Here is a 144,179-nt window from a genome sequence, read left to right on the forward strand (position 1 = left end):
AATCGTGACAAACACCAGGTTAACTTGAGTGTCTTCAGATAAAGAGTGTGTGCATGCATGTTCACATTGGCTATAAATGTGTGTTTGAGCCTCAGGGTGTTAATAAAACACTGTTTGAATTTGTAATCTGTTTAAAGCACACAATTGCAAATGTGAATGTATGAGAGTTTGCAACACTTGCATCACCGCTGCATGATGCTGAAAGCGTTCTGGTTTCTTCTGCCTGATTTTCAACTAAAACAAACTACCATGCAAACCGCAACAAGGCCATGGGTTCGATTCCTAGGGAAAGCATGAGCAAAAGTTTATTGTATTTGAATGCATGAAATAAAATCAATGTACACCTTCACAATAATGCAAGTGGCTTTGGATAAAAGCATTTTCCAAATGCATAAATTGTAAATGCACGCTACTATTCCTGTAGTATACAGCATCTCTTCTGCTCAGCAGGGTTGTTTTAGTATCACTGATATACCATTAGATTTACATTAATATTTTCAATTCGTTTTTTATTTTAAAACTTTAAAGTTGTAGTAATTCATGTTTTTTGGTAATAGTTGAAGTAATTTACCAATTCTTACTGTTTTTATTAATTTAGTAACTAATGTAGTTTAGTAATAGTAATTTAGTAACAGTTTTTATATTCTGAAATACTTCATTACTGTTTTTATTTTAGTTAATTTTAGTAATATGTACATTTTGTAGTAACTCTTAGCATTTTTATTAATTTAGCTGCTATTATAGTTTTTTTTAGTAATAGTAATTTAATAACTTATCGTTTTTATTCATATTTTGAATTTTTATACTTTATTTTTATTTTAGTTCGTAATTTCATAATTTAGCTTTTCACTTTTTTAATGCCTTTACAGTTTTATTAGTTATTTTAGTACATAAAGTTAAACTAAAAAAAAAGGAGAAAAGTCATCTTGGCAATAAATTATTTTTTTTTATAAATGTATATTTATTTAATTTCAGTTAAGGTTTATTGCATTTCAAGTAAATAGCATTTGTATGGTTTTAGCATTAGTTATATTAATAAACCTATAATAATACTGTTGCATAAGCAAATTACTGTATGCATAGATCTCTACTTCCTTTGGGAAACTGCAGCATACAGCTGGAATATAGTATCCCACAATGCACTGCACTCAGCATTTCTTCCATTTCCAGTGTGATGAATTAAACGGAAGTAATATCACATTCAAACTCATTGTGAATAATATTTTTGATGCATTAATGAGCATGAACGATCTGATTCTCATGCTGTATGATTTTACGGCAGTGTTGAGGCTGTATATTACTTCTGTTCACTGCAAACAGCAGCGCTGCCAGATATTGATTCTCAGACGCTTTGTCAAACTCAGTCAATGCATCGTGAGATATTTCTCCTTCTGAGCTTCTTAAGACGTTGAGAACATCAAATACATCCTTACACACGAACACACAGCTGGTTATGTATCAGAGAAACGCTTCAGTTATTTACAACATTTTATTTGACAGATTTCGAGGAGCTGAGCTTCTCAACATCACGCTTTAACTGCTATTTTACAGAGAAAGAGCCAATAAAAGAGATTTCTGCTGCGAACTATCATGCAATATGAAAAATAAAGCCAAGAACATTCACATAACCAATAACTCATAACATTTCATGTTTTGTTTTAGCAAAAATGACCTTTGACATCCCACAGGCTTCAGTTAAAACACAACCTGATGTGAATCAAAGACACATTCATGTCCGACAGGCGCTTTGAGCCGTACATTCAAGAAACCGGAGTCAGTTCTGATTCAGAGACGAGTGTGAAATCAAAGTATTTCAGTTGTCAGTCATCATAATAAAGCTCATTATATTTCAGTAATTTGACTGGACGGTTACGTGTTTCTGGAGGGTTTGGATCGCTCCATGTCTGTTTGCTGCATTGATTCTTTTGCAAATATTTTTATCGGCTGAGCCAAATGGAGCTAAAATAGTCTCAAAATACATGCATTTACAAAATATGATTCACAAGTGTATGCTGCATCACATTCACAAAAAAAACATTTCGTTATGCATAATCTTATTTTTTGGATGTAAATTTTGTGCATGTGCAAATCATATTTTGTGAATATGAAAGATTATGAGTTTGTCTTTTTCTGTCTGCCATTATATACTTATAATAAAAGTTACTTATAAATATATACAAATATATAATATAATACATACTTATAAATTAGAAGTATATGCATTTATATTTATAATACATACTTATAAATACATCACATATAAATGATAAATATACTGTATACTTATAATAATAAACTTAAATGTAAGCAAATTCTCAAAGAAGTCAATCCGTTGATGTAGAAATTCTCAGGAAGGTGCAAACATACTTTTGTATTTGAGAATTAGGTTTTGCATTTAGTCAATTTAAATTTTGCGATGCATATTTTGTGAATATAAATCAGGTGAGTTTGTCAGTTTATGTTTGCAAATATATACAGTATCTTTTCACATCATATTCACATTTTTTGTGGATGTAAATTTCTGTATTTGCAAATCATATTTTGTGAATATAAATTAATTATGAGATTATCCATTTATGTTTGCAAATATATACTTACAATATAATAAATACATTACTTATAAATTATAATAAACTCATACTAAAGCTAATTCACATTCACAAATGTTGATATATTTACAAACTGATAAATTCATAAATCAATTTGATTATAAAATTAGAGAATGAATTTTGAGACTATTTTAGCTGCTCCGGAGAGCAAACATCATAAATGTGCATATGAGCATATCTGAAATGTCAGTAATTCTCTGATCGTGTCTGAGCCTTAATGTAGGGAATATGCATTATGTTTATCATTCTTAGTGCATAAGAGCATAAAAACATGATTTTTAGGGAGACAGAAGCTGAAACTCATGATTATAGTCACGTTCACACGGATGAAGGTCTGTTCAGTGAGTGTAGACCTGATCTCCAGAGGTTTAGAAACCAGTTCTGTTGCATAAATCACCTCAAATAAACCGTAACACCCTGGTAATGATGATGCATCAAACTCCAGGCTTTCGTGTTTGCCGTGTCGCAGAGTTTGAGTCTTTCTGGCATCTGAATCTTACATCCGTTCAGGGGCGGACTTAACCAATAAGTGAGGTAAGGGCTGTTTAGGGCCCCGGGGAATCAGGGGGCCCATCTGATATTGGCGAAACACTCCAGAGTGTATTTGTGTTATGGAGAGCCTCGAATGTTCACTCACCGTATAAATGCACGAATGCGATGACTTGAGATTTTCTCTTACAGTTTTTCTCGATTGCTAAAACACTATAACCAGGCTTTTGAACTAAAATTGCAAAACCATAATGCCGTTTTTCAAAAAGCACACCCATTTTGCTGAACTATAAACACTATCCCCTGCTTTAACACAAGAGTCAGATTTGGTGAACTGTTCCTGCTAAACTCTACACAAATCCTACATTTCTCAGCGCTTACACCATGTGATCATTTAGAAAGCACTAGCATTCAATATTGTTCACTCAAGTCTGCACAGTTTGAGCTCAGTTAGCACACAGTTACCCGAGTGGAAACACTAGGAGTCTTAAATGTGTCACACACCAATCAGAGCCTTCGATGGATAGATAAAAGGGCCAAAGTCAGCTTACAGTGTTTCTCAGAGGCTTTGGTGCATTTCTCAGATCAGAAATGAAATTCTCAAAACTACTTGTTCAGCCTCCACATCATCGAGTCACTTGTGCACATCATAAAAACAGTGTCTCATTCTTTTGAACAAGTTGTGATTGCTTTGGTACATTCATGCAACTGAGAAAAACTGTAAATTGAGAAATAAAACATTTGGGAAGTACCACACTTATAACCGGTTTTTATAGAATTGTTTTGAATTGATCTCATCAGTGTGTAAAACTGTTCTGTAGTGTGTGTGTTTTTGACGGTTTGTGTGTCATGTCTGAGAGCAAAGTTTGGTTTTTCAGCAAGATTGAGTTGTTTTGAGTGCAGAGCTTCATTTTGACCTGAATATATGAAGTTTGGGGAACTGAGTTAGAAGTTATGGATTCATGTTTACTGTTTTGAGAATACGAGGCATAGTTTCAAGAAATGTGTTTCAGAAATCGAGAAAAACTGTAATAGCCTAATAGATTATATTTATGATTTGTTTCTCAGCAAACCCTACCGTATGCCTGAAGATCACTTGGGATACGGAACGAGTTGCATGGGAGAATTTTTATGACATTTGAAGCTTTTTTGTGAAAAGATTGAAGAAGTTTACAATTCATTAAATGGACAAGTGCAAGCATTTTTTTATAATGTCTTCTTTTGTGATACGAAAAAAAATAAGGAAGCCTAATATGGCTTTAGAGCAGCATCAGGTTGACTAATTATTTACTTAAGTGGTGAAGGGGTAAATAAAGTAGTTATAACCTATGAGAGAGAGAGCGAGAGCGAGAGAGAGCGAGAGCGAGAGAGCGAGAGAGCGAGAGAGCGAGAGAGCGAGAGAGCGAGAGAGCGAGAGAGAGCGAGAGAGCGAGAGAGCGAGAGAGCGAGAGAGCGAGAGAGCGAGAGAGCGAGAGAGCGAGAGAGCGAGAGAGCGAGAGAGAGAGAGAGAGAGAGAGAGAGAGAGAGAGAGCGAGAGAGAGAGAGCACAAAACCAGTCATAAGGGTCATTTTTTTTAAATTGAGATTTATACATAATCTGAAAGCTGAATAAATCATCTTTCCATTGATGTATGGTTTGTTATGATTGGACAATATTTGGCTGAGATACAACTATTAGAAAATCTGGAATCTGAGGGAGCAAAAAAATCTAAATATTGAGAAAATCTCCTTTAAAGTCCTTAGCAATGCATATTACTATTATTAAGTTTTGATATATTTACAGTACGAAATGTACAAAATATCTTCATGGAACATGATCTTAATATCCTAATGATTTTTGTCATAAAAGAGAAATGTATAATTTTGATCCATACAATGTATTGTTGTCTATTGCTACAAATATACCTGTGTTACTCATGACTGCTTTTGTGCTCCAGGGTCATATTGTTATTGTGTTGGGGCCCCACACCTGAAATTCACTAAGTCCGCCCCTGCATCCGATGACAGAAATGAAGAACACTGAAATGCAAACTCAGACGCTGGTGGAATGTTTCAGGAAGCAGAAGTAAATCAGGTGGTTTGTTGGTGCACCGGGCAGCAGACGCTGAAGCTGTTTTACCAGATGTATCCGCTGTCGTCGCTCTCTCCCGGCTCAGACTCCTCTTCCTCCTCCTCTTCTTCCTCTGCATTCTCATCCGTGTCTTTCTCCTCCTCGTCCTCCCAGCCGACGCCGCTGCTGAAATCTCCGGAGCTGAGCAGCTCGTCTACAGCACACAGGCAGAGTTTCAATCACATAGTAGCACGGGTATAGTTGTAGCAATAGCCAACAATACAGTGTATGAATCAAAATTTTCCATTTTTGATGGCGGTCACTCACCGCAGTCGGGGTTTCCATGGATCCGGGACCCCGGGGCCTCGGTTCCGTGAGGGTCAACACACCAACACTCGTCGCGGCTGCGGTCGCACTGCAGCTTCCGGTAATAACCGTCCTCATCACAGCTGGGGATGTACATGCCTACACACACACACACACACACACACACGCACACACGCACACACGCACACACGCACACACAAGTATTAGTGATCTCATGTGAAATTAAAACTTTTTTAATTCATGTCTTGGTATTTTTATTTTATTTACTTATTGTTTTTATTCATTATTTTTTATGTGTTAGTATTAATTGTATTAATTTATTTAATAAATATTCAATTAAATATTAAACTAAAATCATCTTTAATTATTATTTATATTTGATTATACTTTATTTTTAGCTAATTAAACAAGATTAAAACTAAATAAATGAAGTGACTTTACAGTGATACAGGTTCTTTGTAACTTTTTATTTGTTTATTTATTATTAATTTATTGAATTTTTTAACTGTATTTGCTTATATTTAATTATTTATACGATTTTAGCTAGTTCAACAAGGGAAATTAATACAGTGATCAAGACTGGCATTATTTTTTATAATAATACAAGAACATTAATACGGTTAAAAAATGTTTACCACTTCAAAACTATTAACTATTCATTTTTATTTATTCATATTTAATAATTTTTTTATATTTAATGATTATTTATTTATTATTTTTAGTTAGTTAAAGAAAAGACTGGCATTATTTCTATAATACAAGAACAGTAATATGGTTACAAAATGCTTACCAATTTAAAAATATTAATTTAAAATTCATGTATAATTAAGTTATTCATGTTTCTGGTCTTTTGAATTTTAATTAATTTATTTATTTCCCTTCTTACTCTCAGGTAGTTAAACAAGGAAAATAAATACAGCGACCGAGACTGGCATTATTTCAACCAATTATTTCAAAATATAAAAACATTAATATGGTTACAAAATATTTACCATTTTAAAACATAAATTAAAACTATTTACTCTCTTAATTCATGTTCCTAGTCTTTTTAAATTGTGTGTATTTATGCATGTATGCATTTATTTATTCTTTCATTCATTCAGCTACTTAACTAATATTAATCATATTGATGTCATCAATCAACTATATACACAATAGAATCCACAAATTCCCGGTAACTCAAAGAAAACACATTGCATGCATTTTCCATTCAATAAACACTTAAAAAAAAAAGTCTTCTATCTTCTATCCATTGCACATATATATTGCGTATTATATCCTTCCTTTCTTAACCGCAAGTGGCTTCGTTTTTAATCATTTTCTTGTAATTGTATTTTTGCTAGTTTGTCTGTTTGTGTGCATTTACCCGGTTTCCTCTTAGACGGCTCTTGCATCTGAATCCTCTCGATTTCAGCCAAACATGGAGGTTCTGCAAAAAATATGTGAAAAAAATTATATAAAACAAATCAACACAGCAGTCCATCTCTCAAATCACACATGGGGTAAGATCAAATAAAATTTTAAAATATATTAACATTAAAATTATACAATTTATGGTTCAGAATACTTTTTCCCCCAGTGGTCCACTTGTAACGTTATTTGTTTTTGCACTGAAACATCATTTCCCAAGAAAAGCACGTGACACTCACTCTCTCTCCAGAAGCACAGGCACCATTCTGCCGTGGAAACCTTGCCGTCGCGGTAGGAGTCGCAAGAGTTAAAGAAGGGCCTGATACACACTTCATACTTCTCCAGGTTTATGGCGGCCAGCTCCGACTGATCCAGGAACAGGTCATTACTGGTGTCCAGCTTGGAGAACATCCAGCCGATGGAGTCCTTACAGCCGGCCACGAGCCCCCGGTCAAACACTGCAGAGGAACAAACTGAGATTCAGAACGATAATCCAACAACTTAAATAATAATCCGTGTAACAGCATGCATTATGAAAGCTCAAGAGAGATAATCATATACTGATCATAAGAAAGAGGGGACACTGATTTATTTATTTATTTTTTTGAAGTAAGGAAATTAATACTTTTATTCAGCAAGGATGCATTAATTTGATCAAAAGTGACAGTAGAGACATTTCTAATGTTACAAAGGATTTCTATTTCAAATAAATTCTGCTCTTTTGAGCCTTCTATTCATCTGTGAATACTGAAAAATAAAATGTATCACGGTTTCAACAAAAACGTGAAACTATAGAAGCTTGTTTCCATCACAGGATTAAAAAAAAAAAAAAAGGTAATAAAAATAAAAATTCCAAGATATAAACTTGCAATTACACTAAGAAATGCAAGAAAAAAGTCTGAAAAGTCAGATCAATATATTTAAAAATAAATATTTAAAAATGGAGTAAAAAAAATTAATTCAATATTTATAACTAAAAAAACAATAAAGCTAATTATAAAATATATTTTTCGTTTACCTGCATGTCAGCATTGATAATAACTACTATTGACTATTAACAGACATCAGACAACCATGAACAAGTAAATCTGTTTTAAAATTAATAACAATTCTGAGAACAACAAGTCAAAATTGTGCAATATAAACATAATTGTTATATATAAACTTACTATTGTGAAAAAAGTCAGAATTGTTTTTTTAAAGGTTTCAGAAAACCTTAATTTTTTTATTTTTGGTGAAAACAAAAAACATAATAGCAAGTTGTGAGAAAAATGTCAGAATTGTGAGGTATTTCACAACTACCTTTTTCATTGTTTTATTCCATGGCAAGCATAGGTTTCCAAGTTTTTAACACTGATAATAATCAGAAATGTCTCTTGAGCAGTAAATCAGCGTATTAGAAATAGAAATCTGTTCTAACAATGCAAGACTTTACTATCACTTTTTATCAGTTTAACATATCCTTGCTGAATAAAAGTATTAATTTAAAAAAGAAAAAATGTCATGACCTCAAACTATTGAACAGTTGTGTATATTGTTAGAAAAGATTTCAGTTTTGAATAAAACCTGTTCTTTTTAATATTTTATTCATCAAAGAATCCTGAAAAAAGTATCACAGGTTCCAAAAAATATTAAGCAGCACAACCGTTTCTAACATTAATAATAAATCAGTATATTATTATGATTTCTGAAGATCATGTGACACTGAAGACTGGAGTAATGATGCTGAAAATACAGCTGCAGATCACAGAAATAAATTACAGTTTAACACATATTCACATAGAAAACAGCTGTTTTAAATTGCAATAATATTTCACAATTTTACTGTATTTTTAATCAAATAAATGCAGCTTGGTGAGCAGAAGAGACTTCTTCACAGTGCAGTAAACTCTGTTGTGTTTTCACCTGACGCTGTGCTTTGTCTTCCAGAGTTGTTCTGTTTTGCAGTTCCGTGAAGAAGCTGAAACCAGTCTCGGAGTCTGTCGCCCAAATCTGCTAAATCCTGACCGGTGCAGAGCTCTAGAGAGACAGAAACACCAGTAAATAATGAGAGGATTCTCTTTAACTTCTGCCAGCAGATTAATAATGCAGAGGAACAATAAACTCACTCAAATGCATTAAAATTTCAACTAACTAGGCTTCATAAAACATGAATGTCTGAACTCACTGTGACACAAAACATCATTCTGCATGTTTACAGTGAGAGCTGATGGAGTAGTGTGTGTGTGTGTATTTGTGTGTGTGTGGACCTGGTTTGGGTTCGGCTGGTGTCTCTGGAGTTGTCTTGATCTTGGGTTCTGCTTTAGGAGGTCCAGCACTGATACAAGGACAGGAACCAGAACACAGAACGGACAGATCCTTCCCCGACAAACACGACTGCTGCTCCAGCTTACACTGATCTCACACACACACACACACACACACACACGAGAGAGAGCTTCATATGAAAGAACCGCAGTTTGTTCATATCTCAAAGCAACACTCACATACATAATTAAGCAGATACAAGCGGCTGAAGATGGTTTTTCACAATTCTGACGATTAAGGACGAGTGTTTTTTGGATGTGTAAGATGTTTTGAGGATGAAGAAAGTGCTGCTAGTCAAAGGTTTTGACACGCTTGATTGAGTTAATTGTTATGTTAATAAAAACCTTCTGATGATTTGGCCTACTTTCTAAAATAAGACAAAATACATTATAAAAAACAAATAATAAAAACGTATATAATAAAATGATTTTTTTTTTACAAAACAAAAACATTTCTGAAATGAGTTGCAGCAGATAGTGAAAAGCATCAAATAAATAAATATTTTTTTTAATATTTAAAAATTAATTGAAAATTAATATTTAAAAAATATTTAAAATAAATTAGAAATAAATGTAATAAAAATATATATATTTAAATGACGCATTTAAAAATAAATTTTAAAAACTTTAAATTTAAAGAAATTAACAAATAATTTAAAATAAATAATGATAAATAAAAACAAAACAAATATTTACAAATTAATTGAAAATGATTTAAAAGTAAAAAAAAAAAAAAAAAAAAAAAAAAACTATAAACAAATATTTTAAAATCAGTTTGAAAAAAATAAAACACATTAGAAATGATTTTATTTATTAATTTTTTTTTTTATTAGAAAACTGAAAAAATATTAAAAAATTATTTGAAAAAATCATTTAAAAAATCAAATGGAAAAAAACAAATAAATATAAAAAAATAATTTGAATCAAATATTTAAAAACAAAAATACAAAATATTAAAAAAAAAAAATAATTCTAAATAAAACCAATCAAACTGGTTTTATTTGTTTTCCTGCGTGTCAAATGACCATCAGAGAACCATGAATATGTGAATGTGTTGTTAAATTTGTAAAATATTAACTTGAATCTCAGGGTGACTTCAAGACAGTATTTTGCCTCTCAGAGGTTCGGCTGACAAAAGAGTTCGGCAATCGCTGCTCTAATTAATTCAAATACAGGAGAAGTGTCCAAACTCGAGCGAGTGCTCTTGCAGCCGCAGTGATGGAGCGCTGCTCTTCCTCACAGAATCAATGGATCTGCAGCGCGGTGTAAACTCTGCAGATCGCATGCGTGTGATGAACGAGGCGGGCGGCTCTGCTCCTGGTCACTGTATTGATTCATGCACCGTTTTTAATTTTGACCTTGTGTGTAAGAGACAGAAAATGACCTCTCTCTCTCTCTCTCTCTCTCTCCTATCTGAATGAGCAAACACTCTTTCCTGCGGTCACCCTTATAAATATTTGATCTGGTTCCAGCTCAAGCCTTGATGTTCTCACTGCAGCGCAGAGCAGTGTGTGTGTGTGTGTGTGTGTACCTGAGAGGCGTAGTTGTGTCCGTCTGATCCACACACAGGCGTCGAGGGCGTCTCTGAACAGGGTTTACAGTTGTTAGCGTGAGGCTTCAGTCCAGACTGTCTGATTCTAAAGCAAACGCAACAAAACCAACTCAATCCACTAGTTTCTGCTTTCAATAACAACACTGTTTTACAAATACAAAATACCCTCTCACATTTTAAATGTATGTGTTGTGCATATATGTGTGTGTGTGTATATTATATATATATATATATACACACACACACACACACACACAATTTACTTTTCTTTGTTTTTATTAAATTAAAATATCCTTTTCTTACAACATATCTATTTTACATTTTTGTACATGCATACATTTTCTATTATGTTTAGCTAAAATAAAATCAATTAATATAGTTATTTATTATAGATTTATTTTTTATGTTGCACATATATTTTGTAAACTTTTTTGACTTATTAAATTAAAATACCCTTTTCTTATAACATAACAATATGCTCAGTTTCTTACCCACAATGCCCTACTGCAGGAAAGTAATGTTAACTGCATACTGCACAGTATACTGACAAACAGAAGCGGACGTGGAAGGTCAAGACAAGCGCATTGCATTCTGGGATACAGTGTGACATGTGATGCTGCACAACGAAAAAAGCTTTTTAATGAAGGAGGGAGATATTTGAAATAATAGCCAGAATTTTTTTAGAAACTGAACATTTGATTGAACGTTTAGGCAAAATAGAAAAAAAAAAAAGGTTTGCATGTGTTTTTGTTGAGTATCATATTTGCCCCACCAGGTTATGGCTCATATAGTCTGATATTGTGAGAATATGGAGGAAAAACAACAGCTCAGTTTTATTCAAAGCCTCAAACTGAGCAAAAATATGCAATTTGCTGCAGATGCTGATATTTTTTTGATGTAATTCTGGTGCTTTTAATGTAAAAAAAAAAAAAAAAAAAAAAAAAACCATCTTCATAACAGTAGAGCAGATACTGACATAAAATGATCTAAATATCAGTGGTCACGCTATATCTCCAATAATGTCTTAGTAAGATGAGATTGAAATGATCCAAATATATAATGCAATGCAATCCAAAGCTGATTGAGAGATGAAGAAATAAACGCTCCTCAGAAGATGGGAGATGTTTTGGAGGCTTGTGAAGATCATTCCTCCGCTGAGGAACAGTGAAAGTAAAGCTGCTGCTTTAGTCAGACGACACTGACAGAATAAAAACTATCACACACACACACAGACAGATAATAACAATATTACACACACACACAGAGATAATAACACTATTACACACAGATAATAACACTATTACACACACACACACAGATAATAACACTACACACACACTATAAGACTATTACTCACACACACATACACAGAGATAACACTATTACACACACACTCAGAGATGAACAATCGTTTCGGCAGATATGAACACAGCGGGTTATAATGTTCTGACCCGTTAGTTTTTGACAATTACACTAAAGCTCTGCAGACCAGATAAATGCTGAAAGTCTCACTCACACACACACACACACACACACACACACACACACACACACACACAGAGATGAGAAATGTTCATAAACTCTGCTGTTCTGTGGTTAATATCAGTCAGGAGCAAATGAACAGAGACATAAGCCATTAACACTGAACACTAAAGTACATTTGAGTTCATTTGTACTTCTATTTAAATAGATGTTCAAAATACATTATTATAATATCTGTAGCGATAAACGTTCAGCACATGATTGGATCATTAGATCTTCTATGGAGTATCTTATAATATCAATTTAACATATCTCTTGTATTATGTTGAAATTCTGGCTACGATCATTATGTTCTGCGGCAAACTGACCATAATTGGATTTAATAATTCTCAAAAAACACACGATGACAAGAAATAACTCAATCAATCAAACAAACAGGTAAAAGGCAAACCTTTAACATTAATACTTCATTCATTATAAAAAGTGAAAACATTAGAACGTTAATTTATTATATTAAAAAAATATTTTCAAAAACATTATTTTTGACCAAAAGTGAATATTATAATGGTATATTTTGTATTTTTAATTAAAGTGTTTGATTTTATTTTTAACTTATGATTTTTGTTTCATAATTAATAAGTTTCTAAATGATCAACATGATAAAAATCTATGAGCCATAAAATAATGTATAAAATATGATACTCGACAAAAAACATATGCAAACTTCTTTTAATTTATATATACATAAGTTGCCATTCAAAATTTGGGATAAGTAAGATTTTTGTTTTTGAAAGAAGTCTGTTTTGCTCATCAAGGATCAGTTTTGATCAAAAATACAGAAAAACATTAAAAAACAGCCGTTTTCTGTGTACATATCTGTTAAACTAATGTATTTCTGTGATGCGCAGCTGTATTTTCAGCTTCATTACTCCAGTCTTCAGTGTCACATGATCTTCAGAAATCATAATAATATACTGATTTATTATTAATGTTAGAAACAGTTGTGCTGCTTAATATTTTTTGGAACCTGTGCTACTTTTTTCAGGATTCTTTGATGAATAAAACATTTAAAAAGAACAGCTTTTATTCAAAACTTAAATCTTTTCTAACAATATACACAACTGTTCAATAGTTTGAGGTCATGAAAAAAGTCTCTTTTTATGTTAAATTGATAAAAAGTACATCTTACATTGTTAGAAAAGATTTCTATTTTGAATAAATGATGTTCTTTTAAACGTTTCATTGTGAAGGTCAAATGGTGATGAGAACTATATTGTGACACTACGACTGACCTGTGCTGGAGTTTCTTGCGGTTCACACACATTGCTCTCTGATATCCCTGAGCCACACACACTTTATGACGACTGCACTTCACCTTCTGACACGGATCCTTTGTGGTGTCCAGACCTGCAAAAAACCACCGTCAGACCCGGAGAACTCAAATCAACGTGCATTCAAAACACTTACAGTATAATGAAAGATTAAACGTAGAAATTTTAAATGTAGAAAATGGAGGACAAAATAACATTTGATTTTATCTGCGGTTATTCCACATCTTTTAACAAATTAATTCTCATGAGATTTTCAGTTGTTTGTGAGACATGTGGATAAAACTCTTGAAAATTAGACGCTCTTTTCGTTTTATTTTTAGTTAAAGTTTTACTTATTTATTTGCTTTTGTTCTTTTTATTAGATATTCTATATATTTCTATTTAGCCGTAATTTAATTTCAGTTTTTCAACAATTTTAGTACTCCAACTTTATCTTTTTTATTTAAGCAAGATTTTTTTTAAATGTTTAGGTTTTTAATTTAATAATTATTATTTTTTTTACGTGGAGTGTTATGTATTAATGTAATTTATCAAAAATAATATTATTAATAATATTTATTAAAGTATTAAATAAAACATATTTTTTTATTAATTTATTTTTCATTATCCATCTATCTAGCAATCGCACATGTTGCAACCCTGACATACATACTCAGAAAACTCAAATAAGAATAATGGCATTTCACTGATGATGGATGAAGCAGCATTTGATTTTCATCTTGTATTGATCACGGCAGTGGTTCTTCATCAGATGATGGAGCAGAGCTTTATAAGCGGGCGATGCACTCTGTGCATGTTAAAGAGCTGCTGCAGGTGTCTGGATCAGATCCTGCTCTCAGAAGCGGCCTGCGAGGAAACTACGTTCAGCACGGCTTTTGATGGACTCGTTGCCTGATTTGCATAATTCAATTAGCGAATCAGGAGCTAAACCAACATGTGCCTGCAAATGAGTGGCGCTAACAGCAGGTGCAACTCACATTAGTGAATTCCTCCTTATTATAGAAGTTTGCTCCAAATTACTATTTTGCATGACTGTGAAACCCTGACATGCACATTGCAGTACTGTGATGTGATGATACTGTATGTTCATGCTGTTGGGGCTTGTGTTATGATAATGAGCGTCGGACTGTACGTTCACATCAGTACACACACTGTGCTGTGGGTTATTATTACGCTCAAACGCCGTGAAGGGAGTAATGCCTGTGATTTCTGTGTGACCGCATGCAGGCCTCGGAGCTGCGCTGGAGGTGTTTCCATAGAAACAGGAGAGTGCTGCAATTCCTGCGCTATGATTTGTAGCACACTTACAAGCTTCATAAATTTATAAGAGCCGCACACCGAGAGCCACAGAGATATAGGTGTAAAGCGTCGAAGGTGTTTGATTTAACGCAGCACTCTTGCTGTAAGCCGCCCATCCATCCACACTAACTCATATTTATTGGCGTATTTATCCCATTCTGATCCCTAAAGGCTCACAACGACAACTAGAGATGATTAGATCTTCATAACCCAAGGGAAAAAGATGTGTTGAGAGAGTTTTATTCGCAGCAACATGTGGCTGCGCAAACATTCATGATGTTAAAGGGATAGTTAACACAAAAAATGTTTATTCTGTCATTAATTATGAACCTTCGTTCATCTTCAGAACACAAATTAATGACAGAATTTTCATTTTTGGGTGAAATATCCCTTTAAAACTAGAGCCGTAATATGTTTAACATGTTCATTTGGTGTGATTAATTTTGGAAATAGCAATGTGTTAAAATGATTAAGACATTTAAGGCACTGCCCTGTCGATGATTCGTTACTGAATGAATCTGAATGATTCGGTTTTGACCGAATCAAGTGAATCAATGATTTAATGACTCATTTATAAACACAGTCTATGGCTGAAGGGAACTGCTGTTTTTGTCATTCCTCTGAAGAAGACTTCATTTATATGTTTTAGCAATGCACCTATACAGAAAAATCTGTCAGATTTGTTTTGTTTATTCAATATTATTTTGTAAGCAACGTTTTGTTTTAAAGATGCTTTCTTTGGATTGTTTGAACACTCAAAAGAGAACATAGGGAAATATTACATCGTTAATTTGTGTTTGCTGCTGGCTAAATTTCACATTCACAAACAAAAGTTTACTGTTTTTTTATATTCAGAGTGGACTTAGACAAGTATATGCAAACTATCCAAAGTTCTGTTCATTTGAAAGCATTGAAACTGTATCTTTATGTTCGTCCTTTGTGTCTTCTTGAGATGTATTAGTATTATGGGGGTTCATTTCCTGGCAACAAGTCTGTATATATGTTTTGTCTTTGTTTATAATTGTATTGTTTTAATTGTTTGATGTACTGTGTAATAAAAAAAACAGTAACTTGGCTTAGTTTCTGAATGAATCAGCCGTTTGAATGAATCGAGTGAGCCAATGATTCAGTGATTCATTCATAGAGTCACTTGCTTAGTTTCTGAATGAATCAGCCGTTTGAATGAATCGAGAGCCAATGATTCAGTGATTCATTCATAGAGTCACTTGCTTAGTTTTCTGAATGAATCAGCCGTTTGAATGAATCGAGTGAGCCAATGATTCAGTGATTCATTCATAGAGTCACTTGCTTAGTTTCTGAATGAATCAGCCGTTTGAATGAATCGAGTGAGCCAATGATTCAGTGATTCATTCATAGAGTCACTTGCTTAGTTTCTGAATGAATCAGCCGTTTGAATGAATCGGTTTAATGAATGATTCAATGACTCACTCATTAAGACAGTAACTCGCTTTGTTACATATTTAGAGAATCATTTAATATTTCAACATTTAATGTTTTGTAAAAAACAAAAAAACATTAATACCCATTTTATTATTTTAATTTATGAATGCTGAATCAAAAAACCTTTTTAAAGCTACCTTTTAAAATGGGTATTCAGTGCTTTATACAACAATGATTTAAATGATCTTTTGGTGTAATTAATTTTTTTAATTAATCTGCACATTAGGTAAACATTTTAATTGCTTGGCAGCTCTAGTTGAAACAATACTACAGTGTAGATTCACACTAGATCCAACTATAAATCAGTTCATTTGACCAAAGGGAGCTGCTGAATTAAATTATGCAAAGCCGCTCCTGTAAAAACCTCAAGATACCATTTTCACCCTTTTTAATCTGCGCTCTCAAACAAAAGCCCTTTCTGATCCGCGATCTGATGTGTTGAGTCCCGCTGGGCTTGTAATTACTGCCACATTAGATGGGATTTCAGACAGTAATGCATAATTGTCTGCAGGTCGTGAAGTCAATATGACAACACTAGTTTAGAGTCATTGGCCAGCAGCAGACAGACACGTTCTCCAATAATAGAGCTTCAAGGAATTCGATATAGGCATGAAATATTCACTGTGAGCAGATGCGAGCGTGACATTACACACGTGTTCAAACAGAGCTGTCTGGGGATAAATATGAAAAATGCAGCCACCAGAAGAACATCATGTAGCTACAAAGTAAAAACGCTCAAATAAATCAGACACAAGTGAACTACAAAGACGTACGCAGTATTTACAGGAAGAGGCGTTTAAATTTGACTAAGAAGATTTGTTTGGTCAAAAAATCTAAGTGCAAACCATCATCACAAAAGCATCAAATGTCTGCGCATCTCTACCATCTTTATTTGTCCCTCTAACTCTATCACTCTCTATTATAATTCTATTCTTTTAAAAAAACACTATTCTTTTTGTATTCTATCTGCTTTCTATTTATTGTATAATTTAAAAAAAAAAGCCTTGCTATGTGTACTGTGTTAGATAACAGACTTGTTATAGCACTTGCATATCATTGCTCTTTTATTGATTTTGATTGCTTCTATTGTCCTCGTTTGTAAGTCGCTTTGGATAAAAGCGTCTGCTAAATGACTAAATGTAAATATCTGCATCTATAATTTTTTTTACTGAGTGAAAAGTGAAAACTGTTTCAAAAGGTTTTTTCAGTGCACATTAACAGCTCATGGTCGTGATCTTTAATTATTTTTTATATCCTGATGGACAGATTGATGCTGGAGCTTCAGAGACTGAAGCATGAGAACGTCTGCAGAGAGCAGCGATTCCTCTCTGATGAAGAAGAAATGCATTTTATGAGTGAAGACGGATTATATTTGTGTAAAAATGGAAATGCAGTCAGAGCTTCGGGTGCACACGGAGCGGATTTATCCTGAGCAAAGCAGAAATATTGGTTACCTTACAGATTTACATTAAGAAATACATAGAGTTGATTAGTTTTTAAGTTGGCTCTGGACAGTTATTATAGTTAGAGTAAATTAAAACAAAAACTAAATTAATTTCATTACTTAAAATAAACTAACTGAAATAATATAAAATATAAAAGAAAACAAAAATATAAAAATGTACCTTTTATCATTGTTTAACTTGCTGTGTTAACTGAAAACTGCATTAAAACTGAAATAAAACTTATTTTAGTATTTGTTAAATAAAAAAATGTACAAAACTATGTAGATATATAAAAAAAAGATAAAAACGCAACAAAATTACTAAAACTTTAAAATTAAAATTATACAAAAAACTAATTAAAAGTACAATAGTATCTCAATGATGCTAAAATAACACTGACAATCCTTTTCAACTTTAATTTTAAAGTGCTAAAGACATTATTATTTATGGTAATGTCTCCCCAAAATTATAGGATAAAAAAAAAAACAAAAGTGATTAAAAAATTAAAGTTTTAGTACCATCAAGAATAGTTGTCAACTGTTGACAGTTTTCTCATTATTGTAATGTGAAAAAAAAAAAAAAAACTTAGATAATTATTATAAAAGGTATAATAAGTATAATTTAGGCTTCATTTACTCTGAGTAAAATATTCTATCTTCTACTGATTTTGATGTGACGTGATGGGTTTTGAGATTTTATAAGTGAAGAGTATGCTGCGTTACTCACTTTCATCTGAAGCCTGTGGACCTTCCAGCGTACGGATGTAGTCATCCTGATGAGAAATCATTATATAATCACATGTGTGACATAAAATACATTCAAAATCTGGTATTTTATCCTGATCTGGACCAAACAGTTAAAATGTTCCTTTGTTATACACAATATTTACTCAATTCAGTTCAAATTGTAAATCAGTCAAATGAATCAGGGTGTTGTAGATGATGGATTAGTGTTATTGGCTTGAACATATACTGCTGTTGAATGGCAGTGTCAGTAAACCTGATTGTTAATGAGTCGGTGAAACACAGATCTCTTACACACACAGAAACACAGATACCAACCTCCACTTCCTTCAGCAGCGAGAGGCCGGCGGAAAGCAGGTAGGAAGAAAGAGAGAAAATGAGATGTAAATTTAGGAACACATGAAAGAGGACAGCTCTGCTTTAATTGTCATCTATTAATATGATCTGGGAGAATATGAGCCGAGGGATTTCACAGCGGACAGAGTCTCCAGGAAGCTCAGTGTTTTTAAAAGGAATAGGTTCAGCAAGGACTGCCAGAGCAATTTATTGTGTTTAGTTTTTTGGCAATAATATATGTTTTCTAAAATCTCATGTACAAGTAAAATAAAAATAAAAGAATGGAACAAAGACCTTTGCCTCTCTGTTCATCTACAACTCTGAAGTCAAAATAAAATAAATGTGACCAAGGACCACAAAGCCAGTCATTAGGGTCAATTTTTTAAATTGAGATTTATAAATCATCTGAATAAATAAGGATAGGACAATATTTGGCCGAGATACAACTATTTGAAAATCTGGAATCTGAGGGAGCAAAAAAATCTAAATATTGAGAAAATCTCCTTTAAAGTTGTTCAAATGAAGTTCTTAGCAATGCATATTACTAATCAATAATGAAGTTTTGATATATTTACAGTAGGAAATTTACAAAATATCTTCATGGAACATGATCTTAATATCCTAATGATTTTTGTCATAAAAGAGAAATGTATAATTTTGATCCATACAATGTATTGTTGTCTATTGCTACAAATATACCTGTGTTACTCATGACTGCTTTTGTGCTCCAGGGACACAAACATCAAAACTTTCAAAAAATAAATATATTTACAATATCTTAAGGAATCATTCAATCAAAAAAATCAAAACATTCTGTCATTATTATATCCTCAACTTTGCCTCTGTTTATCTGCCTCTTACTTTGTGGAACTTCATGTGTAAAATGAAATTAAATTTAAAAAAAATATTATAAAAATGTTACAATATTTTAAGGAACCATTTGATCAAAAATTAACATTTTGTCATTATATACTTACAGTATATCCTCGTGTTATTATATTGCTATTATTTATTATATCTTTCATTCTAAACCTGTATGTTATTTATTATTTTATTTTTTTACTGTGAAACAATACAAAAGGCAATTGAAGACTCTTGATGCAGATTTATTTTTTCTAATCAATGACCATTTCAAGCTACAAAAAGGACCGAACATTTTTAAATTTATTGTAACTGTAGTCAGAGCTGCAGAAGAGTAGTTTTCAGCAAAAAATGAAATTGTTTGTTTTTTGATATTGAACTGGAAAAATGGTAAAAGTAGTAAAATAAAAAGAAAATAATGTATAATTAATGAATATTTTAGATTCATTACAACACAACTGAAGTAGTTCAAGCCTTTTATTGTTTTAATATTGATGATTTTGGCATACAGCTCATGAAAACCCAAAATTCCTATCTCAAAAAATTAGCATATCATGAAAAGGTTCTCTAAACGAGCTATTAACCTAATCATCTGAATCAACTAATTAACTCTAAACACCTGCAAAAGATTCCTGAGGCTTTTAAAAACTCCCAGCCTGGTTCATTACTCAAAACCGCAATCATGGGTAAGACTGCCGACCTGACTGCTGTCCAGAAGGCCATCATTGACACCCTCAAGCAAGAGGGTAAGACACAGAAAGAAATTTCTGAACGAAGCACCTCAGTGGGAAGTCTGTGGGAAGGAAAGAGTGTGGCAGAAAACGCAGCACAACGAGAAGAGGTGACCGGACCCTGAGGAAGATTGTGGAGAAGGACCGATTCCAGACCTTGGGGGACCTGCGGAAGCAGTGGACTGAGTCTGGAGTAGAAACATCCAGAGCCACCGTGTACAGGCGTGTGCAGGAAATGGGCTACAGGTGCCGCATTCCCCAGGTCAAGCCACTTTTGAACCAGAAACAGCGGCAGAAGCGCCTGACCTGGGCTACAGAGAAGCAGCACTGGACTGTTGCTCAGTGGTCCAAAGTACTTTTTTCGGATGAAAGCAAATTTTGCATGTCATTCGGAAATCAAGGTGCCAGAGTCTGGAGGAAGACTGGGGAGAGGGAAATGCCAAAATGCCTGAAGTCCAGTGTCAAGTACCCACAGTCAGTGATGCTGGTGTTGGTCCACTGTGTTTTATCAAGGGCAGGGTCAATGCAGCTAGCTATCAGGAGATTTTGGAGCACTTCATGCTTCCATCTGCTGAAAAGCTTTATGGAGATGAAGATTTCATTTTTCAGCACGACCTGGCACCTGCTCACAGTGCCAAAACCACTGGTAAATGGTTTACTGACCATGGTATTACTGTGCTCAATTGGCCTGCCAACTCTCCTGACCTGAACCCCATAGAGAATCTGTGGGATATTGTGAAGAGAAAGTTGAGAGACGCAAGACCCAACACTCTGGATGAGCTTAAGGCCGCTATCGAAGCATCCTGGGCCTCCATAACACCTCAGCAGTGCCACAGGCTGATTGCCTCCATGCCACGCCGCATTGAAGCAGTCATTTCTGCAAAAGGATTCCCGACCAAGTATTGAGTGCATAACTGAACATAATTATTGGAAGGTTGACTTTTTTTGTATTAAAAACACTTTTCTTTTATTGGTCGGATGAAATATGCTAATTTTTTGAGATAGGAATTTTGGGTTTTCATGAGCTGTATGCCAAAATCATCAATATTAAAACAATAAAAGGCTTGAACTACTTCAGTTGTGTTGTAATGAATCTAAAATATATGAAAGTCTAATGTTTATCAGTACATTACAGAAAATAATGAACTTTATCACAATATGCTAATTTTTTGAAAAGGACCTGTGTGTGTGTGTGTGTGTATGTGTATATATATATATATATATATATATATATATATATATATATATATATATATATATATATATATATATATATATATATATATATGTATGTGTGTATATGTGTAAATGCATGTCTATTCCATATTTACTATAATAATAATAATAATAATACAAATTTTATATTTTGTATTATTATTGTATATATAATATGTTGCTTGCAAAAAATTATTTTGGCCAGAATAAACTTTTTTTTCAAACTATTTTTGAATGACTGTCATTGGAAAAAAAAGTAGCTTTTTACTCCCATAATGATGTAGTTATAGCATCTATCAGCTAAACCTGGCCGATTACTCTGCAGATGTTTGGACATTTTGTGATCTCTGGACATTAGTATCGGCAGCAGCCATTGAAAACCACATATTGATGGAGCACTACTGTCAGTTTGTCTGTTTTTGGTTTGTTTTACGTTCTGTTCATTCTCCAGGGCTTTGTCTGCATCTAATTGAACAGTGCGGCTCCTAAGCGCTACAGAATCACAGATTGATTGTGCTGGCAGAATGTGAATGTTGGTTTAGTATGCATGTGCAGCGTGAAGCATGCAAATTTCATTGGAAGTAAATTTCAGCTGGGCTTCCCAGTAGGATTCGCTCCTGGAGCTCAACAACATTATAATGAGAAGCTGAGCTGAAGTGCAGCTGCTGTCAGTGTCTTTGTGTCTGATGACACTTTCTCTCTGTTCGCTCTTCAGCTTCTGATTCAGTCTACAGACGCCGGTTCTTCTGAAGGGCAAACTCACGTCTTACAAGAGTTTTGTTTGAGGAAAAACCCTGAGCATCTGCAGCGGGACTGAGAGCACATATATATATATATATATATATATATACACATATACAGGTCCTTTTCAAAAAATTAGCATATTGTGATAAAGTTCATTATTTTCTGTAATGTACTGATAAACATTAGACTTTCATATATTTTATATTCATTACAACACAACTGAAGTAGTTCAAGCCTTTTATTGTTTTAATATTGATGATTTTGGCATACAGCTCATGAAAACCCAAAATTCCTATCTCAAAAAATTAGCATATTTCATCCGACCAATAAAAGAAAAGTGTTTTTAATACAAAAAAAGTCAACCTTCCAATAATTATGTTCAGTTATGCACTCAATACTTGGTCGGGAATCCTTTTGCAGAAATGACTGCTTCAATGCGGCGTGGCATGGAGGCAATCAGCCTGTGGCACTGCTGAGGTGTTATGGAGGCCCAGGATGCTTCGATAGCGGCCTTAAGCTCATCCAGAGTGTTGGGTCTTGCGTCTCTCAACTTTCTCTTCACAATATCCCACAGATTCTCTATGGGGTTCAGGTCAGGAGAGTTGGCAGGCCAATTGAGCACAGTAATACCATGGTCAGTAAACCATTTACCAGTGGTTTTGGCACTGTGAGCAGGTGCCAGGTCGTGCTGAAAAATGAAATCTTCATCTCCATAAAGCTTTTCAGCAGATGGAAGCATGAAGTGCTCCAAAATCTCCTGATAGCTAGCTGCATTGACCCTGCCCTTGATAAAACACAGTGGACCAACACCAGCATCACTGACTGTGGGTACTTGACACTGGACTTCAGGCATTTTGGCATTTCCCTCTCCCCAGTCTTCCTCCAGACTCTGGCACCTTGATTTCCGAATGACATGCAAAATTTGCTTTCATCCGAAAAAAGTACTTTGGACCACTGAGCAACAGTCCAGTGCTGCTTCTCTGTAGCCCAGGTCAGGCGCTTCTGCCGCTGTTTCTGGTTCAAAAGTGGCTTGACCTGGGGAATGCGGCACCTGTAGCCCATTTCCTGCATACGCCTGTACACGGTGGCTCTGGATGTTTCTACTCCAGACTCAGTCCACTGCTTCCGCAGGTCCCCCAAGGTCTGGAATCGGTCCTTCTCCACAATCTTCCTCAGGGTCCGGTCACCTCTTCTCGTTGTGCTGCGTTTTCTGCCACACTTTTTCCTTCCCACAGACTTCCCACTGAGGTGCCTTGATACAGCACTCTGGGAACAGCCTATTCGTTCAGAAATTTCTTTCTGTGTCTTACCCTCTTGCTTGAGGGTGTCAATGATGGCCTTCTGGACAGCAGTCAGGTCGGCAGTCTTACCCATGATTGCGGTTTTGAGTAATGAACCAGGCTGGGAGTTTTTAAAAGCCTCAGGAATCTTTTGCAGGTGTTTAGAGTTAATTAGTTGATTCAGATGATTAGGTTAATAGCTCGTTTAGAGAACTTTTTCATGATATGCTAATTCTTTGAGATAGGAATTTTGCGTTTTCATGAGCTGTATGCCAAAATCATCAATATTAAAACAATAAAAGGCTTGAACTACTTCAGTTGTGTTGTAATGAATCTAAAATATATGAAAGTCTAATGTTTATCAGTACATTACAGAAAATAATGAACTTTATCACAATATGCTATTTTTTTGAAAAGGACCTGTATATAACATTTCTATTGGAATTGCAACTCTGAAGTCAGCTAAAATAAAAATCTCACAATACTTCAAGGAATCATTCAAATATTAACATTTGGATTATTTACTCATATGTTATTTGGATTACGCAGTTTTAACAAACTAATTAGCTTAAAGTGATGCATGATTTTGTCAGACATTTGTCATTGATTTTATTTAAAATCTTATTTTCAATATGCATTTATTTTACTTGCATTTAGCACAAATCTGTTCAATAAATATTTTCAAAAAAAAATAATAATATATATATATATATATATATATATATATATATATATATATATATATATATATATATATATATATATATATATATATATATATATATATATATATATATATATATATATATATATTATGTATTTCTTTCAGTTAAAAATAATGAACATGCAAAATATGTCTAGCTGTGAAATGATATTCAGTTAAAATAATTTATTATATTGAAACAAACTGGAGTAATTGATGATAAACATAAACCTGATTAATGTGAATTTTTTATTAATTCAGTTTATTAGTGCTATTACAGAAATCTATTGCAATATGCATCACATTATATTTATTATTGTGTTTTGGTTAAAACTGTGTAATCCAAATAGATTGAAGTATTATATTCAATGCAACTACATAAATCTAAATATTTTTGTTTTTCGGAGAGTCACAAGCAGAGGGTTTGAATCTTAAACTGAATGATGTGTTTTTAAATGGGTGGGATGATTGAAAGATTGAGTGACGGGCCGATGACCCAGCAGCTCCTGTAATGAAGCCCTGTCCACAGAATGCAGCGCTGCACAAATTGCTTTGGCAGCGAGACGCTGCATGTCACTCTTCAAGATTCAAAGGAGCCTCTCTGCCTGTCAGCCTGTGATCTGTGAAGTGGGCAAGATATTTTTCTCCCCAAACGCTGCTCTCTGCAGTAACACTTTTGTTGTGGTTTCATTCCCAGAGAAAGTTATATTTTCATTGCAGCTTTTGCTCCGACATCAAGTCTACATAGACAGCATCCTAAATGAAATACAACCTCAGAAGTCAACTTCACCCATAATTAATTTGTGAAACACTAATAAGAATTTATATTTAATATTTCAGCATTTTATAAACTATTTAGTAAGAACTTCCTCCACTTTTATAGAGCATTTTGCAATGCATTACCATCAGTGTTATTATTTTAGTATTACTGAGATGCTATTATAGCTTGTATTCATATTTTGAATCACTTTATTTCCCATTTTTATTTCAATTTTAGTTAAAATTTTAGTTATATTTTTGTGTGTTATTGTCATTTTCAGTAGGGTTTTTTTTATGTATATATAGCTTTTATTTCAAAATAATGAAATTACACACATACATACATATATTATTTTTTTTTTTTTTTTTTTTTTTATTTTAGTAAATCAAGTTCTACTAAATTAAAATGAGATACTGCCCTGGCAATATATTTATTTCAGTTGAGATTTATTATTTATTTAAAGTAATTATTATTATTTATTTCGAGTAATGAAAATGTTCTCTTTTTAGATTAGAATTGTTTTTTTTTTTATTTTATGTTTAATTTGTTTTTTTAAATAATTGTCATTTTTTTATTATTATTTTAGGTTTTAATTTAAATTTAAGTTAACTATAATAACCCTGTTTTACATTTATGCATTTGGCAGACGCTTTTAACTAAAATTATTTTTATTGCATTTAAAGTACATGCTTGATTAGTGCATGCATTCACTGGGAACTGAACCCACGACCTTGGTATTGCAAGCACCACGATCTACTGTTTGAGCAGGAATGCAATGCACAAGCTTACATGTGATCCTGCCTTGAATTTGACCGAAATAGGTCTCAAAAATCTGAGTTTGGACAAATTCTCAAGCAACATCACATTCATTTACTAACTGCTTGTTTTCTTTAAAAAAAAAAAAAAAACTAACACTAACTTTCTTTCTATTAGTTTTCTTTTTATTTATTATACAATTAACGAAAAGCAAAAAAAAGGCCACTAACACTAGCTTGCTCTATTCTTTTTCTATTATATCCGTTTTCTTTTTATTTATTATATTCTTGCTACATGTACTGCGTTAGGCTAACAGACTTGTTATAGCACTTGCATATCATTGCTCTTTTGTTGATTTTGATTGCTTCCATTGTCCTCATTTGTAAGTCGCTTTGAATAAAAGCGTCTGCTAAATGACTAAATGCAAATGCAATGTAAATGCATGCTTGTGCATTTTAATGCAATTTAACAAAAAGTTTAAAAGAATCTTTTGGAACAGCCTCAGTGTCCTGAAATGCTTTAAAATGCTGTCTATATAGGCGGCTCACTGTGTTTTAGAACAGAGTATAAGTGTGCATCACATCTCTTTCTGAAACACTGTCACAACTGCCACTGCAGAGTTTTTCACTCACTTTCCCCATCTCTATTTTCTTTCTATATACGCTCTCGCTCTTGCTGCGCTGCCATTTACGGACAGACACGGCCTGAGAAATAAAAGACCTGCTGCCGCATCCTGTCAGAAATGCATTAAGGCTCTTCACAGACCACGGTTTCATATCAGTCCGGCCATACGAGCACCATGAAACTGGACATTTTCTTCAGTCCAGCGTGTGTCTGACTCCTCCCGGGCAGAATCTAAACAGCCTCCGGCCCGCGGCTCTTATGTGGCCAGAATAAATCGACATCACAGTCTGAAGCTGCCAGCTGCACTTTTAGATTCGCTTCCAACTCCACAGGAACAAGAGACTAGAAAACCAACTACAGTCACTGTGCAGAAGATCCTGCTGATGTACTGCAGATCATCATCACCATTCACATACAGTCTGAACCAGGAATAATCAGTTAGCAAGAGCAACTATGACATTTCACTACTTTCACAGGATGGATTTTTCCCTGGCTCCCACTTACTGTATAATGTTAGTCATGGTTTCAAGCCCCAAAAGCATGAATCATAACTTCATATTTTACTCAAAATAGGATTAAAATGCAATGATCTGCAAAAATGCAAAGATCAAAACACCACTCAAAGAAATAAACAATCATGTAATCAGGTAATGTGACTTTCATACGACATACAAATCTACATACAAACTTATTCTGCCAGGTTAAGCCAAAAAATTGAAACAAAAGAAATATATATTTTTTAAAACGTCTGTTACATACGTAACCCTTTTTCCCCTGATGGAAGGAACAGATGTCGTGACTACATAGGGGATTCACTTGGGAGCCCCAATCATCTCTGACTTTAAGAGAAAATGCCAATGAATATTGGCTAGTGGATTTAGCATACCTAAGGCACTCCCCGGGCACACGGGTATAAATAGGCGACAGGTGCATCCATTCATCAGGTTTTACGCTGAGGAGCAGAGAACGTGCCCCTGGCACATATTGATGGTTTCAATAACTATCAATATGGTTAATTTTGTATAACAATAACCATCAATGGGTACCAAGGTCAGCGAATTTGCACTGGGACGATGGGAAGGTTGCTCAACGCGGAGACTGTAAAAATGAGGAGGCACTGCGTCGCACACTGTCAGCCCGCGAGCCTAAGAACCCGGAGAAAAAGGAAATTGCTCTTTCTTTGACAATGTGGTAACTTTCAAGGGCAGCGTACAGAACAGATTTAATGATTCTCCCCCTACCCTCCTTCAGGGGAAGGAGCAGCGCTGTCCTCGCCATCTCCTGAGATCGAGCAGCTTCCCATATCTCCGGGTTGCCCATGTCAGGGCCACTTTATCGCCTCCCTGGATGATATCGGGGCCAGCTTGAACACGGGGGGCGCCGTGCTCCTGCGAGAGGCTCGACACGCCGGCCTAGTTGACAATTCAGCACAGAGCGGAGCAGCTCTGGAGGACACAGGAGGGCGCCCACAGCGACAAGCAGACTGGGACCTGCCCTGCGGCGGAGCGGTGGCAGATGGTGCATCACGCCGGAGCAAGATGTGTTGGATGGCCTCGGTCTGCTTCTGTACTTTCAAGAACTGCTGGGCACAGTCCTTGACAGTGTCGCCGAACAGTCCAACCTGGGAGACGGGAGAATCGAGAAAGTGCACTGTGTCAACATTGCTCGTCTCAGCCAGGCTGAGCCACAGATAGCACTCTTGGACCACCTTGGCCTGGTGTACTCACAGGATAGCCGTGGCATACAGGGCAGAGGTGGGACGAGGACGATTCCTCCAAGTGGCTGCGTTTTGCGGACACAGGTGCACCGCAACCGCACTCTCCGTCTGGGGAATGTCAACGTAACCCCTAGCCACCCCGCCACCGAGGGTAGCGAGGATGGGGGAGGCAGACGAGCCGCTTCTGGCCGTAAAAAGGGGCCATCCACGACTTCACCAGCTCCTCATGCACTTCTGGGAAAAAAGGAACCAGGGCAGAGTGTGGTCACGAGCCACGGCCCGTGCCAAGGAACCAATCATTGGGACTGGGAGGTGTCCCGATGCTCGCGACGGCCCAGGAAAGCACGGCTGTCAACTCTGGGTCCAATTCGGCGCCGGCCGCAACACCCGAGGGGGGCAGTCCTGCCGAATCTTCATCCTCAGAGGACGATTGCCCATCCCCCGATGCTGCAATCGACATCTGATTCTCTATCGGCCGAATGAAACGCTGGGCACGCCGCTGCTGCGGGAGGAGTGAAAGGTCCGTGGGGACTGGGGCCAGGCGGAAAGGCTCTCATTGTAACCCTCAGATCACCCAGAGACACTAGCCAATGGTTCTCTGCTCGTGGCAGAGAAGCCAGAGCGGGTAGTGACAAAGGGAGCCCCTCCCATCCCTGTGAGGAGAGAGAGGCGCGATCGCAGCGCTGTCATGGTTACACGCTCAGAACGAACGCATAAACCATCAACGAACGCAGCTTCAGTGCGCTGGATGCCCAGACACTGAAGACAATGATCGTGGCTGTCGACGGTGGATAGAAAACGACCGCAACCAAGAGGATACAGCCGTAACGCGAGCCGACCGTGATTTGCTCTTTTAGGAAATCTGCTCTTTTAGTTGAAGTGCCCAGGGGGACACTGCTGTTCGCACCATGACGCCAACCAGAACAACTTCCAGACAGATGATGAATGGCTTTGTAGAGATCAACACGTTCATCCACTTGGCTCCGAAGCAAAAATCTGATGAGTGGATGCGCCTGTCGCCTGCCTAATATATATATATATATATATATATATATATATATATATATATATATATATATATATATATATAGCAAAGAAAATAAAGAAAATAAAGTCTACTACGACAAATAAGAACTGCTTGAATTCACATGATTTACAAGACAATTAAGCCCATAAATTCTCATGCGAAATGTTTATTTTTTTTTTTTTATTTCATTACTTGAAATAAAATAAATCACAAAATAAAGTCAAATATTTAAGATGATAATTATTTCAGCTATTTCCCAAGACAACATTTCTCACTGTACTAAAAGTAAAATTACACTGAACAAAATTATAAACGCAACACTTGTTTTTGCCCCCATTTTTCATGACCTGAACTCAAAGATCTAAGACTTTCTCTATGTACACAAAAGGCCTATTTCTCTCAAATATTGTTCACAAATCTGTCTAAATCTGTGTTAGTGAGTACTTCTTTGCCGAGATAATCCATCCACCTCACAGGTGTGGCATATCAAGATGCTGATTAGACAGCATGATTATTGCAGAGGTGTGCCTTAGGCTGGCCACAATAAAAGACCACTCTAAAATGTGCAGTTTTATCACACAGCACAATGCCACAGATGTCGCAAGTTTTGAGGGAGCGTGCAATTGGCATGCTGACTGCAGGAATGTCCACCAGAGCTTTTGCCCGTGAATTGAATGTTCATTTCTCTACCATAAGCAGTCTCCAAAGGCGTTAAATTAAGTTAAAAACATTAATAAAAACCTCTCTCAATTATACTAAAAATGACACTGCTTGACAGGATTCACCTTGGGCTGAGCGATACAATGAATATTAGCTATATTATTGCTGTATCTTTGCTGATGATATAAAATTAGGGAATATAACCATAGCAATGAAATTAACAAAAATAAATATACAGTATCAGGTTTTATTTGTTTGTTTATCATTCATCCTGGATTCACTTAATGATGTCATGTGACAAAAACTAAAATAAAATAAATTCTTTACATTCTTTTTTATTTCTGTTTAATGCTACAGGAAACACTGGCTCTGCTTGTCCAACACTTTCCCTTCAATGACTGTAGAACAAACATCAAACTAAATAATTTAAATGAGAACAAAGACTTCCTGTAAAACGTTTTTATCTCAAAGGCACTGAAGCAGCCTCATCCTGAGGGTAATGTGTCTTTAGCTCGAACACATAAAACACAAAGACTTCCTGAACCAGCTGCGTCAGAGAAGACCTGAATATAAAAGACTTCCAGGAGAAAGGTAGAAGCGCACCGTTATTAGGTTTGATATTCTGAAGCCACGCGCTCACGTCAGGTGTGATCAAGTCAAGTCAAGTCTGCTTTATTGTGATTTACGATTCTTCAAAACACGCAATACCTGGAGATCCGTCTGTGTCTCATGACTTCAGTCTGAGATCATATCACCGCCTTAAATTATTCCCAGCTATCTGAAAGCCGATCTGACACCCGAGAGGGTTTCAAATGAAGACTTTGAGATCTAAACGCTACAAAAAATGCTTCACCGCATGAGACCGCGGTTATACACTGCTCACAAAACCCCACAAGAAACAGACAAGAAAGGCTTTCACTGTCAAAAGAACAGCGGCTCGGTCCAGTGAAAAGATTGTGAAATAATCCACCGGATGTTGACATCCTATCAGATCTGACTCAAATCAAAAAACTCCTTTACTCTGAGAAGTGAATGTCTTCTAAGAAGTTATAATGCTGGCATGTTTATATCCCTCTATCTGAATAATAACACCGTTTTAATGGCAAGAATACTGAGGTTTGCAACCAATTTATCGTCACCCTCAGGCCATCTGAGATTAAGATGAGTTTGTTTGGAGGAATGTCTCAGCAATGGATGCTCTGCAGTGAATGGGTGCCGTCAGAATGAGAGTCCAAACAGCTGATAAAAACATCACAATAAACCACAAGTAATCCACACCACTCCAGTTCATCAGTTAACATCTGCACAGATCAAGCACCGTTTACAAGCCAAAACAGCTCTAAACAAATATGTGGCTGGATTTTGATGTGAGAGACACCAGGAGATGGACCTTTTTTACTGGATGACGCGTTATGGATTATGGACTCGTATTTTAGTTAAAAACATCTTGATGGATTTGTTTCAGCTTTTCCTCAAGCCGTTAACCGATGGACTGGAGTGGTGTGGATTGTGATGTTTTTATCAGCTGTTTGGACTCTCATTCTGACGGCACCCATTCACTGCAGAGCATCCATTGCTGAGACACTGATGCAGAGACACATTTCTCCAAACCTGATGAAGAAACAAACCCCTCCTAATCTTTGAAGGCCTGAGGAGGAGTATATTTTCAGCTAATTGTATTTTTTGGGTGAACTACACTGCAAAAAAAATGCTTTTCTTAGATTTTTTGTCTTGTTTCCAGCCAAAATATCAAAAAATTCTTAAATCAAGAAGGATTTTCTAGACAAATCCAAATTATTGTCTTGTTTTCAGAAAAAAACAAGTCAAAATTAAGTGAGTTTTTGCTTGCTCTTGTTCTAATATATTCCTTAAAGCATGTTCAACATGACCACATACTAACAATTAGGATTGGGTACCATTCACATTTTAACCGGTACGGTATCGGTACCTGAAATTCAGTGCCGGTACCCAACGGTACCTTTTTTCTGTACTTTATTCTGTGTAATAACAAAAACATTTATTTTAGTGAAAAAATAAGCCCAAAACAGATTAGTTTGAGTTTTCCCTCGTTTCCTCACTTTCCTTCTCTTTAGCTTGTAAAAGCGCCATGCATTTTACTTTCACTTTCAAATTACCAGCAATTCACCAAACATACCTATATATGCAATATGTTTTTGCATTTTGTATGCAGTATGTTTGTTTGTAACAGAGCCAATATACCAGATATCAGCATAACTATTACTGTCTGTCTCTGGAAATATTAACAAGCTGACACACGCATGCACAAATCTGGCTGCTGAAAAGCAAAGCTATTTCTTGCATATGCATGAATCTGAGAGTGTGTGTGACATTATGCTAATGTGTGTTGACAAACTGATGTGGATCATAGTACGTTTGTGTGTGTGTTTACTATCCATTGCTTACTAAATGGTGCGTTTCAGCTAACAATAACCCGTCTCTATGCACGAACATAATAAAAATCAACAAGCACAGTGAGATGAACAGACCTCCTGCTATACAACACCAATCCCTAAAGCGAAATGACAACTACATTTGTACATTTTCTCTCAAAACTCACTGGAAACTGCATATGTACACTGTAAACAAAAATTCTTAAGTTGTAAATAAAACAAAGACATTTTACAAGAAAATATGATAACACTTTACAATAAGGTCTCATTTTATACATTAATTATTGCATTAACTAACACAAACTAATAATGAACAATATATATTTCATAGAATTTATTAACTTGTGTTCATTCTAATAACGGTTATGTTAATAAACAGTGCATTAAGGTTAACAGAGACAACATTTGATTTTAAAAATGTATTATAGTAAAGTCGTGACGTATTGTCAAGTATGGTGACCCATACTCGAAATTGGTGCTCTGCGTTTAACCCATCCAAGTGCACACACACAGCAGTGAGTAGTGAACAAATGCACACACACACACACGCCATTATATATGAATGCTGAAATCAACATTAAGATTAATAAAAGCTGTAAAAGGTTTAATTGTTTAAATGAAGTTAAATAGCTTAATGTTAACAAATCTTTCTACTTCTAAATTTCACATTTAATTCAATGTGTTACTTGTCATTTCTTTTCATTTTCATTTAAAAATAATTAATTTAATTGCACTTAGTTGTGAAATTTACAAAAGTTGTTTTACGCTTTTTTTTTTCAAGTGAAAACTGGACTGAAAAAATATAACAGATTTTATTTAAAAAAGTAGCACAACTGGAAAAAAGCCCAAAATTAATTAAGTTGTTCAAGTCGACATGAAGTTAAAACATATCCTATTAATTTTCTAAACTCATGTTTCTGAACTTACTATGAATGATTCATCAATGCATCATTTAAAAAAAAAAAAAAAACATGCCTTGATATGAAATAATATGCATAATCTCTAATCAAAATGAAACAACCTATTTCACCTCTGAAAGAACTTTCTTTTCGGCGGACGTCACAAATTCATCTCTTTCATATAGACACAATTTTCATCGTCCAACCAAACCCTGACAGATCCCAGTCTTACATTGTTTATTTGAATGAATACTCTGTTTCAGTCTAAAACAATTAAATAACAGGCATAAAATATGCATAAAAAAGCCAAAATATGTTTTAATGTGCATTATCTATGCTATCTTTTGAAACCAGGAAGCGTCCCTTTTAAAACGTCCTTTAACCTGCGTCAGTGCAGCAAACGTGTGTGTAGTGGAGGCCACATCGTCCTGAGCGAGAGCAATTACCCACAATCCCCTGCTGTCTGACTGCAAGCATATGCAGAAGGACAAACACGGCTTGCGGCTCAACTCCTCAATGTCCCCTTCAGTATGTCTGCCGGTTTTATACAGCGTTTCTGAGAGCTGCAGAAGGGTGAATGATGATGAAACTTTAAAGGCCAGGTGCTGAGAGCAGATGCATAATTAAGAATTAAGCACCATCACAGCAGCCATGAAGCAAGAGTTTATGCATTTACATCCACATTAACTTCCCGAACAAACCGGCATGCTGTAGATCTAATGAGAACACGAGTTTGCCTCTGAATAAATGAAATACATGTGAATATGAATCACTTTGCAATTGTTAGTAATATTTCCAGATGGACACTTACTGGACTGAAGCAGCTCAGCTTTACTTGATTCTCCAAAAATCATTTTTTAGAAAAATCAGTGCGTCTCAAATCTGATCATCAGGATCTTTTGAGGAGCGTTTGTTTCCAGAAGCTTTACTTTCACTGTTCCTCAGCGGAGGAATGATCTTCACAAGCCTCCAAAACATCTCACATCTTCTGAGGAGGATTTATTTTTGCATTATTTGTTTGGATCATTTTAATATCATATTATTGGAGATACAGAGCGATGATTGATATTTAGATCATTTTATGTCAGTATCTGCTGTTCTGTTATTAAGAACTCATTGATTTACATCACAAGCATCAGAATCTCATCAGCATCTACAGCTAAAGTTGCATCTGAAAATATTATTTAATGAACCTCAGCTTACATGAACTAGTTATTAACTAGCATTAACAAAAGGTTAATAAATACTGTAACAAGCGTATAGCTAGTTAATGCATGCATTAGGACTTTATTATAAATTGATGCCATTAAAACACTAGCAACACTTGAGACATCCCTGTGGTTGCCATAACAGCTAAAAGATAAGACAAGGCCATCCCACGGTCTCTGACAGCTACAATATTTCTGTTCTTCTGTCTATAATGTGCCCTGAATGTAAAATAAACCCCCAGTTAGCAGTAAAGCTTTGAGGAGAACAATTACACACAGCAGAGCTCAAGCCACACCCACTTCCTGAACCGCTTACCATATATGGGCAAAACGTTAATCCAGGGACATTTTTAAGCCTAACATACTACAAAACATCACTGGCATTTCATCATGGGTGAGGCCGGTTTAGTTTTTACTGGTTGTGTCACTAAACGACATTCTATCACCACATGTCTACTTTTGGGACCAGGATAACCAGGGTTAAATTCTACAGAGAACCAACCAACAGGTCGAACAGCATCAGAGCTGAGAATAAAGCGTTTAACAGTAAACAGAGAAACACAACATATATTGTTCTTCTGAGCAGGGATATCAGATGCCACATCAGAACATATTCATAGGACACGCCAGCAGATTATGAGGACACAAAGAGAAACATGACCCCAAAATACAGTCATCTCATCTCACAACTGATTCACTAAATATAAAATCAGGCTTTAAGCAATGACTCACTTTAGCAGTTGAGATTCTCATTAACACAAAACCCAAGAGCACAGACTTCAACACCTACCGTGAGGTCTGACGCAGAGACACGTCAGAGGAAAACCAGAAATGTGTGTGTGATTTCAGCATGCTTTTCTGCTTGCATTGACCTTTTCTCTTTCATATAGGCCTACCGCAACAATTAAATTGGCTCTCTTTCAATTCATAAGTTGAAATCTGAATTGGCCACAACACATTAATGCCATTTACTGATCTATAAACCTTCAAGCCTTTGCTAAGCCAACATTCAAAGACTCTCGTCAAACTTTTTTAGTTAAAAAGTACAATACATTAATTATTTTCCAATTCAAACTCAATTTTGCAATTTTTTTTTTACAAAGAGACTTACAAATGAGCAATACTATCCCAAAAGACTAATCCAGGTTTCTGCAGGTTGATGAAGGAAAATGACAGCTGTCAGCAGATAGACACAGGAGGATACAGAGGTAAGTGCAATACAATCAACAGGTTTGAGTAGTAGCAGAGGGGAATGAGATGAGCAGAATGTCCAGGTAAGCAGGAGGGGAATGGGCATGTCTCTAGGGGCTTATCTGAGGGTGAACGTCCTTTTTCCTTTTCCAGGGGATCCAGAGGTAACAGTGGAGACGGTGGAGCGGTGGAGAACTGGAGCGGTGGAGAACAGGGATAGGAACACTGGAGCAACTGGTAAGTAGACAAAGGCTAAGTGGGTCATGTTAGTCAACATGGAAAGTTTGAGACCAGACAGTGAGAGAATGGGAGGAGTGCAGGGATATAGTGCTGCTGATTAGTGCTGACAGGTGGCGGTGATCAGAAATCAGGGGATTGGGATCTGGTGAGTGTCGTTGGTGGAGACTGCGGTGACTCTCTGACAGTAAGACCTTTTAAAATCTTTGCAAGACCAAACGAAATACTGAAAGAACACAGTATGTCAATATGGTCTCTAAATGTAAATGTCTTCTATCAGCAATGCTTCAAAGTTTGAAACACACAACTTTCAATACATTCATCACTTTTCAATTGATTTTACAAAAAGACTAGAATATGGAACTAAGTGTTTTTGTCTTGTTTTCCAGTGCAATTGTCTAATGATTCTTAAATCAATTTACTTCATAAGCAAAATGCCATAAAATAAGTCTCGTTTTATAAGAAATTGATCAAAATTATGTGAGTGTATGATTAAAACAAGAACAAAATTTGCCAATGGGCCCAGAAAAATCTAATAAATTCAAAAGTTTTCATTTCACATTGACAGATATTTGTTCTTGGTTTAATCATAAACACTTCATTTTGAACAATTTCTCTTAAAATAAGACTTTTTTATGTCATTATGCAGCAAATCTATCATGATATTGTCACGGGAATAATCTGGAGGAAGCAAGGATGCAAGCAAAACATAGATTTAATGATGTCAGATGATAATACAAGGAACCAAAGTCTCTCGGGTGGGCAGGTGACGCAGGGACAAAATGGACAGCGTGCTGATGATGAGTGATGACGGTGAATCCAGTGCCGGTGAACATCCAGAAGACGAAAACCACGAAGACTCCACACAGACGAGGACCAGGAACACTGAAGCAGACGGCACACGAGGCACGACACGGAGGACATCAAACAACGATCTGACAAAGAGAGGAGAGTGCGGTGAGGCTTTAAAGGTGAGTGGATTGGCAGCAGCTGGTGCGGGGAGTGAGATCAGCTGGCGCGCTGATGAGCGCCGAGCGGTAACGCCCACTCGCACATCCACACACACACACAGAGAACAACAATTACACGAGACATGAAGAAGCCAGTGAATTCATGAACCGTGACAGTACCCTCCCTCCTAGGAACGCCTCCTGGCGTTCCCAGACTCCCTTACCTGTCGATTGTAATCATCAATAAGGGAGTGATCCAGGATGTCTCTAGCCGGTACCCAACTTCTCTCCTCCGGACCGTAACCTTCCCAGTCCACCAAGTACTGGAATCCGCGTCCCCTCCGCCTAGAGTCCAGAATACGATTGACCGAATAAGCGGGTTCCCCTTCTACGAGTCGCGGCGGTGGGGGAACCGGGGCTGGCGGATTTATGCGTGCATAAAACACGGGTTTAATTTTGGACACATGGAAAACGGGATGAATCCTCCTGTACACTGGAGGGAGTTTGAGGCGGACTGTCACCGGACTAATGATCTTGGTGACAGCGAACGGGCCAATAAATTTAGGAGCGAGTTTATTAGACACGGAGCGGAGAGGAATGTTCTTAGTAGAAAGCCACACTTTGGAACCGACGACGTATACGGGAGGTCTAGACCGGTGGCGATCGGCCTTGGCCTTGGTGCGCGCTCCCACCTGGAGTAGAGTCTCACGGGCTCTAGTCCAAGTGCGATGACACCTCTGGACAAAGGCGTGGGCGGAGGGAACCGCGACTTCGGATTCCAGACTGGGAAAAATTGGTGGCTGGTAACCTATGCTGCATTCAAACGGAGACAGGCCCGTAGATGACACTGGTAACGAATTGTGGGCGTACTCCACCATTGACAGTTGTTGGCTCCATGAGGAAGGATTCTTGGAGACCAGACATCGCAAGGTTCTCTCCAAATCCTGGTTGGCTCTCTCAGTTTGACCATTGCTCTGGGGATGAAACCCTGAGGACAGACTAACAGTGGCACCCAGCAATTTACAAAACTCTCGCCAAAATTTGGACACAAATTGGGGTCCTCTGTCGGAAACCACGTCCGTCGGGAGGCCATGTAACCGAAAGACGTGGTCAATGACTGTTACCGCTGTCTCCTTGGCTGAGGGTAATTTGGGCAAGGGAATAAAGTGGGCCGCCTTCGAGAATCGGTCCACCACGGTCAAAACTACCGTGTTACCCTGAGAGGGTGGGAGGGCGGTGACAAAATCTAGAGCGATATGGGACCAGGGTCTCGAAGGGACCGGCAGCGGTTGAAGGAGCCCATCTGGGGGTCTATTGGAAGTCTTACCAGTGGCACAAACTGAGCAAGCCAAAACAAAACTGTGAACATCACGAGCCATAAGTGGCCACCAAAATCGTTGCTTGACTAAAGATATAGTGCGACTGACTCCTGGATGACAAGCCACATTGGAACAATGACCCCACTGAATAACGTCGGACCGTAATCCCTCCGGCACAAACAACCGGTTCGGTGGGCAGCCGACCGGAGGCGTTACCCCTTGTAAGGCTGTTTTGACCTTCGATTCGACCTCCCATGTGAGTGTGGAGACAATAAGTGTCTCTGGAAAAATGCACTCGGGAGTAGACGGGCGATCGGAACGGTCAAAAATGCGTGATAAGGAATCGGGTTTGATGTTCTTGGAACCCGGGCGGTACGAGAGAGTGAAATCAAAACGTCCGAAAAAAAGTGCCCACCGAGCCTGCCTGGAGTTCAATCTTTTGGCAGTTCTAATGTATTCTAAGTTCTTATGATCGGTCCATACGATAAAAGGTACCCCTGACCCTTCTAACCAGTGACGCCATTCCTCCAATGCTAACTTGACTGCCAACAACTCTCGGTTACCAATGTCATAATTACTCTCGGCAGGGGACAAACGATGGGACAAAAACGCGCATGGATGCATTCTGTCGTCCGCCGGAGAGCGCTGGGATAGCACTGCACCTACCCCCACCTCTGACGCATCGACCTCCACCACGAACTGACGTGATGGATCAGGGGTGACTAAGATGGGGGCTGAGACGAAGCGGCCCTTCAGTTTGGCAAACGCAGCCTCAGCTGCGTCTGACCACCTGAACGTAGTCCTGGGGGAGGTCAAGGCAGTCAGAGGCGCGGCTAGTTGGCTGAAATTGCGAATAAAACGCCGGTAGAAGTTGGCGAAGCCCAGAAACCTCTGTAGGGCCTTACGGGAATCTGGACTTGGCCACTCCACCACAGCCTTAACCTTGTCAGGATCCATGCGCACTCCCTCGGACGACACAATGTACCCTAGAAAAGGAACAGACTGTGCATGAAAAGCGCATTTCTCCGCCTTGACAAAAAGCCCATTCTCTAGCAACCTCTGAAGCACTCGCCGGACGTGCTGCACATGTTCCTGGAGAGATGAAGAAAAAATCAGTATGTCATCCAGGTAAACATATATGAACTGATCTACCATATCTCGCAGCACGTCATTGATGAGTGCCTGGAAGACCGCTGGGGAGTTGGACAGCCCGAAGGGCATGACCAAGTACTCAAAGTGCCCCCTAGGGGTGTTAAAAGCAGTCTTCCACTCATCCCCCTTCCTAATGCGGACCAAATGATAAGCATTACGTAAATCCAATTTTGTGAAAATAGACGCTCCCTGCAATCTCTCGAAGGCTGAAGACATTAACGGCAAAGGATAGGTATTCTTTACCGTGATGTTGTTCAGTCTCCGGTAATCAATACAAGGTCGCAGGGATCCGTCCTTCTTCCCCACAAAAAAGAACCCCGCCCCCGCTGGAGAAGAGGAGGGGCGGATGAACCCTGCTGCTAGAGAATCAGAAATATATTTCTCCATAGCCTCTCTCTCTGGAACAGAAAGTGAATATAACTTGCCCTTAGGCGGAGACGTACCTGGCAGTAACTCTATAGCACAGTCATAGGGACGATGCGGAGGGAGAGAAGCAGCCCGAGACTTACTGAACACCTCCTTCAGGTCGTGATACTCCGTGGGCACGTTTGACCAATCCACTGTCTCCTCCTGAAACGTAGAAACAGAAACAGACGGACAAGCAGACACAAGACAAGACTCATAACATTCACTGCTCCATTCCGATACTGATTTCTGCTGCCAATCGATCCTGGGGTTGTGTTTGGTGAACCAAGGGTGACCTAAAACAATGGGTGCCAGGGGGGAGTCCAGAATGTAGAATGAGATGGTTTCAGAGTGGTTGCCAGATACAATGAGTGTGACGGGTCCAGTGGTGAAGGAAATGATGGGAAGGGCTTGGCCATTGAGAGCGTGAACAGCGATGGTCTGAGTGAGGGGTAGAAGGGGAGCTTGGATCTTGAGTGCGAATGTGTGGTCCATAAAATTACCCTCGGCCCCAGAGTCCAATAGTGCTTGACAGTCGTGAGTGTGGGCTGACCATCGTAGTCTTACCGGGAGGAGTGTAGATGTTGATGAGGTCTTCTCTGCAGAGATCCCACCCGACAGTAGCCTCAACCTTACTGCCGGGCTGGCCCCTTTAGCCGGGCAGTTGTGAGCAAAATGTCCTGCCGCGCTGCAGTAAAGGCATAGGCCCTGGGATCTCCGCCTCTCCTTCTCCTCCCGGGAAAGCCGAGCTCGCCCGACCTGCATGGGCTCGTGATCGTGGACGGGACTGACCACGTCCCTGCCGCTGGCTCGTAACTCCGGTGTGGCTGCAGGAGCCCGAGCGGATAACAACCGGTGTTCCGCTCGAGTGATTCGGGAATCTACCCGAATCGCCAGCTCGATCAAGCCATTGAGAGTGGTGGGTAAATCCAAGACATAAATCTCTCTATGGACGCGGTCAGCCAGCCCATGCAGGAACATATCCCACTGCGCCTCCTCGTTCCACTGACACTCTGCCGCCAAAGTCCGGAACTCGATGGAGTAGTCGGCCACCGACCTCTCCTCCTGTCTGAGGTCCGCCAGGACCCGGGCCGCCTCTCTTCCCGCGACCGCACGGTCGAAGACCCTCCTCATCTCGGCGGAGAGTGTCTGGAACGAGGCACAGCATGGATCCTGGTTCTCCCACACCGCCGTTCCCCATAGCGCCGCTCTCCCCGTCAGTAAGGTGAGCACGAATGCCACCTTGCTCCGTTCGCTGCCAAAGGTTCTGGGTTGCAGGGAAAAATGCATCGAACAATGAGTCAAAAATGCTCTGCAAAAATTTGGCTCACCCTTGTATAGTTCGGGAGTGGGTAGGCGGGGCTCTGACAGGGAGACGGTCTCAGGTGGTACGAGGGGAGTAGGCGATGTGAGTGACGCAGTGGGAACTCGCAGATGTTGTAATTGCTGGGTGAGCTCGGACACCTGCGTCACCAGAGCTTGAATAGCCCGACCCGATTCGGTCATCCTCCTCTCCTGTGTGTCCATCCGCGACATGCTGCGACGGATGAACTCCTCCAGCAAGGAAGAGGACCCGCTTGCTGCTTCCATCTGTGGTCAGATCGTTCTGTCACGGGAATAATCTGGAGGAAGCAAGGATGCAAGCAAAACATAGATTTAATGATGTCAGATGATAATACAAGGAACCAAAGTCTCTCGGGTGGGCAGGTGACGCAGGGACAAAATGGACAGCGTGCTGATGATGAGTGATGACGGTGAATCCAGTGCCGGTGAACATCCAGAAGACGAAAACCACGAAGACTCCACACAGACGAGGACCAGGAACACTGAAGCAGACGGCACACGAGGCACGACACGGAGGACATCAAACAACGATCTGACAAAGAGAGGAGAGTGCGGTGAGGCTTTAAAGGTGAGTGGATTGGCAGCAGCTGGTGCGGGGAGTGAGATCAGCTGGCGCGCTGATGAGCGCCGAGCGGTAACGCCCACTCGCACATCCACACACACACACAGAGAACAACAATTACACGAGACATGAAGAAGCCAGTGAATTCATGAACCGTGACAGATATAAGGATATTGAGATATTGATATTGCTAAATTGATATTGATTTGGCATTTAATGCCATGATTCTATGAATTTAAAACTTTCTGCTCTGATTCAAGACCTTTTTAGGCCTTAAGTTGTGGAAGAGCGAATTAAGACTTTAACACCAGCAGAAATCCTGTCATTTTAATTCAATACGAAATGATGCACAGCCCTTTGAACTTTTATCTTCATCCAATTAATTGCTTCTAATGAAAATAACTCTCAAACTGCATTTTTTCTCAGATATTCTGTTTTACTCCGAAATACGCCACATTACAGAAGTTGAAAATTGTACATGGTTTGTTCTGTCTGGTTCAGAGGAGCAGATTAACTGTAAACAAGCTTAACTAGTAAACAAGCTTAACCTCAACTTGCTGTACAGCATCAGCAAAACTACAATATTATCATTAAAAAACCCATTTAGAAACAAAATGGCCTAAATCAGTTATATGTTCTCTAGTATTTACACCATGAGTTAAACAGCTGCAGGCAACAAAATACCCTTCATCTAATTTATTCACAGCAGTTGCAACAAATCATTCTCAGCATATTTTTCTGCAAATCAACCATCTGTGCAAGACACTGCATTATCAGTCAAGAAATCTGTCTGAAACATGACTGCAAGATAACACGATTCTTCTTGGCATAATTGATCGTGATGAGATGCTTCTTTCCTAACAACTGTCTCAGGAATAGTGCTGTTATTAATAATGATGCTGCGCTGCAGAGCTATTAATCAATCACTGCTTCAGTGCGCAGATATTACTCAGTCCGCGCCGTAACGTTTGAGTGACGCTTCCCTTCAGCTAATTGTGCTGGAATCTGTTCTGAAGTTTGAGATTTGCATCACATTATGCAAAAACAGGAGATAATGTGACAGGAGCATCAGTCAGCTATGGAGTCAACTTTTTCCCTCAGTGAATCACCTGAAGCAGACCGATTTCAAAATACTGCTGCATTCTTGTATAGTATAATATAGTAGTATAGCGCAGGGTCCAAAATTAGCATGCAGCAAGCACAAAATGCTAATCAAATTGGCTTTGGCTTGTAGAGTATAAAACAGTTACTCACAAGCTGCCTGGTAAACTGCAATATTACATGCTTTAAATCTGTAAGAATAGCAATCTGACCGTGTCACTGATGTTAGAGACACGTGTTGTTCAAATCAATTAATGTATTGTCAGAATCTAATCCAGAATGCCTGAAGTTATTACATGAGGAATATTCCTCATATACCTTTCAAATAAAACTATATATTTATTAGTACAGCATTAAACATAAATGTGACCCGTGCTGGCAAAATGAGGCGGAATGAGCTAATTAAAAATAATTTTACAACTCCCCTAGACTTAAACAGTTGAGTTTTACCGTTTTCGAATCCATTCAGCCGATGCTAATGGTCTAACCCGATTCAATGATCTATGCTAAGCTAAGCTAAAAGTGCTACCGCCAGACCCGGAGATCGGCTGAATGGATTCCTATTTCCAAAAAAAAGTGGAGTGTTCCTTTAACCAATCACATCGCTGCGAACCTGATGAGGTCACCTGAGACCGACTTCATAGCCTAAAACTCTTGCTCTGAACACTCACAACACAATCTCTGTCACCTGAGTCAGTCCTGTGCTGACGGACGGTTCCCAAGGTGTCTTTCTCTCAAATAAACAAACACAAAACACACAATGTCTGTCTCTGTAGCGCTAACTCATCCAGACAGCAGAGCCTCGGGGAGCAGACGAGACTTCAGCTGTCATTTCTCACCAGCTCTCTCTCTCTCTCTTCCTAACAGTGTGATGGAGATGAGATTATGTGGAAAAGAGCAGGGAATGTTTCCTTGCTGCTCTGGCGAGAAAAAATCATTTGCAGAATAACAGCTCATAAATTCAGTATGTTTATTAACATACATTACTCTTGCAAAAACAAGGTTATCTGTATCTATTTCCTGCCATTTTTCATTTTTCACTGAATTGAGTTTATCATCTTGAATGATGTTGAGGTGATCTTCATACAGTGTTATTGTTTTTCTATACAGTAATAATTCATTTTTACTAATTACTTTATTTTTAAGTGTTTTAGTACTTCAACTTTCAACAAAAATTAGCTGAAATAAGTGTTTTTTGTGTATTTTGTTTCACATCAACGTTTATTTCAAGTAACAAAAACGTTTCAACATGATAAACTGATTTATTGCGTTCCTTTTTATAATTGTTGTATTAATTTTACATTGTTCTGGCAGCCTAAAATACATAATAAATTCGAAAAAATACAAAAAAAAATGTTTTGGGATTTGTTCCACACACGATGTTTTCACTGTGACAACATGCCCCGCTTTTAGAGTCAACGAACGGAATATTTATTCCCGTCAGTAACGGTAGAAACGTTCAATAGCGTTTTGTAGTCAAGACTTTATGGATATTTGTCGATGAAGAAAACGAACTTTAAAAATAGAATCTTACAATGTTGTAGTGAAGTCAGAATATTCGAGGTTTAACCGGTAACTCACGTCTCTGAAGCGGTTCCAGTGTCTGACGGTGCGGCTGTACCGGTGGACCGTTGAGAGCCACTGATGCTCGTCTTCCAGGAAATTCCCGCCGATCTCCCGCGCTTCTCTCGCGCTCAGCGTCACGAGCAGCAGCTGAAGAACGGATAAACCTCGCATCATGAGCCGCTTCTCACGAATAAACACCGGAGAACCGAGGCGACGGTCTGATGTCTGCTCAGGTGACGCGCAACTAGCGGACTGGAGAGAGGGAGAGAGAGAGAGAGAGTGAGAGAGACATAGTGAGAGAGAGAGAGAGAGAGAGTGAGAGGTTTAGCTTCAATATTACTAAAATACTAATGCGTTCATTTCATATAAGTTGTTGGAATATTCAGGGTCTTCATTCTTCGAATTTTGGTCCTAAAAGCACAGACCCAATTTTTCAGAAAAATAACAAAGATGCTGACATTATCATTCTCACTGAAACCTGGTGTTGAAAGGATGCGCTTACCTACTGTCCCTCGGGCTACTATGAAGTAATTGTACCCTCAGTTAAATTAAGTACAGTCCACCGTGGACGAGATTCAGGAGGAATTTTGGTGTGGTTCAGGGAAGCTCTGGCCAAACACATTTCTATTATTACACTAAGTAAATTACATTGCTGGTTAAAACTAAATCACATTGGCATTTTAACCACTGACACTTATCTTTGTGCCATTCCTCCAGCAGAATCCCCTTACCATGATGATGAGGAATATCTGAACTAGTGGTGGAAATTTTGATTCTTTCCAGAGACTCGTTCATTTTTCGTTCGTTCACCAAAATGATTCGTTCAGATTCGTTCACTAACTCGTTCAGTGACCATTTTTCCATATTACACAAATACGTCAGCATGTGCGGCAAAATGTGTTGTTCAACTAACGTATTTACTTGTTACAAAATAAAAACCGATTTGGCTTCATTAAAAAGTGTGCCCTTCTCATTAAATGAATAAAATAAGTCTAAATAAGTGATCAAAGTCATTACTCTTTTTATCTTTTAAATTACACTCTTTTCGGATGACCAATGCACAAGTGTTTTTTTATTTGTTTGCATACTAGGCTAGTTAACATTTAATTGTTTAGGCAGAGATTTACACGTTCAAATCTGAGATTATGTTAAACGAGGAGTTATTCTGTATGTAAAATATGAATATAAACAAGCGTGCACAGTACGGATACCTGTGCTTTGCATCCGCTTTCTGCTGATTGATGAACTAGATTGACAGAATGGCCGACCTACCCGGTCAACGAACTGGGTATAGCTACCAGTTCGTTCAATTCGTTCACGAACGGGAGATCTCTCTCTCGTTCAGACTCAAAACAGAGCCATCTCGGTCAATGATGCTATTATATTCGTTCGTTCGATCCAACCAATTACATGCCCCTTCTAAACCCGAGCTGAAATGCTATTTGCTGACGTGAGTCACGTGACGCAAATGAGATGGGATGACGTGACGCAAATAATCAATACTGCCATATTTTTTTATGTTTCACAGTTTTTAAACAAACAAAAGTGCATGACATGACTAACATAATGAAATATTTTTTTATTTAAAAATATGTAACTGTTCAAACATAAAACAACAATAATATAAATAAATAAAACAAAATGATAAATAAAAAAAAATAATAAAAAAATAAAACAATAATATAAAAAAATAAAACAAAGAACCAGTTGTTCGAACGACGAACGTAATAATGAGACGAGATGTATGTATGTAACAGTTCATTTGACTCTTTCAAACTCAAAGCAACTCAATGAAGGGCGTATTCGTTCACTAGATTCAACAAATCACATGCTCCGTCCTCGTATCATACTCGAAGGCTATTGGCTCGAGGTTTAGTCATTCTTTGACAGATGAAACGGTCCAGAGCTACGCATGCGCGGAATAGCGGCGCGCTGCGGTGGAGGGAGGAATTTCAGTGAACGAGAAATATGAGTCAATGGATTACGTGAACGAGAATGATTCGTTCACCTAAAAGATTCGTTCAAAAAGAACGATTCGTTCACGAACGTAACATCACTAATCTGAACAACATCCACACAGAGATCAGCCGTTTCCAGGCCCAGGGAAACATGCTGCTGTGTGGAGACTTTAACGCAAGAAGATCTGAACCTGATAACATAGATCCAAAGAGCAATGAACGTGTCTTTGGCCAAAACCCCCTGAGTCTCACAAAAAACCTCCCATCAAGAAACAATCTTGACCAAACTGTCAATAAAAACGGTAGAGAATTAGTGCAGCTCTGCCGAGCCTCAGGCCTGTACTTAATGGCAGGATCAGAGGGGACTCTTTAGGGAGGTTCACGTGTTGTTCAGGTCTTGGAGCTAGTGTAGTGGACTATACCATCACTGACATGGACCCCTCCTCCTTCAGTGCATTCACTGTCAGACAACAAACTCCACTGACCATAACCAAACTAACATTTATATTAAAACACATCACTCACTAACACAAAACATACCCGAAACCTGTCAAATGTATCAAATCCAGCCAGGATACAGATGGGCTTCAGACAGCACAGACACATTTATTCAAGCCTCAATTCTGAAGAAATGAAAAATCTAATCACTACATTTATTAACATAAAATTTGAAACAACTAAAGATGGTGTTAATTTGGCTATAAATGAAATAAATTACATATATAAAAAAGCAGCTTGCAAAACTGAGTTGAAAAAGAAAAGAAAACAATTTAGTAAAAATACATCAAAAGATGAAAAATGGTTTGACTCAGACTGCAAAACATTAAGAAAACAACTTAGAAAATGATCAAATATGAAACAAAGAACCAAACAACGCTGACATAAGAACTGAATACTGTTCAAGATTAAAACAATAAAAAGACACAAGACACAACAGAGAAAAATAAACACCATCTGACCAAAAGTTTACAAGAAATAGAACATTCAATAAATCATAATCAGTTCTGAGATATGAGGAATAATCTGAGCACAACAAAACCACAAGACCTACCAATACAAGACGGAAACATTTGGACAAAACATTTAGAAAATTTATATAAAGAAATCCCTCCAAAACAACTCATTAACAATTCTGATCAGATCAAACAAAGTCTGCAAACTTATGAAAACATAATTAAAAATAATCAAAACCCTCTCGACTTCCCAATTACACATGAAGAACTGATGAAGAAACTCAAAAGCCAAAGATGTCAGAAATCTTGTGGCCCTGACAGCATTCTGGGTGAAATGCTGAAACACAGCACCTGAGCTTCAGACAGCTGTGCTCAAATTATTCAACCTTGTATTAGTTCAGGCTGTTCTCCTGACATCTGGAGCCAGGGACTGATTACCCATATTCACAAGAGTGGAGACTAACTGGACCCTAATAATTTCAGAGACATTTGTGTGAGCAGTAATCTGGGGAAGTTATTTAGCAGTATTTTAAACAATAGAATAGTAAACTTCCTTAACGAACACAGTGTCCTGAGCCCTAGCCAGATTGGCTTTCTTCCTAATTATAGATCTACTGACCACATTTACACCCTACACACCCTAATCAATAAACACGGAAAAATATTTGCATGCTTTGTCGATTTAAAAACAGCATTTGATTCAATTTGGCACGACAGATTATATTACAAACTTAATAGTGGCTCCCGCCGCTGACCTCAAGCAATCCAATTCATCAATTAATGCTGATCGTGATTAATTTCTTCAGGATTCTGTGATGAACAAATTGCAATTAATGGTATTTAATTTATTTATCTGAAATAATTTGTAACAAATGTCTTTACGGTCACTTTTGATCAGATCAATTCGATTTGTCATCAATTAGCTAATTTAGAAAAAACTGTCTTCTGGATTAAAAATGCAAAATAATAATAATAAAACCATTTTTAGACATTTAACATAATAGCCTCTCAATGTATTCTTTACCATATGAATAAGGTAATCATTAATCAAGTCCAAAGCTTCATTTATTTGATCAAAAATACAGTAAAAACTAATATAATCAAGTGTTTTCAGCATCATTATCTTCAGCGCCACGTGATTCTTCAGAAATCATACTAATATGATTTGCCATCATAGGAAAAGATACATTTTAAAATATATTCACCTAGCAAACAGTTATTTTAAATTGTAATAATATTTCACAATATTACAGTTTTTATTGTGTTTTTGATCAACAAAGACAGCTTTAGTGAGTTTATGTCCAACCCCTCCCCCTCATTTACCATCATTTACCATGGTACCATCACGGTACCATAAGAATAACCTTACAACTTACAACAAAGTCCAGTTCTGCGGTACAGTAATAGTATTAGTAGTAATTCCATGATATTTTTATATGTATCATGGTACTGAATGACTAGCACAATCAAATACTGAAAAATACCATGGTATAACCATAGTACATGTCCAAAAACATGGTAATACTATGGTATTTTTGTTAGTGACAAACCAGGGTATTCACAGTCTCATGCACCACAGAAACAGATGATTTCAGCTCCGAGTTCATCTATTTTTAGTGGAATAATCCAGAGATTTGTCTAATAAACATATGAGGATTCAATAATCTCAGATTATATTGACATTTCCCCGCCTGATGCAGAAGAGCTGGTGTGTGTGTGTGTGTGTGTGTGTGTGTGTGTGTGTGTGTGTGTGGGCTAAACGGTTGGCAAAGTACTGTGCTCTTGTCTGCCATCATACTTGTATTCAACTGCATCTGTAATATTTATGTCCCTGTGGAGTATTTCTTTTAAGTATTTCTTTCACTTTCTGTAATCCTACAGGATTTTAAAGATTATTCTGCAGTTCAAATGTCTGATTACACAGCATATTTCTAAGGAAACCTATTTCCATCACAGAAATAAAAAAAAAGGTAAATTTGAAATTTTGTCCCTCATATTTCTGAAAAAAAAGCATTACAAAATATATAAACTCAGAACTGCAAGATATAAAAACTCACAATTATAATACAGCAGGTATTGAACACGTCACCATTTTTCTCAGTATGTATTTCTAAAGGTGCTGTTGACTTGAAATTTTCACCAGATGCCGGTAACAACCCAAGCATCCATACATACCAAGAAAACAAAAACCAGTTCAGAAATTAAGTTATGTGTATATAAACTCAGAATTACAAGATGTAAATCAGAATTAGGAGATATAAACTCTGAATTGCAAGATAAAGTCAGAATTGTTAGAATTTACTTGTATACTTTTTTTTTCTTCTAAATATTCAAATAACCCTGTTTTATGTATCTGTGCAACAGTGCAATCCATTGCAAAATAGGCCGTTTAGTAATTCAAACTCTTTCTAGGTGTCAAAACGTACAGTTTGTAAAAGTGTATTTAGAAACATATTTATGATCCCAGAAAATCAATGTGGAATTTAAAGAAACATTAGACTTACAGAAGACTTCTGCTGCTGGCAGGATATCGATCGATACGATTGAACCTATTTCAAATAAAGGTATATATTTCAAATAAACCTGATTACCGTGACAAGTGAGATGTTATTAAGAGAATAACTTTATAAAAATAAGGAAAGCATTGCATTCAACAAAAGCAATGCAGCAAGGTTTATGTATGTGAGCTATTCATTTAATCTTTTACTAATTGGCAATAAATCCACAATATTATATTTCAACCCAGCAGACATCAACAGCTCTTTGAGAATAAACAGATGTGAATGGATTTTCTGTGACATGATGTGCGACTATAAAGCGCTTGCACTTCATCAAAGACGTGTGAAGATAATAAAGGAGAAACACTCGTGTACTGAGGTTTGCAGAGGCGCTGTGAATGAGAGGTGGAGGCTGCAGGTGGGCAGAAGAAGCCCACGGCCTTAACTCAACGCTCATTATTGAGTGGGAAGATGTGAAATCAGGTTCACTGCTTCTCTATATGAAATAAAAGCATCTGTTAGCAGCATTATTCAGCGGAAAGAGAAACATCATTTAGTTCATCTCATTCCCCTCTGATGCTACTCAAACCTGTTGATATACCTCTGAGTCCTGTGTCTATCTGCTGACACAACCAAGTGGGAAGGTTATCAGCCGTTAATATGAATAATCTTAAATTGACTACATAATCTGCCTTTGCAATAAATACTGGTTTATGACAATTACAAATCACAAACACCTAATTATTTTAACTATTTGAATTATTTTATATCAAACACATCAATGAAACAACAGGAAAACGGTTTAATTCTATTGTATCCAATTCCCAGATGTTCAGATATTAGGGCACCGATGTGGAATATAATTCTGAACTGTAATCATCATATTTTTGATGGAAGGACACAGCTCTGAGAGGCTTGAGCAGTTGAAACAGGGAATGTTTGAGGGTTTGCTGTGGGCAGCAGTGACTCATGAGTTACTCACCCGTGTTCAGTCATGGGCCGGTCTTCATCTGACCGCTGATGCATGCTGGACCTTCAGAAACACAAACACAGAGCTCCTCACAGCGAGACCCATCCACAACAGCAGAAACACAACCACAAGTTAAAAAACTGGACATCAGTGACTTGTCAGAAATAAATACAAGTCATTTGCATTTAACCTAAATTTGTGCAAAAACGTATATCAACTTTTGGTAGTCTGATTCAATTACTGTAGTGAAATGCATGAACATCCCAAGTGTTTAAATCCATGTGCAGTCTGATCTAATATTTACTAGAAAACTAGTCACACTGGAACGGAAGATCAAGGTTAGTGCATTGCATTGAGATAAAAGTTAGTCAGACAGATCTGCATATAAACTGTGTTTCTGAAAGCGAGGAGTTAGGCTGTGATCAGCAGCGAGTCGAGGGAAACGCTGACGCCTCTCGGGTGATTTCTGCATCCCACGAGGAGAAACTGATTCGAGCACAGACTTCTGACGCACACATTCAGAGGACCTGCTCAAAAACCAGCCCACTCGCCTTCAAAACATTCATAATACTGTGCATATTAGTGAATCTGAATCTCATTAGTCCCAGATCTCCTGTCGAGTCTCCTGAAACGACTGAAGAAAGAGAGAGTTAATCACTATTAACCAGCAGAGAAGCAACATCACATGATCTGAACTGCTTAGTGCTTTCTTAATATCACAGGAGACTTCAAATGATTTAAAATATGACAAAACAAGCATTAAATTCAGCTGCTAAAAATCAAATATATTTCTTATTTTAGTTTAAACATATTTATACCTGGAATTTATGCCAATTTGGATTTATGCCAAATTTAAGCTCTACGATATTTTTTATAGGATAGAAATTGTGAGTATTTTTTGTATTTTTTTTAATAATATAAATTAAAGATATTAAAAATAACTCTTTTAAATATTAAAAATAAAATATAAAAATTATTTTCTTAAAATATTTGCATCGTTATCCAGTAAATAATGAACTGTGAAATTCATTGGTCAAAAAAGATTTCTAGTTCTGAAAAAAAAAATCATACAAATTAATAAAATTATAAAACGCTATGCATCTGTGTAATTATTATACTTTTGTTGTATGCTAAGTTCTAAAATATTTTATTGAATAGAATAATATTGATTATATGCATGCTTTTTAAAAAAAATATTCTCAAAATATATTTAATCCCTAAAATAATGAACTGGAAAAGTCATGCCAAATCATTGGTTAAAAAGCTTTTTAATTCTGGGAGAAAAACAACAACAACAACAACAACAATCAAAAGGCTATGCGTCTGTATAATAAATATGCATTTTTCTATGTCAAGTTCTAAAATATTTTATTCGATAGAAATTTAGTTAAAATATTTTGTAAAATATTCAAATATTATATTTTTTTATTATAAATGTTTGATAATTTTTTATACATTTTAAATGCTAAAACTGTAAGCAAGTGTATATAATTGAGAGCTTCCTCAGTCTCCTGTCACTTACAGTAATGCAGTCGTGTCTTTATTAAAGTCATGATCTCATTTGCTCTGAATGTATTGGTCCATTTATAACGAGCCACTAATTACATCCTGGCAAACAAGCGTTTTTAGTGGAACTCTTCCAAATGTGTGAAGTATTAGAGCGTCTTTGAAGAGGCTGACTTATGTCTGCTTTCATTAGAAGAGAATCTGAGCTCAAATCTCATTAACTTACACATGAGCGACTGCAGGCGGAGGAGGACGAGTCTCTCTCTTCTTCATCCTCTCAGGAGACTCTCGGGCTCTGATGATGAAGACATCGTGCTGACCTTTAACACACACACACACACACGAGAGACTGGAAGAGATGCATTTCGGGGGCAGATTCAGCTCTGTCTGCATGCTACGTGTGTGTGGGTTTATTTATTAGCAGATTTCCCTTGACTCTTATTTAATGTAAAGATGCACATGCAAGGGTGTAGAATTTAGTAGAGATCAGATGCAATGATATTTCCCTTCCAATATCCAGTGGCTATTAAATTCTTCCTATCCCTAATTTTGATTAAACCATTAAATACTGCAGCATGCGTGTATGTATCTATTGTTGTTGTAATTTCGACCGCATCTGGAATAACTCATACCACTGATATTACCTGAGAAGCAATATGCTAGAAAACTGCATGTTTACAAAGAACATAAGATGTTGAAAATAGTGGTTTTTGTTTATATAATATATTTATTATTCATGTATAAAAATACACACACATGCATGTATATATTAAGAAAAATGCTGTTTATATATTCAGTATATGAATATAAATACATGTAAATATTGTCATAATATTTACTGTATGGTGTGTATCTATATATACACAAACAATATATATATACAGTACACATATATTATGTAAACAAATACATATTTTGGATGCAATTAATCATTTGATAGCACTATGAGCACAGTCCAGGTGAACGATAGAGTTCAGTCTCTTTAACTTTATGTTATTCTGCTGTTTTGTGTTCATCTGCTTCTCCCATTTGCTCTTTTTACATCTCTATATAGACTAATACAATCACTTCTATGGTATGAGAGACAGGATGCTTTCAATTGATTTGCTATTGAACTGCAGCTCAAACTATTTCCAGTCTAGTGAATGAAGCTGAAGGGCTTTCTCTGTGTATAGCGCCACCTGCTGGACACTGACTGACAACACAACACTTTAAAACAGTGCTTCTCAATCAGATGACTTCTGTTCAAATATGACAAAAGCATTCAAATCAGATAAAATAACTCAAAATCAAAGATTTCCTACTTTATTTCACTCTCTCAAAAAGAGCCAGGATTTCCATAATCATTCAAAACATGGGAGCCTCTTTTTAAACTTTTAGATCTGGAAAATGCAAACTAATAAAATCTTGAATGAATAAAACATTCATGAATATACGGTTTTATACCAAGCTCTGAAATGTATATATCCTTATATATAAATATATATCCTATAATACTGTATATCCTTACCCAATAAAACATGGGCATTTGTATAATGAATAAAACTTTTTTTGTAAATTGAGATTTTTTTTAAATATGTGACCCTGGAGCACAAAACCAGTCATAAGTGTCATCTGAAAGCTGAATAAATAATCTTTCCATTGATGTATGGTTTGTTATGATAGGACAATATTAGTCTGAGATACAACTATCTGAAAATCTGGAATCTGAGGGAGCAAAAAAATCTAAATATTGAGAAAATCTCCTTTAAAGTTGTTCAAATGAAGTTCTTAGCAATGCATATTACTAATCAAAAATGAAGTTTTGATATATTTATGGTAGGAAATTTACTAAATATCTTCATGGAACATGATCTTAATATCCTAATGATTTTTGTCATAAAAGAGAAATGTATAATTTTGATCCATACAATGTATTGTTGTCTATTGCTACAGATATACCTGTGTTACTCATGACTGCTTTTGTGCTGCAGGGACACATATTATACACTATTGATAACATTATATTGTATTTATAAATATTTAAAAGTTTTAAAATTATATTAAAATATTTTTATGCAGTAAAATCATGGGAATGACTGGGAATGTTATGCAAATTTGTTGGTTAAAAACAGCAGAAACCTGAAGAACATTCAGCCCTTAAAACTTCTGGAATCCTGACATTTATAGAAACTGAGAGAATTAATAGACTAAAATTCAATTAAAAGCTGCCATTACAGGAGATTCGCAGAGTAAAGTAGGAGTTCAAATATTGTTGTGAAGTCTCATATTTGAGAAGCTTTCAAAGAACATGGAAACTTTAAAAAAAAGATAAAGAAATGAGTGAAATTGCCATCATTTACTCACCAAACGTGTTTTACTCCATAGAACGAAAGCAGTGAGTGACGAGGAAAGGCCAAACTAAAGAAACCCTGAAAGGATCCTTTAAAGTAGAGCATTTTCTAAACACACTTACCTGTGATAAAACTCACTGTAGTGCACAGACTCTTGGGTCTTTATTATACTGGGTTTGATCTTATAGCAGTTGCTTTCATACAGATTTTTAACCGTCAGCACCACATATGCACTAAACCTGCAAATGAAGCAGCATTACTCTGAATACAGTGACATTATAAAGCTCATTTAAATATGACAAACTCAAAGTGCATCAGTGACATGCTGCACAAATGCATCAGGAAAAGTGTTGCTTTTCATTGCTCGGTTAGTTTTCTGTGTGCTAGCACTCTCCTAAAAAAGACTAAATACACTTTGCAAATATATGCAATTAAAACATCAGGGAAAAGGCCCAGAAATATTCATGACATGATCCTGCACTCAAGGGCACACGCAAACTGTACAATTAAAATGCTCTTTATGTTATTTAGATTAATATTTACAATGCATAACATAGATAACTGATTATTAATGCATAATTCAATTGCAAAACAGAGAATTGTGATGCATTCATCAGCAAAGTCCAGAGCAGTGTTTTAGTGTCCCATCATGAGAACGTGACGTGTCCCGCTGAGGAATAGTATCCTGTGCCGTCAGTGGAGAATCTCTGAGAGAGCTGCACCGAATTCAGCTCAAAGGCACCGAAATAAAACTCACCGAACATCTGCAGAGAAACAGAGTCTCAGTTTAGGCTCACGGCTTCACACTTCATTCACAAGCCCATTATTATTCAGGGTGAAATTCATAAATATTTGCATGACAGAATCAGCGGTTACTATGGAAACCAGCTGATGGGGGATTCAGAAGTGACACTTCAGAGCGATTTAATGACATAAACAGCAAACTCGCATGTGCACTGTGTGCTCAAAAACCAGACAGCAGATGTTAAAACAAAGAGCGAATGAAGTTGTTTACTGGATTTGATTCTCAGAATGGTTTTTGACCACGTAATGGAACAGACGTTCTGAGAAAGCAGGCGTAGCCTCTTCTGGACGGGACAAGCTGCTCCTGCTCTAAAACACAGCTTGAGTGTGTGTATGTATGTGTGTGTGTGTGTGTGTGTGTGTGTGTGTGTGTGTGTGAGAGAGAGAGAGAGAGAGAGAGAGAGAGAGTGTCCAGTGTTTACAAAATAACTTGCAGTGCACCTGCCTGCCATCAGGGGGCGACAGATACAGCTTAAGAAACCTCACTTGTGTTCATATACTGTGAACACAAAGCCAGAAGACAGAATATACCACCACATGAGCATAATAATCATTTAATACTGTGGTATTATCAGGATACCATGACTTTACCAGGGTAATGCTATAGTTTGTGTAACAGCAGATGTGTTTACTGCAATATTTGTTACACAACAACAAACTCTGAAGGGGAGAAATTGTTACTCAGTGCGAGTTGTGAAATACTTCATTTATATCGGTTACATCTGGCCTCCTCTCATGTTGCAATCATGTATGTCTGAAGGTTTTGTAAGTGTATGTATTTATATGCACCTATACTACTGTTCAAAAGTTTGGGGTCGGTGAGATTTATAATTTTTTTCTTAGGTTTTCGAGTCTCTTCTGCTCACTTTTTCTTGATTTTCTTGATCAAAAATACAGTAAATTGTGAAATATTTAAATTTAAATCAGCTGTTTTCTATGTGAATATGTGTTAAACTGTAATTTATTTCTGTGATCTGCAGCTGTATTTTCAGCATCATTACTGCAGTCTTCAGTGTCACATGATCTTCAGAAATCATTCTAATATACTGATTTACTGATCAACAAACATTTCTGATTATTATCAATGTTGAACACAGTTGTGCTGCACAATATTTTTGTGAAAACTGTGATACATTTTATTTTTCAGGATTCACAGATGAATAGAAAGTTCAGAAGAACAGCATTCATTTGAAACAGAAATGTTTTGATCACATTTCTCACCTGTAAGATGTTTTTGGCATTAAAAGCTTCTCTGTCTTTAGCGTTGGGTCTTGCTGAAGCTCCTTTATCCTCCACTGAGAGAAACACAGATCAGGTTAGAGTCTGTATTTCTGATGTAATGAGATGTGGTCATCATGTTGTGTTTCTAAGCGGCCCGTGGTGTTCAGCGCTCTGAATAGCATTACTCAGCTGCTAAATTGCAAACAGCACAGCGACGGCTGACGTCAACATGAACACGGCAGAACAACGGTCAGAACTGTTGACAGATGGACACTAACAGGTCAAACTCTGGCCTCGTGCCGCAGAGCAGAATGAGAGCTTTGTGTGAGGGAGATGAAGACACTCACGACGATGATAAACAACCCCCTGATAAACACTGCTAGTCTGTTTATGCCATTCCTGACAGTCCCTCCAATTAGTTTGAAGTTTTATGTTTAAACAATTTAAATAATTTTAAAAATTACTAAAACTATAAAAGTTAAATAAAATTAAAGCCAAATAGACATTAAAAAGTATAAATATGAAAAGTGCATAATAAAATTACTTGCATTTAAACTAAAATTAAAAATATTTTTTGTTAATTAAAATGTTATAAAAAAAACTGCAACTGAAATAAATTAAAGTTTGTCATCAGATATTTACATTTTATTTTATATTTAAGTTTTTCCCATGCAATATTTATACATTTATTTCAGATTTAATAAAAAATATTTTAATAGTTTTAATTTTACTTATTTTGCTGTGGTTTTTTTTTATTAGTTTTATATTTAGCTTTAATTTTATTCCAGTTTTATTTTTAGTAATTTTTGTACTTCAACATACTTATTTTTTTCAGTTATTGCCAAGGCAACATTTCTAATTTTTGTTTAAGTTGAAGTACTAAAACTGAAACATTAAAACTGAAATAAAATTAACACTCAATAGGAGCATTTATAAAATACCAATAAAAATGACAAAAGCACATAAACAAACCCCTGATAAACACGCTGTTGGTCTGTTTACCTCTGTTCCCGATGGTTTGGCATCTGCTTGATTCAGTAAATGTGATCATGATCAAGGAGGTGTTATTTATTATAAGTGATCTGGGATCAGTGATGGTGTTTGTGTTGGCCGTCTCACCTGACGGATCTCTCCGGAACAGTGTGTTCATGACGGTGCCATGAATCTTCACTCGCTCCCGCTCTCGCTCCATCAGACCGGCTGCTGCCAAACACTCCACGAGCCTGTCCGTGATCTGCTGGAGCCTGTACACACACACACACACACACACACACACACACACAGAGACACACACACACAGAGACACAGAGACACACACACACAGAGACACACACACACAGAGACACACACACACACACAGAGACACACACACACACACACACACACACACAGAGAGACACACACACACAGAGACACAGAGACACACACACACACACACACACACACACAGACACACAGACACAATTAAAAAAATGTGTGAACTCAAACTTGATTTGTACCCCTATTTTGAAGTTAATGAACTCTGCCTTTGCATTGTCTGCAAAAAGTGAGAAGTCACACCAAAGCAAAAGGCAGTAACTTCCATATTATCAATATTTGATTGCTGATCACCATTTACAAAATCGTTATATAGTAACACCTGTATAAAATCTACTGATCATGGGCTCTCTCATATTGGCTATTGCATATAGTAATGTGACTGTATTCAATTTAGTTTTTTTTTTTTGACCGTAACAAGCAGACTAAAAGTTAAACTTGTGAGTGGATACCGTTTTGCAACCAATTTATTTAAAATTCTTATTTAAATTCGTAAAAGAATTCTAGACATAGCATAATTGCTTATATTGACTTGAATTAAATATCCTAACCTAAAAGCACAACTTGTGGATTTATGTGAACGCCAGCAAGCAGGTATCTCCGACAACATTCAGCGCCATGGATTGATTTTATCGGGTTACAAGAAAAGGTAGGATTTGGATTTAATTGTGAACTGTTAGGCTACTGATTTTATGATTGATCATGCGACGGCATTCAAGTACACACGCATCCAACTAGAACAACCTGGTGCATAATCTGCATTACAAAAAGAGAAAAAATAAAAATCTTTAAAGGTTATTCACGATTATGTATTGCTGCCAAGGTGTCTGGTCTTTACAGTGCTTTGTTATATGGAGCTGTTTGGTAGATCGCGATCTAATTCGTTTACACCGTAATTAAGATGTGGTAGAATTTAATGGACAGTAAAAAAGGCAGAACACCGTATAACTCCAAGCCGGCACCGTAACTTCATTCTGACGTGTGGCTAAACAAAGGCAGAACGCCGTAACTCAATTTGAGCGCTCCAAACAAAACGACAGATCCGTTACTGGTGTTACATGGTGTTCTGCCTTGGTTTCTCTGGGGCTTTTTGAAGTTACGGTTGAGACAACACATTATCTTCTCGGAAAAACAACTAAATTTACTAGGATGTCTTGAATGTCCCAAAAATATAAACTCATTTTCGGCAAAAATCAAAGTTACGGTCTTTTGCCTTTGCACAGCAGTGTATATGTATGTATATATATATATATATATATATATATATATATATATATATATATATATATATATATATATATTTTTTTTTTTTTAGTAATTTTTGCACTTAAATTTAGTAATTTTTGCACTTAAACATTTCATTTCAGTTAGTCGTCAAGGCAACACTTCTAATTTGTGTTTTACATTTAAGTCAAAGTACTAAAATTACTAACACTGAAACAGAAATAAAACAAAAACCTAAAGCAATTAAAAAAGCACATAAAATGACAAACTAAAATTTAAATTGAACGTAAAACATGCTAATTCAAAATATAAAAAAATATTATAGTAGTGCATAAATAATACTAAGACAACAGTACAATCATATATTGATATGCAACTATTCTTTTTCTCATTATATTACATTAATATGTCAGACTGTGTTACATATATTAAAGTATCATAACAGCGCACTAGTGTTCTGAAGTCATATGTTTAATGAGAGCATAAATGATGACCCTTTTCCTTTTTGGGTGAACTGAGACTATAGCAGGTAATGAACTGTATCTTACTTGTCAGATCCATCTTGAACAGCGACTTTGGCATACAGAACATCCACCATCGATGGGTCATCATTCATATACTCAATTCCTCTGACCTCCACAGGAAGTGGTTTTGCTTCAGTTATATCTCTGCAGAAACAAAGCATGATCTGTGAGCACAAACCAGCGCATTGACTCTACTGACCATCCCTGCGGTCTGTCCTGATGTTTTATGACCTGATAACGTCCTGACACTGCTGCAGGAGCTCGTTCGTACGTGTCACTTCCTGTTCGTTCAGCAGGGCCAGAGTGCCGACGGTCAGGTGGAGTTTAGCCGGGTTCTGAAAAATACTCTCATCCACGCCTGCGTCCTGCACAACACATTCAAACCCATTCAAAGAGCCAATCCACAAATCTAGCAAATCACGACTATAACTCATCCACAATAACACCAGGAACAAGAATTCAGAATATAGTAAACAAGAATATAATATAACCTTACAATATTATTACATTAATAATATAATATAAATATAATAATAAAAATTACATTATATTTTAAAATGTATATTATATTGAGATTATGCATTAACTACTAGCAACAATAACTCCAGGAAGTAAATAGAATTAGTTCTGCTTTTATTATATCATATTATATTATAATTAAATATGATATAATAAAAGCAGCACTCATTCTATTCTATTCTATGTAATATAATAATACAATAATATATACAATTAATATTACATTGAATTAACTTTATTATATCAAATTATATTAACCTTAAATAAAAAATTATATGTTAAAATTAATATTATATTACATTTATGTCTTAACTACTGGCAACAATAAGACCAGGAACAATAACTAAGGTAAATATTTGCTGTAAACTTTATTATATAATATTACATGATTTTATATGATATTATATTATGATATAATATATGAATCTTATAACAAGCCTTTTTATCACCTTTCTTTACATTAAACTTATTATATTATTTTACTAAATGTGTGTTAACTACTATTAATTATAAAATATTTAATATACCTCTTATTTTATTGTTATATTAATGTCATATTGAATTCTTGCATGAAGTACTTAGTTGCAACTATTAATGCAGTAACTGAGGTGGACTCTGATTGCGTGTGGACTGAGTAAATGCTCTCACCTGTCCACAGCGCTCCAGCACCTGCTCTCGAAAGCGCAGGAAGCCCTGCTGCACCTGAGGATGGTTTAGTGCAAACGACAGGAAGTGTGTGAACGGCTGCTTCCTCCGAAAGCTGTCGATCAAAACCTCAACGCGGGTTACAGCTGAAGCGACGGCCGCTCTGTGTGCACCTGTGATCACTAAGAGCACACACACACATAGAGAAGTGCATTTCCATAAAACCACAGCACAACCACAGGAAGAACATGCAGTACTCACCGCTGCACACAAGAACACACTGCTGCCATAACATTCTGACCCCTGAAGCACCTTTATTTTTATGCATGAACACTTTGTAGCATTTGGACCAATCAGACACACATTTATTAATTATATTTAATGAATAATCCAGCAAACCCTCTCATTCAGCAAACAATCTGTGAGGGTCTATAGACCCTTACCCCCGAAAGAGCACCCTAAAGGGCTCAGTTACCAGGGCAACCATCTGATAAAACTGTTTTATTGCTCAAAAGTATGCGAATACAAGTATCATTCCCTGCACCACACAGAGGTTTGTTGTAAGCTATCGTATACTGTGCTTTGAATTAGAGACTGATGGTTCTTTCAGATGGTCAACATCTGTCCGGTGTCATTCATCCAGTCTCACTTACCCTTCCCATGTACCATGTATGTGTCTATATGCATGTGTTTTAGTCTAGTTGTGTGTTTGCGATTTAGTTAATAAAACTTGTGCACACTACATATGAGTATTTGTTTCTGATTCCCTACTTGCAACAAAGTCAATTTAACAATTTTGATCTTGTTACATGCTCTGAGTAGTACTGTACCTTAAAAAAAAGGGTATTTCTCTTACCCTGGAAATTAAGATTTCTTTGAATTCATAAATAATCAATACTGAGCGTTCACTAGACGACCTGGTCAATTGATTGCGGTGTAAATTCGGCTTTGTCAAGCTAATTCTATTAACTTATCCAAATATTATAATTAATTATAAAGAGTTATGATTCATAATATTCCCTTAAGCTAATTTGCAACAACTTTTAGTTGCACAAGGCATCATGCACATTCATTTAACGCTATCTGCCTCTGTTCAGACACATGAGCAACAAACTAGATTACTTATTTCTCAAGATAATGTGGTTTTGAGCATGCAAAACTCACGCCATTCTATACAGGTTTCTTTGGATTCTATTCAGTAGCTAAGGCATGAGGAGTTGTTTTCAGTTCAGTAGCGTTTATGCATTTGGCAGATGCTTTTTTTATTCATTCCCTGGGAGTTTGAGATATGATTTCTGTCTGCACAAATGCTGTGAGATTAATTACTTTAATAGTTCAGGGCTGAGGGGTTCACTGTTTCTCACCGATCTGTCCTTCAACGCCTTGTTTTGGGATGCTGATGGAAGTTTTGGTCTCCGATTCCAGTCGTTTACGAGTCTCTCCCTTCTTACCGATAATATACCTGAGAAAACACAAGAACACAGTTAAGCTCAGATCTGAAAAAAATGACCAAGAAGCATTTGAAAGCTGCAGGGAGACTGGTTCGGCCATAGAATGAAAAAAATATATTTTTACTATTTACAATTCCTACTTTATTTCTCGTTACTATTAAATTTTGTGAATGCAATATGTGATTTTGTGCATCAAATATGAAATGGAATGTACCAAAATATTTCTTGAAGGAAGCAGATCCAGATTTTATAGAAAAAAGTAATAATGCAAGGATGTAAACGTACAATTTCTGAACAAAAACTAAGAAATAAAGTCACAATTTTGCATTATAAACCTGAAGATATAAACTTGCAATTCTGAGAAAAAAAAAAAGTGAGATGTTAATTCAAAAATTGTGGCATATAAACTTTAAATTGTGAATAAAAATGTCTGAATTATGAGATGGTAACTCAAAATTGTGAAATATATGAAGTTGGAATTGTGAATTGTGTGTTATAAAGTCAGAAAAACAAGATGTTAAGTCAAATTTGCTAAATATAAACTTGGAACTGCAAGAAATAGTCATAATTACATGTTATAAATATGAAGATATAAACTTGCAATCCAGAAAAAAATCTAAATTGCAAGATGTTAACTCAACTTACAGGATATAAATAAACTTACAGCATTGCAAGATCTTAACTCAAAATAGCTAAATGTCAATTTGGAAGAAAAAAAGACATGATCCAGTGTTATAAACTGGCAATTCTGAGAAAGTCAGAACTGCTAGATGTAATTCAGGATTGTGGGATATAAATTCAGAATTGCTTGAAATAAAATCAGAATCATGAGATGTTAACTCAAAATATGAACTTCAATTAAAATTAATTGTGTGTTATAAACACCCAGTTCTGAGAAAGAAAGTACAAACTGATAAGTTAGGTCAAAGTCACCTTTCTTGTCTTTATAAGTCCATGGTGGAAACTGGCTGACAGAAGTGTGAGAGTGATCTAGAAGCTATACTAACTTGTAAAGGACGCTGGGCACGTCTATGGCGCAGCAGAAGCCTCGGTCCGTCTGCTCGATGTTGTATGCGTCACACGGCTCGTCCAGACACTGCTCAGCCGCTGTGGAACATTATATGATGCCATACTAAACACACATATGAATAGATGGCAGTGGAACTGACCGATACTCAGTTTAAAAATCACAAACCTGCTCCCGAATATGAATAATCATCCTCTTCTTCTTCATAAGATTCCTCCTGAACTGGATTTCTCCTGTAAATTCTCCCATTGATGTTAATGAGCGCCGGCCGTAAGACTTCCATCACGCACAAGCTGCTGGACGAGGACGACGTCACAGTTCATTTACACACAGAAGTTAATGTGGCATCAGTAATTAACAGCACTGGACCGTAATACTGCTGCTTAATTACTGCAGAATTTCATATCAAACACAAAGAGAAACGGGTTCATTTTTAACTCAAAGTAGATTGAAAACATTCAATAAAACACTAGATTTAAAGCAAAAAATATATATTAAAAAAAATAAAATTACAAGACAGTTGTAAAATTAAATAAAAATAATAATAATATTTAGTGTGTTATATTTCCCACTTGGGCTAATCTATTTAATGTAGTATAAATATATACAGTCAATTTATTCCTTAATTCTTTTGCTGCTAAATTTTGAGTCATAAATATTTAAGAAATCCACTAAAACTTACAATTTAACAACATATGACATTTCATATTAATTTAACAAGACCAGCAGATTACAGAAATGTGCAGCTCACAGGGGAAAATACTGAAATTCAGCACAAAGAAGTTTAAATGTCTTATAAATACAGAAATATATTTAATATTTGATCATGTGCCTAAGCTGATGACTTATAACATAAACTCGCAAGAAAGCATGAATAGTAATTATTAAATGATTAATATTTCTACCTTCGAACTGTTGATTGTTTGCATGAAACTGTGGCCGGAAGACGAGACTTCGCTCACTTCCGCTTTGAGCGTCTCGCTTAAAAGTCCTCAGCTGAGAGGAAAAAATAAATAATATATTTCTTAACATGTTATAATGAAATATATTTAATGTACATCGTATTTAAATATCTTCTAAGCATTTAAATAATAGAGAAGTTAACTTTTATTTATTTTTAATTTTTAATTTTTTTTGACTTTCGGCATTATTATTGTACATAATGTTATGAATTTTCAATTTGTAAATTCATAACATTATGTACAATAATAATGCCGAAAGTAAAAAAATAAATAATTAAATGGGCCTCACTCAGATCACGTTTGCCTCTTTACGCCGCGACGTTAGGGGGCGCTGCGACGTCAGATCAGCGTCAAACTGACGTAAACAAACACACTGAAGAAACAGCAGCGGCGGCATCGGGTGACGCAGGTTATCAACAAATACTACACGATTTTAACTTTATTTTAATAAATCCTTATTTATATATGTTGCTCTTGAATGGTGTGGAATAGCGATAATGATTTGCGCTCTTACTAGTGTTGCTTTTAGGAGTTCAAATTGTCAATACCAGTTAATTTGTTGTATTTTTAATTAAAATGTTAAGGAGAATGAATAAAATGAAATGTATTCTGTGTCTCTTTGATTGTTCTGTGTGTCTATAATGCTTTTTATTCACAGCGTGAAGCTTTTGTAAAAACCTAAAGTGTCGTGTTTACGTTTTTACCACTTTATTACAAATACATAGCATTTATACACTTTTCATACAGTTTTGTCTGTTTATTAGTTATTTAGTACAAACAAAAGCAGGTTTTGCTCAAACAGTGGCAGAGACTGAGTTGTTTTGGAGGATCAGTCTGTAATCTGTAGTCTTGTATTAAACTAAAGTAGTATTGTTGAGTTCTCAAACTGATTGAGTGCATCAGCAGAGCTGTATTTACTGGCATTAATCTAGTTTTGTGTGATGTGTGATCTGTAGATTGTGAATGGCAGCGTCTTCATCCTCGTCCTCGGCTGGAGGAGTCAGCAGCAGCTCGGTGACCGGATCCGGCTTCAGTGCTTCGGAGCTCATCCCGCCCAGAAAAGTGCTCTACACCTACCCAAAAGGAGCTGGAGAGATGATGGAGGGTGTGTGTGCCGTTGCCCTCTTTCTTTAGCATTTCTGAATAACATTTATGTGCCTCTGAAGCTCAAAAATGGTACATCCGGCTACCACATAATCCTGTTATGGAAATATTTTTCCCAGTTTAGGTCCTTCGCTGGTGCCTCTTTTGTCCCTCTCGAATCTGAGCGTGGTTTCTGGGTCAGACGGGGCTGTTACGAGGGGTCATTCCCGTCTGTCTGTTAGTTAATGAGCTCAGCAGAGACAGAAACAAAAGGAGCAGTTGCTCAGAAGAGCGTGACTCTGTGACCTACAGCCGGTTTGCATGTTTGTTACACAGGATTTTCACAATGCTGATCTGCTGCATGCATACATTTGCCTTTGTCCACAGATGGATCTGATAGGTTTTTATGCGAGTCTGTGTTCAGCTATCAAGTTGCATCCACTCTGAAGCAGGTTAAACATGGTGAGTTCAAATAAAAACCGAAAAAACACACCTAAATAGTTCACCTGCAGGCCGTCCAAGATTAGGATGAGTTTGTTTCTTCATCAGATTTGGAGGAATGTCTCAGCAATGGATGCTCTGCAGTGAATGGGTGCCGTCAGAATGAGAGACTGATAAAAACATCACAATACTCCACACCACTCCAGTCCATCACTTAACATCTGGAAAACACAAAAGCTGAAACAAATCCAGCATTAAGATGTTTTTAACTAAAATACGAGTCTGTGATCCATAATAACTCTTCCTCCAGTGAAAAAGTGTATCTCCTGTTGTCTCTAACATCAAAATCCAGCCACATATTTGTTTAGAGCTGTTTTGTCTTGTAAACAGTGCTTGATTTGTGCAGATTTCTGTCCTGATTCAGACCAGAACACTTTTTTCACTGCAGGAAGCATTATTACGGATTATGGACTCATATATTAGTTAAAAATGTCTTTTGTTTCAGCTTTTGTGTTCTCCAGATGTTAACTGATGGACTGGAGTGGTGTGGATTATTGTGATGTTTTTATCAGACTCTCATTCTGACGGCACCCATTCACTGCAGAGCATCCATTGCTGACACACTGATGCAGAGACACATTTCTACAAATCTAAAGAAAAAACTGATCTACATCTCGGATGACCTGAGGGTGAGCACATTTTCAGCAAATTAAAATTTTTAGGTGAACTATTCCTTTAAAGTTGTGTGCACATTAGAGTTTGAATGAGAATTTGAGCTTTACTGATGGATGATCTGGATTGTCTCTGATCTCAGATCAGCAGGTGTCACGGATGGAGCGTCTGGCCGGACTGGTGGAGCAGTTGGAGGCAGACGAGTGGAAATATAAACCCATCGAGCAGCTCCTGGGATTCACAACCTCATGACTGCATTCAGAACAGACGGATCAGTTTATCCGCTTGTAAACATATTGTTTTTTCCCCATGAAATGAGCTGAAGTTCTTATGAATGTACTGTAGGTTTATGTTGTTTTGCACTGGTTTATAATCACCAACATTGAGTTTTTGTGATCATGTGTGTAAATATCATTATGTTTTTGGATACAGCCTTAGGAATACTTTAAAATAGTCCCGTGTTTTTACAGTGTGGATTTTTGCATGTATGAACTCTGAATACATGTACAATAAAAGCCATTTTAAGCACAATTCATAATGTTGCATTAATTAATTAAAATGATGATCACAGGTGCATTCAAATTTACATCAAATTTAACTTGTAATCTGCATTGATTTTATTTAATGTGCTCAATAAATATGTAAAATAAAATGTATGTATTTGAATTGCATATTCGATTATAAAGTTTTAAAATTAACTACTAAATGTAATGTGATGCATGATTTGTCAGTCATACAGAAATCGATTTAATTTTATATATAAAAAATCAAAATACATGTATTCAAAATTGATTAGAATCAGCATAAATATGTTGTCTACAAAAACAGTTGCATTGATTCAATTAAAAGTATGAACATAATTTAAATATGGCTAGCTGTGGAACAAGCAATATTTAGTTAGTTAAAATGCATGAGATTGAAACATATTTATAATAAATAAATATACCTGGTTATTTTATATTTAAAACACATTTTATTAGTACTATTACAGAAATCTGACCTTCATTCATGTATGACGGACAAATATGCATCACATATGTTTATAAACTAATGTTAAAACTCTAATCCAAATAATGTAATGAAAATATTACATGCAATTCAAATACATAAAATCCTATTTATATGTTTTTTTTTTTTATTATTTAGTTATTTTTATTCAATTTTTATTTATTTTTATTATATTGTATCTTTTACTTGGTTATTTTATTTATTTATTTATTTTTTGTTAACAAAAATGAAACAACTTGCTGTGCTTCTGAACCACTTTTTTCCCCTGATTTTTCACCTGTCGTGTTAAAATCTCTCAGAAAGTTCAAACCATGTGCCTGTCAATGCATTTTGTTATTCAAAGTCATTTGCAAAGAGCAAAAGTATGTCATAAATTTTTACCAGTACAAAAATGTTTTCAGTGACTTTAGTCAGTGTGTGTTTTCATTAGCTATTATTTAGTCAGCTGAGTCAAAACTCTGTATGTTTCAGAGACAGACGTGGGAGTCGTGTGGCACACGGTCCTGCAGGAACACAGAGAGGGGGAGGACAAACTGACCGAATGATGGACAGCTGTGTGGAGATAAAAAATATGAGCCTCAGTCTTTGTCCTTGAGGTGAAGCTCCTACAGAAAAACAAGCACATCACTCAGTCAAATCTCTCCTGTTCATCACCTAAAATGAGTTTACTACTTTTATGTGGAAATAATAAGAAAGTTAAAAGTTAAAGTTCATGTTGAAACTTGAGTGGGAAAGGGAAAGCAATGCAATGTGAGCCTTGAGTAAACATTGCTTTGAGTTCCTGCAGATGCTTGATGAACCACTGAACAGCAGTAGATGTTTATCAGCCTTTATTGAAGCAGGCAGCAGAGATGTTTCTGAATGAAAGTACTGAACATTCTGTTCTATTCTAGCTGAGATCCACTTCTGTATTCAACAAAAGGGCGTTTTAACTAACTCTACCGCTGGGTCCTAATGCCGGAATCACAGGGTGGAGCTCATGAAAAATGTATTTCATAGAAAAAAGAAAGAAACAAGAAATTATATTTAGCATGAAATGGGAATGGAAAAAAATAGGAAAAATATGTTACTACTAAGATATATAGAAATTAAAAATTTTTCATGAAAACTGATTTTACATTTTTTAATTCCTTTTGACATTTAATGCAGTTTTTTATTTAAAAAAATATCTCCAGAAATTTTTGTTTAGATTTTTGTCATTCTTATCATTCTCAATTAGCGATCCTTGTTATATTTTAATTTTCATATGAAAATGTGAGACGTAAAGTGAGAATCACGAGATGTAAAATCAGAATCACGAGATGTAAAATCAGAATCACGAGACGTAAAATCAGAATCACGAGATGTAAAGTCAGAATCACGAGATGTAAAGTCAGAATCACGAGATTCTGATCTTTACATCAGAATCACGAGATGTAAAGTCAGAATCACGAGATGTAAAATCAGAATCACGAGATGTAAAATCAGAATCACAAGATGTAAAGTCAGAATCACAAGATGTAAAGTCAGAATCACAAGATGTAAAGTCAGAATCACGAGATGTAAAATCAGAATCACGAGATGTAAAATCAGAATCACGAGATGTAAAGTCAGAATCACGAGACGTAAAGTCAGAATCACGAGATGTAAAATCAGATCAGAATCACGAGATGTAAAATCAGAATTACGAGATGTAAAATCAGAATCACGAGACGTAAAGTCAGAATCACGAGATGTAAAATCAGATCAGAATCACGAGATGTAAAATCAGAATCACGAGATGTAAACTCAGAATCACAAGACGTAAAGTCAGAATTACGAGACGTAAAATCAGAATCACGAGATGTAAAATCAGAATCACGAGATGTAAACTCAGAATCACAAGACGTAAAGTCAGAATCACGAGATGTAAAATCAGAATCACGAGACGTAAAGTCAGAATCACGAGATGTAAAATCAGATCAGAATCACGAGATGTAAAATCAGAATCACGAGATGTAAACTCAGAGTTCCTGCAGATGCTTGATGAACCACTGAACAGCAGTAGATGTTTATCAGCCTTTATTGAAGCAGGCAGCAGAGATGTTTCTGAATGAAAGTACTGAACATTCTGTTCTATTCTAGCTGAGATCCACTTCTGTATTCAACAAAAGGGCGTTTTAACTAACTCTACCGCTGGGTCCTAATGCCGGAATCACAGGGTGGAGCTCATGAAAAATGTATTTCATAGAAAAAAGAAAGAAACAAGAAATTATATTTAGCATGAAATGGGAATGGAAAAAAATAGGAAAAATATGTTACTACTAAGATATATAGAAATTAAACATTTTTCATGAAAACTGATTTTACATTTTTTAATTCCTTTTGACATTTAATGCAGTTTTTTATTTAAAAAAATATCTCCAGAAATTTTTGTTTAGATTTTTGTCATTCTTATCATTCTCAATTAGCGATCCTTGTTATATTTTAATTTTCATATGAAAATGTGAGACGTAAAGTGAGAATCACGAGATGTAAAATCAGAATCACGAGATGTAAAATCAGAATCACGAGACGTAAAATCAGAATCACGAGATGTAAAGTCAGAATCACGAGATGTAAAGTCAGAATCACGAGATTCTGATCTTTACATCAGAATCACGAGATGTAAAGTCAGAATCACGAGATGTAAAATCAGAATCACGAGATGTAAAATCAGAATCACAAGATGTAAAGTCAGAATCACGAGATGTAAAATCAGAATCACAAGATGTAAAGTCAGAATCACAAGATGTAAAGTCAGAATCACGAGATGTAAAGTCAGAATCACGAGATGTAAAATCAGATCAGAATCACGAGATGTAAAGTCAGAATCACGAGATGTAAAGTCAGAATCACGAGATGTAAAATCAGATCAGAATCACGAGATGTAAAATCAGAATTACGAGATGTAAAATCAGAATCACGAGACGTAAAGTCAGAATCACGAGATGTAAAATCAGATCAGAATCACGAGATGTAAAATCAGAATCACGAGATGTAAACTCAGAATCACAAGACGTAAAGTCAGAATTACGAGACGTAAAATCAGAATCACGAGATGTAAAATCAGAATCACGAGATGTAAACTCAGAATCACAAGACGTAAAGTCAGAATCACGAGATGTAAAATCAGAATCACGAGACGTAAAGTCAGAATCACGAGATGTAAAATCAGATCAGAATCACGAGATGTAAAATCAGAATCACGAGATGTAAACTCAGAATCACAAGACGTAAAGTCAGAATTACGAGACGTAAAATCAGAATCACGAGATGTAAAATCAGAATCACGAGATGTAAAATCAGAATCACGAGATGTAAAGTCAGATCAGAATCACGAGACGTAAAATCAGAATCACGAGATGTAAAGTCAGAATCACGAGATGTAAAGTCAGAATCACGAGACGTAAAATCAGAATCACAAGACGTAAAGTCAGAATCACGAGATGTAAAGTCAGATCAGAATCACGAGATGTAAAATCAGATCAGAATCACGAGATGTAAAATCAGAATCACGAGATGTAAAATCAGAATCACAAGATGTAAAGTCAGATTTGTGAGTTGTTGTAAATAAAAAATAAAAGTAAATAAATCATGTATAAATCATGTATTTACTGGGTGACTGTAATTTAATGCTCAGAAAATCTGCTGTGATAATACATGCTAAATTTGCATCCTTCCTCAGGACTGAGGTGTTTTCTCATTCACTAAGCGTCTTTAAGGCACATTTGGCCAGGGGTCAGATCTTTAGTTGTCCTCAAGCCCAGTTCTGCTGAGGTGTGAAGAAACAGAAGGCCTTTCTAAAAGCACCACATAAACGTGTGCTATAGTCTACACTGATTAATGCAGAAAAACCCTTCTGACAGACATTCTGAGGCCCATTAATGTTTGTGTATTCATGCGGCTGAACTGATTCAAAAGCATTATGTGCAAAAGCTGCAGCAGGATTTGAGGGAAAACACACCCTTGGCTAGCAAACAGAAGACAGGAATGTGCCTGTCCGTATGGAACGGTCTCTGCTGACCAGCAACAGGCCTTCGTTCTAAACTAGGAAACGTTTAACCCTTCATGAACCTCCCCCGACTGCAGCGATTCACACTTTACTGCATGGCCAAATCCAGCCACTTTAGCTCAAAGATCAAATTATACCTGGCTTTATTATGAACTCTTTGCAGTGAAGACTAGTTTTTCATTTTTTAAGTTTGTTGGAGCTTTCTAATGTACCAAAGTGTGTTAGTTTCAGGGATTTCATGTGAAAACTCCCAACAAATTCAGACCACTTTTATACTTTAAGTTTGGTTAAAATGTGAAAACAGGGTTAATGTGTTCTTAGACTTTTTAAATGATTATTTTGGATTAAAAATACTAAGGAAAGTGTATATTTATGTCTTTTACACTATAAAAAAGCATTACTGTTATATTTAACCCATAACATTCAGTTTTCTTGGTGCATATAGGTCGATTCAGAGACATTGAATTATTTTTTTATTTGAATAAATCCAGTTGTTTTAGAGGTTTCAAGTTACCATTTAGTTTTTTTTTTTGTGTAACTAGTCACAATTTTGTAAAGTTTTACACCCTCAAAAGTACACATGTGAAAATTCAGACCCCTTAAAAGTGAACTTTTTTTTTTTTTTTACTTTGGTTTATTTTTAAAGAGTGTTCAGGTGTGTCATTAATACTTTTTGAAACAATACTTTAGATTAAAATTCTACATTTAAGGTCTGATAAACTACAAAAAGTGTTAACCTGCAATTGTTATGTATTTCTAATTGATTTAACCCATAAGACTTAGTTTTGTTGGTATAAGTAAGTGCATATAGGTCTTTGAATAAAGCCAGTTAATTTAGAGGGCAGCATTTTGTTTTTCAGTGTAACTAGTCACACCATTTTAAATATTTTTTTAAAGTACAAATATGAGGTCATAAAAGTTGCATGATAACAATAGTAGAAGAACAGCAAAAGTTGTGTACAATGAAGCATATGTCAGTTTTCCAAAAGTGTCTCATGCCACAAACCTATATTAAATCCAGCAGGCATGAATTATTGGATAAGGAAGCATTTGACTGCATGGATCTGGCTGTTTATTTAGTCATCAGTCATTGTGTGGCTCCTCTAGCACGTACTCAATGAAAACACATCTAGTCAGTATTTCACAATTGTTTCGGATTCGAGATGCAAATCACTAAATCAAACCATAAACAAATGCGCAGAAGTGAGATTCGCCATTGCATGTCCTGAGTTGAAAACAAAAGGTGATGTGAGAAATGCACCTCCTGCGCAGACAATAGCCACGCTCTCATTGATCGGCGCTGCTTCGTGTTACCAGGCGAACTTGGGACGCGAAAGACGTGACATAAACGCCGATTGGCTGGAAACTCGCAGGGGGCGTGGCCAGCGCGTATATAAGCAGGCGCAGAAACGGTTACGTCAGTGTTTGCAGGACTCACTGCAGATACAAGCAGCTGCTGCACTTACTCCGCTCTTACTCCGCTTTGTTGGTCTCTGGTCTTTGTGACGCACTATTTCATCTCGACAATTCATCACATCTGAGGATCTACAGCACTGAATATCGGTAAGTGTCTTATCTGATGAGTTTCAGTGTTTAAACAGCGCTGTTTTTATTGTCTTCACTGTTCATTCAAACCTCGGAGATCAATGCAAGACAAAAGTATGCTGCATTTCTGATCATCACTATTTGCTGCAATGACATCAGCACTGCTAAATCAGTCAAATAACTGGCTGATGCATGATTTTTTTAGTTCAAATTACCTAATATTTTATTTGACTGACTTGTTTATTCTGCATAGATGATTTTCTTGCTTAGTGTTGTCTTGTTTTCCAGAACAATTATGCAAGCATTTTTAGATGAGAAGCAAACATTATTTTTAGAAGAGATCTCAACATTTAGTGAGTTTAGGCTTATTAAAACAACAAAAACCTGTTAATGGGGCCAGAAAAATAAACTTCTTTCAAAGAGAGAGGAATTTTTCTCACCCTATTGACAGACTCTTGTCTTGTGTTATGCATAAAGTAATTTTCCAATACAAAAGCGTAAACTTAATACATTTTCAGAATGCAAGACTTTATATCTGTAGTCATTTTGCTTGTAAATGCATCTTGATTTAAGAATTTGTACATTTGTGCTGGAAAAGCCAAAAATGCAATTATATTTTTTGCAATGCACCAGCTGCTTTTGTGTCTTGTGCATGAATAATAAAACTCAATCTTCTCTTTTGCAGTCATTCTAAAACACAACAATGCATGAAGAGCTGATTTCCAGCCTTTCATCTGAAGACTCGAGTCTCCCATCCACACCAACATCTGATGCTTCATCCAAACGCTTGTCCTGGAGCAAACTGATGCAGAAACTGCACCGCAGCCAAAGCCTGGACTCCGATTCGGACAATCACAGCAGCACAGACGATGCATCAGATGCAGGTAAACAAGCACTTCTTGCACAAGTTTCCATGCATACGTTTTCCAACTTGGATTTGAAGTTCTCACTCAAGTTCTCGAGTCTAATGCACGCTTGCATTCGTCTTCCGCAGGTTCCATATCCCTAGCCGATCTGTCCGAATCGGACTTGTTTTTTGACCCAACCGAAGAGGCATTGTGTAAAGAAGTGGTGCAGCTCATCGCACTTAACCTGACCGACGCCAAAGACGGCGTCTTGCACTGTTCCAAGCTGCTGATTCCCGAGAAACTCCTGGAGCACATCGGCCAGGAGCTGGTGCATCTGTCGGTCAGCGAGCCCTGTGGCCTTCGCGGTGCGCTCGTTGACCTTTGCGTGGAGCAGGATGGCAGCTGTGAAGCTGTGGCAGAAATCTCAGTCGACCCAGATCTAGTGCCCACCTTCCAGCTCACGCTCGTGCTGAGGCTCGACTCCCAGGGCCTTTGGCCAAAAATCCAGGGGCTTTTCGCTGGCAGATCGCCTTCGTCTCCGGTTGTTAGACATGCACTTAAACTGAGCACTGGATTTAGAGCTATTAAAAGAAAACTGTATTGCTCTGAAGAGCTTTTGATTGAAGAATGCTGAGCCTGACTGACTGATCGTACATGTCATGAACTTTTTTACTAGGTTTTAAAATGAAGCTGGTCTCACGAGAGGCCTGATTGTAGGACTGTTTAAGGCAGTGAATTACCAACTTGTAGGGCATTTGTAATGCAGATGTAGGGTATATAAAAAAGACTTTGTAATACAGTTTGGTCGGTATGTTGCACTTTTGCTGATGCTCTAGTGAAGCAGGAGTTTTCGGGCTGCTGTTGAAATGTTTACCTCAGGTTTATGGAAACCAAATGTGGCAGCTATTTTCCATGTAACAAACTTTGTTTTCCTGTTATTCAAGTGCCGGATTGTTCAAAGATGTGTGGATGCAGTTATTGTTCCCTTAGATCAAATGGAAGAGGTTCTTTTTATTTTGTTTTTTTTTTATTTTATAAACCATCATGCATATTCCATGCATCTTATTTATTTGATATTCAAATGTAATGTTTCATTTTTTTGTACTTGAACGAAATGCAAAAAATAAATTATCTTTTTAAAGAGTGCCCTTTTCTCTTTTTTTTTTTGATGCATTAGGCCAATGACCACAATTTTTACATTAGATTTTAGACATTCAACAGCTTTTTATTTTATCTAAAGCAACTTGAATTGCATTAATGGCGAAACTCAATTTATGCATTCTCTGGGAATCAGGAAGAGAAGTTTTATTGGATTTACTTTATGGTATTTTAATTGCAGCTCCGTGCAGAGACGTTTATTTTATTGTTTTTCCTATAAGTCTTTATAAACATGCTTCAATGAACAATGACTTAATTCATGTGATTTGACTTACAAAGTACTTTAGTTTTGATCAGTATATGTGCTAAACAAATACTATTTTAAAGAAATATGCTATTTTATGGCATATTGCATTTATGAAGTTGTCAATCCATTAATTATACTTTGTAATGCACCTTGATGTAACCAGTTATTATACAATATCTATTCATTGTTACACCTTTAGACCGTATAATGCATTAAAACACATGGCGAGCAACTTCAGATGCAACTAGGAATCTACAAATATTATAATGCATTTAGATTCCATCACTTGCAATGGATGCTCTGCAGTGAATGGGTGCCGTCAGAATGAGAGTCTGATAAAAACATCACAATAATCCACACCACTCCAGTCCATCAGTTAACATCTGGAGAAGACAAAAGCTGAAATAAATCCAGCATTAAGATGTTTTTAACTCTAATCCGAGTTCATAACCCATAACTCTTCCTGCAGTGAAAAAGTGCATCTCCTGTTGTCTCTCACATCAAACTCCAGCCACATATTTGTTTAGAGCTGTTTTGTCTTGTAAACGCTGCTTTATCTGTGCAGATTTCTCTCCTGATTCAGACCAGATCACTTTCACTGGAGGAAGCGTTATTATGGATCACAGACTCGTATTTCAGTTAAAAACATCTTAATGTTGGATTTGTTTCAGCTTTTGTGTTCTCCAGATGTTAACTGATGGACTGGAGTGGTGTGGATTATTGTGATGTTTTTATCAGACTCTCATTCTGACGGCACCCATTCACTGCAGAGCATCCATTGCTGAGACATTCCTCCAAATCTGATGAAGAAACAAACTCATCCTAATCTTGGACGGCCTGAGGGTGTTCATAATAGTTAATTTTTCGACTATTATAGTCATTATAGTTCATTTTTAGTCCATGTTTGGGTCAACTATTCCTTTAAGTGAAGAGCATGGCTTTCTCTCAGCTGTTTTTATCAACATTCCACACACTGGTTTTCCTTTTTTTCAGACGGGTGACTATGAACGTGCAGAAACACATGATTCAGCTCAGTGTGGCATCAGCTGACATCCTGCGTCTAAAACACTCACGCAAACTCACACACCCACTCGGCGGACAGTGGCACGTACAATCTTTATTTGTATTCAGAGTGAAATAATTGTAGTGTAGTCTCTGTCAGCGATGAAATAGTTCCACTAAAGTCATGTAGAAAATAAAACTTCATATGAAATAAATATTCCTATTCAATCTTTCAATAAATATCACCTGTGTACAGCAGCCGTAGTTACTCCTAACACTCAGGACAGTTAAAGTCAGACGCATACGCAATAATTTAATCAGTAGGATCCCTGCATAGATAAATCTCAAACATACAAATATAAATTATTAAAAAGACATGATCTCAATCTAAACAAACTCAAATAAATCTCATTATGCAGAACCAGATTGTTGATTCCTGCCGGAGCTGAAAATGAGGCTGAATTTAGAGAAACAACACCATGAACTTTAATCCAGGCCAGAACATTCAGACAGCGGGGAAACGTCCTTCATCCACAGGAGTCCAAAACACCAGCTCCGATTTCTCACACGCACACACACACACGTGATCCTTAGTATGCATGTACACGCACACACACAAACACAGTTGCTCACGTACATGGTCCTAAGCATGCATGCATGTACACACACACACACACACACACACACACACACACACACTCATTCAGCCCTCAGTAAGTCTTTCTAGTCAAGTTCAGTAGTTGCTGCAATGCTCAGCCCTGTTTTTCAAACAAATGTATTTACAATCCGTATGGCGTTCTTCCATATTCCAGACTGGAGAGATTGTTTTTGGAACCTGTGCAGAAAATAAATATTGATATATTAATATTTATTTGAAGAAAATTTAAATGACCTATTGTTTAATTAATTATTTGTGATGAAAATGCAACATTCCACAACGCACAAAACACCAAGCAGACATTCAAAAACTATGCTTTTGCTCGAAGCTAAAGTGTGTAATTTCTGCAGCACAAACACTGACACACTTTTCCACGCAGTGGTTTGGGAAGAATTTTTCCCATTCAATCCCTCCATAGGGAATTCACAAAGCATGGAACCAAACCAACCAGTACTTATATACATATATATATATGCATAAGCATATGAACAATTAGTAACATATTATATATAAAAATATAAAGATTATATATAATATAAATATAAAAATTATATTATAACACACACATACATATATACATATATATATATATATATATATATATACACACATTTTTTATACATTTACAGACATTTCTAAAATTCTATACAAAGTATATTTTATATATTTCACTTTACACACACACACACACACACAATTATCCATATATTATGTAATAATAATAAAAAATAAAGAGAGAGAGAGAAATTTCAAAAATATTTCCTTTTTTTATTTTTATTTCCAGGTTACTTTCTTCTTCAGTTTATTACTAAACCTTAATAAATATTTATTGTTTTTACAGTTATTCATATTTATTTAATATGTTTATTGCTGATGGAAATCAATCAATTTCCTGATGAAGAATATAAACAGGATTTTTTACTTATTGTTCCTACTTTTCCCCGCTCTACGGCAAAGAAAATATAAACAGTTTTCACATACAGTTTGGCATTGGTTGGAAAAAACTAAATCAGTGTTGCTGTTGTTGTGTCAGGCGGCTCAATTAAACAAAACACTTTTTTTATAATAAAAGTACTTTTTACCCTACAGGACATCAACACCACAAACTATCTGAACGTCCAGAAAATGAGAACGCTTCACTGATTATCTACCGCATGTTAGTGTTGTAGGTTTGATTCCCAGGGAATGCATGAACTGAAAGTAAAGTGGCTCTGGATTAAAGCCTCTTCCAGATGTGTGAATGTGAGTGAAGCAGGACTCAGAGGTCAGATGAAGGTGTGGACGGATGCGGCGCTCACCAGGTATAGTGCAGTGATGCTTCATCTATCCGTGTAAAGACGCCTGAACCTCAGACAGCCGAGAGCAGCTCGGGGTTCCCATCCGCTGAGCCCGCTGGTACAGATCACTGTCCCCGAAATACCGCGCGCGGTACAGCAGACCCTCCTCTGAAACACACACACACACAAACACACACACACACACACACACACGAGCCGTGCTGCCAAATGAGTGTGAATGCACATGGGTTCATTTTGAGCTACAGGCAAAATGTTGATTTTGGTTGAATTTGAGGTTTTCACCAAAATGAGTTCATTAAGCCCTTGTCTAGTGATCCCAGTGCTCCAAATACTAATTCAAGATCTAAAAATATCTTCATTTGTACGTTTTCTGAAAAGAGTACCCTTTCACTCTCATCCGAAGCGCACACATAAAGCGCTCTATCCAGATACACATATACACATATATACAGCAGATTAAATATATTATTCACGCAAACATGATCTGTAATGTCTTAAGTGAACGTTTGAGGAAAAACATCGGATGTGTAACATTATATTAGATCCGTGCATTACTGTCTTCATTTATACAGGCCGTCTGTCTCATTAATATTAATCTAACAATAAAAGAAACGAGGGAATCACTGGCTGCTCTTGATTCAACTGCTTTTGTAATTTTAATAATCAATTTATTTTTAATGAACACACTTAAGTGATTTTTATATTTGACTATGTTTTTCTTGCTTGAATGGTTATGTTTAGATGTAAATGAAACGAGTAGATAATACACTTGTTTCTTAGATTTGCATCGGTTCTTATAACAACAAAGATCAAATAAAAATAGCTATATTGTGATTATTAATCTAGTGATGTTGCTGGGTGATTTTGCTTTGAAACCTTCAGGAAACTTTATCAGTTTTTCTCTAAATGGACTTTTCTGACCCCATCGACTTCAAACAGGTGTAACTCAGTCATCTTTCGTATGATTCCAACAAATCATACATTATTTTGAAGGTCATTTAATGGAGAATGTAGAAATAAAAATAACTAATTTTTGAGAATTTGCTCATTTTGCCAGCACAGGTCACATATGGGCATAAAGTAGCAAATCATGACAGAATTTAAAAGGATAAATCAAAAGTCGACTCAGATGATGAAACGCTGTTTGTTCAGCTGGGAATAAACATGAGTGAATCATCCAGTGAAATGGGTGTGAGCTTCCCTCGAATACCTCCAGAACTCAAGGGGATTCATCAAACGTGAGACGAATGACGTTAAAGGAAGTGAGAAGCCAGTTGTGACCGGCTCTCAGTGAACGAATCAGCTTCAGTTCACAAACAGAGAAGAGTTCAGACGTGTGAGTCATGAAGAGAGACTCGCCTGATTCTGCTTTAAACTGGCATATAGTCTGGAATCATCTGGCTGAACTCACTCAGTTATGATTACGCAATTACTACAAGCTCTTAAAGGTACAGTCCACCCAAAAACAACAGCTCTGTCATCATTTACTCACCCTCATGCTCCAAACCTGTATGATTCACTTATGATTCAGTGAATGTTTGTTTCCCTTTCAAAAAGTTTGGGGTCAACAAAATTGTTCTTTTTTTTAAAGAAATTAATACTTTTGTCCATCAAGGACGCATTATATTGCTCAAAAGTGACAGGAAGACATTTATAATGTTGAAAAAGATTTCTATTTCAAATAAAATGCTGTTCTTTTGAAGGATCATGTGACACTGAGGACTGGAGTAATGATGCTGAAAATACAGCTGCAGATCACAGAAATACATTACACTTTAACATACTCATAAAACAGCTGTTTCAGATTGCAATATTATTTCACAATTTTACTGTATTTTCGATCAAATAAATGCAGCCTTGATGAACAGAAGAGACTCTTTAAAAACATTTTATAAAATCTTACCTATCTACAAAAAAATATATGAGCGAAAACTGCTGGCATGTGGTATTTGAAAAAACTTGTGTGTGGGTGTGTGTGTGTGTGTGTGTGTGTGAGAGTGCATCTGAGTGTATGTGTGAGTGAGGGCGTGTGTGTGTGTGCGTGAGTGAGAGTGTGTATGTGTGACTGAGAGTGTGTGTGTGCGCGCGCGTCTAAGTGTGTGTGTGTGTGTGTGTGTGTGTGTGAGTGCGTGCACGTCTGAGTGTATGTGTGAGTGAGAGTGTGAGTGTATATGTATGTGTATGAGTGTGTGTGTGTGTATATGTATGTGTATGAGTGAGTGTGTGTGAGAGAGTGTGAGAGTGTGTGTGTGTATATGTATGTGTATGAGTGAGTGTGTGTGAGAGTGTGTGTGTGTATATGTATGTGTATGAGTGAGTGTGTGTGAGAGTGTGTGTGTATATATGTATGCGTGTGTGTTTGTGTCACGTACTCTGTTGTTTCTCTTTCCAGCAGTTGTTCCTGAGGTTGGAGATGTAGTCGTCATCCACGCTGCTCTCCACTCGTTTCAGATTGGCACCGCTGTAGTCCTGAGAGAAACGCTCGTTCACGTAATACGTCACGCCCAGATTCTCCGTCACGCGCTTGTGTGTGTGACCCGCCGACCTGTGCGACACACACGTGAAATGAGATATTTACAGAAGGACATGATAAGAAAGTAACACACAGAGAGAGAAAACAAGCACACGCTGAACTTGAATACAGTCTACAGTATATACTCGATATATTAGTACCATTGATATTATAGTTTTTGTTAATATTTTGGAATCATTTTATTTTCTGTTTTAGTAATTTTGTTGTGTAATTTTATGTTTTTTATTATTATTATTTTAAATATACCCATTTAGTTTTGTTAAATGTACATTTTTAGCCATTTTAGTACATCAGTAAAACTTGATGAAAAATGTTGACTTGCAACAACTCAAATAAATTTCCTTCTTTTTTTTTTATATATATATATATATATATATATAATGCTTTTGTGTATACACACACACACTTTAGTCAACTATAAGTTAGAGTGTTGTATAAAGAGAGCAGAGGGTCAGAGGTCACAGGTTTCATGCACATGGAGCGACTGTCCATTCAGACTTCTAGATGATTCCTCAAAGGTCAAAGGTTAAGAGTTCACACAGAGTTTGCAACCCTCCGATCTCTCTCGACCAATCAGACGAGATCTCACGTGATAGACAGAACACATTTGTCGTACAGCGACGGTGTTTCATTCAAATTAAAATGCTACATAGAATAAAAGTTCAAATGTTACATTTATCTCAGGAAAGCCATGTAATGCCCATAAACTAGAAAAATAACTCAAGAGGAGCATTTTGATAAATATGCATTATATAACATTAATATAGATTAAATCTGTCATGAAAGTTTTTATTATAAACACACACACAGAAAACACACACACACACACACACACACAGAAAACACACACACAGAAAACACACACACACACAGAAAACACACACACACACTCACACACACACACACACACAAACAGGGTTCCTACACATTTTCCATTTCAAAATTCTATACTTTTCCAGACTCAAATTTTCAAACCTCTTGCTAGATTTTCAGACCATATTTAACATAATTGGTTCATAGAACATTATTTTCAGCTTTATATTTGGTATAATAATAATAGTTTTCTCAGTTTTTTTTATTGATTTTCTCAACACACAGAGTATAATAAAATAAATAAATAAATAATACATAAAAATAGTAAATAATAATAAATAAAATACAGACGTTTACATGCACACAAGAAACTTTTTTGTGCCCTCGAGAAACTATTCACACGTGCATGGTAATGTTTTGCATGCTTACACATTACAATTTCTAGTTTTCTGTAACCTATTTCTTCTGTGCATCACTGCCATCTATTCATTACTATGAATAAAATGATTGCATGGATGCACATGAATTAACAGAGATCTACCTGCTCAACATTTAGCTTTTCTTACGGTAGTACCTCTAATATCAAGGCCTAATGTCCAATTTAACACATCGTCTGTGGCGGTGGAGAAACCATGACATGAAATGGGCTGATAGCATAAAATATGCCAAGTTCAAGGGTCTGTAAAAAAGACTGGTACTGTAAAGAAAAAAGTGTTTAAGTTTGGCTTTCATTGGGGCAGTATGCCATATTTCAAGGTCTTTAATGCATAGTCCGTCGCCAAGAAACCACAGCGTGACACGAGCTGATGGCACAACAGGTGGCTCAGTGTGCATTATCATATACGCTAAGTTTAATGGTTTCTTGTGTGCACATTAAAGTCTGTATATATTTTTATTTTTGCAAAGGTCCTTGAGGCTAATTAATATGGTGCTAAGAATATAGTGAGAAGAAACCCAAAATGCTTATAACCGGCATTTTGCATAATAAAAAGTACACCTTGAATCTTATTTTTCAGCCATGAAACCTCACTTCTTGTACGTTACATTTATTTTCATTAAATTTTTAATTTTCTATTATAAAAAAAAATAATAATAAATAGGGGCAAAATCTGGAAACACAAATATTTTTCCATACTCTGCTGCCTCTTTTCCATACCTGGGAATACTTAAATCAAATTCCATATTTTTCCATACCCTGTAGGAACCCTGTGTGTGTGTGTGTGTGTGTGTGTGTGTATATATATATATATATACACACACACACACACACACACACTATATACGACTGTATAGATACAACTCATTTTGTATTTGAGTGTTAACTATTAAATAAATTTGATTAACTGATTATTAAATAAACTTTATTTTCCGATTCAGCTAAATTAAAACTTTCATAACCATTTTGGTAAAAAACAAAAACAATACTGTTGCAAAACTGGTCCAAAACCTTTCTCTGGAATCACAAGACAAAACTGATCAGGGTTCAGAACTCGACCGGTCCGAAGCGGTTCATCACGACGTAAAGACCTATTGATCGGGCGGCTCACGGTGACCCGGCATGGACCGACGTCTCAGCAGCATCAGCGATCAATACAGCAGACCAATAAAAAATACTGATGCTTGCTTACTTTATGAAACTAATAATGATACAAACATGAAAATAGTGTAGCGGAGCACTTATACTTGGTTATATGTACTCACAAGTATAATAAATAAAAGTTCTGACTTTATGATTTCTAGGTCACGCGTCAGATGTAAGCACATGTAACGTAAGTGACATTGATCATGTGACAAAAGGTCAGGTTTCCTTCAAGCAACAGATGCAAATCAAAATTAAGAGTCATGTGTCACTCATTTGTGCACAAAAATTTGTGCACAACCTGAAAAATGTATAATTAAATAAATGTATAATATATATAAAATATACATACATACATACATATATATATATATATATATATATATATATATATATATATATAAATGCATTTCTTCTAATAATAATACTTTTAATTGTAGACTGCATATGTAAAAAATAATAAATAAATAAATAAATAAATAAATAATAAAGGATCATGTGACTGGAGTAATGATGCTAAAAATTCAGCTTTGAAATCACAGGAATAAATTACATTTTAAAATATATTCAAATAGAAAGGAGTTATTTTAAATAGTGAAAATATTTCAAAATGTTACTGTTGTTTCAAATAACTTCGGATCAAATAAATGCAGGCTTGATGATCAGAAGAGACTTCTTTAAAAACATTAACGATCTTACTGTTCTAAAACTTTTGACTGGTAGTATATATATATATATATATATATATATATATACACACATACACACACACATTTTATACATATTAAAAAAATGCATTTCTTCTAATAATTTTGTTTATGAGTTGTAGACTTCATATGTATATGTAATATGTATAAATGAATAAATATATAAACAATATAAATTAACTTAATTAGCAGAATGAAAGTGACTGTCTTTATAATTTAAATTTAAATTTTCATTCATCACTTTTTTTTTTTTTTTAAATGTAAAGCACTTTGTATAGACCCTTTTTCTGTTAGTAAACATTGTGAGGTTTTTCTGTGTGCAGAGCTTGAGAAAGATTCCCCTGACCGCTTCACTAACGCTAGCTATAAAGTCTGTTTAGCTTGTTTTTTAATAATAACTGGAGAAATTCAGATTTTACCTGCATATGTAAGGTATAGATGCACTGTCCAGGACCTCGATTGTTATTAGAGAAGGTTAACTTTAACTTTAACACTTTTACTGAAAGGATGGAGGATCTGACAGGATTCCCTTTGGTTGAGTGTCTCACATCTAAAGTGTATAGTTAAGACAAACTCAGTGTCTATCTAGTCATGAAGATGTGTATATATTTCAGTTTCAGCAGGAAACTATTTTTACAGCTACATTATTATTCCAAGCCACAATTAATCACAAAGTATATACAATTACATATGATTAAGCATATAAATCATCAGCTTGTTGTTTTATGCACACAGACATGATGTCATACACGACATAGTGAGATGCATAAGAAATCTTTAGATGCGCACATAACAACAAAAGACAATACTTTATTGAACCTTTTCTGATAAGAAGTGTGCTGCAAACGTGAGCATTTTTGACGATGGTTTCTGTCCAGTCCTCTCGTTTTATCTCGTTTCACCACAGCTGTCGTCGGTCTTTTGTCTGGCAGTGGCAGCAGGTATGCCTTAAGATTTCTAATTGAAGCCTCTATAACATCGATTCGGCCGCCCTACATCACAACAAGATGATATATTACATAGCTCCTTATGTAGCCGAATCTGCGCTGGTTTGAATTGGCCTCCTTTGTTTTGCCTCCAGCTAGCGCTGTGACGTAATTGTGATGTCGGCCCTAACAGGGTTTATTACTATTGTGTTTGAAATGTGCTATATAAATAAAACAATGCCTTGTTCCTGTGCAGATAATGAAGTTTAAATACTCCACGTACCTCCTTTATGTAATCTATTGATTCTGATAACGAGAGCGTTTGTGTGCTTAAGATATCTGAATGTGCAAATGTTGACCACTGGAAGAGCAACTGTGCTGTTTAAAGTGTGAAAGTAGATAAAAAGAGAGTGACAGAGATAAAGAGAGAGAGAGACTCACGGTCTGAAGCTGAGACTGTAGGGCGGGTTGGTCACCATCATCTGACTGAGCGCTGAGACGATGACGAGGATGAGGATGGGCATCAACTGCATGAGAAGAGCAAGACCGCCCTAAACACACAAACACACACACAATCATATTAATCAGTCATCATAACTCTCCAGCACAGTCTGATCTACTCATAAACGTCTCATTGCCGTGCTCTGCCGTTTCATTCAGAGAATACAGCTACAGCATCTAAAACTGCTGCAACTTCAGAAGCCATGCTACTCTGGTAAATTAATTAATAGAATTTTATAAATGCTACATTTTACACAGTTTCATTAATTAATTAAAATTGCTTTATTCTGTATATATAACTGAAAAAATAAAAAATAAAATTATATAAATAAAAATACATTATATAAAATTTTACAAATATAATTTTACACAATTTTATTAATTAATAAATGTTATTATATATATATATATATATATATATATATATATATATATATATATATTATAATATTACTTTCATACTGTATATATAAAATATTTTATAAGTAACAATTTTAATATTAAAAACTATTTACAAAAACACATAAAAAAACGTTAATATTTTAATATTACAAGTATTATATTTATATTTGCATGCAATAATAATATTATAAATTGTGTGTATAATGTGTATGCATTTCTTAATTCTTATGTAATATGAAAACATAAAATACATTTGTCACTCCACCAGGACTGTTGAAGTGACCTGCAACAAAAGCTAAGAAGCTATTAAAAATGATGAAAACATGAGAAAAAGCATTTTCCCCCATTCACTGACATACAGCTCAACCTAAAATGGACGTTTTCATATTATTTACTCCAAAACACACTTTAAAACAGAGCTCGTGGGTCTGAAGATGTTCCTCACCCCTCTGTGTTCTCCTCTCTCGGCGTGATTCTGATTAAAGCGCATCCGTCCATTACTGTACATGTGAACATTACCTGAAAAAAACACAGTCATGTCTTTATTCAGAGCCATTGTGTGTGACATCTGTGCAGTAAGAGCTCTGAAATACACTGATAGAGACACAGATGACTACCACAGCTACTCCACAACAACTGGCTTCTATGACTCAATCATGCTTATTTCATTTAGTTAATAGTTTGGAAATAACTTTGAATTGTTCTTTGACTCTTATGAAAACCTTCAAGTATGTCTGAGTCTATGTCTTGCAAACCTCAGAATTACAAGATGATTTATTTAATTATTAATGCCAGCATCAAGGCTATTTCATGGCGATCTCAGAATAAATTATACAAGGTATACATCTGAATTACAAGAAGAAATTATTATTTTTGATTTTAATAATGCATTAGTAAATGCTGAAATTAACATGAACTAAGATTAATAAATGCAGTAGTATTGTTCATTTTTAGTTCATGTTAACTAATGAACCTTATTATAAAGTGTTACCAAAAACATAAATAAAATGGTTATTTCTGCAAAATATATTAAATTTTTTATATTTAGATTTTATGGTGAATTTTTGAATGAAAATACCGTTTTACAGCCAGTAAAAGTTCTCGATTCAGTGTCTGCTTCTGCTTTCATCTCCCAAGATGCCCTTCAGCCTCACAAACACACGCTCAGACTCACTAGAAGGGAAGCCTCCTCCGAAGAACATATTGAAGAGATCCTCAGGTGAAATATCGGCCTCGAAGTGTGTGTCGTTGGTCTGGCTGGATCCGGACCGGGCCGAGCCGCTGCGCTCCTCTCCGAACTGATCGTACTGCCGTCTCTTTTCCACATTAGACAGAACTGCATAAGCGTTTCCTATGGCTGCAGCACAGACACAGTTACACAACAAATACAGGACATGGTCTCTTTAGCACATTTCAAATAAATCATTCACGCATCACTTTCCAGATGTTAATGAAGAACAAACACTGTTACTGCAGATAGACTGCACTGCAGCCAAAGCCAGCGTATGACGCTCTTTACCTTTAAACGCCTCCGTGGCTCCAGGAGCGTGATTCTTATCAGGGTGGAACTTTAATGCCAGTTTTCTGTAGGCTTTCTTCAGGTCGTCTTCACAAGCATCTTTCTGCACGCCAAGAATCTCATAGTAGTTCTTACACTGCTTTATTCTGCCAGACCAAAAACACAACAGACTTCTTAAAGGACTGCGTCTGGATCAGAGTATTAATAAAATTGGTTTTCGTAAATTGAACTAAAGCTGAAATAAAATAAACGTATTAGAAAAAAAAATAATTAAGTACTAAAATAACTAAAAATAAAAATGAAATAAATTAAAAAGCAAAAATAAAAAGACAAAACCACAGTATAAAATTACTAAAATGTAAAGTAAAATTCAAACTCTATAATAGTATAGAAATACTAAAATAACACTAATTTTGATTTTCTGAAATAAATATAATTATAACTAAATTAACTAAACCGGGGGGGCAATCGAAAAATAAAAAGATGACAAAAGCATATTACAAAATTACTAATAACTCAAATTAAATCTGAAAATATAAGAATAAAACCTAATGAACACTACAACAGCACATAAATAATACTAATATAACATATTTATGTTGGAGTACTAAAATTACTCAAACTAAATTTGAAAAGAAATACATAAAGCTCAATATTAATAAATACAAAAACACATTTAACATTTACTAAAACTAAAACTAACATATAAAAAAAATATTATAAGTACATTACAAACTTACTAAACTTAACTTAAGAAAATGTGAAAATATAAAAGCCAATTCAAAATGTTTGTATATACTATAATAGCATTATATAAATAATAGATTTTAAAAAAAGTAAATCAAATAAAACACGTCTGTTGATGTGTATATATTTAGGTACATTTTTAAGAACTAAATTCCTGCTTTTGGTTCAAGAAACCTTGACTAGCTTTATAAATGGACTAAAAAAGACCAAATAAGACTAGGTTATGATTCCTTTAAGAAGCGTCTGGCAGGAGGTTGTTTGGTGAACCGCTTGAGTCGAGATGTTTGTCATCAAACAGAAGCTGTGAGACACTGGTGATGTAAAAACACTGTACGCACCTCCTGACGGCCTCGGCCTGCTCAGGTGTGTAGGGTTTAGTGGAGTCGACAGGTGCCGCTCCGTTAGACCTGCGCTGACGAGCTTCTGTGGCATCAGCGGCTCCTGCCTCGCCGTTCTGCTCCAGAGACGCCAGCAGCTCTGAGAAACAACCAGGAGTCGTGAGTAAAACACAGGCAATCAACACAACTAACATGAGAGACAGCGGCGCAGCTCCCATTACTTCTGGAAACATGCAGCCTTTTTGGACTCTCATTCTGACGGCACCCATTCACTGCAGAGCATCCATTGCTGAGACACTGATGCTGAGATACATTTCTACAAACCTGATGAAGAAACACACTCATACTAATCTCGGATGGCCACATTTTCATCATATTATAATTTTTTAGGTGAATTACTCCAGCATCATAGGATGTTAAGATCTCATAAGCTACTAAACTCAACTATAGTCATTAATATGCACATGCAGCACTACTGAGTGGGTGAGATGCTGACATAAACAACATTCAGGAACATCATCGTTTCAGCACGTGGACGTCACGCCCTAATATGCTGTCTAATGAGGCAGCTCACTGGGATTTGAGACACGGCCAGATTAACATGACATCTGACCTGTATATGCAATAGTTACATCACTATCTTCATCAGAGCAGCAGCTCTATAACGATCAAGCAACACAAACAATATATCTCTGTTTGAGCTGCACGGTATCTATAGAGATTTGCATTAGCATATATACAACACAGAGTTTCCCCTGAATATATGAACACGCTCCGGTCTCTCTGCTGCTGTGTGGAGTGCTGTAGGAGGCTGATCAGGCCTGGATTATGCCGGGTTCAGAGCGCTCACCCTGGGCTCTGCGCGTCGGGAAAAGCCGCTGTGCTTTCTCCAGGAACCTGCGCGCTTTCTCCGGCCGCGCGTCCTCCAGCGCTCCGATCGCGATCTCGATGCATCGCTCCGCTTCATCCCTGTTCACCTCCATCACTGAGCTACTGAGATGATTTCATAAACACACGGAGCGCTGCGAATGCTGTCGGCTAGAAATATTAATAACTGTTTCCGATGAGACCTGCAGGTGGCGCTCGTTGGCCCAAATCTCGCAATGTGTGTTGTTTTGTTGCTGATATTGATGTGGTAAAAGGCATAATTATGCAAAATTATTATTTAAAATAATCCCTAACTGACAAACAAATTTAAATCTACTCAACCAATCGCTATAAGAATTGAGTTAATCACACTCGGCTGTGATTGGTTCATCCCGATCAACGCTGAGAAATGTAACAGGTGTTAAACAGCTGCGGTCAGGATTATTGTTACACTTAAATAATGACAGAATAGTATTTAAAAAAAAAAAAAAGTTACTGTTTCTGCATTGTAAAAGATATCGCAGAAATATGAGCACTTGAGCAAAAGTACGTCCAAACGACGTCTAATGTTTGTTGGGTAGTAATTTTTTGTTTGTTTGTTTATTTTGTCTTTATTTAGACTTTATAGAGTGTTATTTAACATTATTTTTTATTATGTTTCTAAATAATTTTCCATGGTATTGTATTCAATTTATTTATTTGTTTATATTTTATTTGACTTTTTATTCCCTTATTTTTTCTCCCATATTGTATATTTATTTGTGTCTGTTTGCTGGTAAATGTTAAGAATCATGGCAATTATTGTACCTGGCCAATTAGAGACAGAGTCTGGGCCACTGACCCCTCCCATCTTATACATTTGCTTTAATAGCAGCATCTATTCCACCATATTTTTCTATTTCTATGAATAACAGTCTCACCAGGCGAGTAATGATGACGTGTCTAAAAGCAACACTAAATAAATTAAATGAATACAAGGAAATAGCATGTATTTCAGAAATTATATACTACATCTGTATAACATATAATTTACTCTTCTAATTGAATAAAATTTGATTCATTTAATAAATAAGAATCAATATGCATTGGGCAGTCTAACAATAATAATAATGTGTCATGATGATGCTGATCATATGCTTGATGGCACATATATGTTTGATCCAAAATGACGAGTTTCATGCAGAATATTAATTCTTTGTCTTTCAAGAATCGCACAGTAGGTGGCGCTATAGTTCAACTGCTGCCATTGCCATAGACTGCATGCAAAGACACCTCTAAATAACATGTTGCATTTAAAGGTTGGTGAAATGGTGTGTGTGTGTGATCAGAAAATAATATTAACACTCTCTAACTCTAAAACTATAGGCACTATCTGAGTGTTTGATAGCCTACATGCATCTGCTTTTCTTCCTTTCTGATTTATTATGCAATAAAGATATGTGCAATAACCTTCTATTTACCACCTACATCCTAGTGCATCCCTGGATCTCACTCTATTCTATTCCTATTCGATCATCGTGACTTTTCGTGATTTTTCCACCGTAATGTGAACTGTGCTACCAGAGGAGATAAAACACTGGACCAGTTTTATACCAATGTGACAAATGCTTGCATATCCTCATCTGGGTTTGAGCGATCATCTCACCCATGCTCCATCCTCGGTATACACCTATTATTAAGACTGCTAGGCCCATCACGAAGCCAGTTAGAACATGGCCTAAAAACGCTGTCCCTGAGCTACAGGACTGCTTCCACCACACAAACTGGGATGTTTTCAGAAACCGGGAATTATTAACACGCCAGGCCCTTGATGAGTACACCACCACAGTGGTGGATTATGTCAATTTCTGTGTAGACAGGGTTACATCCTGGAAGCTGATCCATGTCTTTCCTAACCAAAAACCATGGATGACACATGAGGTTCGGCTGCTGATTAAAGCCAGATATGCAGCCTATAGGTCTGGGGACAGGGCGGCTTACAGCACAGCCAGGAGTGCTCTCAGAAGGGGCATCAAATCTGCTAAACTGGATTACAAAAGGCGTATCGAAGCCCACTTTAACACCTCAACAAACTCCCAGCAGGTGTGGGAGGGAATTAGGGCAATATCAGACTACAAGGGAACAACATCTGTGAGTAGTGCTTCCACTCTGAGGAATCAAACCTATTTTATGCCCGTTTTGAGAGGGAGAACAAGCACACTTTGTTGCCCCACCTGCCCTCCAATGACAACAACGCACCAGTCCTGAGCCTTCATGACGTGAGACTCTGCCTTAGCAACATCAACCCCAGGAAGGCATCTGGTCCAGACGGAGTGCTGGGCTGGGCGCTAAAGGACTGTGCGGCCGAGCTGGCAGAGGTCTTCACAACCATCTTCAACCTGTCGCTGTCCCAGCATGTTTTAAAGCAGCCACAATCATTCCTGTCCCCATGTCACATGCCTGAATAACTACAGGCCTCCCGTCCTTGCCCCCCTCCCCTCTTTTACCCCATGCAACACTGAACTGTGATACTGCGACCCCCCCACCCACTTAAAAACTGTGACCAGCACCTGTCACTTGTACAACATTGGACTGAGCACTACCTTATCCAGCATTGACTGCAAACTACCTCTTCGGATAGTCTGATAAAAGACTGTTCTCTTGTCACTTTAACAGACTGATAAGCTCTTCTTGCACTACACATATATCTGCACAGTATTGTTTTATTTAACTGGTTTGCACTCTATCTGACATGTGCCTTATGCCACTTTATCTCTTTCTTTATTTTTCTACAATGTCCTCATTTGTATATCTGTATAGTTGTATGTACATATGTTTAAACTGTATTTGAACGTCTACTGTCAGTGTTTAATGTTAACTGTATGCACCAAGGGTCTGAGAGTAACGCAATTTAAATTCTCTGTATGTATGTGCCGTACATGTGGAAGAATTGACAATAAAGCAGACTTGACTTGATTTGACTGACTTGACCTGTCTGGACCACAAAAACACTTATGCAAGGCTGCTTTTCGTTGACTTTAGTTTGGCTTTTAACACAATCCGGCCAAACACACTCCTGCTGAAACTGAGCAACCTTGGATAGAACAACTTATGTAACTGGATACTGGACTTTTTAACCAACCGCCCCAATGTGTGAAAACAGGCGAGCACATTTCAAGCACCATATACATCAACACTGGTGCCTCTCTGTCAGGGTTCTGTCGTGTCTGTCATGTGTTCCCGCCTCATGTTTCCTTATTTGGTTTGTTTCCTGTCCTTGTTTCATGTGATTATTAGTTCATTCTGTTCAGGTGTGTTTGTCTCATTAGCGCCTGTATTTAAGTTCCTGCTTGTTGAGTTTCGTGTTGTCTGGTCTACTCGTTACTCCCCGGTGTTCCTGTCTGTGTCTTGCCCTGCCTTGATGTCATCAGTAAAGACTATTATTTGAAGTTATATCCTCGTTTACTGTGTCCTCCCTGCTGTGTGCACCGTGAAAGAAGACCAGCCGCTGTCCGCGGGAGAAGTTCGCCGCTGTCCCCAGCTCCCAACCTCGCCGCTCACACCGAGCCCGCCATTCGCAGGAATTCACGCCGCCGTCCGCGGGGAAAGTCAATCCGCCGTCGGCGGCTCCCCCTATTCACGCCGCTTACCGCGGCTCACCCAGGCCTGCCAGTCCGCCTCTGACTCAATGCCCACCGGCCGCCGCCTCAGGGTGTCAGGGTTCTGACATGTGTTCCCGCCTCCCGCCTACAGCACACACACAATACACATCATTACTGGTTATTACCGTTTCCCTACTTCATACACTTTATTCCTTGCACAATGTTTACATACTGTGCTATTGCTGATCCCATCGGACCTTATTATGTTTACATTCCTATGTACGATTTGCACTTTATGAAATACTGTTGATTGAGGATCTAATGTAATCTCATTGTTCTACAGCAATGACAATAAATTATTTATTCATTAAAAAATGTTTTTGAAAGAAGTCTCTACTGTTCACCAAAGCTGCATTTATTTGATCAAAAATACTTCAAAAATTGTGAAATATTTTTTAAATGTAAAACAGCTGTTTTCTATGTGAATATCTGTTAAAATGTAATTTATTTGATTGAACATGAATGTAAATCTGATTGAACATGAATTTCAGCAGCTGAAGAGGAGAGTAAAGGCAGAAACTCCCCAAAACAAGCAACAATTGGAATTGTCTGCATTAAAGGCTGGGAAAAGTATTTCAAAGGATGAGAGCAAGAGTCTGGTGATGTCTATGGGTCACAGACTCACTGCTGTGATTGTGTGCAAGGGATCTGCTACTAAATAATAGCTAATGTTAATAGCTATTAAATAATAGCTAAATATTCCGCAATGTAACGCTCGAGTGATCGTGTACCCTGCTTGAGGGCTAGTAACAGGATCGCTGCATCCGTACCTGACCCATGTCCTTTGAAAAAAGCCGCTGGATCCTTGTTTGGCGACGTCTTCTGTTGCGAAAGACCAGACTGGGTTGGGTCCATTTGCAGCTTTTATTAAGAATGGTCAAACAGACAGGGTCAATCACCAGCAAACTGAGCAATAGAGGCAAGGCAGAGACAGTCGAGAAAGCAGGCAGAAGGTCGAGGCAGGCAGCGAGAATCAAAAGTCCAATAAACAAATCCAAGTCGGGGCAGGCAGAGAATAATCAGCAACGTAACAGTCCAGGATCGAGAGGTACAAAACAAAACACGGGTAACAACGCTCAGAAATGACAGCCTGGGCAAATCAAGACTTGGCAGTGAGGTGCTGTGTGTGAATGGCTTATATGTGTGTGTGTTAATGAGGTGCAGGTGTGGAGTGCAATCAGTCCCAGGTATGAGGCATGATGGGAATTGTAGTCTGAGGTGGCGTGCAACAGTTAGTGTAGTGCAAGAGTTCATGTGGTGAGCGAGTGACCTCTGGTGGTGAGTTAATGGAAGTTCATGGCCAGGATTCGTGACAGTATAATGCTCACATTTTTCAGGCGCTGACTTTAGGATTTAAATAAAGACATATTTCCAGCCCATAGACGATAATTAAAAATAAGTTTGATCATCTTAATCGACTTATATTCTCCGTGATTGCTTACAACGATTGAATATAATTATGTGAACAAGAACGAGAGGTTAATCACAATAAATATAATGAAAAAATAAACAAAATATTACAAATAAAATTAAATCAGTCCGAGTATTCCTCTGAGTCGGGTTTCCCGATAACGATTGATCTTATACGTGCTTTTGGGAAACAAGATCAGTTTTATATCAGCTTATGCTTTAAACGCAGCCCTAGTAAGAATTACATCATTTCAAGCATTTAATCATCAGTCAAACAAATTCTTTTGAAATGTTTAAATATATAAGAGGTAAATTTAAATTTAGTTAGGAGATTAAATCTAGGTAAAAACTAAATTCAAGGGGACAGTGTCATTATAACTGGAACAAAACGAATATATAAAATATATTATAATTTGTACAAATATACATTTTTTAAAGTGAATCAGTTTGAACCATTCATTTATACGAAAAAGTCTGAACAAATCAATTCACATATAAATAAATAATTTTGGAAATTAATGTAAAATATTTATTAAATATAAATGAAAAGTACTGGATATATTCATCTAATTTGGTACAAAATAAATGAATGTATCGATTTCGAACATGTTAATTTTTATGACGAGTCTGAACAAATCGATTCACTAAAATTAAGTAGTTTTTGCTTAAATAAAACTCTTTTTAATTTGTTTGATAACATGATTGTCCAGAGAATTTATTTCAATTAACTGATTAATTTATTTGACATGCTCTCAGAAATGAACACGTTTTATTGAAGGGACAATATAATACAATAACCTACATTATATAAAGTCCCTTAATTATAAGGAGGTGATTTCTGAAATCCCTGAGACACCAATTTAAGGGCTTTCACATTTTAACGATTTATATAAGAGTTTTGGATAAAGTGCATCAGAACTGAAGAATTACATAAGATAAACCTCAGCCAATCGAGCGCTTGCTTTAAGGAGGCGGTGAGTGTTTTGTGTGTTATAAAAAGAGGTGTGTGTTTGTGTTGGCAGTGCTCATCATGCCTGACAGGGAAATCAAATCTTCAATCTGGCACCCAGAGCCGGACACAGCCGAGGACGACGTGTTTGATCACACCTATAAAGAGAAAGAAGGGCCCAAGCCTCCCACCATCATAGTTTGGAGAAATGTGATTCTCATGAGTTTCCTGCACCTCGGAGCTCTGTATGGACTCTTCCTCTTTCCATCTGCACGCCCTCTCACATGGATCTGGTGTAAGTATCATGCACTTAAAAAAAAAAAGCATAAACCCTCTATAAATCATGCAGAAATGAACATTGTCATCATTTACTCACTATACTAACGTGGAACACAAAAGGAGATATTTAGCAGAATGTTCCTGCTGCACTTTTCTATACAGTGAAGCTGAAAGAAGACCAGGGCCGTCAAGCTGCTTATAAAGACTTCTGAAGGCGTGCAAAACTCTTCTATTGTGTTATTAAAATTCTAAATCTCATTTTTAAATGGACTAATGCACACAGTTCGTTCTAATGACATGCATTTTTTTAATCTTATTGGCTAGTAGTGAAACTTCAGTGCAAATAGAACGTTTTTGGTGGATAGTTGGTTACCTGATCTCAATATGACAAACTACCACTTCTGACATTTAGCTTATGTTTACAACTGGTTTACTTGCCCAAATTTTAAACATTTTATTCTAATTGAGAGCATCACTAGTACTAGTGCTCTTAGTGATCAGATGCATGAGTTTTCTTATTATATTTGCTACAAATCACATTTAAAAATGCACAGAATTCAGGTGTATTGAACTGGGAGTGATTGAGACTCCACGTATGTGCATTAAAAATTGAAGTTGTGCTTTGTGAATTTTCAAGTCATTTGCATCTGTATATAATGAATGGCGTATGTTTTTTTCAGTTTTTGTGTGTTACTTGTTCAGTGGTCTGGGCATCACCGCAGGCGTTCACAGGCTCTGGAGTCACAGATCATATAAAGCATCTTTACCTCTCCGGATCTTTCTCGCCTTAGGAAACTCCATGGCCTTCCAGGTAACAAACTCCTCTCCATTCAGACCTCGCCATCTGCAAGACTGTTCGATGTATTGGTCATGATTGCATACGTCAGTGTAGAGTTGAGAAACCCGCAGTCAAGAGTTTAGACTCATCTCACTCTTTATTCTGAATATTTTTCACATGTTAGAGAAAAGGTAGATGCAAGCTCTGGAATCACACAAACGTAGATTTGGAAATTATTAAAACATGATGCAAATGAAATCTCTTAAATTTGACCTTTTCTACTAAATAATTTCAATTCTAAACATTTAAGATTCAAAGAAGCTTTTAAGATCATGAGAAACATGTGTGTTCAAATCAGTTTTAAGAATCAATGCTATACTATTATTTATCATTGTTGTATTTTTAATTAGATTTGTTAGTTTGTCTTTTTTATGAGTTTTTTTTTGTCTATATAATTTCATAATTTTTATTTATTTTGTTGTAGTTATTTTAGTAACTTAAACTAAACAAAAATGAGAAATCATATTGAAATCATATTTATTGTATTTGATCAAGTAACAAATGTATTTTATGGTTTTAGTTAACTATAATAACCCTGGTTTAAACATTTGACCGCTAGTGAACCTGTAAAGGTTGTAAAAAGTGGTTAATCCCTTTCTGTTTATTATTAGTGCATTTGACTTCCATCTATTCACTGCCTCACCAAAAAAGAAAGGAAGTCTGTTTTGGCCACTCAATAAAAATAAAAAATGTAATTGCATTTTACAATCCTGACTTTCCTCACAATTGCAAGTTTACATCTTGCAATTCTGACTTTTTTTCTTGCAATTGCAAGTTATAAAGTCTGAACTATGAGATATAAACTTGCAATTGTGAGAAAATAATCAGTCTTTTTTCCCTCAGAATTGGACTTTATCACTTGCAATCACTAGCATATCTTACAGTTCTGAGAAAAGAAGTTAGAACTGTTAGAAAAAGTCAGAAAAATCACAATTACCTTTTTTATTTAGTGGCAGAAAAGGTCTTCCATATATTTTGGTTTTCAAGAAGTAATTTGTGAGCTACTAGTGGCACACAGCAGAACGGCAATCTTTTTCATTAGTAGTGTAGAAATGACACGCTTCTTCATTTACATTTATATTTAGTCATTTGGCACGCTTTTATCCAAAGCGACTTACAATTGGGGAATACAAGAAGCAATTCATCTTGAAGAGGCAATCACACAGAGGAGGTGCTCGTAACACCAAGTCTCCGTCATTGTTCAAATAAGTACAAGCTAGTAAGGGAAGGAGAGAAAGATAGAGGGAAAGATTGTTTTTTTTTTTTTTGAGTTTAGGATGAAGTCAAGTAGTGCCGAAAGAGATGAGTTTTCAGTTGTTGCTCTTCATCTCCTGGTCTCTGTGCTGCAGAATGACCTCTACGAATGGTCGCGTGATCATCGCGTTCACCACAAATACTCTGAGACGGACGCCGATCCTCACAACGCCGTGCGAGGGTTTTTCTTCTCCCACATCGGCTGGCTGCTGGTTCGCAAACATCCGGACGTCATCGAGAAGGGAAGCAAGCTGGATCTCAGCGACCTGAAGGCTGAAAAAGTCGTCATGTTTCAGAAGAGGCAAGTCTGAAATCTCTTCATATGTGAAGTGAAGTGAAATACTGCCAAGTATGGTGACCCATACTCGGAATTTGTGCTCTGCATTTAACCCATCCAACGTACACACACACACAGCAGTGAACACACACACACACACACACACACACTGTGAACACACACCCGGAGCAGTGGGCAGCATTTATGCTGCGGCGCCCGGGGAGCAGTTGGGGGTTCGGTGTCTTGCTCAAGGGCACCTCAGTCGTGGTATTGAGGGTGGAGAGAGCGCTGGACATTCACTCCCCCCACCTACAATCCCTGCCGGCCCGAGACTCGAACCCACAACCTTTGGATTACGAGTCCAACTCTCTAACCATTAGGCCACAACTTCCCCACTATATATGTGACCCTGGACCACAAAACCAGTCATAAGTAGGGTTGGGTATCATTTGAATTTTATCAGTTCCAATTTCAATTCTGATTCTGCTTATCGATTCCGTTCCTTATCGATTCCCGGTTCTATTTCGTTCTTACTGACCGCCAGAGGCAGTGCTTCACACTGAATGTTATCTCATCGCAGATGCACAGGTCGAGTCTAATACAAACAAAGTCCCTCGTGACCAGGACGACTCGGGGTCCTCCCCTATTTAACCCCGTGACTTCCTGCAGACTGTCCCTATAATCTTCTCGCGTGCATGTATTACAGGTTGGAGAATATTAAAGGAAGACACTTGGAATCCGTTTTTTTAGCTTTGCAACAGATCAGCTGTTGGTGTTTTGCGACTGCGCGTCCTCCAGAGGCTGCATCGGATTCAGTCGATTTCATTGAGGATACAGTGTGGTGAGTTGTTACATTTATGCTCAGGGTTCGTTTTCGTTTTTTTAGAGGTTCGGCTCAGCCAACTCTTCTTACCATTCCACCATCAAAAGATTATATTGATGAATTGCAGAAGTGTTGGGCTAACCCAAATTCACTTACGCACCACACTAGTGCAGGCAGAGCTTTGGCTGCGATGCAAGATGCAGACACTTTTGGCCTGGGCCAAATGCCTAAGGTTGATCCAATTATCGCCTCTTTTGTTCTCTCTCCAGAAGAGGTCTTGAGGCCTAATGTCCGTTGACCTCGGCCTCAATGTCGGATTACAGATGATCTTCTCATACAGGCATATAACACAGCGGCGCGTATGGGTCGCATTGGCAATTCTCTCTCTCATCTTATGTTGGCATTGTCCCAGTCTCTTCAGTCTTCAGGGAGCGATACACCAACCCAGGACTTAAGTGATGCTACATTACAGTCAATAGCATTCATGAAAAGAGAATTGGGCAGGCTTATGTCAGCGCTCATACAGGCACGCCGATAAGTCTGGCTCGAACAGTCACCCCTGTCTGAGGCCTGTAGGAAAACACTGAGGGACCTTCCGGTAGTCCCCGGACAGTTCTTTGGCCTAGCTGCACAACAGACACTAGAACGCAGTGGCCGTCGGACGTTTTTCTCATCAGCAGCTAAGTTACTGGGAAACAACAACCTCAGACCCATGGGTTATAGCAACCTCAAGGCTACAAGCTGCAGTTCCGACGGCGGCCTCTCACTTTCAATGGGGTCAAGATGAACACAGTTTCAGATTCCAACAATGCAAATTCCTTCAGGCAAGAAATAACAATTCCTTAGAGGTGTGCATCGACTGCTCCCCCCTCTGTCCATTTGGGTACCCTCATGGGACCTGAGCCTTGTCTTGAATTCTCTTACATTACCTCCGTTCGAACCTCTGGAGCACAGTGACTTGAAGTGGCTCTCATTGAAGACAGCTTTTCTCTTGGCCAATACTTCGGCTAAACGAGTGAGTGAGTTACACGCGTTATCAGTTAACACAACTTGCATGCGCTGGAATGCTGATGATTCAGTAGTGACGTTGTGGCCAAACCCGGCATTTCTCCCCAAGAGGCTCTCTGCCCTGTTTAGAAATCAGGCTATTGAGCTGGCAGTATTTAATCCTCCAGGGTTGGATACACAAGGAGGAAGTGAATGCAGACTTTTGTGCCCAGTAAGGGCTCTCCGTGGCTACATCAGGGCCACAAAAGATGTTCGGCAATCAGAGCTTTCTGTCACTCTGAGTCAAGGCGAGAAGATTATAGGGACAGTCTGCAGGAAGTCACGGGGTTAAATAGGGGACGAGTCATCCTGGTCACGAGGGACTTTGTTTGTATTAGACTCGACCTGTGCATCTGCGATGAGATAACATTCAGTGTGAAGCACTGCCTCTGGCGGTCATCCAGAACTCATAGAACCGCAGTTACATTCGTAACTCTCGTTTCGATGTCAATATGGTTAAAAAAAAAAAATGATATCAAATGTATTTCTTCTTGTTACGAGTCTGTCTGTCCTTCTCCCTCTCCAATCACAACGCACGCCCTCACCTGGTTTCACCTAATCATTGATTGAACACACCTGCACATGATTGGATCCTCATCACCATCCACTATAAAGTCACACACCTCACAGCACTCCAGCGTACGATCTTGTTTAGTTTGTTTCGTTTCAATGAAGTGGACTCCTTAAATTATCTTGATACTCACCCTCCGCAGTCATCCCTTACTCTGCTGTTCAATAAACACTTCTGTGATTATATTAATCCCTTGTGTGAGTCTACTTCTCGTAACAATTCTGTCTCTTTTTGGAAAACATTTAATTGTTGCTGAACTGGACTCGATTAAGAGATTGAGATTTATACATCATGAATAATATTTCCATTGATGTATGGTTTGTTATGATCGGACAATATTTGGCCGAGATACAACTATTTGAATATCTGGAATCTGAGGGAGCAAAAAAATCTAAATATTGAGAAAATCTCCTTTAAAGTTGTTCAAATGAAGTTCTTAGCAATGCATATTACTAATCAAAAATTACGTTTTGATATATTTACAAAATATCTTCATGGAACATGATCTTAATATCCTAATGATTTTGACCCCTACAATGTATTTTTGGCTATTGCTACAAATATACCTCTGTTACTTATGACTGGCTTTGTGCTCCAGGGTCACATTTGTCAGTCACAAAGGCAGTTTTGTCCAGAATAAACTGTTTTAACTGAGTTTGATTGAACTGTCTCAGGCACTACAAGCTGTCTGTGCTGCTGATGTGCTTCTTCATGCCGACGTTCGTGCCGTGGTACATGTGGGGTGAGTCTCTGTGGGTGGCGTATTTCGTCCCTGGCCTCCTCAGATACGTGCTTGTGCTCAATGCCACCTGGCTGGTCAACAGTGCCGCGCACATGTGGGGAAACCGGCCCTACGACGGCAGCATCTACCCCCGGCAGAATGGATTCGTCACCTTCGGCGCTTTAGGTACGTCTGATATACACCACATGAGACCGGCGAGCTGATCTGAGCTGGTTTACAGCTGGTTTAGGGTCAAAGGGTCAAAATGCTTAATTCTTTTCATTAAGAATCAGTGATGTGACAAAGTTGAGCAGAGTTTAACTTTAACTACCAATAGCAGAAAGTGTTATGGAAAAATAAATCTAAACAAATGCTTAATTTTTGTTGAAAAATAATGAAATCTGTAAATATATTTAACTTCATATACACACATATATAGAGTAAAAATATAAAAATGTATAATTCTATTACATATGAAAAAAATTGTTTATGTGAGACATATAATGACATATTAAAAAAAATTAAAATGATAATAGAAAATATAATTTATTTTGTATAACAGAAAAAACCCTTTAGGCTTCTCTTAGATTGTGGATTGATTAATTTCCAGTTTGACTAATCATCATCTCCGGGTTTAATTTCTCAGGTGAAGGCTTCCATAACTACCACCACACGTTTCCCTTCGACTACGCCACCAGCGAGTTCGGCTGCAAATTCAATCTGACCACCTGTTTCATTGACTTCATGTGTTTCCTGGGTCTGGCCAGTGAGCCCAAGTGCGTGTCCAAAGAGACCGTGCTCGCTCGAGCTCAACGCACCGGAGACGGCAGCCACCAGACCGGCGGCTAACGACCACCGTCCATACTAACGAACTGCCAAACAGAACAGTAGCCCCTCATTGCAGAACAAAGATCCAGGGGGCGGGGTTGGATCCACATCTAGGGGGTGGAGATGGGTGGGTTTAGGGATCAGTGGATGGAGACGGGTAGGTTTAGGGATCAGTGGATGGAGACGGGTAGGTTTAGGGATCAGTGGATGGAGACGGGTAGGTTTAGGGATCAGTGGGTGGAGACGGGTAGGTTTAGGGATCAGTGGGTGGAGATGGGTGGGTTTAGGGATCAGTGGGTGGAGACGGGTAGGTTTAGGGATCAGTGGATGGAGACGGGTAGGTTTAGGTATATATAAGGTGGGAGCAGTTGGATCTGGATCCAACCTCGCCCCCTGGATCTTGTGTTCTGCAGTGAGGACACTGCAGGTCAAGTCTTTTTGTTACTGTGGACTGAGATCAATTTAATGTCTCATCTGTAAAACACACTTTGTAACGTTGACTGATAATTAATAATTTTGAGCCAAGTCACTGAAGAATCCAGAGGGAATCTGGTCGTCTGTCACTGGACTGAATGGTTGAGGTTGTGTGAGAATGATGGACTGCGTTGATTGATTCTTGATTATGTAGTACTGTACAATGTATAGTTTTTTTTGTATAATTAATTGTGCAACACCATGCTTATCTTTTGAGTCCTGCTTCTTTCATCTGTTAGTGTAAGCATGCTGTATTAATACAGAACTCTGTTTTCTATCACAAAATAAAACAGACGGATGTATATGTGGATTTACAGTAATTAATGTGTGTTATGATGCCAAAAACCATTGTGTTGCATGCAATCTAAGCTAGTTTTTGCTGTAGTACACCTGTATGTTTAATCAAACAATGTATTTTCAGAGATTTTTCAGTGGTATTTTTCCATTTTTGGATTTCATTTGACAAGCTGCTTGTAATTAATTTGTCTGGCAACTTTAAAACCATTTGGATTGTAGTTCTTTGAAGACTTTATACTGTATTTTGACACAGGATAGGTCACCTTATTTTTACTCTTGATACTTGTGACTCAAGATGCCAAAAAGCAGTTGTGGTATTTCTCAAGCCTTCGGCTCTTAAAACTAATTTGATGTACCTGTTTGCGATAACAGCCTGTAATAATCAATAGACTCTTGTTTAATAATCATTTACTGGAAATAAAGTTTGAAGCAACAAGCTTCTACACTTTCTGACACGTCTGAGCTCTGCGCTTAATTTCATACAGTTCTGCCAATTTTCTCTGTTTTGTGGCATTTTTAAAATCATTTTAAAAGCATTCTAAAGCATATATCAGTCTTTCAGTTATATGCTGATTAGGGATGTTTTGAACTGGAAAATATTCCTTTCTCGCCATCTACAGGATAAACTCAAAATCCAAACATTAAAAACCACAAACTGAATTTAACCCTCAAGTTTTGTTGAAATGGTCTTTACTGACCCCAAAGATTTCAAACTTATTTACCCTTTAAAAACTTTAATCTTCCACACCTGCATCAGATCAGATTTTGAGGTTAATTAAAATTACAAACAGATGTGTTGATAAGTTCTAACACAAAATAATTAAGCATTATTCTGAAGAATTATAGCCTAAATATAAATTTTTTAATTGCTTGATATGCCTCTTAATGAAAATAATATATTCAATATTGAAAGTCTAAAAGTTGCGCATTAAAAGAAATAGCAATTATGAAAATTATTGAAAATTATTAATTATTCAAAAATTGAGCATTTCTGAAAGTTGTGTATATTTTTCTTCAAGTGTTTTGAAGCATGTAAGAGTTTCACTCTCGACCTTCAGAATGAACTGGTTTGATGATGCTCACGGACACAGAACGGCACGACCGTGGAATTCATTGCAATTTATGCAATAATGGTTTTATGAACACTTCTGCACAGAAAGTCATTCTGCGTGTTGTGGAATGAATAAGGCCTGCTGCATGGAAGGAGCGGTGGAATATTAACGCTGCATTCATTCTTAAAGCACAGATCAGCAACAGATCAAAACAACTGGATCTGCCGTGTTTGCTGTCGAGCGCTGGAGTCACACGGCCAGCTTGTTGGCGATGGTCATGAGCACTTTGAGGACGGGCATGAAGGCAGAGATCTCGCTGAAGTTGCTGCTGCTCACCACCTGCGTGTGAACCTGATAGTTGCGGGCGCTGACACAGCGGCTGATCTCGTGCAGGCCAGATCATAGATTAAATAAATAAGTCCAGGTTCAGTTTGCTGCTTATTCTGGTCTGAAATCTGCCCATTTACACAGGAAGAGACTTTATTTACATTGGCATCAGATTGTTCAGACACAGATTGGTTGCACACGTGTAAAAACAAAGTCCTGATTTTTCGCAACCGTTATGAAACTCTTCCAAATGTGGTTTTAATCAGATACATATGCTGGACGTCCCTGATTTATTATTATTACAATAATAAAACAAATATATAAAACAGAATATTCTGTGAAGATAACTTTTCTTAATGTTGCACAAAAACTCCACAGCTGCTTTTATTGAGGCCGAAACTGTAATTAATTTAATGAATTAATTAATTGATCACAAATTAATCAGTCATCAATTTAGCATGAAAAATCATCATAAAGATCATTTAAAGTCATTATTGTTTTAAATAAGAAAAGCACTGAATAGACATTACAAGAAATATTAATTATTGCACTTTATTTCAATTCAGAATTCTAGATCTAATTATCTTTAAAAAAATAACTATCAAACTTTTTTTTATCTACTCAGTCAAATATTTAAAAAAAATGTTGATCTGTAGACAAAGAAAAATTAAAAAACACCTTTTTACTAATATGGCTTTCACATTGTGTCAGTGTTATATCTATAGCTCACATAAAAAAAATAATTATATAGCATGCAAAGTGCGGAAAATTAAAATCAAAGAGTAAAAAAAAGGGGAAAAAAAAAAGACTAACTAAAGAGGAATTAAAATACAGACTAAATAATTATATATGACCCTGGAGCACAAAACCAGTCATAAGGGTCCATTTTTGGAAACTGAGATGTATACATCATCTGAAAGCTGAATAAATAATCTTTCCATTGATGTATGGTTTGTTATGATCGGACAATATTTGGCTGAGATACAACTATTAGAAAATCTGGAATCTGAGGGAGCAAAAAAATCAAAATATTGAGAAAATCTCCTTTAAAGTTGTTCAAATGAAGTTCTTAGCAATGCATATTACTAATATGCTAAAGTTTTGATATATTTATGGTAGGAAATGTACTAAATATCTTCATGGAACATGATCTTAATATCCTAATGATTTTTGGCATAAAAGAGAAATGTATAAGTTACTCATGACTGCTTTTGTGCTCCAGGGACAGATATATGCACATACTAATTAAACAAGAAGTGTAGTTAAAATCATCTAAATAATTTAAAACCGATTAAATAAAATCAAAATGTTTATTTTGATATGCTTTATGGAAATTCCTCAGCTGTGATTGGACAGGGGGAAATTGGGCTAGTTTTCCTGGCTTTTATGCAGGTTTTGAGAGGGCTTTGGGCTGGAAATATTTCTGGGACCTGGCAACCCTGATGCAGCCTTTGATGCAACTAACCTGTCAAACTTTGGTAATTTCTAGAGCAGTAGTCTGAACTCTGTAAACACGACCCTGTCTCTGTGGACAGATAAGAACCTGTGCATCGATTCCAGATGGTTACATAAAGCCAGCCAATCTGATTAGAGCTTGCCAGATTGAGATAGCTCTCGGAAGGTTTGTATGCAGTGTGTCACGTGTACCTGGTATTTATCAAGTTATAGTCCAAGTTATAGTATTTGGTCCCCACGAGGAAACAAGCTTATAAATCACACAGAATGGAGCGTACTGAAAATCTGAAAATGCAGAACGTTTCCTGTAAGGTGTAGGTTTAGGTGTAGGGCGATAGAAAATACAGTTTGTACAGTATAAAAACCATTATGCCTATGGACAGTCCCTACAAAAAATGTAAACCAGTGTGTGTGTGTGTGTGTGTGTGTGTGTGTGTGTGTTACTGGGTCTGCGGCGGCCAGCCAGAAAACTGCTGTAGGGACTAGAACACACACACACACACTTAATATGATGAAAAACAAGCTCATCTGTTTGGCTCTGACATGATGACCTCTGACCTGTATGCTGGGCTCCTGAGGGGCTCCGGGCGGCACCTGGACCCGATCCTGAGGAACAGGAGCCTCCGCCGGGAAACCCATCACCGGTGCTGTGATTGGAGCAGAGGGAGTGTAGTTCTCTGGCAGCTGAACACACACACACACACACACACACACACACAGTTCAGTTCAGACACTCTGAGCACACACTGAGCATTCAGTCAGACCATGTTTGCACCTGAGAGCCAAACAATTATGTAAAAAAATATCAAAAATTATATCTGGTGTCTGAATAATTTTTGGTTTGACAGTATGTTAAAAAATGAATAAATAAAAATGATTGTGCTTGTAATATTTTTGGTCATATCACCCAGCCCTACCCCATTTTTTGAACAGTAGTGTAATATTAGCAAACAAATGTATTTGATCTCAACCGTCTGTCTGTGATATTTGGTTCCTGCAGGTTTCAGCGCCGAAAGTCGATTTTTCTAGAACAATCCGTTATCAACAAATATCTATACCTAAATCTAATTAATAGTTTTCCGGGTTACATTTACACTTAAAATATTTATGTTGCATTTTGAAGTTGCATCTGTGTTAATATTATTTCAAGGCTTCACTCTCTGTCCTTTCATCTCTCAAACAAAGGCATTTCATGTACTTTCTCTTGTTCACACTGTGCTGATGCTATTTCTGCTGAGGAACTGAAACTAATGTGTCTAGACAGCTAGACGAATACACAACCACATATTCAAATCTTACTTACACCTTATAATCAACCATTTTATTTCTTTCCTATCCATATAATGCAACATAACTCTTGAATACTCTGATTGGATGTGTGACTCAAATAAAAATCAGCTTTGATCACAGGAATAAATTACATTTTAATAGACATTCACATAAAAAACAGCAGTTTCAAATTGTAAAAATATTTCACAATTTTGCACTGAATTTTTGATGTAATAAGCATAGCTTTGGGGAGCAGAAGAGACTTCTTTTAAGAATCTCACCGACCCCAAACGTTTGAACAGTGCACATCAGTATTTGAACGATTGGTGTATATTATGAATGAGATTTGATTGACAGGTACCCGGAGCGGTGGCAGGGTGTTGTGGGTAGACGGGTCTCAGGCCGGACCGTGACGCTCCAGCAGCAGGATCAGGCCACGGCTGAGGAGTGAAGAAATGGGGCATCGTCTGCTGCGCGAGCTGAGGCATCTGAGGAGGAGCTGCGGATCCGTACGGCCCCTGAACACACATTATAACAACTCATCAACACACAGCACCTAAATAACTGCTGGATTACTGGTTAACCTCATCCAATATATGATATGAACAAGAAAAGCCCTTCAAGGTAGAGCTACTGCCAGTTATTACAGTGCTGTTAACTAAAACTACAACTACTAAAACATTTTAAATAAAGCTGAAATAAAATAAAACAAATATCAGATCAAAAACTATTATGAAAAAATTTATATGAAATGAGCCGAAATATATTTTTAAGATGAAGTACTCAAATTACCCAAATTAAACTGGAACAAAAAAAGTAAAACATTTATATATATTAACTAATTTAAGTTCAAATTCAAATCAAATCAAATTCAAATTCAAATTTTATTTGTCACATACATATACATACGTAGTACGACATGTAGTGAAATGTATTGTACGACTGTCCAACAAATTGTCCAACAAAATTAAGAAAAACCTCAAGTTTACAAAAATACAAATAGAAAAAGTACAGTAAACATATATACAGAAATAAACTAGCAATAAAATAAAATAACAAATAGATATGAGAATAAAAAATAGAATATGATTCTATATAGATTCTATAAAAAGTAAAGTGTATGTCAGTGATAAAGTGTCCGTGTGCTGTGCAGTGCAGTAAAGTGTATAAGTGAGTAAAAGGAATACTAAAGACAGACAAATGGTATGTAAGTCCCACTCATTTATCCTTTCGTAACCTTCTACAAATTAGTGCAGATTGTACTTGAAAAATGTGCAAAGTGGAAGTGTGGGGTGATGTGGGGTGATGTGATTAGAGTTCAATTTTAGTACTGAAAATAATTTCAGTAAAATAAGTTTAAGATGTACTAAAATCACTAAAACAAAACAGAAATAAATATTAATGCAAATATTTAATACTTAATATTAAGCTAAACTATTTTTTTAAAAGATTTTTGACTTATTTTACGAATAAAATCTAAAATTTAAGAATTAAGCTAAATAGATTTTTTTAAATGATTTTGTATTATTTTATAATTTCATAAATTATTATTTAATATTATTTTATTTTTTTTACAATTATTTCTATTTATCTTTTATTTTACACATAAAAATAACAAAAGCACATCAAATTACTAAAGTTAAAATGAAAACTTATTAAATTAAAATTTGAATATATACTATAATATAGTAAACTAAAATGACACTGGTTAAGAAATTGTCAAAATGTCATTCGCAATCAAATTATAACCTTATTCTGTTTCAACACAAACTCCCTAAAGACAAAACACACTTTAGGAAACATGCAGATGCCGCATGAGAACGCATTGTAAACCAGACGAGACACCTCTGTGCAAACAGCAGACACACACTGTGCGCCAGCCGCGACTTACACAACATACAACAGCAGACACACAACTTCATCAAGGCCATCAGAAAGCAAATAATCTCTGCTGATCATCAGCGGACGGCGTGCACTTCATCATCATCACAGACAGACAGACAGAGATGGGAGACTTGGATGGATGACAGACAGCACTGGAGTTCAAGCATCATTAAACACACACACACACACACACACACACACAGGAGTGTGTGTGTGTGTGTGTGTGTGTGAGAGAGAGAGCTGCGTCTCACCTGTGTGTGTGTGTGTGTGTGTGTGTGTGTGTGAGCTGCGTCTCACCTGTGTGTGAGCTGCGTCTCACCTGTGTGTGTGTGTGTGTGTGTGTGTGAGCTGCGTCTCACCTGTGTGTGTGTGTGTGTGTGTGTGTGTGAGCTGCGTCTCACCTGTGTGTGTGTGTGTGTGTGTGTGTGTGTGTGTGTGTGTGTGTGTGTGAGCTGCGTCTCACCTGTGTGTGTGTGTGTGTGTGTGAGCTGCCTCTCACCTGTGTGTGTGTGTGTGTGTGTGTGTGTGTGAGCTGCATCTCACCTGTGTGTGTGTGTGTGTGTGTGTGTGTGTGTGTGTGTGAGCTGCGTCTCACCTGTGTGTGCTGCAGGAGCAGGGGCGGACTGGTCATCTGGCAGAACGGGCATTTTCCCCCCCAAGACAGACCGGCCCATGAGACATTTAATCAGCAGCCCATTGGTTATTTTCTTAATTGCCATTGGGCTGACCCAATCACATCTTTAAACAACTCCCCCTTTGGGCTCTCTCGCTCTCTCGCTCTCTCTCTCTCTCTCTCTCTCTCACACACACACACACACACACACACACACACACGTTGGTTTTTGTGGTTTATGGGGACTCTCCATAGGCGTAATGGTTTTTATACTGAACAAACTGTGTGTGCTATTGCCCTACACCAACCCTACACCTAAACTTAGCCCTCACAGGAGACTTTGTGCATTTTTAGATTTTCAAAAAAACTTTGTTTAGTTTATTTATAAACCCGTTTTACAAATGAGGACGTCCCCAAAGGGAGGTTTTTGGAGATTTGTCAGGTTTACCTCACTTTTGGGTACAAATTTGTCCCCAAAATATGGTTAAGTAGACACACACACACAGTGGTGTATTGTAACGAAGTAATAAATCATAATATTGCTTGTTTTTGCTCAATTTTGCCAAAGAAAATAGTTCCAAACAAAGATCACAGCACTGTTTTGCGTCTCTGAGCAATGGACGGTAGAGCCCAGCACGGGCTTCAAATTTAGGCCCTCGCCCGGCCCTGGCCCGAGACGCTCAGGCCCTAGCCCGGCCCGTGTCGGACAGCTCATCAGAATTACCGGCCCGTGTCCGACTTTTTCCCCCTTCTCCCAAAACAGCTTATACTACTATTTCGGCTATTATTGTATGTAATTGCAAAATGATTATATTTAGTTTCATTTTTTTATGACGTTAATTTAGAGAAACGTTTGGAGCATTTTTGTTCATTAAATAGCCTATAAGTTTTTGTTTTTTTAAAGTAACGACCAAGCGGCCAGCGGCATGAGCTGATCATAGTAATACATCATTCGGACCTGTAAAGGGTCTACTTGTATTTGTGTGCACTCACAATACCAACAAAAGGTAGTTCTTTTATAAAACAAAGAAAACATGATGTGCTTTCTGCGTCTTGAACAGGAGCGCTTCAGCTGAGCGAATACCGAAAAGACGTTTTCAACTCAAATACGAGTCTATAATCCATAATAACGCTTCCTCCAGTGAAATAGTCCATCTCTTGTTATTTCTCACATCAAAATCAGGCTTAATCTGTGCATATTTCTCTCCTGATTCAGACCAGACCACTTTTTCACTGGAGGAAGCCTTATTATGGATTATGGACTCATATTTTAGTTAAAAATGCCTTAATGCTGGATTTGTTTCAAGTTTTTATCTTCTCCATGTGTTAAGTGATGGACTGGAGCAACATGATTGTGTTTCGTTCCTGAATGATTCGCAAAGACTCACTTATTAACAGTAACTTGCTGCCACCTGCTGGCAGTTTTAATTTCACATTCAAAGTATCTTTTATTATTTAAATAATTTCAAATATCTGTATGCAACCTTTTATGTTTAATATATCAAAACATTATTTATGCATTTGTAATTGCAGGTTAAATGTGTTCCTGTCCTGCATTAAACAGTGTGTAAACACATCTAAATGCCACTTCAGATGCAGCTTCTGTGTTGATTTCATTTGCTTGGTAACAGCCCAGATGTCTTATTTTTCTAATTCGCTGATTAAATGTAAGAATGTGACTCAAAAGATAATGCACACTTTTAGCAAAAATGGCTTTATAAAGGTAAAATGCCTATAAAATGTAAAAATCTGTTTAAATTAGTGCTGTCAAACGATTAATCGCATCCAAAATAAAAGTTTTTGTTTACATAATATATGTGTGCGTACTATCGATATTTATTATGTATATATAAAGACACACACATACAGAATATATTTTTTAAATATTTACATGTATATATTTATATTCATATAATTATATCATATATAAACGTATCATATTTTTCTTAAATATAGACATGCATGTGTGTGTATTTATATATACATAATAAATATATACAGTACACATATATTATGTAAACAAAAACTTTTATTTTGGATGCGATTAATCGTTTGACAGCACTAATTTAAAGTACCGAGATATTTTTTGTCAATATCGCACACCCTTAACTTGTACTCATGAAATGCCTGAAGAGACTGGTTCTGCATTACATCAAGGCTGGTCTGCCACTCACCTTGGACCCTCAGCAGTATGCATACAGGGCCAACAGGTCAACAGATGATGCTATCTCCATTGCCCTCCACACTGTACTGTGCCATCTAGAACACCAAGGAACGCTGCAGTTCTTGGACTTCAGTTCTGGTTTTAATACCATGTTACCTAGCAGAATGTTCTCTGAGACGTCTGATCTGGGCATTCAGCACAACATCTGCCTGTGCAGCAAGGACTTCTTAACAAAGCAGCCACAGTCAGTGAGAATGGACCCACATTGTTCCTCCACTTTGACAATCAGCACAGGAGTCCCACAGGGCTGTGTGCTGAGCCCGTTTCTCTATTCTCTGTGTACACCATCGTACAACACTAACACCATTATCAAATCCTCAGATGATGTGACTGTGGTGGGGTTGATCACAAGAGGCGATGAGTCTGCCTACAGAGAGCAGATAAACAGGCTGATGGTGTGGTGCACTGAGAACAATCTGGCTCTGAACAACAAGAAAACAAAAGAACTTGTTATTGATTTCGGGAGGAAACAAGATGTACATAAACTCGTATCAACCTGCACATCACTTATTTGAACAGTTGTCATCTGGGAAAAGTTACAGGTCTATCAAACCACGCACCACAAGACTCATGAACAGATTTTATCCTAAAACTATAACCATACTGAACTGAAAATAAGAAGCATTCATGTGCAGTTACACTGAGCTCCTTATTACACTTATTATTATTATCATATCATTCTTTAGCTGGATACGTTGGTGAACACATTTTCAGCAAACTTTGATTTTTAGGTGAATTACTCCATCATCATAGGATGTTAAGATATGGGCTGTGTCTCATAACCTACTAAACTCAACTATAGTCATTAATATGCACAAGCAGCACTACTGAGTGGGTGAGATGCTGACATAAACAACATTCAGGAACATCATCGTTTCAGCACGTGGACGTCACGCCCTAATATGCTGTCTAATGAGGCAGCTCACTGGGATTTGAGACACGGCCAGATTAACATGACATCTGACCTGTATATGCAATAGTTACATCATTGTCTTCATCAGAGCAGCAGCTCTATAACGATACAGCAACACAAACAATATATCTCTGTTTGAGCTGCACGATATCTATAGAGATTTGCATTAGCATATATACAACACAGAGTTGTCCCCTGAATATATGAACACGCTCTGGTCTCTCTGCTGCTGTGTGGAGTGCTGGAGGAGGCTGAGCGGGGGCTTCCTGCAGGTGGCGCTGGTTGCCCCAAAAAGCCGTTCTTCTTCTTCTTTTGGTTTTATGGCGGGTTGCGCACAAAGCCGTTCAAATCTCACAAGGGATTTTGTTTTGTTGGTGATATTCATGTGGTAGAAAGTATAATGATTTAAAATTATAATTTAAAATACCTGACATACAAGTTGAAATTTACTCTAACAATCGCGTTAATCGTGCAGGGCTGTGATTGGCTGAGAAATGTAACACGTGACTAGCTGCAGTCCGGTGCATTATTATTATTATTTGATAAATAATGACAGAATCGCTTACAAACATACCGTTTCTGCCATTTGAAAGATATTATAGAAATATCAGGTGTCGTATGCCCGAATTTAGCATTTGAGAAACTTTAATTACTGTTTATGCTTTATTTAGACATTTAAGAGTTTCTAAATTATTTATTTAATTACCTTTTATTTTACTTTTTATTTCCTTATCACCCCACCATGTATAACATGTTAATAATGATGGGAATGAATTATTCCCATCGTTTCATAACAACATCCCACATCTTCTTAAATTAAATTAAATTAGGAAAATATCACGTATCACATACTAAATTCATATAACATAAAATATCTTCTGATTATATAGAATTATTGGTCAGTTAAGATTAATTTGTTCTATACAGCAAGTAAGAATCCATATGCATTTGGCAATATAATAATAATAATAATGTGTCTTCACGCATGATGCTGTGATCATATGTTTGATGGCACATATAAAGATGTAAAATCGATGAGTATCAGGCTATTGATTGTCTTTGTCTTTGAAGAAACGCACAGTAGATGGAGCTATAGTTCAAGACACAGGGCCACAGAACACTATTAACACTCTTTAACTGCAGCTCTAAGAGTGTTTGATGCATGCAGAAGCTTTTCTTCCTCTTTGTTTTAGTCATATAATTTATCAACATTAGCTGCTCCCTCTAGATTAAGTGGATATTTGAATTAAATGTTTGGTCGATAGCCTATTAAACAAGGACTTGATCGTCCTGTAAGTGCAACAGCAGCAATGACCAGGCCTTTGGCTCCCTTTGCAAGTATTTGTAATAACATGTAATGTTGAAAAAAACAATAGACACCATCACAAAATTTGTAATGGTTTTAATGGAACCTGTAATGAACTCTGATGTAATTGGTCTCCTTCTATTGGTGGCTTGTTAAAACCAATAAACTCATTTTTTAATGATTTTAATGGAGTTGATGGTTTGTAATTTTTGCAATGGTATTTGTGATGGTAAAAAAACAACACATTATTAACCTCAACACCCAAAAAAGTTTCACATGATTATGAATGTAGCCTGAAAGTGACGCACGGACAGATTTAAAGAAGTTCCAGATCTAATTCTTGTGCTCTTATTATTTCAGCTATTTTGCCTTTAATGTCAATAAACATGTGCAAACAATATACTTGCTCTTGTGAATTTATTTTGATGTTAATTACATTGACTTACAAATTCATCATCATCATGTTGATATTTTAATAGCAGGTAAAGGGTTAAAAACGCATGTAAAGGGGGAAGTGGTGTGTGGCCAAGTATGGTGACCCATACTCTGAATTTGTGCTGCATTTAACCCATCCAAGTGTACACTCAGTAGTGAACACACACCGGTCTTCTAATATCTTCAGTTGTTGTGTATACCCAGCTGCAGCGAACACATTTGTAAAAGACTTCATTTGGACCCATTGTGAGCTGTCTCTTTATAACAGAGTGGTTTATATACATGCTGCTGCTGATTGGGCTGACATTTTTTGACACACCCTCCAAACAAGAGAAAACATATCTCAAACCCAGTTGCACACCATTTCCAGGAAACATGTCGTTCAACCCGGAAACCACAGCAAAACGTTGTGCACCGGTGTGAACCTGAACATGCCCCTGGTTTAAAATATCTCAAACCCAAATTTAACCAATCAGCTTCAAGCAAAGTGACACATCTCTGACGCAATAAAGCCACTCCCCCAGTTTCTCTAACCCCAAATTAAAGGACGCTACATAGTAAAACATCAGATTTTTTTTTGTAATTATTTTATATTATTTATATAATTATTATACCCTTAATCCATTACACAAGCCAGCTTATTTTAATAGTAATTATTAAATAAATTAATATAAACATATAGATAATATGCAATATAAATAAGTTTTAGAATCAATAGCTGTAAACATGACTACACATGAATTTAGAATTTAAGTGTGTTTATACCTATAAATATTATATAGACCGGGGATGGTAGTAACACTTTTTGCTGAGCATCAGTAACTCAGTGGTTGTTTGTGCTAGATCTCTCAAACTTTGATATAAAGTAGCCACATTTGTCTACTACAAATAAAACTCACTTAGACGTGTACTGCATAATCACAGATTATGTGAGTTAATGTCAAATACAAAGAGTTCCGTTGTTACAACCTACCCCTCTACTGAGTTGTAACGCAGGCTGGGGATAGATGTATGTGTGTGTGTGTGTGTGTGTGTGTGTGTGTACTGTGTTCCTGTCACATAAGGGGTCAGTCAGCTGTGTTGCCATCTCCCTATTTTTATGTGAATTTTGGAATGCTGGATTGAAATGTCAAGATGCGCAGAAATTCAAAAAATGTGCACAAAAACCTTATGTGTTCATTTGAAGCGGATAGTGTTTTCATCCAATAAAAAGTTATGCGCATAAACTATGATTGAAACACATTCTATATAAATCCCTTGAAGTGCAATAAAAACCTCACATGACTTTGCCTCAGTAGAGATGTGATTGGATAACTGGAGTCATTAAGAGTTGGTTGTAACATTGTAATGAACTGTTACAACTATCCCCACCCCAAGCAGCCGTAACATAGATTACTGTAGCATGTGGGTTTTAAGTTGGCATGAATGCAAGATATCAAATTAAACTAGAGAAACTTTAGGTTATTTAAGTCAAAAGATTGTATCTACAACAGAATGATTGCTATTTTTTTTAGAAATATTGGTTTCTTTCCTGAAAATCTTTTTTTTTTTTTCTACAATGTTGCTCACATTCACATGCCACTTCTTCTGTAACATTAAAAATGTGAATGGCGTGTATGATATTGATGACATGACCACAGCTCTTTTCTGACTTGTCAAACTGACCGTGTTACAACACTTCCCCGTTCTGCTCTATAAACTAACTTTACTACTTTTACTTGCACTTATATGGTAACATGTTTTCTTTAAGTTTTCCTCTTTCATGGATAGATCGTTTCATCTTGCAGTGTAAATTTAATTTGAACTGCTGATTTTGTCTGGCCAGAGGAGAATGGCACTATTTCGACAAACTATTTCCCCGTCTAAATACTGTAAAGCTGCTTTGACACAATTTGCATTGTTAAAAGCGCTATACAAATAATAGTGACTTGACTTGACTTGTAAATGTGTTTAAATTCTTCATATTGTTCAATCTTTTAATCTTTGGTAGAGAATCGCACTGACTCTCTCACGAGAAGTGAATCAAAGTTTCAATGCATGTGATTGGCTGTTCATTAATGATGTCACACTTTCATGTGCACATGCTCTATTAACCCAGGTACCAACAAAGCCAGATTGGAGTGGTTTGGTTTTGTCAACTCAAAACTAATCCTGTAACCCTGAGTTCCCAATCGAAAGGTAACTCCCGTTACGTCGTCATTTGACGACTGCTTTGGGGAAACTCCTGTTTACTCTGTTACTGAAGGCTGATTTGTTAACGTTTGTGTAGCTGCACAAACCAGTGGCGCTCGAGCCCGCCAGAAGCGGCGGAGCCGACTGCTACAGGAGTCGACCCAGCGCGCCATTTAATCAGAATCTTCTCCTTCAGCGACAAGACCATCTCTTCGCTGACTCTGCAATTAAGAAGCCGAAGCAGAAGCACAGCCTTCAGCTCGCCGCCGTAGAAAAAAGCCCCCGGCAGCAGAAGAAGCGAGAAGCCTTCCCTCGAGGCTTATCGGCTGGTAACAGCAATTCCTCTGCTACGTTTTAGCAAATGTTGTGAGTGTGGCTCATGCAGGGAATCCTGTATGATGCAGAAGGGCAGTGAGTGCGTCACCTGTCTGGACAGCCCCCATGCAGAGACTGTATGCTCATTGAGACTGAATGCTCTCACAGAGAGCATGAGTCTCGCTCTTCTCCGCTCGCGAATCGCCTTCATAAATGAAGCAGCCCCGCTATCCCATTTCTCCTCTCTCAGTGAGCTCGGAGAAAGGAACGGTACAATCACGGAGCTTCGCAACTGGGTTTGAACGATCCTACGCCAGCAAGAGCCTGCGGGCTCATTCTCCCCCTGCACCTTTATCCGCCGGTGTGTGTTTTACAAGTAAGATTAGCACCCCTCTTACATCGAGTGGCTCAATCTCTCTAGAAGGATCAGAGTAAGAATGCTGTCGCCAATGATTCAGATCGCTGACAGCTTCGCAGCTGAGGCTGCGCTCACTGAGACAGGCCGCTTTCACAGACAAAAGCTCAAGTTTGTCCCTGCATCGCTCACGGATCCCCTTCTTCAATGAAGATGGCCCCGCTGCTCTCGCGCGTCTCCTCTCAGTAAAAAATGGCGAACTCGCAAGTTTTGATCGATCAGGCATGAGTGATTTATGTCGGCACAGATCCTGCGTGTTTCACTCTTACCACAGCACTTTGATCTGCCAGTGTGTTTTATACATGAGGATCAGTGCTCCTCGCTTACATCGAGCAGCTCCCTCCTCTCTCCTCACACTGCGAATGCCAGTTCCCCGCCACGTGCCGTGAACTGCCATTAGTAGGAAAGTAAGTGCTTATCGCCTGGCTTCTGGCTTGGAAGTTCGCTTGCAGGTCACCTTGCTTCGGAGGTATTATTCACACTTCGGTACTGGACACCGCATGTTCTTCGGTCCGAAGTACATACACTGTATATACTGAAGGTGCTCTCAACCCCGTTTACAGCCGTTTATTATTCTTATTCTAAATCATTTATTTTGAATGAATTTTAAAAATGACTACGTGACCTTACAAGTCCGAGTCGCTATCACTATATATTTCCAACTATAAACCAATTTAACAAGTTTCACTTGTGACTGCACTGATAAAGCAAGATAATTCTTGCTTTATCAGTGCAGGGGGAAGTCGTGGCCTAATGCTTAGAGAGTCGGACTCGTAATCCAAAGGTTGCGGGTTCGAGTCTCAGGCCGGCAGGGCATAAATGGCTGCCCACTGCTCCGGGTGTATGTTCACGGTGTGTGTGTGTTCACTGCTGTGTGTGTGTGTGTGTGCACGTTGGATAGGTTAAATGCAGAGCACAAATTCCGAGTATGGGTCACCATACTTGGCAGTATGTCACTTCACTTCAATAATTTATTTTATTTGTCCTCTTTCATGAACAACTCATTTTTTTTCATTGTAAATGCATTTAAATTTTTCATGTAAATGCATTTAAATTGATCATATTCTTCAATCTCTTAACCTTTAGCAAAACCTTTAATCAAGGTTCGTGATTGGCTGTTTGCCAGTGATGTCACACATTCACGTGCACGAGCTCCACAAACTCAGCATCAAAGCCTGAGTTGACAGAAAAAGTTGATGATCAGCATCATGGTACCAGTAAAGCCAGATTGGAGTGGTTTGGTTTTGTCAACTCGAAACTAAACCTGTAACTCTGAATTTGATCATCTACCATCATGGTACAGGCCCCAGGTGGCCAAAACCTTGGAATAATTAGGATTTTTAATTGTTACTAAAAGAAGTCTCGTCTGGTCATCAAGGCTGAATTTATTTGTATGAAGGCAGTAAAAAACAGTAATATTGTGAAATATTATTGCAATTTAAAATAGCTGTTTTCACAATAGTTTTGTGGAAACTGTTACATTTTATTTTTCAGGATTCACAAATGAATAGAAAGTTAAAAAGAACAGCATTTATTTGAAATATAATTTTTTGTAACATTATAAATGTCTTTAATGTCACTTTTGATCAAGTTAATGCCTGTTTGCTGAATAAAAGTATTAATTTCTTTCCCTTTTTAAATTGCATTTACCCCAAACTTTTGAATGGCACTGTATCAAAGTTTACATAAATACGTTACGCAGCACAAACAGTTTTTAACATTAATAATCAATGTGGATGAGTGTGTTTTCCCCGTGTGATGGTGAAATGAGAGCAAAGGTTTGAATGATATCACAACATCGTGCCATGTCAATATCATTATCTGGATCGGATCTTGTTGAATCACCACTATCTTCTTCATATCAGTTTATTATGAGGTAATTTAGTGTGACACACGTGGAACGTTCTATAACGTTTTGGCAGCAATTTTTAACTCCTTCACATGTTCTAAGATGACAAATTATGATTTCAAAAAGAGACTAGAATGTATCTCAAAGCACAAAAATAATAATAGTACAGTTTAATAATCATAGCTGAGATGATCAGTCTTCAGACAGCTGAGGAATTTCTCACACATGAGACTGATTCCTGTTGCACTGATTGAGAAATACAGCTAATAAAATACTCTTACAGAGACTCATTTCTGCATTTTATTTAACCAGTCTTTGATAAGATTCACATAATTTTAAGCATTTAATCTTCAGTCAAAATAATAGTTTTAAGACATTTAGTTAGGTAACAAAAACTAAATTTAAGGGGACATTGTCATTATAACTGATTAATTTATTTTTACGAAATTAAATATAATTATAAAGCCTACTTTATATATATATATAAAAAATATTATAATTTATGCATACATATATATATATATATATATAAAGTTTTGTATTTATGATTAAATAATAATTGTATTTATTTAGAATTTTTACAAATAATAGAAAAAAATGATAGTGAATCAGGTCTGAACAAATCAATTCACTAATACACACACACATATAATAATTATATAGAAATTCAATTATGTATTTGATGTAATAATCATCACAATATTTTGGTGTAAAATAAATCAGTGAATAAATTTTGAACCAGCTCATTTTTTATAAACAGTCCGAGCAAATCAATTCACAAAAAATAGGTAGCTATTTTTGATTTAATAAAATAATTTTTAATTTGTTTGATAACATCCATCATTGTCCAGAGAATTATTTGACATACTTTTAGTAATGAACTCTTTTTATTTAAGGGACAATATATATATATATAACACAATCCATTACATAAAGTGCCTTAATTAAAATGAGGTGATTTATGACCCTGTAAAGCAAGGGAAACACCGAGGTTAGCTGTAGTTCAGCTGATAGATCACTGTAATTAGTCTATTTCCTGTCCTGTTATCAGGATATCAATATTTAGTATAGTTTAGGAACAATATAAAGTGATAATCCAAGAACAAATCATGTTTGAAAAACAGGACGTGTGTGAAATGATGAAATAGTGCTTATGGCTTGTTCTCGGTGATTGGCTGCAGCAAAGGAACTCCTCGCCGGTGGGGTGAGATGGTTTACGGTATAAAAGCACCGGTCCGGTGGAGTTTGGGTTGTACGGGATGCTGCTGTCACTGAATAGAGAGAACGCTAACATCAGATGAACCTCAGCCAATCGGAGCGCTCGCTTTAAGGAGGCATCGAACTCTCTGACCAATCACCGCGCAGTATTTCGGGCGTCCGCGTTAGCAGCTGTTTGCACGCAGTTGAGTTTCACGCGTTTGGATATTCCTGCTCAGAGGCGGCTTTAACTCCCTTGCGCTGAATTCACATCCATCCGCAGCAGTTCTGTGAGTGCTTCTTCCTGACCAAGCTTCTCTGATGCGTCACACTGATGTGACCCGCTTTATTCTCGCTTTGCTTCTGCTGCGTTCGCTGTTGTTTTTGTGTGTTATAATAAGAGAAGTGTGTGTTTGTGTTGGCAGTGCTCATCATGCCTGACAGGGAAATCAAATCTTCAATCTGGCACCCAGAGCCGGACACAGCCGAGGACGTGTTTGATCACACCTATAAAGAGAAAGAAGGGCCCAAGCCTCCCACCATCATAGTTTGGAGAAATGTGATTCTCATGAGTTTCCTGCACTTCGGAGCTCTGTATGGACTCTTCCTCTTTCCATCTGCACGCCCTCTCACATGGATCTGGTGTAAGTATCATACTCTCTCTATAAATCATGTAACATTGAGGCAGAACATTGTGTCGTCATTACTCCCTATACTAATGTGGAACACAAAAGGAGATGTTTAGCAGAATGTTCCTGCTGCACTTTTCCAAACAGCGAAGCTCCATATAAAGACTTCTGAAGGCGTGCAAAACTTTTATAGTGTTATTTAAATTTAATCTTTTAAATCTTATTTTGAAATGTTCTAATGTACACACGTCGTTCTATTGACACGCACGAGCTTATTATATTAGAAGAAGAAGATATTAATTTTAAAAATCTTATTGGCTAGTAGTGAAACTACTAGAAAGTTTTTGATTGATAGTTGGTTACCTGATCTCAATATGACAAACTACCACTTCTTAGCTTATATTTACTTGCCCAAAAATTAAACATTGTATTCTAATTGAGAGCATCACTAGTACTAGTGCTTCTAGCCATCAGATGCATCATATTTGCAAAAAAATGCATTAAAAAAAAGGTGTATTGAACTGTGAGTGATTGAGACGTCATGTATGTGCATTAAAATTGAAGCTGTGTTTTGTGGGTCTAAGTAGCACCATTAATTATTAAAGTCATTTGCATCTGTATATAATGGATGGTGTATGTTTGTTTTTGTTGCAGTTTTCACATGTTCCTTCTTCAGTGCTCTGGGCATCACTGCAGGCGCTCACAGGCTCTGGTGTCACCGATCATATAAAGCATCTTTACCTCTCCGGATCTTTCTCGCCTTCGCCAACTCCATGGCCTTCCAGGTAACAAACTCCTCTTCATTCAGACCTCGCCTCGCCATCTGATTGGATTCATTTGTCATGATTGCATTGTCAGTATAGAGTTGAGAGACTCCTCTCAATCTTCATCCTAATAAAGTAATGCAAACTCTGAAATCACACAGATGTAAGATGGGAATGATGTAGTGACCAAAACGTGAGGCAAATGATATTTGAGCTTCCTTTTTACAAAAACATTTTAATTCCAAGCATCTTTTACAAGAAGAAAGTTTTTAAAATCTTGAGAAACAAATCTAGTCACGCGTGTTCAAACCAGTTTTATTTTAGTATCAATTATATACTATTATAATTGTAATCATTTTAATTTAAATGTTTTTTTGTCATTTTTATTTGTTTTATTTTATTTATGAATGGTTTTAGTTTATTTTAGTAACTTTTTAAGTAACAAAAATGCTAAATACTTTTTTTTTTTTTTTTTTTTTTTTTTGTAGTGTAACTTCAACTTATTTAATGCTTATTTTATAGTAACAAATGTTTTTATTTTTTTCTATAATATATTGTTACATTTAGGTTCTATAATAACTCCGGTCCAAACTTTTAACTGCTAGTGAAACTGTCATTTGTTAACGATTCATGTTAGAATAAAAAAAATAATTAATTCCTCCTATGAAGTTTATTATTTGGGCTTTTTTTCTTTTAAAGGGGTCATATGATGTTGCTAAAAAGAACGTTATTTGGTGTAATGTGTTTATGTGGTTTAAGGTTAAAAAAGCACATTTTCCACATACTGTACATTATTGTTGCTCCTCTATGCTCCATCTTTCTGAAACGCGTCGATTTTTACAAATCTCATGGTTCTGAGAAGCGAGGCGTGCTCTGATTGGCCAGCTATCCAGTGCGTTGTGATTGGCTGAATACCTCAAGTGTGAGACGGAAATGTTACACCCCTCACTGTATTGTGATTAGGGATGGGTATCGTTAACGGTATTACTACTCTTACCGATACTGCTTATCGATACGGTACTTTAACGGTATTCTTATCGGTACTTTTTTAGTTTTACTTTGTTCATATTCTTACAGTATCTTATCTTATGTATATAAAACACTAAAAATGCCTGCACTTCATCAATTTGTAAATGCACCAGTGTGCAGGTATTTTTAGTGTTTTATATACATAAGATAAGATAACAACATGAACAAAGAAACAAAGTAAAACAAACTGACAAATACAATAAAACAAACACACAAACGAAATGAAATAAACAGTGCTTTCATTTTTCCATGAAGGTCTACTAATATTAATGTTCAGGTAAGTAATAGTTAATCAAATGAGCACTGCATAGTTTTCACTGTATGTACTGATAGATTTATGTTTATTAAAGCTATAACGTTGTTCAGATTAAGAGCTGTGGGTGATTTTCTCTTTGCATTTTGTTCTTTGATTAACATTGATGGCTCAAGCTCCAGTCTGACACTTTAAGACAATATACTGACACGCATCGGATTTTCTCCCAACTGTTCTCGTCCACTTAAAACATAAAAGTGAAGACTCTCATAACCGGCCATTTTGACACATTGTGTGTGTATTTTTTTGGCATATTTTTGTGTGTTATTTCGACGCGCCCGAAGCTCAAAGTGTACTTTGCTTGTCCGTTTTGGAGCACGCCGCCGCGCAGGCACACGCGCGCACACACATTTCAGCCTGGGGAACAGATCACTTGTTTTACTATCAAATATGTCCTGCAATGTAGCAACAGTAAAGACGGCATTTTATAACAATCACTGATTGAGCTGATTCAGATGTTATGCCGCTATGAAGGGAAGGGAGTTGTGCTAGAAGAAATGCGGCTATAATCCTTGGAAGCCAAAATCGAAAGAAAAAAAAAAATACTTAGCTTAATATAACAGCCACAGGCCTAAAGTGTGAGCAGATGTTTGAATAGTTGGTTCTCTCTTCTATCATAATTAAACAGGACTTTCATGTTGCGTGTGCTGAAGCTCCTCGCGTGAGCGCGATCTGGCTTCTGAATTACGCATAGCAAAAATGCATCATAGACAAATGTTTGAATATTATTGCACATAAAAACAGCTGGCGACATATATATATATATATATATATGAGAGAGAGAGCAACAATAAATGTATGTGTGTTTTCTTAATTTCTCCAGTACCGACAGAAGTACCGATAACGTCAGAGCTTATCGATACTCCGGTCTTTCATAATTTAGCCCCGAGACCGATTTAATACCGAGTTTCGGTACCCATCCCTATGTGTGATGCCGTGTCCCGAGACTAAAACAATAAAACCCATAATAAACAAGGCATTTGTTGCATCCAGTGGGGACATAATTACTGATTATAATGACTTATACTGTCTTTTTAAATTCTTTAATTGAGAAAACATACTTACAGGCTGTGAGTCAGAAGCGTCAGACTGTCCTTGCAAAGTTGGAATTGCCCCACTTTATAGAAACAGCCTTTGTGCAGCCAGCATTGTAGGCTACGCTTCCAGGTTCAGGACATTCTCCTCCATAAAATGCGCTGCACACGCTCCAATATGTGGATTGAACTGTTCTGGAACAGTGTTGTAAATACAACTTAACCACTGATTTCTAGTTGTGAGCTCTTTTGGAAGCCCAAAGAAAGTACTTTTGCTTTCACAGCGTCTCCAGGACATGGCACCGGCGGCAGCAACAATCCTACAGCGAGAATAAAACTCACGCCCCCTTTCTTTGCGCATACATTTGGGCGGTGTTTTGCAAATCTTCCCACACAGTGACGTAGACGTGTGGGGGCGTGTTTAAATGAGCCGTTTTAGGGGGCGTGGTCGAGTCTTAACTTTTATAAAGAATATCTCTTTGGTTTTGAGACTTAAGTCTTTGCAACGTCTGGGATCTTATCTATGCACAATCAGCTTGTAACACTCCAAAGAGAAAGGAAACTTGTTATAGTAAATATAGTAGTGTGTCATTTGTGTGCTGCCAGTGGCACAAAACAGAATTGCAATCTTCCCTCAGTAGTATAGAAATGACGTTCTGCTTCATCTCCTGGTCTCTGTGCTGCAGAATGACATCTACGAATGGTCGCGTGATCATCGCGTTCACCACAAATACTCTGAGACAGACGCTGATCCTCACAACGCCGTGCGAGGGTTTTTCTTCTCTCACATCGGCTGGCTGCTGGTTCGCAAACATCCGGACGTCATCGAGAAGGGACGCAAGCTGGAGCTCAGCGACCTGAAGGCTGATAAAGTCGTCATGTTTCAGAGGAGGCAAGTCTGAAATCTCTTCATATGTCAGTCAGACTGTGTATTTTGGCCAGAATAAACGGTTTTAACTGAGTTTGATTGAACTGTCTCAGGTACTACAAGCTGTCTGTGCTGCTGATGTGCTTCTTCATGCCGACGTTCGTGCCGTGGTACATGTGGGGTGAGTCTCTGTGGGTGGCGTATTTCGTCCCGACCATCTTCAGATACGCACTTGTGCTCAACGCCACCTGGCTGGTCAACAGCGCCGCGCACATGTGGGGAAACCGGCCCTACGACGGCAGCATCAACCCCCGGGAGAACAGATTTGTCGCCTTCAGCGCTATAGGTGCGTCTGATATACACCACACAACCGACAACGACGGCAATTTGCAGCGTCAATGCAACTAGTAGTCATTCTTTTCAGAAGGAATTGATGTGACAAAGTTGCGTAAGAGTTTAATTTTAACTACCAATGGAGTGCAGACAAGTTAAATTTACAAAATCAAAAGAATTACAAAAATTTCATTTTTTCAAGGAGCTGAAACTTGTTTTTAGGACAATTAAGCACATTTAACCTTGCTTTCTCAGTGCTGTAATGCAAAACATTTTTATTGTAATAAAAAATTCAATTGCTGTATACAGTAACGAGTAGCTAATGAGAAGCACTATTTAGAATATTCAAAATTACACGCACAAAAATAGAAAAGGTAATTAATAAATTTTTTTTGGAGTAAAATGTCCTTAATTGCCATGAATAAATGCTTAATTTTCGTTATGAAAAATATAAAATATTTGTAACAATTATATTTATATAATTTATTTTAATATATAAATAAATAAAATATAATTTAAAAAATGTTGCTGCAGAAATATATAATTATATTTTTGCTAAATATTAACATTCTATCATATTTAGAGTATATGTTTTGATATATAATAAACATATATAAAAAATATTAAAAATTATTAAAGGGGTCATGAACTGCCTTTGTTTTTATTTTGTACTGTTCTCTGAGGTTCACTTATAATGTTAAATATTTTTACATGAAAAAACATCATAATTTCGAAGTAACAGGCTATTTTCTGTCCTGTTTTTAACCCCTTCATCAGAACGCTCTGTTTGAATAGGCGTGGTGGATTATAGACTCGCCCACTGCTGTGATTGGCCAATAGTTGTGTATGATTGACAGCCTACATTCCTCATAGATGGACGCTGCTGGGATTTAGGTTAAAAACACATGAATACTTAGTACATATCAAACAATCTGTAAAAACAGACAAAGCAATAGTGCCCACGTAATAAAAGCAGTTACTCACACTTGTGTGTTGCGACATCACTGTCTGATCCAATATAGTTGGCACGGCATGATCTTTTAGTTTCAATCTTTCTGAAAATCCTGCATCGAATTGTGCCTTTGTAAACGAATCCACGGTAAAATAAAGTGAACAAAGGACCAAGTTCTTGCTTCCATGGTCTGGAACGTCATTAAAAATTAAGTTCATCATTTGGTTTCTGCGTAAACCTGCGTTTGCCGCTCTTGTCATTTACCTACTATGTGCGTGAATTGGTGGGCGGGGCTAAACATGCAGCGATGTAGCAAGATGTTAGGATCCTCCTTCTGTGGAGGCGGTGCTTAGCCACATTATTACATCACAGAGTGGCACATTCCTCATTCAACTTACAGGATGTTTTTATACTACAGTGACCTCTTATGTCAAAAGATCAAGGGACAGTTCATCCGTTCAGTTTCTCAGTTCATGACCCGTTTAATAGAAAAAAGTAGTTTTGCATTTGCATAAATTGATGATTCATTTCCATTTTGACTTATCATCTCCGGGTTTAATTTCTCAGGCGAAGGCTTCCATAACTACCACCACACGTTTCCCTTTGACTACGCCACCAGCGAGTTCGGCTGCAAACTCAATCTGACCACCTGTTTCATTGACTTCATGTGTTTCCTGGGTCTGGCCAGTGAGCCCAAGCACGTGTCCAAAGAGGCTGTGCTCGCTCGAGCTCAACGCACCGGAGACGGCAGCCACCGGACCGGCTAACGACCGCCGTCCATACTAACGAACTGCCAACCTGAACGCCGAAGGGCAATCAGTCCTTCCGGCGATGGGGAGTTTCGACACTGAAGCTTCCGCTCAAAAGTTCATAGTCTGATGTCAGATGACAAATTTTATTTTTTTCCCCAGTCTAGCCTGTGAAGATTTAATACAGGGTTCCGACCTGTTTGTGTAGCGCTTGTTCAGATTTTCTTTCCGGCTTCCTCTTCTCGACAGCAGCTGTAGATATTTTTGAGTCCGGCCTGAGCTCTTGTCGCTGACGTGCCAGTTTACTCAATGCAGGAGATAAACACGGCGCCCCACAACCCCGTTACCCTTTTATGTGCATCCCTTACCAAATCTAGCTGTGCATTTTGGTAGAGATTAATTTAGATGCACATCTATTTAATATTCAACAGCCGCACCTTACTGTATCAGGACTAGACCAGATACAGACATGACTAGAGTATTTCATAATTTAATATTGCCAGTCGGTTTTGTTGCCATACTTGCACAAATAGTTCACTTGGAGAAATGCTTGAATAGTTGGAATCTGTATTAATGGTTCTTGATTATATTTTTTGGTGCATTTTGACCACAGCACAAATACGACAGATGGACTTTTTGTTACTGCGGATTGAGATCGATTTAATGTCTAATCTGTAAACACACTTACTGTGAGTAACGTTTATAATTAATAATTTTGAGCTAAGTCACTGAAAAATCCAGAAGGAATATGGACGTCTGTCGCTGGATTGAATGGTTGAGTTTGCGTGAGAATGATGACGTGCATAGATTCTTGATTATTTAATACTGTAAAATGTATAGTTTGGTTTTGTATTGTAATTAATTGTGCAACATCATCCTTATTTTTTGAGTCCTGCTGTTTTAATCTTACATACATGTCTGTTAAGTGTAAGCATGCTGTATTAATACAGAACTCTATTTTCTATTGCAAAATAATACAGATGGCTGTATCTGTAGATTTACAATATAATAGTTCAAGTGTGTTATGACGGCAAAAACCATGCATGCGATCCAATGGTGCAAACTGGTTTTTGCTGTAGTACACCTGTATGTTTAATCAAACAATGTATTTTCAGAGATTTTTTCAGTGCTATTTTTCCATTTTTGGATTTCATTTGACAAGGTGCTTGTAATGAAATTGTTTGGTAACTTTAAAACCATTTGGATTGTAGTTCTTAGAGGACTTTATACTGAATATCGACTCCCATTCCTCCCACACTGGACAGATCACCCTATTTTCAATTTGACACTTGTGACTCAAGATGCCAAAAAGCAGTTGTGGTATTTCTCATGCTGTTTGGAAGAAGCCTTCGGCTCTTAAAACTAATGTGATGTTCTTGTTTGCGATAACAGCCTGTAATAATTAATAGACTCTTGTTTCATAATCAGTTTCTGGAAATAAAGTCTGAAGCAACAAGCTTCTACACTTTCTGACACATGTCAGTTCTACACTTCATTTCATACTGTTGTGCCAATTTTCTCTGTTTTGTAACTTTTATAATAATTTTAGCAGTTATTCTTTTGAGTCTTTTGAAGTCTCACATATACAGACTTTCAGTGATATGCTCTGGTAACTTCATTATAACTTGGTTATTCACACAATGACAAGAAAAAAAATGCAAATAAAGAGCTAAATGGAAATTATCTGGATGGAAATGAAGAACTAAAGATACTTGTTACACAGCAAAGAATTGATGATTTATTTGATCCAACTGATCAAACAGGACGGAAGGAGTTAAGCAAACCAACTGACGCTGCAAAACATAACAGAATTAATCAAATCTATTGATAATACTTACTGATGTTGTGTTCATATCCTTCCAATGGATGATGTCACTTCCTTCAATTAAATGTAATATTGAGGGCAAAGGGATTAATTCTTAAAACCTACAAATTTCTGAGGGAATCTAAAGTTAGAAAGTTTTGTTTCTAACTATAGAAAGTTTATTTAAAACTTAAAATCTGAACTATTTTCATCTTAAAGTCTGAAATACTGTAGTACTAATATTAAATAAATCTTATAAGTGTTGTTTTTTTTAAACTGATGGTATCTTAAAGTTATTGAAATATGTTTTTTGGCGCACAATTTGTTTTTTGCGAGCGCCCCGAATTTTCATTTGAAGCCTCTAGCCTTGACAAATGTCAATTATCTTAAAGACTATTAAAGACACTGACCAGATATATTTGTAATATGTAAACATACAATTGACAAACCTTTAACTCAGGGGTGGGGAACGTTGATCCTGGAGGGCCACTCTCCTGCAGAGTTAGCTCCAACCCTGAAAAACCCTGGGAAAAAAAAAACCTAACTGCATCCTGAAGACCTTGATTAGCTGGTCCAGGTGTGTTTGATTAGGGTTAGAGCTAAACTCTGCAGGGACACCGGCCCTCCAGGATCAAGGTTCCCCACCCCTGCTTTAACTGATAACGGTTCCCTATCGAAAGGTAACTCCCGTTGCGTCGTCACTGCTTTGTTACTGAAGCCTGATTTGTTAACTACACAAACCAATGGCGCTCAAGCCCCCCAGAGGGGGCGGAGCCGACTGCTATATAAGTTGGCCCAGAGCGCCATTTCATCAGAATCTTCTCCTTCAGCGACAAGACTGAAGCAGAATCTAGAAGCTAAACCTGCCGTTGAAACCAGCAACCGACAGTGGAAGATTTCTTCTGCGGCCATCCGGCGAAGGACTAAAGAGCAAATTTCTGAGCAAATCTCCTAAGCGCGTTGTTTCAAATGTCACTTCGCGAGTGTAGCTCATGCAGGGAGCTCTTGCAGGCAGCAGACGAGCACAAGGAGTGTGTCGCATGTCTGGGCGTTGCCCACGCAGAGGCTGCACTCACCAGGCTTCGTGTCCTCACTGCGAGGACATAAACCTTGCCCACCTTCTCACACGGATTGCCTTTTTCTATTGCTGTCCTCCTCGCTCCATTTCCCTGACTCCTCTCTCTCCCAGGAGAAAGAAGCAGCGGAACAGCGAGGCTCCTCTCTCTGGCATGAGCCAATGCCCACGCACTTCACTCTCCCCGCAGCGCCTCATGTCACCGATGTGTTTTGAACGTGAGGATCAAAGCCCCTCATTGGACGCGTTTCCTTCGGCACCTCTGAAGAAGAGATAGCCGTCGACGAGAGAAGCTCCCCTCCATCTCAGTCTACGCAGCCTAGCGTAGACTCGGAGCTGGTCCTCGTTCTCACGCGCTGTGGAGGAACTAGGCCTCGTGTGGTTGGCCCCAGAAGAGCCCGCCCCCGGCCTCCTCGACGAGTGGTTCCTGAAGGGACATAGTCAGCCTTCCTCTCGTCAGCGTCCAGCTCCATTTATGCCTGAGGTCCACGAAGAGCTCACGAAAACATGGCGGGCTCTATATTCGGCACGTTTGAACCCCTCTACTGCAGCGGCTCTCACCACCATTGATGGCGCTGATGAAAAGGGGTATTGCAAGCTCCCCCCTCTGGAGGAGGAAGTGGCTGCACACCTTCTTCTGCCGATGAGCCGCGGGCTAAAGACTGAAGTGCATCCTTCCAAGCTCTGGCAGCCTTATGCAGCGGCTGGCCAGGCCGGCTCAGCCCTGCATACAATGTCTGTGCTGCAAGTGTTTCAGGCGAAACTTCTCCGTGACATGGACGAGTCTGGCCAGGATTCAAGTGCTGCATCACTTCCTGCCCAAGCGCTCCAGTTCGGCGACTGTTTCAAGCTCAGCTCTCACAAAAGCCGGAGCCTAGGCTTCAACAGTGCCCACGAATGGCCAGGAAGTATCCCTTCTCGAAGGGTCAAGGTCCCTGCCCTCGCGTAGTGCTAGAACCTGGGCCTCAGAAGCCGTCCTGATCTGCGTGCAGAGAGGAAGAGGAGAGGGCTAGTTCTTGCGGATACCGGAACCCCCTCAAAGAGAGCTTGCATTCATTTCCCATCCCTTTGAACACTTCTGAGTGGTGGAGGTTTTTAACAGGGCATGTCCTGCCAGTTCAGCGTGTGCCCCTAACCACCACTGTGATAGCGGACTATACTATATTATAAAGAGCATTTCTCCTCTCCCTGCACTCACACGTCAGTTCGCTCCCTTCGGGTGGTGAGCTGTCTTCAATAAGAATGTTCACAAATGTCAGTTCTCCCCCTTTGGGCGGCGAGCTGTCATTAATAAAAATAGAACCTCTTGCCGACCAGCTGCTGGCTTGGAAAGCCATTCCCGGTGGGTCAGATTGGGTTCTAAAAACCATAGAACAAGGCTATTCGCTCCAGTTTTCTCGCAGGCCGCCTGTATTCAGAGGTGTAGTGCAGACTTTGGTGCAGGACAACCAATCGCATGTTCTGCGAGCCGAAGTGCAAACACTGCTTGCAAAGGGTGCCATGGAAACGTTCCCCTTAGCGAACAGCGAGTCGGCCGTTCAGAATGTTAAATTTGAAACCGATCCTCACGCAAATACGGCCCGAGGACTGGTTTCTGTTTGTGGATCTGAAAGACGCTTACTTTCATATCCGCTTTGCTTTCGAGGGAGTGGCCTATCAGTACATGGTCCTTTAGTTTGGACTGTCCCTGGCCCTGCACACTTTTACGAAGTGCATAGACGCTGCTCTTTCCGCTCTGAGACAGATGGGAATCCGCATACTTAACTACCTCGATGACTGGCTAATGCTAGCCGACTCAGAATGGCAATTGATCGCTCTCAGGTCATTGTTGCTCAACCACCTAGAGCTTCTTGAGTTAAAAATCAACCCAGCCAAGAGTTTTCTGATTATCCTTTCTGGGAACAGTCATAGATTCTGTTCAAAAGCAAGCTTGGATTGCATCGGAACGCTTCCTGACTATACAGCGAGCAGCGGCGTCTTTCAAAGCATTTCAGAGGATGCTCGGCCTCATGGCTGCCGCCTCCGCACTTATTCCCCTGGGCCTGCTACACATGGGGCCCCTTCGATATTGGCTAAAAGACCGCGTTCCGTCCCACACCTGGGCCACGCTTATGTCAAGGTAACCCATCGCTGCCTCAAAGCCGTGGCTCCTTGGCTCCTCCTTTCAATCAGGCGTACAGTTGGGAACGACCACCAGAAGGAAGGTGGTCACGATAGATGCCTCCAGCTCAGGCTGGGGCGCTCTGTACGAGGGCAACCTGGCACACGGCTCCTAGTTGACCCACGAGCAACGCCTGCAATCAACTTCCTTTGAAATGATGGCTGTTTGTCTAGCCCTAAAGACCTTCTTGCCAGCCTTAAAGGGACGTCACATCCTAGTCTGGTTGGACAACACAACGGTGGTGGCCTACATTAACCACCAAGGCGGACTCAGGTCACGTCTCTTTCACAGGATGACTCGATGTCATCTGCTTTGGGGGTAGAAAGAACTCCTCTCACTATGAGCGGTTCATGTGCCGGTCATACTGAACCAGGGAGGGGATATGTTGTCAAGGAACAATGTAGCTCTGGGGGAATGGAGACTACATCTCCAGAAGTTTCAGATGATTTGGTCCGTTTTTGGCAAGGCAGAGGTCGACCTCTTCGCCTCCGAAGACAACTATCATTGCCCAACCTATTTTTCAAAGCGGAGGGATGCTCTGGTCCACGATTGGCCCAACGCCCACCTGTATGCCTTCCCTCCGATCGCCCAGCTACCACAGGTTATCAGGCGAGTCAGGGAAACTAAATGCTCTCTTCTCTTTGTGGCCCCTCTCTCTGGAGAAAACAAGTCTGGTTTCTGGAGATGATCCAGCTGCTGTCTGCAGAACTGTGGCCGATGCCACTGAGGAGAGACCTTCTTTCGCAAGCGCAGGGCATGATTTGGCATTCCCAGCCGGAACTGTGGAGCCTTCATGCCTGTCCACTCGACAGGAGCCTAACCAGCTCCCAACAAGAGATACTAATACCATTTTAGAGGCTAGAGCTCTGTCTACGAGGCGATTCTGCGATCTTAAGTGATCAGTCTTCAGCGACTGGTGTTCAGCACGAACTCAGGATCTGACTTCATGTTAGAGGTCTGCAAGCCCGTCGGGACCTGAGTCCATTTGGCCATTTTTTTCTTTACAGATCGAGCTCGGGTCGGACTCGTTTCGCTTCTCTCCTTTAATTGTGCCCATATGTGCACAGAGCACACATGGTGACTGTATGAAATACTGATTATATTATAAATATTACACATCGCCTACGCAATACGCAACGTATTTGCACGCATAGCATCAGGGAGAATTTAGAGTGTAGTTACTAAAGGTTCCCAATGCTTCAGGAAAAGCTGCATTTTGGATCATCCATGCATTTGATGATAATCCTGACTCGCCGTCTCCTCATTGGATGCGCCTTTAGAGTTTTTCGGAAGTGTTCCTGCTCAAAACCGAAACTGCTTTTTTTTCTTTATTTTATAAAAGCATGTTTTGTTGATATTTTGAGTGCACACAAATAAAAGTATACCCATTTACAGTTCCGAACAATGTAGCCTATTACTCTTACCTTTATAAGCAAAAGTGACGCGTATTTTGAAATGTTTCCAATGCAAGTGATCGCTCTGGTGCGTCCATGTCCTGTAAAGCGCGCTTCAGCTTCCACTCTCTGCACAAAAGACTGGATATTTGTCAGTGCACATTTATCTAGGTTAAGCTTTTAAACTAACATTGTGGAGCTGTTTTTTAACTATAGATTTAATTTTAGACAAGTCGTGATGATTTGAGAAGGCTAAATTTATCAAACATAGGCTATGATCAAATCACTGTCTGCCGCTTGGTCGTTACTTTAAAAAACAAACGCTTTCATTTAACGAATAAAAAAAAAAGGCTCCAAACATTTTTCTAAACTAACTTAATAAAATAACTAAACGAAATACAATCACTTTGCCATTTTATACAAAACTGAAGTATTTTAATAGCTGAAACGGTAGTATAAGCTATTTTGGGAGAAGGGGAAAAAAAAGACGGGCTCGGGTCAGAAGTTCTGATAAGCTGTCGGACACGGGCCGGGCTAAGGCTTGAGCGTCTCGGGCTAGGGCCTAAATTTTAGGCCTGTGCAGGGCTCTACTTCATGTGACGTGTCCCACGTGCTAACTTTATTACAGGAGCTTTTGGATAAGGGGCACACCCCTTCCACGCTCAAAGTCTATGTGGCAGCCATTGCGGTGAATCATTCTCTCGAGGCTGGCTGGACTAGTGGCAGAAATGACTTGGTTGTTAAGTTCCTTAGAGGCGTTCGGCAGTTTAATCCTCTTCGCCCTAAGACTATGCCAACATGGCACTTGTCCATAGTCCTGGGGGCCCTCAAGGGCCCTACCTTTGAGCCGCTTCAAACAGCTTAAGGGTCACGACGCTAAAAAAACCCTCTGCTTATGGCCCCTAGCATCCGTCAAGCGAGTAGGTGACTTGCAAATCCTGACTGTCAGTGCTTCCTGTCTTGAGTTTGGACCCAGTGACTGTAAAGTCGTTCTTCAACTGTGCAGCGGTTATGTACCGAAGGTGCTCTCAACTCCGTTTAGAGCCCAGGTTATTTCCTTTGTAGCCCTACTCGTAGCGGATGGCGAACAAGGCCCCAACTTGTTGTGCTCAGTCCGGGCACTGCGATTGTACTTTGAGCGCTCTAAGTCTTTTAGACAAACAGAGCAGCACTTTGTGCGCTTTGGAGACTGCTTTAGAGGGCTGCCCGTCACAAAGCAGAGACTATCTCACTGGATAGTAGATGTTATTGCCCTGGCTTATGCCTCAGCGGGTGTGCAATGCCCTATAGGTGTGAGGGCCCATTCCACCAGAGGAATGGCCTTCTCCTGGGGCCTGGTCCAGTGGAATCTCTATTTGGGAGATTTGTGCGGCCGCTGGCTGGTCGTCGCCGTCTACCTTTATTAGATTCTACAGTTTGGACGTTCCTGCCTTACAGGTACGGGTTTTATCCGCTTAATGTTTACTCGCTTAATGTAGACCAGGTGCAAAATTTGAGGTGATATGTTCACTTTTCCATAAAAGCATGAAACTTGGTACAACTGTACAGGTTAGTGCCCTGAACATTTTCAGAAATGGAGCCATCACAAAAACACCTCGTGGTCGTCATGGTGACCATTTTACCTTTGGCCATAACCAAATGATGCATTTTGTGTCATATCTCCTGAACCAAACATGATACAGAAAAGGTGATGTCCATCCCTATGTTTTGATGGTCAAGGATTACAATGATACCATATGCAACATAAACCGTTCAGGTGAAGAGTTAATGGTGAAATCAGCAATGTAAGAAGGAAATAACAGTATCTGAGCATCTCAGTATCATAGACTTTACAATTTACGATTCAGCGGTTCTTTTACGAAACGTATAGAAGGGTATCTTCATATTTACAAGCTTCATATTTGGAAAATACTCTTTCTATGATCATGTTCATGTGATTTGGATAACCGTGTTCAATCTATGTAAAAAAGAGAATAAACAAATCGATTCCATACACTTCAGAATCGAACAGCCTATCCGCTTGCGAGCTGAAAAAATACGCTTTGTAATTGAACTTTCACAGTTATTAACATTTGTCAGTCACAATTATCAGACTGTTTGTGTTATGTAGATTCAAAACAAAAAGTCTTGGAGCATATTGGGTTTGTGATTTTAAATCAGAGTTTGCTACTAAATCTGTGAGTTCAGGCGAAGACTTGTGTGCGATTCCTGCTGTACATTACAGTGCATTATTTTCTCAGGTCATAATTATGAACTCCATGTCTGTACTTGTCTCATTCTCTCTGTGTTTGTGCCATTCATTCACTCATTTTATCCAGACTGCTGAATAGGCACAGCCACTGCACAACAGCCCTGAGTCTGACATACGGCTACGGGCTCGTTTTATACAGACTGAGTTTAACAAATAAGTATAATAATAATAAATAAATCAAATATTTCTCAGATTTTACAGGTATTTCAAATTATGTAACTGGGGAGCAGGGACGATAAACAACAGAAGGTTATTATATGATGTCAAAGGCTACAGCAATAAATGGAATTATTAACTAATAAATATTTTAGTGTCATTTGGCCTGGTGTCAATATCCAGATCCAGAACCAGAACCGCAGCGCGGTGTTATTCTCGGTCATTGATGTGTTACATCATCATGGCGAAAGGTTACAACAGTTCACAACATCTCGGGAATTTTAACAGCAGATCAGCGTGAGCCAATCAGCAGCGCCGTAAGACCCCGTTGGACCAATCAGCGAGCGCCTCTCAAATGTACTGATGAAATTATAACAGCAGCGCTGAAATGAGACATTAACGACTGCGATGTGGTTCACAGGGTCACATTCATTTCATAAGGAAACTCAGTCGGTATGTCATACATAATAAACCCAGCAGGAAAACCCGCAATTAACTTGTACAAATAGAGTAATGAAAGTGCGACACATGCAAACGCAAATACAACTCCTGAATTTGATACGTTAATGTTTATGTTAATAAATATTACATATATGAAATATTTTAAATATCTAATGGTATATTATTAATTTTTTGGAATAATAAGATGGTCTGGCTCAATTCACATGATAAAATTGCAGATTTTAGTATTGATTATACATGGAGTAAAATGCATCTTGCTTTTAAATAAAGAAAAATATGAAAGATAAAGCCTGATAAGGGATGTTATGAATTTTAGAATAGCTTCATTCTCGCCCTCTACAGGATAAACCCAAAATCAAACCATTAAGAACTGCAAACTGAGTTTGAACCCTCCTGTTTTGACGAGATTGTTTTTACTGACCCCAATGATTTATGTAAAAAAAAAGTGTAATTTCAAACTTATTGTCCCTTCAAATTATTGAATGTTCCTCCACACCTGCATCAGATCAAGGTTTTGAGGTTCATTCAAATGACAAACAGGAGTGTTGAAACTAAATCTGTTCAATTCCAACACAAAAATAACTATTATTCTAAAGAACTATGTATGCATATATATATATATATTCTTTAATTGCTTGATATGCCCTTAAAAACAATATAACTGAACTTTTAAAAAAAGTTGCACATTAAAAGAAATAGCTGTGACACATTGAGCATTTCTGAAAGTTGTGTATATTTTTCTTCAAGTGTTTTGAAGCATGTAAGAGTTTCACTCTCGACCTTCAGAATGAACTGGTTTGATGATGCTCACAGACACAGATTCACAGACTGTCTCACAGACAGATTCATTACCAGAACATAAACACGTCAAAAAGATGAAATCAGGTTAACTGCTCCGTTACATTCAGTTTCTTTGCTCTGTTGAAGTAGGCTACTGAAGAATCTCACAAAACTTGTCAAAGACATATTTAGGTCATATTTCACTTGAAAAATGACATTTTCAATAAATAAGAGTATTTTTTAGGAGCATTAATGTTTAATGACAATTTAACAGAGTTGACATTTTTAAAAAATCTTTTATTTTTTTCTTATATTCTTGAATTTATTCATTGATTTTGGGGTGAAATATCACCTGGACACTTTCTCGCCAGGTTTCATGAGATTCCCACTCTCCTCAGCATCACACAGTCTTACAGATTCAGTGCCATTCATCTTTGTTGCAATGGTTTGAAGAACATCTAATGAAGCTCTGGCTTTTCTACAGGAGTGTTTGGAAGAGAAACAGCAATGCAGTTCAAGCATCAACCTCTGTAGGAGCTAGTGCAATAGAAAACAAGCCTTCACACAAACCAAATCCAATCAAAAATATGGACTTCAACAGTCAGTCAGTAATGAAGCTCGTCCACTAACAATCATCACGACCAATAAACTACATACAGCGTCTCAAGTCTCGTCATATTAAAAAACACTCATTCATGAAATGCATTCGTGTTTCACGACAAAGGCCCGTTCTCACTTTGAACTGAATGTGACAGATTACACAAAAATGATTTCCACAATTGGTTCCGCTTGTTGTAAGGCCTATTTTTAAAGCAAACCGTTGCATTCAATTCAACACAATAATGGTTTTACAAACAACGACGCACAGAAAGTCGTTCTGCTCGTGTAGATTCTCACTGAATTGAATGCAAGTTACCTAAGAATTATTTTAGAATTAACTTCTGCTTAATTTCCATTCTTAGACAAACGGTTGCATTCAGTTCAAGACAATTTACGAAACAATGTTTTTTTCTTTAATGCACAGAAAATCGTTCTGCTTGTTGTTCACGAAAAAAGACCCATTCTTGCATTGAACTGAATGCAATAATTTATACAAATTTGTTCTGCTTGGCCTATTTTTAGGCAAACTATTGCATTCAATTATTCAACACAATTTACAAACAGTTACGCACAGAAGGTCATTCTTGCGTTTCATGACAAAACATTTGACACTGAATTACATGCGACAGTTTGCGCAAATTAGTTCTGCTTGTTTTAAGGCCTGTTCTTAGGCAAATGGTTGCATTCAATTCAATGCAATTAATGAATGTTTACATGAACACTTCTGCGTGTTGTGGAATGAATAAGGCCTGCTGCATGGAAGGAGCGGTGGAATATTAACGCTGCATTCATTCTTAAAGCACAGATCAGCAACAGATCAAAACAACTGGATCTGCCGTGTTTGCTGTCGAGCGCTGGAGTCACACGGCCAGCTTGTTGGCGATGGTCATGAGCACTTTGAGGACGGGCATGAAGGCAGAGATCTCGCTGAAGTTGCTGCTGCTCACCACCTGCGTGTGAACCTCCAGACCCTGCTGATAGTGGCGGGCGCTGACGCAGCGACCGATCTCGTGCAGGCCGCCGAGGATGCTGGGAGAGAGCTGACGGGTGGCAGGACACGGGAGAGGTTTATTAGGACGATTAGAGACTGAAGAGACGGGAATAAACATCTTCAACTCACCATTTGGTCTCGCAGTTTGTCATACAGACTCTCCAGACGTTTGGACGCATCGTCCAGTTTGCGCTTCGTTTGCTGCAAGAGAAGATCATAGATTAAATAAATACGTCCAGGTTCAGTTTGCTGCTTATTCTAGTCTGAAATCTGCCCATTTACACAGGAAGAGACTTTATTTACATTGGCATCAGATTGTTCAGACACAGATTGGTTGCACACGTGTAAAAACAAAGTCCTGATTTTTCGCAACCGTTATGAAACTCTTCCAAATGTGGTTTTAATTCAGATACGTATGCTGGACGTCCCTGATTTTGATTAGATTTTTTAAAAAGTTGTATTTTTTTTAATATTAATACACAAAAAACCAAAAGAATAAAACAAACAAAACAATAGTACATTCTGTGAAGAAAACTTTTCTTAATGTTGCTTGCACAAAAACTTAGATATGAACCTGTGCAACAACCCCAGACGGTTACATAAAGCCAGCCAGTCAGATTAGAGTTTGCCAGATTGAGAAAGCTCTCGGAAAGTTTGCATGCAATGTGTCTCGTGTGCATCTCGCGTGTGTGTGTGTGTGTGTGTGTGTGTGTGTTACCGGGTCCGCGGCGGCCAGCTGACAGCGCTGCACCAGGCTGCTGAAGGTGGTCTTCAGGATCATGTGTTCAGCAGGGATTTCCCTCCGCTCCACGTGCTCGGCAGAAAACTGCTGTAGGGACTAGAACACACACACACACACTTAATAAGATGAAAAACAAGCTCATCTGTTGGGCTCTGACATGATGACCTCTGACCTGTACGCTGGGCTCCTGAGGGGCTCCAGGTGGCACCTGGACCCGATCCTGAGGAACAGGAGCCTCCGCCGGGAAACCCATCACCGGTGCTGTGATTGGAGCAGGGGGAGTGTAGTTCACTGGCAGCTGAACACACACACACACACACACACACACACACACACACACACAGTTCAATGACTCTCGAGGCAGGTATGGAACATTCAACCGGACCATGTTTGCACCTGAGACCTGAACAATAATGTAATACATAACCTGTCCATTTTCATAAATAGTACATTGTGTACTGTTTGCCTATTTTATTTTATTTAAGATTGTAGACCTACACAAGGCTGGAATGGGCTACAAGACCATCGCCAAGCAGCTTGGTGAGAAGGTGACAGCAGTCGGTGGGATTATTCACAAATGGAAGAAACACAAAATAACTGTCAATCTCCCTCGGACTGGGGCTCCATGCAAGATCTCACCTCGTGGAGTTTCAATGATCATGAGAACGGTGAGGAATCAGCCCAGAACTGCACGGGAGGATCGTGTCAATGATCTCAAGGCAGCTGGGACCATAGTCACCAAGAAAACAATTGGTAACACTACGTCGTGAAGGACTGAAATCCTGCAGCGCCCGCAAGGTCCCCCTGCTCAAGAAAACACACGTACAGCCCGTCTGAAGTTTGCCAATGATTCAGAGGAGAACTGGGTGAAAGTGTTGTGGTCAGATGAGACAAAAATCCAGCTCTTTGGCATCAACTCAACTCTCTGTGTTTGGAGGAGGAGGAATACTGCCTGTGACCCCAAGAACACCATCCCCACCGTCAAACATGGAGGTGGAAACATTATGCTTTGGGGGTGTTTTTCTGCTAAGGGGACAGGACAACTGCACCGCATCAAAGGGATGATGGACGGGGCCATGTACCATCAGGGCCAGGGCATTGAAAATGGGTCATGGATGGGTATTCCAGCATGACAATGACCCACGACACACACCCAAGGCTCAAGAAGCAGCACATTAAGGTCCTGGCCTAGCCAGTCTCCAGACCTTAATCCCATAGAAAATCTGTGGAGGGAGTTGAAGGTTCAAGTTGCCAAAAGTCAGCCTCGAAACCTTAATGACTTGGAGAGGATCTGCAGAGTCAGGGACAAAATCCCTCCTGAGATGTGTGCAAACCTGGTGGGCAACCACAAGAAACGTCTGACCTCTGTGATTGCCAACAAGGGTTTTGCCACCAAGTACTAAGTCATGTTTTGTGAAGGGCTCAATTACTTATTTCACTTATTAAAATGCAAATCAATTTATAACTTTTTTGAAATGCATTTTCTGGATTTTGTTGTTGTTATTCTGTCTTTCACAGTTCAAATAAACCTACCATTAAAATTATAGACTGATCATTTCTTTGTCAGTGGACAATATAATTTTTTTCCCACTGTAAATAATTTTACTGGACATAATTGTTGTTTTCTACTTTGGGGAACATATTTCAACATTTAAAGTACTTCAGGGTTTTTATGCAATCATTGGATTGTGATATGACATTTGACATGATTCATGCAACTGTGTGCAATATTTGTGAATAAATAATTTTATTGCAGACAGACGAGATAAAGTAGCACTCATCTTATTTCTTGTTGAAGTTCAGAGAGTAGATCATGGTGCTTGCAACACCAAAGTCATGGGTTCGATTCCCAGTGAGTGCACAAACTCATGTATATCTTAAATACGATGTGAGTTGGTTTGAATTAAAGCATCTACCAAATGCATAAATGTGAATGTTTATTTGGTAGAAACGTGCAGAACGGGGCCAGACTGAGACGCAGCATCATGTCAGTGGAAAACAGGTCATATTGTTTCCCGTTAAATGCATAATTATTAGTAACATCATTATGCAAATTATAGATACCTTTTTCTTGCGTTGTCCTGTGCGTACAGCCGGAGGGTCGTTCCACCCGTCCTGACCTGAAGAGACAATATTTACACAATCACAGCAGATTAGTCACCAAAACATATATTTGCGTTTAAATAGAAACATGCATCAATACAGCAGCACCAAAACATACCTAGACACTGAAGGCACAGTTAGAAATGTCTGAACGCCTCTGCATCTTTACAGACGTGTGTGAGAGTGGTTTAAGTGTCTCTGTAGCTTCTCTAGCTGTCTGACTTACACTAGCATTCAAAAGTTTAGGGGCCAGTAAGATTCTACAAGATTTATGATAGATATATATATATTTTTTTTTTTTTTTTGTATTTTTTATCAAATACATGCAGCTTTGATGAGCAAAAGAGACTTCTTTCAAAAACAAAACAAACAAAAAAAAAAAAAAAAAAAAAAACTTACCAACCCTTGTAAATATTTGAACATTAGTGTAGACACTTCTTAGTCTGCTTATATAATTATATAATGCAAAACTCACAAAGCAAAGTTCTAACCAGCATTGAGAGGTCACACAAACATTAATACCCATGAAGCTCAGGGAGATCACACAGGAAGCACAACATGATCAGTGTGTGAATATGCAAATGACTTGTAATCAGTCAGCATTAAATATTAGAAGAGCCAAGTTTGGATTGCTGCTGTCCCTCTTAAACACACACACACACACACACACACACACACGTTTGTTTTTGTGACAAGTGGGTTCATCCCATAGGTGTAATGGTTTTTATTCTGCACAAACCGTATTTTCTATTGCCCTACACCAACTCTACACCTAAACTTAGCCCTCACATGAGACTGTGCATTTTTACTTTACATTCACTCTATGATTTATAAGCGTTTTTGAAAAATGGGGACTTGGGGCAATAAGTCACCTTCTCCTAGTAATACCTGTCACCTGTGTCATTATACAAATTTATGTCCTCATTTGTCACAAAAACGCACACACACACCTCTCTCCCTGTCACCTTCATCTTCTGTGTGGCACATCAGCCATGGGAAATATCCTGGAAATCAAACAGCAGATCAATATAAATACACATATGAGACACGGCTGTGTTCAGCGGATCCTCCAGACGTCTGCAGGTACCTGTCGGAGGAGCTGGGACACCGGCACCACTGAAGTTCTTGGCCGCCGGGGCTCCGGGGCCGCCCTGAGGATATCCGGCTCCGAGAGGAGGATAGGCCCCACCGGGAGCCTGTGTGTGAGGAGCGGCCGGAAACAAGGGCACCGGGCCGCCTGGCAGAGACGTGGGCAAGATGAAGCCTGGGGCTGGCGGAGCAGGCATTATGGGGCCCGGAGGAGAGGAGGGAGGCCCTGAGGGCCCCGACAGGCTGGAGGAGGGCCTTGACGGGCCACACATGAAACCCATCGGAGCTCCAGACTGAGCAAACGGCTGAGACGGAGCAAAGCCTGCAGGAAACAAACAAACATCACAATCAAATGGTTAAAGTGTGTCCACATACTGTATGTGAACCTGGAGCACAAAACCAGACATAAGGGTCACTTTTTTTACATTGAGATTCACACATCATCTGTAAGCTGAATAAATAAGCTGATGTATGGTTTGTTATGATCGGACAATATTTGTCTGAGATACAACTATCAGAAAATCTGGAATCTGAGGGAGCAAAAAAATCTAAATATTGAGAAAATCTCCTTTAAAGTTGTTCAAATGAAGTTCTTAGCATATTACTAATCAAGTTTTGATATATTTACAGTATATCTTAATCTTACTTAATATCCTAATGATTTTTGTCATAAAAGAGACATGTATAATTTTGATCCATACAATGTATTGTTGGCTATTGCTATAAATATACCTGTGTTACTGATGACTGCTTTTTCCATATTAACTTTTTCCATATCATACGATATCAATATGTATAATGATATTTATCAATGGGGAAGGAAATGCTTCCACATGTTTGTTAGACCTTGAGATTGAATGTGAACATCACTTAAGTAGCTACTTTTTACATTTCCTTTTGAATTCTAAATTCAATCGACATTTAATTCTAAATTAATTGATTCTTAAATTCTAAATTCAGTGTTTTGTTTTATTTTTTCTCGATTCTGTTTTATAATATAATATATTTGTATCACCAAAATGGTGCGTAATGAAATGAATTAATAACATTTTAACAATTTAATCAATATTTTACAATGCAAATTGAAAATATAATTATATGTCAATTTGCACATCTACAGCTGCACTTCATTGTATATTTACTCTACTTATATTTACTGTAAATTTGTGTTATATTGTAAATTATAAATTATTATATTTCTATACGGTATATTTATTCTTTAACTTTAAAATGTCTTATTTTTAATGTTTATGTAATGGAGTAGTTGTAAAAAGCATTTCACTGCATATGCATGTTATGTATGTGACAAATAAAAAAATGATTTGATTAATTTACAACAAAACACTGCACTTCTGTTTGTTGATGCAGCACAACAGAACTGTATAAAATAAAACATGGATGAAAAAATGTCTTGGTTGTATGATATTCCTTAATTATTATTATTACTTTGAGACGTTCATTAGTATAAAACAGTTAAATCAGCATATAATAATAATAATTTCTGAAGGATCATGTGACACTAAGGTCGACCGATTGACAAAGTTTGAAGCAGTTGTATAATAAAAGCTGTACAGGTATTGCTCCTCAGAGTGTTAATTTCACACTCTAACATACATTTTTCACATTTTCAAATTGCATGCGTGTTAATATTATTTGGAGGCTTCACTCTCTGTCCTTTGATCTCTCAAACAGATGCACTTCATTCTCTGATGCCATTTCTATAGAGGAACTGAAACAGTGCATCAGACAGCCAGACATATACATATGCACATCCTACTTACACCTTATAGTCAACAATATCCACATAAGGGACCGTATAACTCTTGAATGCTTTGATTGGCTGATGCTGCTTGTATAAATATGACTATATCTTCCTGAATAAACTTAAGAATGCTTTGTGCAACTCTCTGTGTCTGTTCATTCATTCTCCCAGGCCTGATGATTAAAATAGAACTTATATTAAATATGAATATTTTTAGACCATTT

The 144,179-nt window shown here is 37.6% G+C and overlaps 8 protein-coding genes across 12 annotated transcripts in view; 4 read left to right on the forward strand and 4 right to left on the reverse strand.

Moving 5' to 3' along the window:
- Positions 1-5,213: 5,213 nt before the first annotated feature.
- Positions 5,214-44,434, reverse strand: LOC306857542 (testican-2-like; the record flags this gene model as incomplete). The annotated part of the gene is made up of 10 exons (XM_079397526.1): positions 5,214-5,362; positions 5,476-5,613; positions 6,842-6,904; positions 7,125-7,343; positions 8,791-8,904; positions 9,135-9,279; positions 10,723-10,828; positions 13,518-13,632; positions 18,488-18,533; positions 44,279-44,434. 10 exons carry the CDS (start codon positions 44,432-44,434, stop codon positions 5,214-5,216), a joined length of 1,251 nt encoding a protein of 416 aa, XP_079253652.1.
- A 10,038-nt stretch (positions 44,435-54,472) lies between these two features.
- LOC306857647 (activating signal cointegrator 1 complex subunit 1-like) lies at positions 54,473-64,193 on the reverse strand. Of its 2 annotated transcripts, none has more exons than XM_079397675.1 (10): positions 64,119-64,193; positions 63,382-63,509; positions 63,194-63,293; positions 62,100-62,197; positions 60,739-60,917; positions 59,803-59,936; positions 59,596-59,715; positions 57,626-57,750; positions 56,507-56,580; positions 54,473-55,245 (listed from the first exon to the last, which is right to left on the reverse strand). In XM_079397675.1, exons 2-10 carry the CDS (start codon positions 63,494-63,496, stop codon positions 55,129-55,131), a joined length of 1,062 nt encoding a protein of 353 aa, XP_079253801.1. In that variant the 5' UTR covers positions 63,497-63,509; positions 64,119-64,193; the 3' UTR covers positions 54,473-55,128. The 2 variants fall into 2 exon arrangements, with proteins under 2 accessions (XP_079253801.1, XP_079253802.1); XM_079397676.1 differs by having other exon boundaries at positions 63,382-63,506; positions 64,119-64,179.
- A 323-nt stretch (positions 64,194-64,516) lies between these two features.
- LOC306857544 (anaphase-promoting complex subunit 16) lies at positions 64,517-67,781 on the forward strand. Its single transcript, XM_079397529.1, has 4 exons — positions 64,517-64,584; positions 65,132-65,280; positions 65,646-65,720; positions 66,514-67,781. Exons 2-4 carry the CDS (start codon positions 65,139-65,141, stop codon positions 66,621-66,623), a joined length of 327 nt encoding a protein of 108 aa, XP_079253655.1. The 5' UTR covers positions 64,517-64,584; positions 65,132-65,138; the 3' UTR covers positions 66,624-67,781.
- A 5,030-nt stretch (positions 67,782-72,811) lies between these two features.
- Positions 72,812-74,930, forward strand: LOC306858163 (DNA damage-inducible transcript 4 protein-like). The gene is made up of 3 exons (XM_079398560.1): positions 72,812-72,954; positions 73,622-73,820; positions 73,931-74,930. Exons 2-3 carry the CDS (start codon positions 73,640-73,642, stop codon positions 74,416-74,418), a joined length of 669 nt encoding a protein of 222 aa, XP_079254686.1. The 5' UTR covers positions 72,812-72,954; positions 73,622-73,639; the 3' UTR covers positions 74,419-74,930.
- A 1,346-nt stretch (positions 74,931-76,276) lies between these two features.
- Positions 76,277-89,349, reverse strand: LOC306858068 (dnaJ homolog subfamily B member 12-like). 2 transcript variants are annotated; one of them, XM_079398448.1, is made up of 9 exons: positions 89,063-89,349; positions 88,213-88,351; positions 87,128-87,273; positions 86,783-86,965; positions 86,054-86,127; positions 85,147-85,256; positions 80,520-80,692; positions 78,148-78,294; positions 76,277-77,026 (listed from the first exon to the last, which is right to left on the reverse strand). In XM_079398448.1, the coding sequence occupies exons 1-8, from the start codon at positions 89,193-89,195 to the stop codon at positions 78,173-78,175; spliced, it is 1,080 nt and encodes a 359-aa protein (XP_079254574.1). In that variant the 5' UTR covers positions 89,196-89,349; the 3' UTR covers positions 76,277-77,026; positions 78,148-78,172. The 2 variants fall into 2 exon arrangements, with proteins under 2 accessions (XP_079254574.1, XP_079254573.1); XM_079398447.1 differs by lacking the exon at positions 89,063-89,349 and adding an exon at positions 88,434-88,728 and having other exon boundaries at positions 76,287-77,026.
- Positions 89,350-94,669: 5,320 nt separating this feature from the next.
- LOC306858069 (acyl-CoA desaturase-like) lies at positions 94,670-103,196 on the forward strand. Its single transcript, XM_079398449.1, has 5 exons — positions 94,670-95,374; positions 96,039-96,169; positions 97,546-97,751; positions 100,843-101,075; positions 101,536-103,196. The coding sequence occupies exons 1-5, from the start codon at positions 95,161-95,163 to the stop codon at positions 101,736-101,738; spliced, it is 987 nt and encodes a 328-aa protein (XP_079254575.1). The 5' UTR covers positions 94,670-95,160; the 3' UTR covers positions 101,739-103,196.
- Positions 103,197-119,933: 16,737 nt separating this feature from the next.
- On the forward strand, positions 119,934-128,062 carry LOC306858070 (acyl-CoA desaturase-like). The gene is made up of 6 exons (XM_079398450.1): positions 119,934-120,204; positions 120,340-120,558; positions 121,198-121,328; positions 124,370-124,575; positions 124,665-124,897; positions 126,404-128,062. The coding sequence occupies exons 2-6, from the start codon at positions 120,348-120,350 to the stop codon at positions 126,601-126,603; spliced, it is 981 nt and encodes a 326-aa protein (XP_079254576.1). The 5' UTR covers positions 119,934-120,204; positions 120,340-120,347; the 3' UTR covers positions 126,604-128,062.
- An 8,884-nt stretch (positions 128,063-136,946) lies between these two features.
- LOC306858071 (protein transport protein Sec31A-like) overlaps positions 136,947-144,179 on the reverse strand; it is a 28,864-nt gene continuing 21,631 nt past the window's right edge. The window contains exons 21-27 of one of the 3 annotated variants that reach the window (XM_079398452.1): positions 142,192-142,515; positions 142,070-142,108; positions 141,066-141,121; positions 139,174-139,299; positions 138,978-139,097; positions 138,389-138,460; positions 136,947-138,308 (exon numbers count right to left, since the gene is read on the reverse strand). In XM_079398452.1, the coding sequence (XP_079254578.1) occupies positions 138,129-138,308; positions 138,389-138,460; positions 138,978-139,097; positions 139,174-139,299; positions 141,066-141,121; positions 142,070-142,108; positions 142,192-142,515 (917 nt within the window). In that variant the 3' untranslated portion in view covers positions 136,947-138,128. Of the gene's footprint in view, positions 138,309-138,388; positions 138,461-138,977; positions 139,098-139,173; positions 139,300-141,065; positions 141,122-142,054; positions 142,109-142,191; positions 142,516-144,179 lie in introns of all 3 variants that reach the window. The other 2 variants (XM_079398451.1, XM_079398453.1) reach the window with 2 other exon arrangements.

Source organism: Barbus barbus (assembly GCF_936440315.1).
Source record: "Barbus barbus genome assembly, chromosome: 38".
Classification (NCBI taxonomy): Eukaryota; Metazoa; Chordata; class Actinopteri; order Cypriniformes; family Cyprinidae; genus Barbus; species Barbus barbus.

Bases quoted from the DNA above. Each gene is read 5' to 3' on its own strand.
- LOC306857544 (XM_079397529.1), top strand. From the start codon at position 65,139: ATGGCAGCGTCTTCATCCTCGTCCTCGGCTGGAGGAGTCAGCAGCAGC. The intron at 65,281-65,645 runs GTGTGTGTGCCG...CTTTGTCCACAG, and splicing joins AGCTGGAGAGATGATGGAGG to ATGGATCTGATAGGTTTTTA. The intron at 65,721-66,513 runs GTGAGTTCAAAT...CTCTGATCTCAG, and splicing joins TCTGAAGCAGGTTAAACATG to ATCAGCAGGTGTCACGGATG.
- LOC306858069 (XM_079398449.1), top strand. From the start codon at position 95,161: ATGCCTGACAGGGAAATCAAATCTTCAATCTGGCACCCAGAGCCGGAC. The intron at 96,170-97,545 runs GTAACAAACTCC...TCTGTGCTGCAG, and splicing joins GAAACTCCATGGCCTTCCAG to AATGACCTCTACGAATGGTC. The intron at 101,076-101,535 runs GTACGTCTGATA...TTAATTTCTCAG, and splicing joins CGTCACCTTCGGCGCTTTAG to GTGAAGGCTTCCATAACTAC.
- LOC306858068 (XM_079398447.1), bottom strand. From the start codon at position 88,587: ATGATGAAAATGTGGCCATCCGAGATTAGTATGAGTGTGTTTCTTCAT. The intron at 87,274-88,212 runs GTGCGTACAGTG...TTGGTCTGGCAG, and splicing joins CAGGCCGAGGCCGTCAGGAG to AATAAAGCAGTGTAAGAACT. The intron at 80,693-85,146 runs GTGAGTCTCTCT...TGTGTCGCACAG, and splicing joins TACAGTCTCAGCTTCAGACC to GTCGGCGGGTCACACACACA.
- LOC306858163 (XM_079398560.1), top strand. From the start codon at position 73,640: ATGCATGAAGAGCTGATTTCCAGCCTTTCATCTGAAGACTCGAGTCTC. The intron at 73,821-73,930 runs GTAAACAAGCAC...CGTCTTCCGCAG, and splicing joins AGACGATGCATCAGATGCAG to GTTCCATATCCCTAGCCGAT.
- LOC306857647 (XM_079397675.1), bottom strand. From the start codon at position 63,496: ATGGAAGTCTTACGGCCGGCGCTCATTAACATCAATGGGAGAATTTAC. The intron at 59,937-60,738 runs GTGAGAGCATTT...TGTGTTGTGCAG, and splicing joins TGCTGGAGCGCTGTGGACAG to GACGCAGGCGTGGATGAGAG. The intron at 56,581-57,625 runs GTGAGACGGCCA...TGTTTCTCTCAG, and splicing joins GTTCCGGAGAGATCCGTCAG to TGGAGGATAAAGGAGCTTCA.
- LOC306858070 (XM_079398450.1), top strand. From the start codon at position 120,348: ATGCCTGACAGGGAAATCAAATCTTCAATCTGGCACCCAGAGCCGGAC. The intron at 120,559-121,197 runs GTAAGTATCATA...TTTTTGTTGCAG, and splicing joins CCCTCTCACATGGATCTGGT to TTTTCACATGTTCCTTCTTC. The intron at 124,576-124,664 runs GCAAGTCTGAAA...GAACTGTCTCAG, and splicing joins GTCGTCATGTTTCAGAGGAG to GTACTACAAGCTGTCTGTGC.